At 38.6% G+C, this 144179-nt stretch overlaps 1 protein-coding gene and 2 long non-coding RNA genes across 7 annotated transcripts in view; all 3 read left to right on the top strand.

The window, feature by feature from the left end:
• Positions 1 to 15987, top strand: part of LOC114013259 (uncharacterized) — a 22204-nt gene extending 6217 nt beyond the window's left edge. The window contains exons 2-3 of the long non-coding RNA XR_008746375.1: positions 10776 to 10892; positions 11079 to 15987. This is a non-coding gene — a long non-coding RNA (uncharacterized LOC114013259). The remainder of the gene's footprint in view (positions 1 to 10775; positions 10893 to 11078) is intronic.
• An 8562-nt stretch (positions 15988 to 24549) lies between these two features.
• PPDPFL (pancreatic progenitor cell differentiation and proliferation factor like) lies at positions 24550 to 27835 on the top strand. The gene is made up of 4 exons (XM_013302394.3): positions 24550 to 24774; positions 25670 to 25759; positions 25851 to 25950; positions 26331 to 27835. Exons 1-4 carry the CDS (start codon positions 24720 to 24722, stop codon positions 26341 to 26343), a joined length of 258 nt encoding a protein of 85 aa, XP_013157848.1. The 5' UTR covers positions 24550 to 24719; the 3' UTR covers positions 26344 to 27835.
• Positions 27836 to 29591: 1756 nt separating this feature from the next.
• Positions 29592 to 96871, top strand: LOC114013257 (uncharacterized). 5 transcript variants are annotated; one of them, XR_008746374.1, is made up of 6 exons: positions 29592 to 35613; positions 37427 to 37486; positions 38207 to 38295; positions 74561 to 74650; positions 92337 to 92398; positions 93878 to 96871. It is a non-coding gene; the product is annotated as an uncharacterized LOC114013257 (long non-coding RNA). The 5 variants fall into 5 exon arrangements; XR_008746372.1 differs by having other exon boundaries at positions 93872 to 96871; XR_008746370.1 differs by lacking the exons at positions 92337 to 92398; positions 93878 to 96871 and having other exon boundaries at positions 74561 to 75799.
• Positions 96872 to 144179: the final 47308 nt, after the last annotated feature.

Raw genomic sequence — 144179 nt, 5'->3', positions numbered from 1 at the left:
CGTACCTCCTGTCTGCAGCAGAAGTCCACCTGGGTGCTTTAAACATAACCATTAGAAACTTCACAAATTATATTCTTCTATCAGTCAAAGAGTGGGTATTTTTTCCCCTCAAAACATGCATATTATGTGAATATAGAAGATTGGCATGTGTATGACTAAGAAAAACATTTCTGATGAAAGCTTGCCTGAAACACATCTTTCTTTCCTTTGACATCTGGGCATAAGGCTGGGGAAGAAGGGCGGGTTTTTTTCACTTTCTGCAGAGTATTTTGTTTTCCTCTGGCAACTTGCTGATTTCAGTCTTACGGTGGATTTTTTAAAATGTCATTTTTATTTATGAATAATGAAGTTATATATATATATGTGTGTGTAACTTTTCAGCATTTAGTTTTAAGGTGGAATGTCTGTGTAGGAATACATACAGAGAGAGTAAATTAAGAGAAAAATCGCTTCTATAATATTGTATTTTTAAAAGATTTACACATGCACATAGGGATAATGGACATGAGAGTTTCCATACAATAGAAAATAAGGACAAAACTCTCCCAGTGCTTCTAGAAGCAGAGATGTCTTCTTTCTCACATGTAAATTCAATATCAACAGACACGGTTAAGCCATTAATATCCACGGAGGTTTGGGATTCTTGATGTTGCTAAGAATCCCAGAACATACACAAACATAAAGCAATATGTTTTCGAGATATATCCCATCCTGCTTTTCTATGAAAAATAGATTAAAAAGCCTGAAATAGAGAAAAAAGCCTAAAATATGGCTTTCAGCCATCAAGATAAAGAGCCTTGCATGAGACACAATGTAATTAGAAATCTGGAATACATTGATGCTCAATGCCTTCCAGTCTGCAGGCTAATCAGGATGGTGCAGATCATTTACTCTGCAGCCTGATGCAGCCTATTATCGTTACCTTTGGGCAACCTTGTCCAGTCTGCAATGGCTCCTTTTCTCATCAGTCTTTTGGGACATGGTAGTTGAATCACGGAACAGTCCCGAAACCTGAAATTGTGGCTGTGACCTTGGCTGTCTGTTTGAGGGTAAATACTCCTTTCAGTCAAGTCTACAATGACTGATTACATTCTGGGTTTTAATATTTATAAAACCCTTAGACAAAAGGTGCTGCATATTGCAAATTACAGTTACAGGACTATGCCCTGAAGTCCTTTTTTCAGTTTGCCTGATCAGCGGGATTTTAGTTGAATTAGCATTTGGCCTGTTTCTTATTATTAATACATACTAAGAGAACTACTCTAGCTTGTGTTGTCTATTTTCAGGTGGATTTAAACTGTTCCAGGCTGCATTAAGGAAGGTAAAATCAGAATCATTCATTTTCTCATACCTGCGTGGAGGTCCTGAAGCATTTTAGCTTAATACACACCAAAATTCCTTGCTTACACATTAAATCAGAATATAGATTTTATAGGGAATAAAGAAGAGATTGGACAGAAAATGCTTTAGATGTGATTCATGATCATGAGTGTTCCGTTCAGAAATTTGAACTCAGGTTTGCATAAATGTCAGAGGATGTTGCTTGTACATAGGTTCAATCTTTCAACATTTCCCTCCTGCTGTTCTTGCTGTATTCCATGGGTTACCTTTGCCCCACAAATGGCTGTTGGTTACTACATGTTAAAGTATACGTGAACAGCAAATTAAAAGCAGAGAAACACATCTACAGCACAACAGACTATTTTAGTACCCAGTGAAACTAGGGTAAAGGTTGCAGCTGGTTAACAAATATTTTGGCAGCACATATAAAGGAGCAAAAAAGGAAATTCAGAATGCTGAGCTTTGCACTATCAAAGGCTTTTCAATTCGTATTAATTTTTAAATACCATAAAATGCTTGGCTTGAACATACAGACATAAAATAGCATTCATAATGCTTTTTAATATGAAGTCTTGAAACAAGAAGCTGCTGACACAGATCTTTTGAAGACAACTACAGTGTTACATCTCAATGAAGGAAATTTACTTTTGAGCTATTTCATATCAAGGCAGCTGAATACCTTGGCTAGAATGTAAAATAGGATGAACCCGTTTATTCCTGTTGCTGGGCTCCTCCTAAATGTGGCTCAGCAGAAACAGGACAGAAACTTTTAGGGCTTGACGTCACTGCGCTGGTCAGCCTAAATTACCACACTTGAACAATATCCACGAGATTTAACTATGGGAATGTAGAGAGATGGTCAGAACTCGCCTGGAGTGCAGAAAGTGTCAGCAGAGGGACCAGATGAGCTCTCCACTCCGCATGAGCATCAGCAGCATAGGAATTGAAAACTGTCTCCCTGTCCCACAGCATAAGCACCAACTCGTGCATGACTCTGAACTGGAAGTCTGTGCCGGTATGGACGACTATTTGATCAGGCACTGAGCTGGCCTTACGCTCTGGGCTGACTCCTGCCGAGACAGACCTTTAGTCCTGAGTGGGTCTTACAGCATGGGAAGACCTTTTCTCCTGCCCACCTTGCAAAGCCAAGCTTGGGGCAGGTCTGAGCCTGCCTGCCCAGCTCGTGCTTAGCCTAAGGGGTAGGGGAATTCACTGCAAATGAATTATACATAAATTTACAATCGCTTATGGAAGGTGCACTCATTATTAGTTTGATATTCACTTGAGGCTGTGTTTAAGTCAAGCCAAGTTTTCCTTAAAGAGTACTAAGTATAGATTATTCACAGAAGGCTGGGCCGATACTAAAACTTTGTTTACCTTCAAAAAACAGAGATTTTCAGGTTAAAGTTACTGTTGTTTCCTATTTCTCAGAATATCAGTGGACTTTTACCAGCACAGTATGTAGCTTGGCATGCTTTGTTATCAGGTGCTGTAGTGCATGTTTGCTCTGGTTCTTCCAGCAGTCCTCTATATCTCCCTCGCTTGGTGCTGGGAAGAGAGGCAGGAGAGGTTACAGCTGGAAAGTACATGATGTTGTTTTGAACACATTTTTGGAAGATGAAGCGATATTTTGGAACTTCCTCACTAGTTCACTCTCTCTCTGAATTAACGCCAGTAACTGACAGCAGCGGTTCTTGATACAACAGAACCAGCGTTTGAAGTTTTGCTCCAAATAAAAGTATTTTCCACAGGAAGCTATAAGCAATTTAAAATGTACGATTTGGCTGACCATACAGGAGGCAGCTTTATATGGCTGTGATATGATATGTTAGCAGTGGGACCTTTTGACGTACCCAGTTTGTCAGTCCACCTTCCAAACAGATTTTCTTGTTATTGTGTCATGTGCTTTTCAGCCACCCCATATAACATAAGGCAACTGCAGAAGGGATTGCAGTCTGAGCAAACATGAACTACAGGCCAAACTACAGAAAATGAATGCTATTACTAGACTTCCAAAAGATACTTCAACGTGCTATCAATGGGTATTTTGTTCCACATGTATCTTTGAAAGTTACTTCCCTAAAGAGGCTCAGCATGGTTACTGTACCTAGCTGCTATTATTGCCATGCTTTTTACCTTGCTTTCTTGACTTACAAGCATGAGTAGCGAAAATTACATCCCAACAGCATACCATGATTGTTTCAAAGCAGGGCATGGCCACAAATGCATTTCTCTGAAGATCTATCTGCTTGTGGCAGAGGGTCATATACTTTTTTTTTTTTTTTCCATTCTTTATAGAATTTTGAATTAATTTAGCAGATCTAGAAGTTCATGGATTTTGACATGTGACACTGCATTGCAGGGCTTTTTTCAGAATGAGATGCACACAGAATAACAACAACAAAAAAATGCTATAAAAACATTTTCCTTTGAATGTGCTAGAAAACACTAGAATTTTCCCCTGCATCTGCAACAAAAAAAAATATGTTTACCAGAAAATGGTGCATAAGTAGTTGCACGGAAGAGTATGAGAAGCATCAGCTGCTATAGAGTAGACCTAGTAAGGGATTTTGACTTTTGAGGACTACAGCAAAGTCTTGCTTTTTAACTCACAGTATCAGAAACTGTACCAGGTAGGTACAAAGGATTAAATTCAAAGGATCTATTTTTTAAGGCTCAAAACCTTCGTAAGGATGGTACAAGTTTTAAACTTCCCATATAGAGGCTCACTTGGAGTTTCAGCAGTACAGAGTGATTGCCACACAGAAGCGTTCTCTCAGTTCACCCATATCCTTTCTGAGATGAATCAAATGGCACAAAAGGTGCCTTGCTGTGCTGGGCATTACAGTTAGAGAAAAAAATGCGCAATCCAAGCTCCTTTCTGTTTCCCTGGAGTCCTACACAGCCCAGCAGAGGAGCGCATGGTGCAGTCCCATGTTCCCCAGCGTGTAAAGCCTGCAGCGATACTGGGCTTACTTACAATGGAGGGAAGAGCACTCTGGTGGTGTTTCTTTGAAAACAGTAAAGAGAGTCTGGCCCTTTGAAAGTTTGTCATGAAAGATGACCATGCGTATTGTGTCATATCAAAACTCAGCCAGAATCCTTTGCTTCCTTAAAGTAAGTAAATTCCATTAAAATCACCTGCTGTTGTTATTGATGGAACTGTTAAAATTAAAAAAAAAAAGTTTTGGGGATCCAGCTCCTTTCTTATACATCACTTTTACTAGAATTCTACATGTGCTTAACAATAAACAATAGCCAAAATAAGGAAAGATCTCATTTTGTATGACATTGTCTATAAGATGAAAAAGAGAGAGTACAGGAAAATGCCGGCAGGTTGGCAAGGCCAGTCTCCCTCTTCCACTGCCTTCAAAGCCAGACTAAGTGCTTCCTGAAAGACACTTTTCAATCAGACACATGTTATTGGGTCCAGCGGAGGCAAATATCCTGTGGCCTCTGTTCTACAGGAGCTTGGATGAGTTTCTTTACTAGCCCTTAACCTCGATGAATCTATGAAACGGGAGAGGAAGAGCTCCAGCCAAATTGGTATGGGCTGTATGAGCTGAATGAAAGGTAATGGAAAGCAAAGACAGCAACAAGGAGCAGAAGAAGATAGAACCTTTCCAGTCTTACAAATCAAGTGAATTCCTTGTCACCAATACTTTTAAGATCAATGTAACAGCAGAAGAAGACCAATATACAGCTATATTAAAAAGCCTTGCAATAGAAAGTTTAAAGCTTCACAAATTTGAGGCTCTCCAGAGGCTTTGAGAAGAAAAGATGGTAAAATAGCACCCATAAAGGACTTTCTAGTTTTAATAGCATGTAAAGCAACTTAGCATAATGTTTGATGTGTACAGGTAATAGTGTTGCATTTCTATGTTTTCCCTGGTACCACATGTTCTTTTTTTCCCCCCTGTTGCTGGTAGCTCATGAAGCATCAATAGTAATGTACACGAGAAGTGCCATAAGCAAAAGAAAAAGCATTGTAGTGCATATTGCAGAGAAGCAATAAACAGGCAACAATGTATGGCTAAATGTGAAATTACTGGCTGCTTTTCAACAGCGCTCTAGGAAAACAGTGATTTTCAGTTACGATCTGTTCAGTCAAATTAAAGTCTGATGACTGCCCTAAGATGTCCATTTATGACCCAAAATAAATCAAACCGAGAGAAGAGGCAACAATACATGACTGTATTCAAAGGCAACACATCAGCATCTATGAGTAAAATTTCCAGCAACAGTCAAATAACAGGGGCAGGAAATAAGAGTACAACAATAGATCTCATCAAGACAGGATATTATAGAATCTCAGCTTGGTTCATAAATATAAAATAATGAACTACTGCTTTCATAGTCTTACCTGTCAAACTGTATTAAAAAAACCCCAACAATCAACTTAAAAGAAGATGTTATTGTCACATGTTACAGCTGAACACTTGGTTAAGGAATTAAACACATTGTACTGAAACAAGTACACCTGCTTTTTTTTTAATGTATGCAGACCTGAAAGCAAGAAAAATAAAGATAATAAAGTATGTAATGCTCATTTTTAAACTACAATTTTTGTCTTGATTTTTGTTTTTTGATTCAGATTAAAATCTTATGGAACCTTTTGGTAATCTTCAAATTTGAAAGCTTTACTAGCAAACCTAAAAGATTCCCCAGAACTATCGTTTAGCGTCTATGCAAAAAATCAGGAAAAAGTTATTTGAAATTCAGGTGAAAATCTGTGTGGAATTAAAATTCTCCAAGCATTAGTTGGAGAGTGTGAAGAATGTTTGAGTAGAAAGTCTGGCCACCATATGGAACATCAAGGTAATTGAAGGTAATGCAGATCAACAGATGGAAGCCTGAGAAATACCTGAAAATAAAACCTTAATAAAGCAATTCATTGTACTGAGCACATTACATTTTTCTTTGTCTTGTGAAATGTGCAAGTTGCAAATATGTGCCCAAAGTGGACATGTTAAGCGCTGAGCTGAGCACTAGATATGGGAAAAGGACTCCTTCCCTGCATGTCAGAGAGTTTCTATGTAAGTCGGTACAGGCCTGCAGGCTGTGCCCCATCACGGTAAGATGGACCCTCGAACAGCAGCAGCCTCTTAACCACTGGTCTGAAGGACTTCTACCTCATTTTATTTGAATTACAGCATTATCAGCACTGAGCTTCACAACAGGGGGAGGCCTCCACCACTGGGCAGACATCTGCTTATATTTACACAACCCTATTTCTTGCAGCACTCCAGAGTGCAAAACCTAATTTTCCATGTCACAGTCTGTGAAATGCTCCTGACTGTGGACTGAAAGCACCCACTGGAGGACAAAACTCTGGAGGCACTCCCACACAAAATCTGAATAACTCACCAGCTAGACCTTCCCGACTTAAAGTGCCTGGGGCTCCTGAATTAAAAACATTTTTGAAGACTGATGACAAGAAGGGCCAATTGAGTTACACATGAATTAGAAACTGCTCCCAGATAAAGCTGCCCAACGAGGTAGGATCAAGCTGCTGAGGACCTGCAGAAGAATTAGCTGAACATTTTAACTTCTACAGCCACTTAGGCTAGAAAAGAATTCCCTATCCTAATTGCACAGACTCAAATACTGAAATCACAATGAACGTGACAGCATTTTCATAGAAAGGACATATTGGGCTCCCTTGCACCTCGGTTGCCACTCAGATTTAGTTCTGTAGCTGAAGTCCCCATGGACACTGGAGTTTTCTGGCAGAAGAGGGGACAACTATCTGCACCATGCAGGTGGGCACCTACACACCACAGATATCAATTTTGTTGGTATGAGTGTGTTCTCTGGTTTTGAGAAAAAAAGTGCAGTAATTCTGAAACCTGTAGTAGATGTGCACATGGCTCACCCTTGTGTGCATGAATTGCCTGTGGGTTCTCAGCCCATGTGATTGTATTAGGGACTAGCCTTGCCCACAGAACACTGGCTAGTGAAAAATGTCATCGTGACATCCCACCAAGAACAGCTGAGTGTGCTGCTTTCCCTGAATACAGCAAAAATGTCCAGGATGGTGCAGACTTTCACCAGACAGAAAAGGAGCAGATGGTGGTGGCCTGCAGACTTTCATTACATCCACAGCCACAACAGATTTACTAACACCAGATTGCCGTGCCATGGATCTATAGCAGTCTGGCACAAATAGCTTCCGAGGAGAAATGCCCATACATTTCTAGATGGGGAAAAGGGAAACAGAAAGAGGCGTGATGCATCTCCAGCACTGAGCAGTTTCTGAGATAGACCTAGTAAGGTTACCTTTTGTACCCAGAAATTAGCAACACATAACGTAAATCACCAGGAGAGGCTGATGATGCATTCCCAGAATTATTGAGACCTGGCAAAACTGAGTTTCATGGTGGCACCTGCCATGTTTTAGTGCATCAGAAACCAGCAGATATTCAGCTGGTGCTGGCACACTTTTGAAGAGCACAGCCTAGGAGAGCCAGTAGTCAAATGGCCTCCAGCAACCATGCAGGGTGGTGGGTTTTACTGTCCTTGAATCTGGAGATACCTGGAGCTTTTTGCTGCCTCTTGTTCTTTGTCAACCTCACAAGCTGTAGCTTGCTGTAATGCATTGAGAAGAGTGCAGACACTATAAGTTGACAGCGGTCAGTGGTCTACAGGTCCTGTAGCCTGGGCAGGAGCCAGAGATGTCTTTCAAAAGATATATAAGAGCTTGCATGTTGCATGATTGTACTCATGGCCTTAAGAACTTAATCCTCAACAAAGCAGGAACATGCCCGTGGCAGACTAAGAAAAACTGGAGACACAGACAAGGTGCTGCAGCCTGGGGCCTCTTCATTGTGGTCATGGGAACAAGCGCAGATGTGGCTTAATTCTGCTTGCTTGCCTTGCAGCACTGCAGATCCATGGAAGAAACAGCTGAACAGGCAAATACCTACCTGTAAGGCTTCCACGTATCTCAAATATGTGTGTATATATATAAAAGGCCAGTGCTAATGATGCATTTCCAAGATTTATACAGATTTCTTAAGACTTCAATACCTGCTTTCAGATCCTCACTTCTATAAAAAAATGTGAGATTTTTTAGGTGGCTTAAGATTGTTAGGACTGTGCCTTTTTCTCCTACAAGCCCAAAATGAAAAAAAAAAAATAAAAAATCACTCTAATGATCTTTTGGCAAGATGCTGAAAATTGGCATAGAGGGAATTTGGAGCCATAAGGCAGCCAAGAGATACTCCTTTCCAAGCTGAGCCTGCTGCCAATGCAGAGAACAGGGTGAGTCAGATTTCATTTAGTACCTGGAATAGTGCAGCAGGGAAACCACAGGAAGAGGAGTTCACTCAGTGGGAACATATCTGCTTCACAGACCCTCTTGTGCTTCTGAGGTGCTGCCAGGGCCACCCTGTCTGTTGAGCTTCAGTGTTTGTAGAAATCCTCTAGCCTCCAGTGAGGGGTGGTAGGACCAAATTACATCATTAGCTCACAATTTCTAGGCTTATTTAACTATGACACAAATTAAACATTTGACACAGACTAAGTGCTTCAGTTTAAACAACTCAAGAGAGGAACCCTAAATAAATCAATCAAGGGTAAGGAAAGTGCTTTAAAAATTACAGAAGGCTATCCATTTCAGAACTATCACAGTTCGTATCAATTTCAAACCCATAAAATAACTTACACTTTCACACAAATTAGTATTAGAACAATCTTTTGCAACCATATTTTGTAAGAAAACTGTGCAGTTCTGCAGTAAGATTCCCTGATCTAACTTTTGCTCATTTTTTGTACTTCTGGCAAATTAGTTACTATGGTGTAATAAAAACCATATAATTTTGGATTGGACTATAATTAAAATGAATGAGACCAATGAACTGTATCTGAATCACTGCTTCCATACTCAGAAATCTTGTTTGCTTTGGATGATATTTTATGTATTTATTATAAGTACTACACTTTCAGACGAATGAAAAGATCTAAAACTGTATCTGTGATATAGACAAAATTACAGTAATTACCTGCATAAAGTTGAGTATCTGAGCATAGGATTTGTTCTTACTTGTTGGCTTTTAGTTTATCTCTGACTAGCTAACCCTGCTTTATATGTTGTTGTGGCTAATGCACAACTATCTTGTCTATGATTACCTGAAATTCTGTATATTGAAAATTGTGCACAAAAGAATATGCTTAAAGACTTAAACAACTGGGTTTGAACTGGTCTTATTTGTGAATACATTCTTTAATAAGCTAATTAGAAAACAGCTTTTTATAATAAAGTTATAGGTTTCAAATATAATTCAATATATTTTAAAATAAAAAATATTAAAAATAAAAATAGGGGTTTTTTTGGCAAATGAATCTCTCCAACAATATTCATTTAAAAATGCTTTAACATCAGGTGTTTGGTATCCTTGGGTCTCCCTGATAAGACTACAGAAATAGAGGTCTGTTGGTAAACCAAAAAAATACCTGTATCCAGATCCTCAGAAATATTTCTAAATACCCCACTTGCCTCTGTCCAGGCACTAGTCCTAAAAAACAACAGTAGCACTCTGGTGAGTTATAGAGCAGATGTATGAGAGCTGAAGCCAGTGCTGAGCAAAACTACTTTGTTCTGGCAGCTGGCCTAACCTTAACCTCTCCATGCACATCCCAGCTCTAATACCAAAGCTCTGCCAGACATGGAGAATCACCTTTTCCCAAAGGTGGCTTACAAGAAAACTGTAGGTATAATAACAAGCTGTTCTTTTAAACAATTATTTCTCAAACGGCACACCAGTACCTTTCTAGCAGTCCTGAAAAGGCTTAAAGTGGGTTGGTCAAATACCATGTGGCAGCAGTTCTCTCTCTCAGGTTAGCAGCAGCTGTTGTGTTAACAAGTGAGGACAGCCTATGATTAGTGGCTGCAGGACTTTACCCAGGGAATTGATAATCACCTTAAATTGCTGACAGCAGTTCATTTTCTCCAAGGTGAAGGAGTGAATATGAACACTTGTAGCCAATTATAAGCTCTTCTCTCTTGGCTGGTACGGAGGAGCTAAACTGCTGGAAAGTCTAACTGAAGGGAAATGAGAAGAACAAAGCTGAGGTGAACATTTTTAGGGTTGCCTAACCTAGTTCTAGGTATTTCTAATTATTTTGCTGAGTTCACATACTCTATTCTCTGCTTTTGTATCGAGAAAAATATGTGAAATTAATCTAGCACTTCTCTCAGCTTCTTTTGCTCCCACTATTCTTTAGTCATACAAGCAACTGGAGCATTACAAAAACAGAAGCAAAGCAGAAAGCATTACAAAACTAGCAGCAAAACATAACTAATAATGATGTAGAGATGAAGCCTCAATCACTTGTTAGAGCTTGATGCTTTTTATTTACTGAGGATTTATAGAATTTGTCAGAGCTGGAAATAGATATTGCAGGATCTGATCACATTCTTTTGTCCTGAACAGAGCTTTGCTTCCACAAGCACAGTGTAGGTCAAGACTCTATGTGGCTCATTTGTGGATGATAATGAGATCTTCAAGCATTTAATGGGACTTGTAGATAATTTCAGGTACCAAAGAAAGGTGAGTACTTGAAAAATGTATTTTATTTCCACATAAAAGTCAGATGGCTTTTTTTTTTTCATAGTCAGAGTAAGCATAACATGGATGCTGGCAGTGCAAATGTTCTCTTATGTGGTGTGTTTTTCTTCTAGATTTATTAGGACTATATATGAAATGATAGCATCTTCTCATTTCTTTTGTCTTTAGTCACTTGCTCAGGCTGTCAAAATGGATCCAGTTAATACCAGTTGCACAGGTGAATATTATCTACAGTACCACACCAACATCTATTTCACAAGGAAAGAACTGATGACAGTGATTCATTTTATATGTCAGTAAGTAATCATTTGATCATAACCATTATCATCATTGTAAATGGTAACTTTTAATCAACAGCAATAAATCTATTGCTCCACTTGAGTTGAGAATCAGTAGATAGCAATTTCCATTCTGTTATCAACCACAGTAGTGGTACTGTGTTATTAAATAGACAGTATTTTTTTTCACTGACTGAAAGAACGAAATGTATGTGTATAATATCAAAGCTAAGACCCACCATTATCCTTGATTTCATCATGCCTGGTGCCTGTATTGCAGGGGATGTGGTTCTACCACAAAGCTTCTGAGAAGTCTGGATCATGAGATTTGTGAATTGTTAGTGCTGAGCATTGCACAGGATTATGAAAAGACCACAGTTTCAATTGCAGCATTTGTATAGTTTTGGTCATGTACAGTCTATGTTAAGTTTTAGAGAAAGCTATGTGAAGAAAACCTTGTTTGTACAGATATGACTAACATATTAAAAGCATTATTTTAAAGTAAGTTTTATCTTGGCAGAGTGTAAAATAATATATCTTTATCACAAGGGAGATTTCAGAAAATATATTTGGTTAATGCCCTGGTTACATTATAGAAATTTACTGCAAATGGTTGGTGTGCAAAAAGAAACCGAAACAGAAAAAACAGATCGTAAGTTTGAAATTATGTGTAATATTTTGTGATGAATACTGATTAGTTACTCTTAAACCATTTCTTCAATCAGGTAGGTTTTTTTTATTTGATTTGATTTTCAACTTCTTATAAACTGGTAGAACAATATCATTACCATCCCTGTCGCACAGATAATACAATTCCTGTTTCCTCAGAAGTATCTAGATTTCTGTGTATTTGTCAGGGTTCATATATCACTGCAGCTCCTGTAAAAAACCAAATTATTTATTGACTTTTCTTTATGGTGCAAGAGGGAACACATGCCTACATTCTGAATAAAACTCCTGCTTACTAAACCAAACTATGGAAAAGGAGAGTCTTAGTCCATCCCTTGTCATTTTGTTTTTTGGACAGCACATATTTTTGATAATCCTACTGTTCAGACAGTAAATATTTAACTGCATCTTTTTAATTTATAACTGATGTAACCTGTTGAAAACCAGAGCTCTTTCTGGGAAGCGTCTCTTCAGAACTTTTGTAGATACACTCAGATAGATATGCTCAGCTCTAGTGAAACTATGGTTTTGGCTGTGATTCCTCCAGATGACCATTAGCAAAAGGCAAAAAGTGCCCAGCAGAAATTTTGCTCTATATGTGGGTATGATGTGCTATCATTTTATGATTAGGTCCTCACATAAGCAGATTTTAAAAGGCGATGATCTAGTTTGCTCCAGGTTAGAGCTGGAAGTCATTTTGGCAATTGAATATAGGAAAGTTAGCATTTGCTTTGAGGGCATCTTCTGATCTAGCTTTCTGCCATGGTAGCCATATTATGTCCTGCTTTACTTTCTTATTCTCCCTACATGAAGGGGTAGATTAATCCATGAATTCTTATTTTCTTTGTCACTGGACTGGGCTTATGCCCATTACAGTTCAAGGATTTTTCATCTTGTCAGCTGAGTCATCACTTTTCCAAGTTTGCTCTACTGATTTCCTTTGTAGACTTTGAATATTCAATCTGTTAGACATTTAAAATTGAATGATGCCAGGAAACTGAAATAGGTTTAACAATAATCTTGTTCTTTGTGTCATCTTCCATCTCAAGGCAGTAAGCCTCTGTTTTCCACCCTAAATGCTTATTCGATACTCATCTTTTCATTTTCTGGCTAAGGGTCCAAGCTGGAGGCATCTATGACATTGGGAGATTTTAATCATGAACTAGTAAATCAATTTATCCATAGGAGGAACAATCTATAATGTTTAGAGGCTTTCAAAAAACTGCATTTAACAGATTGGATCAGTTTGACTGTCTCTGAAGGCAAATCTGTACATCTTTCAATACCATTTCCACTACATTTGCTAGTCCTATTACTTTAAGCCTGCCATTATATTTTAGTTCTCTAAACATTACCACAAGACAGACATATGTCCTGTATCATATCCACTAGGACATTTTCAAAGGTTTAACAATCAGCTGATTGTTTCTGGTTTTACTGGAGTAATTGTTTCATTTTACCTCTCCTTCCATTATAAAATTTTATGTGTTCTACAATACCTTTGGTAGCTTTGATGTACAAGCAGTTTTAGTAGTCTTCTGTAATTTCATGGTCTTCTATAACTCCTGTTCTTCTCAACAAAGTTCTTCAAAGGGAGCAAATTTGATTGCCACAGATAAAAGAGCATAGGAAAAAGGAGGGATGGAGAGAACAAACTGTAATCCTAATCTGTGATCTCATATGTGATAATTTAGTGTACCATTCAATTGCTGCCAAGTCAACTTTCACATGGAATGTGAAATGCTTTAAATTTCCAAATTTATAAAGGATCTGTAGACTTAAATTCATTCCAGAAACTTAAAGTTAACTGCATTGCAAGCAAAATGGAGGAAAAACTTGCACATCAGCAGGGTGAAGGAAATAGGCTGTGCACTTTCTGTCTGATCAGGCTTCTCATAGCTGACACTAACCCTTGTAAAACCATATTATAACTGTTGTACTTGAGTGGTATGAAGATAAATGAAGCCTATCATTAGCCTATAATTCTTCTCTCTGGTAAATCAGAAAGTAGCTAACAACCCTCTATCTACCAGATTTAGTGATAAGAAGTAGACAGAACATTGACCAAATAAAAATAAATAGGTGAACTTAATTTAGCTGTGTAAAACTTTGACTACACTATTAACTCTATTTTTCAGACCCTTGTCTAAGTCTGCTTTTTCCATACTGGCATTTGCTAAGAAAACCTGCTACAAACCCTACCAATATACTACAAGGGTACTTGTGTTCTTGAAATCACAAGGCTGCATGTAGCCCTCAGTTCTCTTCTCAGAGAGAAATGGATTCTACAAGGCTGAGAATATTTTAAACTCTAAGACTCGAGTGAAGGTCAAGGAGCCAGGTGTTTTGTGTCAAACAGCTATATGCAGAGTTGAGTCTTCTGGAAGCACAGAGTCTAATCACTCTGAGGACAGGTACCTATAGCATCAGCAGAGCATGATCAGCCTCCCAGTTACCTGAAGGAGATCCCCTCCATCAGCAGCCCATCAGTCTAAACATCCATTTCTGTGATTCTACATCAAATTTGATAAGATTCGTTGTCACAGTAAGTAGACAAACACCTGTCACTGTTGACCCTCCCATAAGAGGCAAAGGACTGGAGCAACACATCTCAACTGAATTATTTAGAGTTAACTAGCATCTCATTAAGAATCATTACAGAACATAGCTCTATGATGAGTGATTCATGTGTTTTTGTTAGTGCCTTGGTAAATAATGTCCTACAGAGTAAGAAACTGGATTAAAGGACCACTTGCCATTCTTTGACTTCCTCTTCTGTGTTTCTAGGTTTGTAAATCTGTACTTATTTATACTGTTTTAAACCTGTATCTCTACTGCTTTAGTAGCAGTGAATATGCCCTCAGGTTCCCAAGGCTTGTGGCATGCAAACAGTGAGTTCCAACACAGACCAACCAATTGCATCCACATTATACTTTGGTGGGGTGTTTGTAGGTTTTCATTGCAGAATTCGGTAATCCGCTTACTAATCCCAACCTGCCTGCCTGCCTCATGCACACCTTAGGACCATGAAGCACAGTGGAAAGAAGAGAGCCTCTCCTCTATGGTTACTCTGGGTTGGCCAGCAAGAAAGCTAAGACCTGCAATAAAGAATCTTCCCTCATGGCTATCTATGCCTCCAATGAAAGAACTAGGCAAACCAATATTGGTGGATAAATTCCTTCTCCCACTAATACATTTCACCAGGGAGGATTTTGAAGATGACACCAAGCCGAGTGATGTGGCTGACGTGCCTGAGGGATGGGATGCCAAGCAGAGGGACCTGGACAAGTTCAAGAAGGATTAACATGAGGCTCAATAAGGCCAAGTGGGAGGTTCTACATCTGGGCCAGGAAAACACCTTGTATCAATACAGGCTGGGTGCAGAAATAGTTGAGAGCAGCAGTGCAGAGAAGGACTTGGGGGTGTTGGTTGACAACAATCTCAACATGACCTGGCAGTGTGCACTTGCAGCCCAGAAGGGCAACCATATACTGGGCTGCATGAAAAGAAGTGTGGCCAGCAGGTCAAGAGAGGTGATTCTACCCCTCTGCTCTGGTGATACTGCAGATACCTGGAGTACTGCATCCAGTTCTGGAATCCTCAGTACAGGAAAGACATGGACGTGTTGGAGCAGGTCCAGAGAAGGGCTACAAAAATGATCAGAGGGCTGGAGCACTTCTATGAGGAAAAGCTGTGAGAGTTGGGGTTGTTCAGCCTGGAGAAGAGAAAGCTCCAGGGAGGCTGTATTAAATTCTTAAAGGGGGTTTAGAAATAAGATGGGGACAGACTTTTTAGTAGGGCCTGTTGCAATAGGACAAGGGGTAGTGGTTTTAGACTAAAAAAGGGAAGATTCAGACTAGATGTAAGGAGGCAATTTTTTATGATGAGTGTGGTGAGACACTGGTACAGGTTGTCCAGAATGGTGCTAGGTGACCCATCCCTGAAAGCATTCAAGATTCAGTTGGATGTGGCTTTGAGCAACCTGATCTCATTGAAGATGTCCCTACTCATTGCAAGGGAGGCTGGACTAGATGACCTTTAAAGGTCCTTTCCAAGACAAACTATTTTATGATTCTATGAATCATAACTTTTCCCTGCCTTGAACAGAAAGCAGGTCATTCTTCCTCCAGTCTGACCAAAGACTGTGACCTTGAGATCTTCCTTTAGAGCCTATGATGGGGTTACAGTGTTGGTGGATGAGGGAAGAGCAAATTATGTAATCTACCTGGAATTGTGCAAACATTTAACACTGACCTGCATGACAGTCTCTAAATCCTTGTCTCTAAACTGGAAAGACATGGATCTGACAGATGGACTACTCAGTGGATAAATAATTGGCTGGATGGTCTCGCTTAAAGAGTTATGATCAACAGCTCGATGTCCAAGTGGAGACCAGTGAAGCATGACATTCCTCAGGGGTTGGCATTGGAACCCACTGTTTAACATTTTTGTAAGTGACATAGACACTGGCATTGAGTGCACCCTCAGCAAGTCTGCTGATGACACCAAGCTGTGTGATGTGGTCAACATGCTGGAGGGAAGGGATGTCACCCAGAGGGACCCAGATAAGCTTGAGAGGTGGGCCTGTGAAAACTTCATGAAGTTCAGCAGGGGCAAGTGCAAGGTCCTGCACATGGCTCAGGGCAATCCCAAGCACAAATACAGGCTGGGCAGAGAATGGATTGAGAGCAGCCCTGAGGAGAAGGACTGTGGGGTGTTGGTGGATGAGAAGCTCAACATGACCCAGCAATGTGCACTTGCAGCCCAGAAAGCCAACCATATGCTGGGCTGCATCAAAAGACGCATGGCCAGCAGGTCGAGGGAGGTGATTTTCCCCCTCTACTCCACTCTTGCGAGACCCCACCTGGAGTACTGCATTCGGCTCTGGGGCCCCCAACATATGAAGGACACGGACCTGCTGGAGCGAGTCCAGAGGAGGGCCAGGAAGATGATCAGAGGGCTGGAGCACCTCTCCTATGAAGACAGACTGAGAGCGTTGGGGTTGTTCAGCCTGGAGAAGAGAAGGCTCTGGGGACACCTTATAGCAGCCTGCCAGTGCCTAAAGGGGGTTTATAGGAAAGCTGGAGAAGGTCCTTTTGCAAAGGCACGTAAGGACCTTTTTACAGGAGCATAGGACAAGGGGGAATGGCTTCAAACTGAGAGAGGGTAGATTTAGATGAGGTATTGGGAAGAAATACTTTACTGTGAGGATGGTGAGACACTGGACCAGGTTTCCCAGAGAAGCTGTGGATGCCCCATCCCTGGAAGTGTTCAAGGCCAGGCTGGATGGGGCTTTGAGCAACCTGGTCTAGTGGAAGGTGTCCCTGCCCTGTGACAGGGGGCTTGGAACTACATGATCTTTAACGTCCCTTCTTAATGAAACCGTTCTATGACAGGGGTCCTCAAACTACAGCCTGGAGGCTGGATACAGCCCCCCAGGGTCCTCAATCCAGCCCCTGGTATATACAGACACCACCCCCCCTCGCTGGGTGTTGGGGGGGGGGGGGGGGGGGAACCAAGCAGCCGCAGATGACTGCCTGCCACTTCATCTGCATGCCAGCCCCCTGTTTAAAAAGTTTGAGGACCCCTGGTCTATGATCTTGAGGTCTGGCATACCTGAACAGGGGTACCTCTAACTGTTAAAGCAAAATTTGCAGCTCACAAACACAGTGCATATGTGGGACTGCATTGCTTTCTGCTTTTCTGAAAACCTTTCTCTGGCTTTTGCAATTCCTCTCTCTGCCTTTTATGCTGTCTTCTAGTTTTGTACCCTGAACCCCATGGGAGCTGGCTGTACTGCCTTGCAGCAGCTCATCATGCAAGAAGATGAAGGCTTAGGAGCCCTATAATAACTTTGAAAAACAAGAGATCAACATGCCTTTAACAGTTCAAACACGTTTATTCAAACAGGAAAGGGAAAAATACGTCAAAGACACAAAATGATCTTAGTAACGCACAAGATAGGAGAGCAAGAACATGCAGATAAGATGCATGGTACACAAACACAACCTGTAATAGCAAATAGCACAAAAAATCATATCTAAAATTGTTCCTAGACATAAACATGAGGATGCATAGAAAAGGGGACCTGAAGAAGCCCCTCATCTTCTCTTTTCAGCTTCAGGAAACACTGCCAACTATGCCTTCATTGCCAGTGAGATGAGTTTGTGGTTGGAGTAAATTCTGCTTGGATCCCGGGCATTGTTACCTTGAGAGGTGCCCAGCTGGGCTACCTTTGCTTTTTCATGGAGGCAACTTGAAGTGCAATGTCTGTATGTCATGCCTAGAGGCTCAAGCAATCGTGTCAGGTAGGACTGAGTCTGGGACTAATGTTCTCCCAAAGAAGTTGCCTGTCTGGCTCTTTTCTCTCCTTTTTGCTCCTAAGTTGCCAAAGAAGCAGGGACTGGCAGTGCCTATTCTCTGCTTTTACATTGCTGACATGTTGCACGTTTCAGGCAGAAAGCCCTCCCTCGTGGTCTGAATGGGACTGTTCACCAGCTCTTGCTGTATTAGAAGACTTGGCACTGGGGGTGTACAGACAGCTTTACAGCAGCCTGGGCAAAAGTCTTCCCACCAGCAGCATGTGTGGAGATGGAAACAGTAACCACAACAGATTTATTAAGGCCTAAAGAAAAGCAATAACCTTACTGTAATTGGCCACCTACACCCTAATGTTAAATATGGTAAATTTGCAAATGGATGCCTAGGAAAGACTCACTTGTTTGCAAGCTTATTGGGCTCTGGACCTCTTACACTAAGCACCAGTGATATCACATAAAATTAGCTGACCCTTAAGTTAATGTCAGGGAACAGAACTTATTTGTCTGTACTATTAAAATCTCAGAAAGGCTCTGGAATGTCTTTAGGGTTTTCCCTGGCTCCTTCCCCAAAAATTCCCAGGCAGCTTGGGATTTAACACAAACAAGAGACAATCCTTCACAGATCATTTTGGATGTAACCATATTATTTTGCAGTATAAAGCAGTGTGGGTATAGACCATTCCATACCAGCTGTGTTCACGGCCAAAGAATGGTCCCAAGCATACTTAAACTACTAGTACAGAGAAACTCTCAGTGTGCGGGAGTCCAGAAAAAATGATATTTCCACTTCTGAGGTCACCTGGTTAAAGTGTGGGAGAAGAAGGAAATAGCAAGCATAATGAATGAGGATCTGGCCCGACATTGTTGCATGAGAAGTCTTACAGTCTCAGTGTTCCTTCACTGTGCCTCTCTGCAGGCTGATCTGACTTGTGATGGATTAAGACTTTCATGATGTTTCAGATGTCCCTGTAGAAAACAGAGGAGGTATATACTGGCATGCTGGTTCTGTTTATTGCAGTGGAGCAGACTGAGACTTACAAGGACATGTGTGTGTTTACTATATAGTGGCTTTGGAGGAGACAAAAGTGCTATGAATGAGAGCAAGATGGTAGAATGAGCATCTATGCAGGCTACTAGGTGCTCCTGATAACATGGCTTTCACTAAACCAGTGGACATTTGTGACTTATGTAAGGCCAAGGCAACTGCCATTTTTCTTGTTCCTACGTGTGACCTCCCACTCTCTGCAGTAATTTCCTCCAGCAGTGTACATTTTAGAGTTTGGTTCCTTCCCAGAAGCTTGTGTATGAACAACAATGGACAGGTCCTTCAACACCTGCAGGGCAGTTGTATGGGCTGGGCTGTAGGTTTTTTTGATATGACCTGGCAGGTGGACACTTCTCAAACATCCTAACCACCCTCACTGTACTCAGTATGATGTTAGCACTGGGGTTCAGGAGATGGGGCAGGGGAAGGGAGATTAGAGTGACACCCCCATCAAAGAGACCACAGGTCACCTGACTGCAGGGCACAGCCACTTCACTGTGTAAGGCTCCTACGTGCCTTTCTGATATAACCTGTCCTGACAGCTGGTTCTAACCCAGCCATACAGGTATGCTATCTTTGGCTTCTCGAATCTGAAACAGGTCTGCTATGCGATGTGGTAGATGCTGGCCTGGGCCAGCTCTGTTGCTAGGCTAACAGGAAATTTTTGAGCTGTAAAATTCTGAATATGTTCACAAGCCTCTTGATTCCTTTTGAACCTCATGCTGCTCAATTTAGAGCATCTGGCCTGGTGGCAGAGCAACTAGCCAAGAAAGGAGGATGCCAAGAGTGTCACACCTCAGTGCTGAGGAACGGTGTCTATACACTGTGGGGTATGCTAGGCTGTAAACACCTAAAATGATTTTGCAGAAGTGTCAGGTTGTGTTCAGTCTGGTGGGACTCAATCCATGCTACTTGCAAGGACAGAGAGAAAGAGCAGGTACAGAAGAGAATCAGAGCAGAGTCTGTGTGTGTACATTAAAATGCACAGTACTGTTTACAGCGATTGGAAAAAGTGGATGCTGTAAACAGTACTGTGCATTTTAATGTACACACACAAACTCCAAAATAGACAAGGATACTAAAATATGCATGGTTTTGGCCCTGCATCTCTGTACTGGATGTGAAATTGATTAACAAGCCAACTCTTCTCATCTCTATATATCAATCAGTCTCCAGGGTCATATTAAAGGGGTATATAAACATGCCTATGTTTCAATTTTGCTTTATTCAATCATATTCCATTAATTACATATTCTGTTTTGTAGGAATACAATTTATAACCCCTATATTTGGTCATGCTGGAACCTTAACACTTCTTTGGAATACTTGAGAGATTAAAGTAACAAAAAAAGTGCAAGTATTCACATGCCTCCTTAGAAGGATGTAGAAGATGTAGCTTGCTGGGAGAAAGTTATCAAGCTCATGCAGCTTGTGTCTGGATCCAAAGAAAAATGTGTTTCAATTAAATGCTAAAACACAGCTAAAATGACACACATTAAAATGTCTGTTTTCTTATGAGTGTAGTTCTACAAAGGATCTGGAACTCAATGAAGAGAAGAAACTTGTAACTGTTACCTTTTGAAAACCTGATGCACTTAACTGTAAGTGCATAAAGTTGTGCTAACAATTTAGCAATGTGTATGGTCTTTTCCAGTGTTTTGGCAGTGCCATTTATAGGTCAAAATATCTGTTTTCCCTGCTTTTGCTGACATTTCAGGTAATGTGCATCATTCAGAGGTGTGCTGCAGGGAGTCTAGAGTTCAAGTTAGTTACCCTTTGCTTCCAGTGTCGTCTCATCTGGCATCTTAAATGGTCAGGAACAAAAAAAAAAAATAATTCTCCATATTTTTTTTTGTCAGAGTATTCCATTCACATTTGTAGTACAGATTAAAAGGAATAATAATTTTTAAAGTGCCAGAACTGCCAGTAAGCAATCACTTCACTACTGGGAGTGCTCATTACTACAAAGCTGATGATTTGCAGCAGTGCCACACACTGCAGTGGTGAAGAGAAAAGCTTTTTCTGTCCCTTTTGTGCTCAGGCTCTCCCCAGCAACTCTATGGCACTGTCTCTTTCACTGGTTACTTACAACATAAATTTCTATACCCCTGCCACCTTGCACGCTGCCATTTAATTCTTTATCAATTCCTCAGTTCCTCTTGGTTTTCCTATACAAGTCCTGCATTCCTGTAGAGCTGTCTGGCTTGGAGGAATATTTGAAGAGTAAAACAAATGAATTAAAAAGGTAAGTGATGGCACTGGTCCTTGGAAGTAGCTAAGAAACCAAACAGGTTTTGATAACTAATTTTGCATAGCAAAGCTTTGTTACTTTACATAGTAGAGCTACTTAATTTCTTTAATGCAAACCTCTTTTTACAAACTCCTTTCAAAATTTGACAGAACAAATATGCAAAACAATTTGTTGAGATAGCGAATAATTAGTTACTGAAAGATGCATGAAAGAAACCTTTCTGAAAGTTCTCTGAAAATGTTAACATGCCCATTACAAAATACTAACCTGGGAAGTTAATTCTTCTCATGGAGAGTCATACTGTCAAATTAAGGCATAATTCCCTTCAAATAAGAGTGAATTATATTTTCTGCACAGATTTTGATTGAAATGTTAATTGCAGATGGGCAACAAGTCTGGGCAATGAAAATGTGCAAAATCTGTTCTTGCAGAAACCTGGGGGGAGGGAATACCTTACCCTCACGTGCCACAAATGTACCTTTCTGCATGTGGAAAAATATATGTGCCTGTGGAAAAATGCTTTCACTGAAATTGTTCATAACTCTCTCAAAATTTATGTCAGAGTACCCATAAAGTCATTGAATGTATGAACAGCCATGATGCAACACTGTACAATTTCCAATGCTGCACTACTATTCCACAAGCTTAAGCAACAAGGAGAGGTAAAAAATTTGTCATACAAATGCATGGAAGAAAACACCAAAAACAAGTCCCCCAAAAAGATTGGCATCATGCTCACAGATATTCCAAGAACTGAAAGAGTATCTGAGTTTATTAGATAAACCCTGTCTAGTGAATAATTAACAGGTTAGCTCCAAGGTGAAGCTCAATATAGACTTGTTTTTGTTGTTGTGACTGAGGTTATTTACTTTTAATGTCTAAAAAAGGGTTATACCAGGTAATCAGGATTAGGTGGGATATTTATTCACTTAATGTGTCATATTGACTTCATTTTAAAATACAAGTTATACTTTTAATAAGTATCTATGATTCATGGGATGACATATAGTTCTGTGTTTTGTCCATTTTATAGTTATGCATACACAAATGTTAAATGAACGCTGTTGTTAAATTCACAATATTAGTCGGTCAAAAGGCTGAAAATGTTCCTTCTGTTAAAAGCATTTTTATAAAATTGGGGATTATGTACTACTTATTTCATAGGGCCCCTGCCTCTTTTGGCAAGAAGCATGGATGTGAACTGAGCTCATGAAGTTAAAGAGATTATAGATTGCATTTAGTAGGGCTTCTTTCATGTCTGTGACAGCAGTTGAGTAGTGAATGTAGTAAAGGCTTCCAGAGAGAAAAGAACAGGTCAGTGGTTAAGGCAATTGAATGCTGTCTTGAAGTGAAATTATAACCTTGCCCCTGAGTTTGTAATTGATGCTATGTGAGTTACTTAAATTTATCATAAGGTGGCCACTAACCAATTTTTTCTATGTCTGATGAGAATCTGATTTATCAACATGCTGAGTGCTTAAATCTGGATCTGAAGTGAATGAGAGCTGTAAGTGGGTAAACGAAGTGTGGCATAGTGCTAAATAGTTATAACAAAATGATGTCCTAGACTGCTGTCATATAAGACACCTAAGCTTTGTGGATTCTTTTGTCGTAGCTCCTTTGGATCTCGGAATTTCCACTTGTTAACTGAAGATAATAACATGTTTTGGTTTTGCAGCGATTGAAAATAAGTGTGCTGGTAGTTTAGAAGCACTATGTCAAAATAACTATGGAAGGAAAAACACTGGCAAAATCTGTAGTATTCAGTGCATTACTCGAAGAAAATACAATAGATAGGTCATAACGCCAGAGAGAGTGGGAGAAATGGTGGTAAACTTCTCATTAAATAAGTACTTTCTATTCCAGTGCAATGCATGAAACAGGGTTCTAGAACAAACCTGGTACATGGCCATGTAAGCTAAATGATATAGTAAAATAATACACATGCAGGAGTGAAGCAATTTCAGGTTTCACAGAGGTGGTGTTCCCCAGCTCCTGAGTGTTCTGGCATGGCTCCAACATGGATGGATATTCACAGGGATCACAACAGATCCACTTACCTCTGCTTTCTTGCCAAATACAATGCCTAGATCAAGGGTCCTCACACTTTTTAACCAGGGGGCCGGCGCGCGGATGCAGTGGCAGGCAGTCATCTGCGGCTGCTTGGTTTCCCCCCCAACCCCCGGCGGGGGGTTCTGTAAATACCGGGGGCCGGATTGAGGCCCTGGGGGGCCGTATCCGGCCCGCGGGCCGTAGTTTGAGTAAGTCCTTACAAATGTGGCAGGAGCTATTACGAGCCATGCCCTTGTCATCTGAGCCAGGACTCACTGTTCAAGCAGGCAGACACGTTGCGGTAACACGGTATCACGCACCACACACGCCTGCGTTCCGACACGCTGCCCTGCTGTGAAAAAAACAACCCCAACACAACAACAGATGAAACTTGGAGAGCAAGAGCAACTCAAACAGCCAAAACTGCTTGTTACTTTTTCTGTTGACAATTCTGAAAGGTGAGGAAACATGCTGTAGGACAAGTTTTGCCATGAGTGAGGATGAGAGTGATTTAAAGAGCTGTGTTTGTCTGTGGGAAGAAAAAACTTCCTGGGTGATCTAGCTGTGACACAGCTCGCTCTGTACCAAGCCTTGAGATGGTCACTGGTTTCACTTATCACCGTGAGGGTGGAGACTATTCCTTGGACTTCGCGTTCTCTAGGGTATGTGCACAGTCGTGTGCATGTTTATAAACAAAACAAAAGTCTCTACTGAAACAGGTACGGGCCCTGCTTCACCCCCCTCTCCCCTGCCCCTCTGGTGGGAGAGTCACTAAGGCAGCAGCTGCCTGTCCCCGCTCAGCGCGCTCCAGAGAAGTGCTGAGAGGTGACACCCGGGACGCCAGACCGAGGGGACCAGGCCGGGCACCGGCGGCCGCCGCGGGCTGTCCCGGGCCGGGCCGGGGCTGGGCGGCAGCGTGCCGGGGGCTGGCCCCGACCGGGCCCGTCCCACCGCCCCCGGGGCGGGCCGCCCGCCGCCGCGGCCCATATAGGGGCGGCCCGGGGTGGTGGCGGCACTGGCTGCGGAGGGGAGCGGGGCCCTGCCTGCCCCAGCCTCCCGGCGGCGGCTTTCCCGGGGCGACTCAGGTGAGCGGCGGGCGCCGAGGCCGTTGCCGCTGTCCTGCGCCGGGCGCCGCTCCCCGTTCCCCTGCAGGCTCCTCCCGCAGAGAGGCGGCTTACCCGCCGCGCCGCTGCCATGGCCTCGGTACCCTCGGCCGGCTGCCTCCTGGCCAAGAACCAGTACTACAGAAGTAAGTGCGGGGGTCCGCGAGCTGTCCCCTGTCCCCGGCAGGGGGGCGCCTCGGGGCGAGGGAGGCCGAGGCCCCCGAGCTTCTCCTGAGGAGATGTCCGGGCTGTTCTCGCTCGGGAAAAGTCAGGGGGTGTCCGGACAAACTGGAGGCAGAAGGGTGGCCTTGCCCGGTAGCTTTTAATTGCTTGAAGAGCTTTTTGTTATATCAATGAACTTAAGTTTTAATGAGTATCAGCTTCTGGTTATTCTGGTTCTTATTTAGAGTTGTTTATTAGGGATATGTAATACCTTTTTTAATATCTTTTTAAAACTATAAAAGATGACATACAAAAAGGATTAGTCCCGCAACTTTTGGCTTCTAGCTGTAATTCATATTTACTTTGCAGTCTTAGCAGAGCACAAAATCAAGTCACACTTTTTGTTTCTAAATATGTAACATAAACACAGGTTTGAGAGTACGTTTGGTGCATTAGGATCCCTCTGTGCAGGATGGACACTGTAGTGTGAGTTTAGCATGCAGTTGTACCGCAAAGAACAGCAGCTAGGTTGTTTTGGACTTAAAATACTCAAGAACAGATTCATTTGTTTCAATAGCAGTGTGTATATGATCACAAGATTTGTCAGTGCTTTCAGTGAAAGGTATGCAAACAGATCTCAGTATGCTTCTAAGTGAAGAGTAAGTAGACTGAGGGATCAACTTCTATAAAAGTTTTTATGTAACAACTGTAGTAGAATGGTGTCTATAATATATAGAAGTTATACTTTGTAGCCAGGTATATTTATTTTTTAGATTGTTTCCTCCAAGGTAGCAGCATGTTTGAAAAATTCTTGGCATAGAAATAGTGTGCTCTCTCAAATAACTTTCTGTTACGTGTGTCTGTGTTTTCCATGAACAGCAAGACAGAACTCAGAATCCAGTGTTTCTTCCAGCTCCTCCTGCTGTTCGGATGCTGTGAATGTTACAGACCAGGACAAAGCATTTCATGGTACTGTGTCCTTCTTTCAAACTGTCTTCTGGTTTTGCCCGTTTGTTATTCAGCTAGTGTCTAATGGTGTGGGCTTTTTCTCCTTTGGCAGGATTACCAGAGTTGATTGATAAATGTTGGTGGATAAAAAGTTTTTTCCATAGTGAACAATCTCCACCAACTGTTGGCAGAAAGACACTATCAGCAAGCAGGTGAGTCCTGTTTTTACTACGGTGGGGATAACTTGCTCATTCCATTTTCCCTTTGGTAAAAGTGTTACTAAACAAGTCTTAATCGGCTAAAATAATCTGGAATGTGCAGTGCTATTTTGATGACTTAAGATACTGCAAGTGTACAGCTACAGAAGCTTTCTATGTTTTCATTTTAATAGGTGAACTCTTATTACTTCACAGTAAGCATAGTGACATTTAATCCTCTGTGTCACTTGCACACTCATTTATGCAGTTTACTATTTGACTTTATATTAAAAAGCTGATGTGAATGCATTCGAAAATACTTAGGCAGATAATTAAATTTTCCTCAAAAGACATTTATAATTCTGCTCATAACCTTTTAATATATATTTCTGCAGTACCAACAGCTGAATAGGACAGCATGCTGGTTTTACCGACTGAAATACTACGTGCAGACTTGTTTTTCCAAGAGGCTTGGGATCTCCCTAATGTCTGGGTTCAGCTGCAAGAAGAAAACAAAACCTTTAGGAGAGCAGAAAAGTATATTTCAAAATATGTCAGTAGTTTAAATGATACTGCTTAATGGACATGTCCATGGTCTACCTTGTTCATTACAGACTTGCTGTAATTTGAGATGTCTCTAATGGGAGTTACCAGGATTAAATATCCTGATGATTTGAGTTACCAGGATTAAATATCCTGATGATTTATCTGGACAGTCAGAGAAAAATGCCAGTAAGAGTAAGATATTGTAGGCTTAGGAGAAGCATGTGTATTGAATGACTTTGCAATAGGTGATACTCTTAAGTTTTAAGATACTGGCTCTGTCAGCCGTCACACAGAGATGTAAACAAGATTAAAATATGCAGTCCAGTGTAGGACTGCTATATGGTGTTTTCTATCAATTACTTGTTTACCAGTTACAAGGAGTAAGTTTCCAAGAATGCTTGGTGATAGCTTTGCTTTTAGAAAGCCCAATTACATGACAAAACAGTAATTAGTTTGGTTTCCTTGTTCAAGCAGGGTGCATAGATCCCAACCTCAAATAACAAGGTACAACTTTCATTCATATCTATGCATGCTGATATTTGATGACAGGATAGAAGAGATAGATGAGAAACCAGTAATCCTAATGGACACTGACATCTTCCAGGCAGAAGAGCAACCTTAATCAGAGCTGATACTCCTAGCTCTGTTTTAGAGTACTGTCACCTGCTTTGCTTGTAGCTTAAAGAGCTACTTGTTATCAAGTGGTTAATCCCATCAATATTCACTACTCTGTCAGCTTAGTTATGTGTTAGATCTAGGAAAGTGTTCAACTCAAAGGGATAACATTAATGTTATTAACCAATTCTACTGTTGTCATGATTCATGCTCTTGAAAGGTACTGTAACATAGCTTCATTTGGTCTTCAGCATTGCAAAGCAGTACATCAGACTGTTTATTCTACTGGGTATGACTGAAATGCAGATGAGGTCATAGAAAGTAACAAGTTATTTGACTGGATGATATAATTTCTGTAAACTGTCTATGCAACTTTTTGATGTACTATCACTAAACCTACCTGACCTCTCCATCACTGGATGAACTAACACTAGCAAACATTAATGTAGCCATCATTTTTCATCATAGGTTAATGGTTGTCATGGTTATGCATAACTCCAAAGTGTACCTAGTGACTGCTTCAGGAAGCTTACAGTTTGGTAAGGACAATAAATGCATGGCACATGAGAACAGAAAAGAACATAATTCTGAAAACAGTTTCAGGAATCCTGAAATTGACATGTTAAGTATCTTACTTTACTCCTGCTGTGTAGTTTCATCTTTGTCCAATCTCTAAGTGTACAGAATGAACTATTTTTTATACTAAGGTATTTTTATTAATAAAAAGATTTAATCAGTATTTGGTCTTATGGGTTCAAATAACACTGATGTTCCGTGGTGTTTGTGGTGTGGGTGGTTTTGGGGATGTGTTTATTTGAAGTCATAGTAAAACTTTAAAATTCCTACAGAATGCTGTGTGTCACATTATTCCTTTAGTTTCTGAAGTCTAATGTGAGGTGATAAAGGAATGGTGGAATGCAAGGTAGGAAGAAGACCCTAACATCTTTTTCTGTAACATCATATAAAGGAAAGGGAAAAAGACAGACTTGCTAGTTGCAAGAAGGTGATTTGGTCTTTTTGAACATGCTTGGAGTCCTAGAACAAAGAAGTGCTGTAGCCCTTATTGTACATGAGAAATACAGGGTTCAGGAAACACCGAAGGACAGTGACAAACTTCCATATCACTTGCTGAGCTTAGGCTGCTTGTGTCTTTACATAATCAGAAGGTGGGGCGCAGAACATGCTGAAAGCTGATAAACTGTGAAGACAGACCTACAAACTCCACACTGCCCCCTTCCTTTCCCCGCTTTTTTTTTTTTTTTTTTTTTTTTTTTTTTTTTTTTTTTTTTTTGGAGGGGGGAAGGCTGGAAGAACAAGAGGTGGGAGCCTGCCTACTGTTTGCATTCATCTGCTTAGGCTATATGAGCTACTCTATGTAATGGTGGCATGGTGATACTGTTCTGGAGAAGTGCCCTCACACGATTCCCATCATCTTTTACTGTGTTCAGCACAGTGCTGGAGTTGCAGCACCACCAACTCATAGTTATTTGTGCCAGTTCTTTGAAGTATAGCTGCCCTGCAGTGAATCAACTCTGTTAAATAACATGCAATGTTGCTATGACAAACTCCTAAGCAGATAGGGGTAAATGGGACATTAAAGTGCTTGCTAACAAAGGGCTGCATCTAGTTACAACATGGTAATAAGGAAAGGTCAATTTTCTTGAATTAAATGTCAATATAGTGTTACTTTGTGGGGAGATAAAAGTCAAAATCTAAATGATTTAAAGAGAAATATGAAGGGGAAATTATATTGTATGGCTTAAGTGCAGCTTAGAACAAGAAAAACAGCAGAAAAATATGATTTTAATTCCTATCTGGGTAAGACAATTCTAAATGTTTTATCAAATATTAATTGTAGTAGGGAAAAAAGTGTTGTTTTCCTGTTAGGAGTGTAGGTAGAAACTTGTTTTGTTGAAGTTAATCTAGGTGGTGTTATCCATGTAGAAAAAAATACCAGAAACGGGATTTGTGCCAGCACATAAGCACTAAGATCCAACTGTTGTCACCAAGTTAGGAATGGAAAGATGGACTTGATTTTTTTTTTTTTTTTTCTAAATGCTCATAATGTAATGTACTGCCCATGGCAGTAATGGGCTTCCATTTCTTTCCTAAAAAAACCCCCCTAGAGTTATAGTCTGCTGGTCATAGTAATACTTGTTTTAGGAGTCAAAAGACAAATCTTACATAGTTTGTTTTTGTTCAAGAACAGCAAAATCTTCCTGTTGAACACATGTAGAGAGAGAAATTCTTTACTATGAAGTTATTTTTTTCCCCTTTTGTTTTGGTTTGGAAGAAATACTATAAAGTTGTTTTTATTTCCAAGGATTTTCTTGCCTGTATGTGAGGTAAGCAATACTACATGTTGTGGGTAGACAATAGTAAAGATTAACTGTAAAAACTAGCTATTGCTATGAAATGGGATTTTTTTTTTTATACTGGCCTTTTCTGCATAAGCAAGAATGATAAATGAACCCATTTAAGAAACAAGTTCAAACAGCAACTCAAAAACTCAAACTCAGTTTGAGTTATTGGGAATAAGTTTTTCTTTTCCTAATGTGCAGTGATTAAAATGTGCTTTAGCATTCCTTTAACTTCTTTGGAAGAGTCATTTCTGTTTGTGATATAATAACATTTTTGTTGATGTTTTAAATTATGTGCAAATCCCTATTTTTTTTTAATCGTAACTAATAATTATTTCTTCTTGTAACTTATTAATCTCTTATTGTCACTGCTCAACATTTCTGCAAAGGAAAACTCAAGCAGGGTTCACTCAGCCATTTCTACCAGGATTAATGTTTGCAAAGTATTTCTTGGATTATTGCACTTAACAGCTGGTGACTGTGAAAATTTTAACCATGACCATATTCAGTGTCGTGGCTGACTCTTCAGTGATGGAGGGATTCTGTCAGATTTCTTTTGTCATGCACTCTGTCATATGCCATTTTAAGCTGTGCTGGCAGTAGCAGATGCGAAGTATACCATATGTAATCACTAGGAGATAGGTCTTTGTAATAGAAAGAGGCTACTGCTAATAGGGAAGAGAATCGGATCAGTATATTGCAAGGAATATATTTTTCCCCCTACTTCTCTCTCAGAAACTGTGGAGCAAGAAATCAATTTCCCAACCCTATGCCAAAAGAGAAGATTCAGCTCCCAGTTACGATACCTAATGTATGTTCAGGGACACTATTGACTTTCTCAAAAATAGAATTATAGAAGTGCCTGTAGTCATGAGGACAGGACATGATCTGGTCAGTCAGAGATGTAAGATTTTATTAGATCAACTCATAACAGGACAAAAAAAAGGGCTTGTACACTCAAAATGTTTTTCTATAAAGCAGAAACCATAATCTCACTTTATGAGTTTAGTTTAGGTAGCAGTATTGGGTGCAAGATAAAACTGTTTTGTCAGTTTGTGAGGTGCACTGAAATACAGCCTCTACCATAACAGAAGAGGACAGGTTGGACATCAGTTGCCCTACTGGGATCATCTCTTGGACGAGCTGAGGCTAGGAGAAGTGTATCAGTACTGGCAGTAACTTTTTAAAAAGACATTACTCAGGTTTTGGTTTGCTTTGGGTTTGTTGGGGTTTTTTTGTTTATTTGGGGGTTTGGGTTGTTTTTTTCTGTTGCTCTTTTTGCAGCAAGTGAAAAACCATCTCATCCTGACTTTAAAGTAGTCAGCGATTGACAGTCCGTAAAACACCCTAGTAAAATTTTCAGTGGTTGATCACACTTACTTTAAAGATCTTCCCTGTTGCTGACAACCTGAATTTCTCTCTGAACAGCAGTTCAGGGGTTAGTCAGGAAAGCATGGCTTAAATAACAAGCAAAAGAATTTTTAAGTCCTGATTCTACCTTCTCTTCAAGGATCTTGACATTTCTGAAGGGGCTGTATAATTTTATTTAATCTCCAGCTATGCCAAATTCCAGAATTATTTCAGTGCAATAGGAGTGGAACAATAGGTGGAAGCAGCTGGGGATAGGCTTTTTGCTTCTGTGAGTCAAAGCTAAAAGCTGGGTTCTTAGAGTATGTTTCCCAGTCTGTAGTTTACTTACTTCAGACTGGGCGAGGACATACAAATTATTGCAAAGTAAGCCGAAGAAGAAGGAAAAAGGTGATGGTGTGGTTCTGGGATGGCATAAAAGTGTTGGCCAGTTTGAAATCTTGGAATCTAAACCACATGCTTTAAACTGATTCACTTGAAAATGTTATTTAATGAATAGATTCCTTAATATCTCAAATCATAAAATGTTTTAAGAGTTATATGCATGGTAACTAGCTACACACAAATTTACATTTAAAAAAATAATTGTAAAATAAGTTACAATCCTCTCTTTGATGACGTATTGTGCAATTTTTTTGTGTTTAATTCTGTTATCACATTGTATATGGAGTAGCCTCTTCATCTCATAAAAGCACTTTCAATTTTGAATTAAAACTTGGAACCTATAATAGGTTCTTACAATAAACTGATTTTATATATATTCTATCTTTCTAAGAACCTTGAAATTGCAAGTTTCACCGTCTCATAATAGTGCAGAAATGAAAGGGTAATACTGGGCGTAAAATACATAATGAAATAAGTTCTTTTGAATAGGTATTTTCCCATCATATTTTAACCAGGTTAATTAATGCTATCATGACTCCACCATACATTTAAGTTCAGGTGAAATCTAGTGAATCACACCAATGGGACATGTTAGCGACTAGACAATTTCTCCATGGCAGTAGCAGATTGAGTGAAGTCTTGAATGCAAAAGGCAAGGTAAATGGGCGGTGTATGTAGTAAACCCTTCGTGTTCTGTCACAATAAAATGCCTGCCTGAAAAATATGCAATCAATTCGCAGAAAAAAACCCTGAACACTCCAACAAAAAACCCTCCTTGTTCTCGTTTGGTGCTTTCCAGAAACGTATTTTTCTGGGTGAAGGGCTAGTTGCTTTGTATTTTTTTCTAATTTCATTGCAAGAGAATGACAAGCTGAAATGCTTTAAGCAAACAGATTGTTACTTTCAGTGCTTATTTTCCTGGTTGTCACAATTATTGTCCTACATTAATCTTATGCTCTTATTGCTTAATGTCTTTAGTGGGGGAGTTGTTTGTTCTCTGTTTATCTGTCACCATACTGTGAATGCAACAGGAGTGTCATCTGGAGGGGGCAGGTTTGTGGTGTAAACACTTTTTGAACACCTACACGCTACTAAAACAGAGCTCCAGTGACTAAGCGGGTCAGCTCAGACCTTCTGAGATAAATGTGCATAGACTGTAACTCTATCATGGAAGGACTGATTTTACTCTGCATTTTTAACAACATAGCATTGGACATTAATGTTGAAAGGCATCAGCTGCCAGGCATTATAATATTATATGAGGCCTTTATGACTAATTCTGAAAATGGATGTCTTTTCACTTCTTTTTGGACATTAAAGCATCCACAGTGTTTCTTAAATATTTTAAAAGAAAACTTGCCAAAAATAACGACTGCGATTTATTGGCCAGAGCATTCCTCAACTGAGAGCAGGCCGCCTTCTGTACAATATCAGTCGAATACTGTATCCTCTGTACATTTAACTTGCTCACACTAATAGCATTTAGTTCAGTCCCCAAACAGGAAAGTCATTTGAGATTTATTTAAACTAAAGGCAATTCTTCTTCAATGTCATCTATTCTGAAATCCACTGAGATCAAAAGTGCTTTTCATAATAATTAAATGTAAATTAATTGATGGTGGATTTGAACTGAAAAACCCAAAATGTTAATGAAGAGAACAGTTGTGATATAGTTGTTCACACCTACCTAAAATCCTAATTCTATGTAGGGATCGCTATGGCTGAAAGAGTTACAGAGGTTAAGTTTGTATCAGTACTCGTTCACTCTCTCTCCTCTCCCCCAGTTGCTCTCTGCACTAATTAAGAACCCCACAAAACACCAAAACCCAACAATGAAAACCCTTTTAGCACCTACACAGTAATAATACAGAAATGACATAGAAACAGCAGCCAGGGCAAACAGCATTCCCTTTATTCCTAGAATGGGCCAGCCTGTCTAAAGGGCATACATCTTTCTGTCTCTAGTTTAAAAAAAAAAATAAAATAAAACAAAACCAAAATTATTTTGCTGTGGCCAGGAAATAATCTAGGCCGTATTAGAAGCTCAGGAAGACCAGGCACTGATACCATTTATATAGAGCCAGCTCTCCAGTAAGGGAAATCGATTGAAAGAATCCACAGCCTTGCTGTAAAACAGGGCGTAGGATTGAAGCACAATCTTTTGCTTCAATAAAACCGTTACTTTTTGGCTGAAAAATAACATCCCTGAAATATATTGACAGGATGTCTTCCTGTGTTGGCTAGTGGGAATTTTGTATAAGACCTCTTTTATGGGCTAGTCATCTCAGAAATTGGTTCTCTTGTTTCTCCCTCCAGTTTTATGCACGTTACATTACAGTGGATTAAGTCTTTATGGGGAACATGGTGATGGGCTGCAGCCAAGCAAAAACTCCTTGAGATGTACCCTAAGTGTGTATTTAATTCAAAATATCGTGAATTTCAAGGCAAACATTTTATTTTTTAAATCTGTAGTATTTCAGTAAAAGTATAGAAAAATACGTCAAAACATTTTGATTGACCATAATAATGACTGTTACAAGGAGATGTAGTGTGCAGAATAAGCCGAATTTAACATTAACCTGCAATATCAGATATATCAAGCATTTTACTAATCTCTGAGGAAGCAACACTGACTAACGCAGTAAATAGCATATGGGGGCTTGTTTCTCCCTTCCTGTCAATGAACAGCACTAGCAGCGGTGTTAGACTCTACTTAGACCAGAGCTATCAAATGGGTAAGCTGAGAGTAGGTAAGGAGGATGAATAAACCAAACTCTCACTGGCTGATGCAGAGTGTCAGAAAGAAAATCTGCAGGCTCATCTGGGGTCCAGACCTGACAAATTTCTTGTCGCAAAACTAGTGGATGTTGTTCACCATTTTACAGTAAGAAAGCCAGGCTTTTTTTTTTTTTTTTTTTTTCCTGACCTGACAAATGCTTTAGCTATAGGGACTGAAATCTCTAATGAGCTGAAAATTCTTGGGCAAATGAATGCTGAGAGAGTGATGCTGTTAGTTTTTAGGTCCTGAGAATTTCTCTTTGAAACCTAGCTACATACATTATTATGATTTTGATATGCATTAACTATAAAATAATGCAAATTCATTAACTGAAGTTACTTTTTATTTACATACTTCAAAGTATAAGGAATGACTATGCAGTTTATGGCAGATATATGTAAGGATGTATTTTTAGCAGGATTTCAGCTACTTTTGTTATCCATATAGTTGATGAAAGGGATCCGCTTTCAGCGTGAACAAACAAAGCATATTTTTGCAGTGTCTTTTCAGGATTGAAAAAACTGTTGAGTTGAAAGCAAAGTCCAGTTAGTAAACCTCACTTTCATTTCCCTCATGTGGAGGACTGACCTAGAAAGAGCACTGCTTATATTTGGCTGCTGAAATACTGTACTACAAATACAGGATGAGGAGTTCATCTCACGTAGCTCCTTATTTCCAAGAAATCCAAGTGCCACTAGTATTACATAAGTCACCCAGGACACTAGGGTTGAAGTTGCTGCGCTGAGGCTTGCTTAGCACTGCTGTATTAGTTGGCAAGCCAATTCAACATTTATTTCAAGTGTATGAAGGAGAAGCAGGTTCATGAATAGATAATAGAGAAGGCGTACATTGTCTGAATGCATTAGTTCAAAAACAGTGTTCTTAAAATACTGTTGTATTGAAAGCATGCATTTGAAGATCTTAGATTATTCAGTTTGCAAGTCAACACGTTCTGTGCATTACACTTGTATTGAATTATTATGCCTCAGCTAAATAAAGGTCCTCATCCCTAATGCTTGGCTTTTATGAGCCTCCTACAGTAATGTGTGTAAAGGCACATGGGAGAGAAGGAGAGAAAGAATTCTTTGTACTTTCAGTGTTTAATGAACAGCACAGTTTTTGGGTCATCTCAAAGAGTAGGCACAATTTGAGCAGTAAAAGCAAAAGCAAAATCACTCTTTTGAGAACGTTCTTTTGAGACTTACCAAGATTTCCTTTAGCATTGCCTAATTGGCCCTGCTTTCTGACACAGCATGAAGTGAGGACACAAAGAGCTCTCAACTTGCAGTGTGGTGTAGTAACTTCTTTCATGAGTTGTACATTAAAAAATAAAGATCGCAACATGTACAGTCAGTATTTAAAGATATGGAAAACCAGAAATGTTTGAGAGGGGAGAGACAGGAGCAGAGATGGTGGAATATAAACCCCTCTGACTTCAGTTTGCTGCTTCCTTCTGTAGTTTTCTGAAAATTCTGAAGTGACTATTTGTTATCAAATTGATTTTTTCAATGTTGTACCTATTCTACTTTTGCCAGTCAAGACTCTGACTGGACAGGAATGGGAATACCTAACATCAGTGATTTGTAACATACGGGGTCTCAAAGCTGGAATTAAAACCTGACATCAGTAAGTAAAAGCTTTTTCTTTCAATAACAGGTAAAATGTTATTGCAAAGCCTATATTAATATAAGGCTAAAGCAAAAATATTACATCTTGCCAAATGCAAAAAATAATATTTCTGGAACTGATTAGAAACTTAATACACATATATGCTTTATAATGCTCATTAAAAACCATTATATGTATTTATTGAACTAGAAACCTTTTCCCCGAAATTAGAATTAGTATATTATTGTATGCAACACAGTGTTTAGCATTTCCATAGAAACTTAGTTGCATACACTTTTTTGGCTGTGTAATCTTAAAACTGTATTGGCATCTTTTCTATCTTTCATATAAAATAGGTAATGCTGCATGATATTTAGTAAAGCAATCTGTTTCATTTCCCAGTTCCCTGTCTTCAGTCTCATATCAAAGCACCACTAATGATGCCTTTGCCTAATTAGTGGGGCCTGTACTAGAATAAGTTTATAATTGAGGATGCTGTGTAATTTCTGCAGGGAAAATGGTTTCTGAACGTACTGTACTCTTATAAAGCAGTTTTCCTTTTCCTAGCAGATTGCTTAATTTTTGTAAAAAAATGTACTTCCACACACATTTTTGTGTGTACATATAAACTTACACTTAGGAATGGTTTTACTGCATATTTTAAAATTGCTTTTATTTTTAAAATCTAACAGTAATAATATTAAAATTAGTACATTTTATATTCATTATAATGCTTATGGAAGCATTAAAATATCATTTAATTAGAGCTGAGCTTCAGACTGAAATAAAACTTTACATGATACAATTTTCCAGGTGGTTTATCTTTTAGGCACCATAGTTAATGACACAGCTTTTGTAACAGCTGCTACTAAGCCAGTTGAAAATATACAAAATATATCTTCTGTTTTACTGATCAGGTGGTGTATTAAAATAATTGTCCTCATTTACTGGATGAAGTTTCCTGGCCTGTTTTATGGACTATGTCCTCACAGACCCACTGGATTCAGAATCATGAATCTGAACTCAGTTGTGGCAGTTCTAGCAAAGACATGTTACTTTAGTTTTTAATGATTGATTAAGCAGGCTTGTGCATATATTATGTCATCCTCCTTTCATATCTGTCTCAGATTCCCCTGTGGCTGAGGGATCTGCCAATAAATTAAATGACCTCTCAGTAAATCAAGTAGAATCAGCAATTCCAGACATGTTCCCAATGTTATGCATGACTCTTTTCTAAAATATACACTGAACATTCTAGTAAAAGCTGCAGTGTTACCTGCAGAAGTAGCAATGATCTTAAGTCATAGGAACATAAGTTAGAAAAACTGATGTCTGTGTCAAAGTAAATAACATCAGCTCTGCTGGCCCAAGATGTTCTCTCGTTCTCTTACCTGATGGTAACAGCCTGTGTCTTACAACACGATAAACCTCAGTTATCAAAGCTTTGTCTTGTGCTTTGCTGAAGATTGAATGTTACTTCCATAAAATCATTATTCTGATGATAGTAATAACAATAATAAAGCACTCGCTTCTAGCCTACTTGAAGAGGTTTGTCCTATAAAGCAGCGTATTTCAGAAAAGATAAATCATCGTGGTGGAATTCTGTATTTAAGCATTTTTTAAATTTTAATTTTTCTGTGGCTTAAAGATACATTTATTCTTGATCATATAATTTGCCCTTACATTTACCATGGACAAGTTTGCCCTTACTTCTTATACAGTTAATATATTTAGGACAATTCAGCAAAAATGAAAATCAGTGAGGTTGCAAAGGCACTGAATGTTGCTAGAAGTCTTTTATAATGGGATTTGCTTTTATTGCTGGACCTAGGACTCAAGAGTTTCACCTGCTGGTCTGAACACTGCTTCGTAGTGGGAAGAGGATTAACAGGTACAATGACTAAGTGAAACAGCAGTCCCTGGGATACACTATTCGGTATAGTGTGTTGATGTATATTTATTTTTAGTAGTATAATGTGTCATTACTCTTATCTTTTTATATATAGGCCCTATCGTTTTCCTTTTAGAATTAATGCAATGTGGATGTGGGTATTTTGTTTATTGAGCCCTTGTAATTCCTTACATCGGTTTTGGAGCTTGCATGCTTACAAATGCTGCAGGGGTGTCTGGTTCTTATGAAAATACATCACTGAGGAGCCTACATGCCATTTTCAAATACTGCAGGTGTTATAAATGGAAGTGAGAACAGTAGCTAATTTAAATAACTTCCCGTTGCTAAGCCATCTCCCACCCTAAAAGGATTCTAAAGCACATTACATTCAGAAGACTGTACTCCTGACCATCTCTGCAGGACCAGTTTCTATTAACTTTAACAAATATCTTGTCTATGCACAATCTGATACTTCTGCAGTAATGACACATTAGGACACTCCACCCAGGATGTTAATCAATATATTTAGGCATACAAATTGGGCTAGTTGCCCAACAGTGGGAGTTGTCTTGAGGCAATTTCTACAACAGTTCAAAACTTCCATCTGGAGGGCTCTTGTAACCAGCTCCTGTAACTATGATTCAGATACTTATATGTGAAAGTTTAGTTGTTTTCAAGTTGGTCCATTGCCTCAAGCTGATCCATTATCTCACCTTGAAGATGACTGATCGCTGGCTGGGGAGTTCCTGAACTGCTCAAGGAATTAAGTGTGCACTGGACATGCATATGGGCACAGCACCGGTACACAGGTACACTGCAGTTATAACTTAAGAGCAAATTTTGTTTTCATACTTAGAACTCGCTTTCAACTTAAGCCCCATATCCACAGCCTGAGTATTCGGAGAGACCATATTATCAAAATGAATTATAAATATTAGGACATAGTTGCAGTAAAATTGTTCTTTGAATTTTTTTAGACACATTTCTACGAGTTTGACAAAAGCCAGCTTCAGGGTCAACATCTCTTGAAAGACTTGATAGGTGGAAAGACTGTTAATTGGACAAGACAAATATGTATGGGCTGATAGTTCTGGTTTCCGTGAATGGTAAATAAGTGACAAAAAAGAAAAAAAGAAAGAAAAAATATAAGTATTTATGTATTTCGAAGACATCAAGACCATGGAAAGAGAGATATTAGCTCATTAAAAACTGTGCAACAACAGAAAATAATGGATTTATTTACTGAGGATCTTCTGACCTAAGAAATGTAAAGCTTTATACTAATTCACAGATTGCTGCTGGAAATTAATAGCTTGCTTGCATATAAAACATTTAGAGATAGCAATGTTGATGAAGTGGGGGAAAAAGCCCTAGCAGGGAGGCAGCTAAGGAGTCAACCAATTTCCACATTTCTAGCTTACACAAACCACCTGTCTTCAGGAAAAAGGGATTAACATTGGACAGTAACAATGATTGTCATTTGCATAGTTTTCTTTTTGAAATGAGAAAGCTAAAATTGTTCAAACCTAGTGAACACAAGAGCATAACAACTGCTCTTAAACTGTGAAGCAGCTCCTCAGGGCTCCATCAGCACTTACTCAAGAATTAGAGAGTTACAAACATGGCAGATGTAGAACAGCTGGCTTGCAGCATGTGGCTTGATATTAGCGTAGAAATGGACCATGCCTGAACCAGGTCCAAAGTACAACTCACATTAACTTGTTTATTTAGGGTGTGTAGGCTATGTTGTTGCATTCTGGTTCCAATTCTTTAGGCAGTAAAAACTTGCACTTTTTCATTAGAAGTATTTATAGTGGGTTTGAATATGGTAGTGTTCTATTAGAATACTGTAATTTTCAGAATTGTAGTTCTGTTATGCCTCCTGAGATGAAATTCCTGACTGATTATCTCAAAATTATAATTTGCTTTAGAAATTCCAGTTTTACTTAACTGAACTTCTCGTGATTATGAATCTGATTAATACTAGTCCATGGTAACTTGTTTTAAATCTGAAGCTACTTTAACTTATGAAAAAGAGAGTGAAGCATACCCCAAAAGCCCTGAAGATGTGTAAGCCTGTGCTATGCCTGTGAAAAGTAATATTCTCAGCCTTTGCTCTTGTGCGTGACTGAAGAGACTGAAGAGGATTAGACATACTTTAAATCTTCTGCCAAATACTTGAGATCAGAGTATTTTTTAATTGTCTGTACATGCAAAGAACAATTATTCTGGTTAAGCCCAGGGTATGATGGCTGCTGTAAAATGGACCTTTTCTATTATTGATAATACCGTTGGGGTTTCTTTAAGCTAGATTGTTTAGGACTCCTTGAAAACTGTGAGAGAGCCCTCCTAGAAAAAAATGCATAAATTAACATGGAATCCAAACCGCTTTTATATGTCCAAAATATGGTAATTATTAATTTTTTTTAGAAAAATATCAGATGAAACAATTTGGGGTTTTTTTGGTGAAAACTCATTCTCATAAAATGTCAGTGGTTAGGATTATCAGGTCTAATATTAACACTTTCTATTTTTACTTAGCGTCTCTTGTTCTGACTAGAAAAAATTACTTTAGGCCAGACAAACATAACTTGACTTTCATCCTTTCTCCCGTTTCCCTTTCGAATGCCTACTCAAATACTTCAAAAAATTATAATCACTCCACTAAGAAAAGTTAACTTTGTTCCAGCCTCCTTTCTCTGCCTTTCTTTGATTTTCAGTTTTTGGAAAAGTTTTCCAAAGATTTTGTGTTGTTCCTAAAAAGAAACAGATGCATTTCTAAAACATCTTTTCCTCTCACCTCCTTGACAAAAATCTTGTTTAAGAAGAAAGCAAATGGATCCATCATTGGTTGGTGGCTTTCTTGTGTTCAGGGTGTGAAGCCAGAAATAGCTTATCATTTTATGGGAATTTGAAAATCTGAAGCTCTGTAAACCTAAACTTTTCTTTCTGAAAGAAGATCTGATGCACTTCTGCTCCTAGAAATAGGTTTTGGCACCCACCCACCTGCATCCACCCCCCATAAGGAAGCCTTTACCCACAATTTTTTAGCACTCACACAACTAACCCTGACAACTTTTACCAAACAAGGTATGGAGCAGCAGACCTTATGATTAATTTATAAGTTGCTGTTGTGGTGGGTTTTTTCCTAATGTTAGTTGGAATTAGAGCCCTTACAGACAACAAAAGAAACCCCCCTTTATTTTATTTTAAGCTAGTTTCAAAACAGGTTTCTAATTAAATGACTTTGCTTTTTTATCAACTTGACTTGCTATCTCAGGTAAGAAGCTGTGGGTATCCAGATTACAGCTAATGAAGTATATTTTAGAAACAATTCTAACTATCATTTATATTTTGCTTCAGAGTCCTAGTCCAGACTCCAGGCTTCAGTACTGTATTCAGCCCTAAGTGAAATCGCTAAATCTGAAAGTCTCCACCACCTGTTCTTTGTCAGAGACTACTAGCATCAGCTCAAGCTAAAAGAAGTTATTATACATGAATGAACTGAGAGAAGTTAATTTTCCACAGGCTTGAATATTACAATATTTGTTAGAAGTATAAAAAACATTACTTGTAGAGCATTCTACAGGAATTAAAAAAAAAAAAAAAAGTGCCAAAGCTTTATTATTCATGAATAACCTAAAATCACCTATACACATATTAGAAATACATAGTATAAGTTAACTGGTTCTTTCTAAGTCTTGAACGCCACCTCCTTTGAAACATTCATATCTGACAGGTTGTAATGTTTTGGGGCAGTTCCATAATACTGGCTTTAAAGTCCCTCCTCCTCGCAGTGAACTCATAAATTAAAGCAAGAAACAAGGGTTTAAACTATTTGTCATCAGCTGTGCATGCTTTTTATTTATCTATCTATCTATTTATTTAATTAATTATTACTATTTATTGCCTTCAGAAACTTCTGAAATAATAATCATCACTTAATTAAAACAAAATTTTGCTCTATCATACCTTGCATATATACACAATCACTGTGCAATATTCATTAAGCTTTCTGAAAAGAAATATCTCATTTGCACATAAAGAAAGAGCTTGTATGGTTTAATTAAAAAAAAACCTGTTGGTATAATTTAACTCAGTGAGATCAGTACTGAGCTAGGAAAGTTCCTGAATTAAATATACTGTGATGTTTATGCATGTATTTATTCAGATAGACCACTATATGAATAATGATCAGGAGTCATTATTAGGAATCCCCCGCAGAGGAAGCAATCACTAATATTGAGTTTATATATATCACAGTTCCTCTACAGGTGGATGAATTAAGCCATGGGAAGGACAGCTTAGTGTGTGTGCCAGAGTGTGTACATGTGAACATTGAGGTGGTTAGGTGGGAAGAAGCATAGGGATGTGGAAAGGAATCTGCAACGAGGATCACACACACAGTCAAGCTTCCAAGCTGATGAAAAGACAGATGCTTCTATGGACCCTGTGGGGATGTTATTTCCTGCAACCCCAAATGCCTCTGAAAGCTGCTGGACTGAGATTAAGTTTGGAGCAACCTGTAAGGGCCCACTGGCTATGAAAAATGTATGTGTTCCCAAAGCATTTTATTTTGATCTGCCAATAGATCAGAAACTTGCTGCACTTAGAAAGCTTTTCTATCTTTTGACATGTTCTTAAGAAAAATAGCAGACAGATTCCTCTCAAGGCTTTGGCTGAATTTAAGTCCTGTCACAATGTATTTAACTTTTTTTCCAGGATATTATTTACTTTAATTTCAGATATACCCTTTGTGAGACAGCCATAAATCATAGGTCCACATTTTTAGTCCTGAATACTTAAACCTATGCATCTTAAAATACATACAGGTCATTGATCTGCCAATTAGAGGTCTGCCCCCAAAATTCTAATGTCTGTTCCTTCAGAGAGATCTCTCTCGTGGTCTGTCTTTGCCACTGAAAAGCACAATTAAGGTACTATTGAAGGTTAAATAATAGTAGTGTCAATAACATCTCCTATAAATGAGTGAGAAATTGTTTCTGCAGAGTGCTCAAGCACTATAATGAACTGTAGGGAAGAAATACTTAGCTCTTTAAATGAGCTTTGGGAGCACTGGAGTATTAGCTATTAGGAACTGAATTTACCTTAAACTTGCCTTCACCCATCCATGTAGATTCATATCATGAAAGCTAAAAAGTCTAGAGCTAAAGGTGGAAAATGGACCCATTCAAACTGCAGAAATTTCTTCTTTCTCATGATCTGCCTGCATCTCTCTCTTCACGGGCAAAGAGAACCATTGTGAGACTCGTGACAGCCAGGGTATAGAGCAGAAAAAGTTGAAAGCTCTCATCTTTCATTTACCTGCTAGATGGCAGGTGTTGCCATCTAACTCAGGGTGATGACTGCTACACCTCCTCTCAACAATTGCCAGAGTTGCAGGAAGCAATGACACGTTAAAGCTAGACTATCAGAGGGGACTGAAGGTCATTCCTCACTGTCCAGAGGAGTGTATTTGTGGTAAAGACATTTTCATATGGTCAGCAATTTGAACTTACATTGTCTTTTTTATTATAGAAACTCCACACACCCGTTCTGGATAGGTGCTGCATGGGAAGTGTTCCTGTGCTTTTCTGCATTTGTACCTATGCATAAAAAGACATTATTTAGCACTAGACACTTTAGCATTCAGTTTTGATCTGTAGTAAGACTATAGAATTTTGGCTGACATCAATAGGAGTTGCATACTGCACAGGCAAAACTGTGCTCAGTCTGCGTAGTGTCAAGGAAATTACATTTATTCAGAACTTTCTTGTGCTGCTAATTAAGTCCTGGGTCATTTAAAACTGAATTGTTAAAAGCAGACATAGGCATCTGATACATATTTCCACCTGGGTTGACGGGATATTGGATGCAGCAAATCAAAGTGCTTTCTGCTTTTAATACATATTTTCACATGTTCATGTTCCATTGTTCCCCTTGCTCCAAAAAAATAATCTTAATCATTACTTGCTTTGTATTCCATAACTATCCTTGGCAGCAACAATCTTTTAAATCTATCATCACCAAAAGCAGGGAAGATACTTACTTTTTTTTCCTTGTATGAGAGCTAGATAGATACTGTCATAAAAAAGTTCTCAAAGTGAAAGTTTTGCTAAAGAAAAAAGAATTCACAGGAAGAATTCAGTAACAAGTTAGCTCTAAACAACGATTTCATGATCAGACTCCAAGGGCCTAAATTTAGCTTTGCCTACACTGATCTGAATTGGTGAAAGGCTACTGTACTCTTTAAGGCATCAGGGTATTTGAAGAAATAAACATATCCAACTAATCTTTCTTATTACAAGGGTTTATATTCTAATTTTAAAGCACTACTTTCTTCTGTTTAAACAACAGCAATGAATTATACAGATATTATATTATGTAAGGCACAGGTACTTTTAAGTCTCATTAAATTCAAACCAAACAAATTACTAGTTTTGCATATGATCATTTTGTATGTCACCTTTTGAAGTGGTTATTGGAATAGAGTTTTTCTAAGTAATCTAATTTTCAATTTATTTTGCTTGATTATTAAGTACAGCTAGCAATATGGTCACAAAAAAAGATTTTAAAAGAAACTAAAATTGAATTGAGCCTTGCATATGTTTCTTCAGGTGCTCAAACTGTTTGGTATATTCCTGAGAACTCTCTTCATTATGTATTCACTATTTGAACATCATTTGAGAGTATTTGTTCCTCCTCTTGTTGAAAGCATCTGCGGCTGCTGCTACAGGCATGATTTAAATTTATTGTCGCTGTAATCAAATATATTTTAATATGCTAATTTTGATGTTGTATCTGGGCACTCTAAAATGTGTTTATTCCTGTGTCTTTAAACTTAGAATTTAATTTATACTGACAGTATTACTTTCATAAGGGAATTTAATGTTCCAGTGCCCTGTAGAATGTTTTAATACCTAGTTTAAAGACTTGATAGCCATTAGAGAACCAGAGGCTTTTCTCTGATGCTATATCCTGCAGAAAAAAGGTGATAATTTGCCTCTGTAATACTTCTGAATGAACCAAATAAAGATTTTTGTCTTGGGTACACATAATTATAATATGTAGGCATCATTGCAGAAAAACAGTTTAGTCCATTAGAATGTGAAACCAGTACTTACACTTGTTTGTTATACTACAATAGAAGAATGGGAAGAAAACAATACATTGGCATAGACATTTATCTTTTTAGTTAAAAATGTCTCAGATTTTCATTCCAGAATACACAGTGGACCAAAGGAGAAATGCTTTCATAGTAACCTTGCATCGTATTGTAGTTAAAAGCTGAGGTAAAACTGATAGCAGAGGTACTGTTGCAGTGCATCTGCCCGTTCAGGTTTACCTTCTGTCGTACACAGTAAGGTCCCGTTGAAAAGCTGGTCCACAGTAAAGATTTTTTTAACTTACCTGTGATGTTGAGCTTTAATAAAGCATGATGTTATCTTTAGGATTAGCCAGGAGGTACATCCCACCCTGTACAACACAGATCACACCTCTGTGATATTTATGTAGTTTTGCTCCTTCTTGGCTTGATTATGAGACAGTCCAGGTAGATATGAAAGCTACAGCCTTAAGAAAAGTGGAAATAGAACATGATGTGTGAGTAACTGCTAAGAAAATGATGGCACACTTTTTCTTTGCTCACTAGCTGATCTTACAGTACCTTATAAAGCTTCTAAAGGGCTAATGGATTCTGACAGGTAATAAGGAAAACTTCAGCCCTTTCCTTGTCCAAGTGCAAAATACTATTCTTTACTGAAGCTTTTAAAAGCATGGTCTATAATGAGTCATCAAGACAAAACCGACTCACACAAAGCAAGAAGCCACAAGGGGCTGCTGTATAAGACTGCTTCTTCAAGCAGTGGTTAATAATGTGATTAGCATAGCCAAAATTAATATTTGGCAGCTGAAGCACAAGCAAAGTTACAATGCTGTATCTATTCTGAATCTGGATAACTTTTTATATCAGCTAGAGACTATAGCAAAATAAATTACTCATGGTTTCCGTTTTGGTACTGAATGTACTTCATTCATTAAGTACTCAGGTATTCAGAAAAAATATGCCGATGAAAGCACTTTACATATACACAGATAGCACTCTTGGAGGAAATGCTTTGCATCCAGAAGAAGAGCTGAATTAGCATATCTGCAAGACAGGGAAAAGTGACAGATTGCTTTCTATAAAGGAATCACAAAACTCACACTGCCAACTGTTTTGTATGCTACAGCGGTATTGATCCAGAAGCCACGTCACAATCAATCAGACTCTCAGAGGACCATGAAAGAATTGCAAATGCTTAAGTTAACTAAGCACACAGTAAAAAGTTTTATTGAAGTAAAAAGTGACTGTTTTCAGCTGCAGATAATTACCACCTATGTTTTACCTTAGCTTGCTTGAAAAAAATCATTATGTGAGCTTAATAACAATACAGAGGTCATAAACCAACTCACTAAGGGTGCTGTTTTTTCATAGTAACATCAAGTCACATCAGAGTAACGAAATGTGCCAAAAAAATCTCATAAGCCATTATTTAATTATGTCTTACTCAGAGTAATAAACCTCTTTACACCAGTTGTACACTGAAAATCAAGGTGCAAGACCATTGGCTACTAATGCAGATCAGCAATATACATGCCTGTGTGTCTGCTCCCCTGTCTTTGGATTACTGTTTGCTCCGTGGACACCACCTTTACTGGTACTAGGACTTCCTTCGCATGAGAGACATAAAGAGCCCCATGCTGAGGTTGCTGTAACTTGCTGGAAATGCCTGCTATTAGCTATGCCTCTGCCTGGTCCCATCAGTGTAGACTTACTGATGTTTTCTGTTATTCTCTCCCCCTCTCACCCCCTCCCATCTTGTTTTATTATGCCAAGAGCAAGCTTGGGCACATGCCCCATCACTCTGTGCAGCAACCTATCTCCACACAGTATTCTGGTATGAACAAGTCAGTTTTTTGTAAGTGGTAAGTGCTCTGGAGTCTTTGTCTCTTCTTGTTCCCACATATTTGATCTGATTTTTGTCAAGTGGGGATGAGTTGCAGGTCATAGGAAGGTATCTTGCTATTAATCCTTCCATACCTGTCTATTCACATGTGCCTTCTCTATTGAAACTTGTAATATTATTTTTAGTGAAACATGCATATTTTTGTTTGATACCTTTAATCAACACCTTACCTTTCAGATGCAAATTTACTAGAAAGTGAAGCTTTGCTTTAGGTTGTGTATATTCCAGACTGTAAGGAAATAAAATTCCAACTGCAGTTTCTAGGAGAAAGTTCTCATCTATAGGCTGCCCTCAAAAAGTGGTTATGCAAAATCCTTTCCTGGACATTTTCAAAACTAGACATTGCCTGATATATTGTTGTAAACTAATTTTAAAAGTCCTCTAGAAATAAATTTTCTAAGATTTGATTCACCCTAGCAGATTTGTATCATCATCTAAGGTTTTTCCATGCTTCCTGTCAGGAGCTGGTCTGCAGATCAAGGTCTTACCTGAGAGTATAGACGTATTTCAAAGACTTACCAGAAATAATGTGACCTAATTCAAATCCTCAGGCACTGATGTGTGTAAACTTTCATTATTGCAACAGTAAACTTTCATTAAATGTACATTAATAGAACAGCTCTGCTAAGAAGGATAGCATGTTTCTTATAAGCAGGTGTAACCTGAATAAAAGCAAAATGCTATTAATGTGTGTTTGAGTCCTTAAAGGGTTTTGTTGTTCAAATTCATCATGGGGGAATTACATTTGCCTTTGAATATATCATTTAATATAATCTAATGTATGAGAATTGTTTGTTGAAATACTTGTCATTGTTAAGTGTTGCATGCAGAGTGATATACACAGCAGCACCATTAACAAGAACTGCACTCCTATGTGCAATTTCCCTGTGAGGTCTTAACCTAGCTCTGGTTTAAATAGCTGAAACACTTCACTTTCTGGAAATTAACACAGGATGTATGTGGAATACGTTTTAAGAAGCTGCAAATCACTGAGAGCTAGATGATGACTCAAATGGTAAGAAAGAAATGAAAGCTTACTTCATGTCTGTAAGGAGTCTTACTCAAATTTGGGTTTAGGTGTGTGCCTCCCAGGAGCAGCATTTACTGGTCAGAGTAGCTGTGCAAGCATGCTAATCCGCTGATCTTTTACTGTTATTGTAGTAAAGTGAATCTTATGATGCTTAAAACAGTGATGACCAAGGTCTTCTGTGTAGCTCAGTATCCGAAACAAATTTCAGCCATTTCTACTAAGGTGACAGAGTTGTTATGAAACAGAAAGATGGTACATCAACTGCATAGCCCAGGAGGAAAGAAACTCTGCTAGTGCTCTACTCGGCCAGCTTCTAGAGTAGCTTTGGGAGCCACAGAATAGCTGGTCAGAAACTGGATAGAAGCAATCAGGCAAGAGAAATGAAGCCAGTGACAGGAAAATAAGATTTAGTGAGCCAGTATTACCTTCCTGCCTACCAGATCATTTGACCTTCTTTAAAGACTTTGAGGTATAGCATGATGCATTAAGTTATTTCTTGAATCAGGATAACCCAGCAAACAATACAAAACAGGAAAAACCCCTGAAACTTTATTTGATGAAACTATGGGGGATGGCTTCCACTGTGATCTTCAGGGAAGTCAGTTATTTCCTGTAGGTAACCATAACTAGGTTACATGGAAAAGAACATCAGGCAATCCCTGGGAAAAAAAAAAAAAACAAAAACCAACAAAAGAACCACCTGGCAATGTCAGGAATTTGGAACAGTATTACCCATCCACTGATTAAAAAAAAATAATGGAAATGTGCATACTGGGAGTGAACTGTGATGGGGTACAGAAGACCAGCCTTTCAGATGGTACAGGGATATGACATAGCATTTCACAGTATCTGTTTCTCATTCAGCAGAAAGACTTGCTATGTTTTCCCTCACAAGTGCAGGTTTTCATGTCTGAAATACAGATTTGGTGCTCAGAACCACAGGAATATTTTTTGCCTCACTATGTAAACAAACCAGACAAACTAAGAAATGTGCAGTGAGCCAAGAGATAAAGGAAGTTGAAAATGGTGATAAAGCAGTAATGCTGTTGTTTTATATTGTATGTCCAGTTTATTAAAAATAATACGTGCCTGTTGAAAATCATCCCCCCTCTGCTCCTGCTAACACTTGACACAAAGACTAAGCATAAAGCTTTGCCTGAAAATGTTCGAAACTTGGCCATTGCCTTTCCCTGTGAAAGCAAAAAAACTCAGCTTCAGCTCTTACTCAATTGTTTTTTCCCTGTGTCAGCTGACAGATCATTTCCTTAAAGAACTCTCCTCCCTTGGTCTTATTCCCATTTCTAAGAGCTCATATCTTCTGTTTTAAAAATACAGTTTGCCTGCAAGTGGCTGTGACTAACATCTTTATTATGGGACTGAAAAAAAAATAATCTGAAAGGGGAGAGAGAAAGACACTGCAGATCAAATGTGTTTGTACTAAGTCTTATCAGCCTTGCCCTTAGGGCCATTTCACACATTTGCTGCTTCTCTGCAACAGAGAAAACAGCTTTTGGCAGTGACCTTTTTGAATCTGTGGCATATCTGAAATGTGCAGTGGAGCATAGCATTTCTCACCAGTAACATTTTTTCCTACTCTCAAATGGTTCCTTTCACTGTTTTACTCCTTCTGGGCATACCTGGCACTTCTCGCTCTCACACACTCACACTCTCTCCCTCTCTCTCTCACACACACATGGTCTGTAAGAATTATAAATGATCTTCTGCAAACTCGCAGGCTATTTTCTAACTTGGAATTCACAAGTAAATACTGGAAATCATTATTCCCTAGCAAGCTTTTGCACCTCTTTGTATCTCTGGTGGGTTAGGACTCCTTCAGGAACAGTTCTTCAAGAGGATGTCCTCTGATCTACCCATTCTGGAGAGATGTACACTTCTACACTAACAGTGGCAGTGAACGTTTCCCTTGTGCTCTATGGCACTTCCTCTAACATTGAGCAAATATGCATGCTCAGGAAACAAACAGCACCTAAGAGCCCGAGTAATTGCAAAATTATCTGTAATGGAAATATTTTCAAACAATATATTGTGACTAAAAACTCTCTAAAGTATGAATTTCTGTTTGGAAAATAGTGTGCTGCAGGATTGCTACTACAGTCTAAACAAGACACCGTAGAAATGCTGAAATGAGTCTCATAATCTTACCAGATATGTAATACAACCAGAAGCTTCTCCAGTTTTGTTTGAAAGAGGTAGTCTAAGGAATAATTAATTGTGCTACACTGTGATCTACAGTTCTGCATAAAGTAATTTATTCATTTCAAGTTTGCAAGGTAAGACCAAGGGCCAGTGAAACTGATGAGTGTAACACTGACATTTATAAGCCATTTAACTTATCTATTACTTGAAGTAGTCCATAACTTATTTTATGGAGTCTCTCACTCCCTTCATAATTTATGCATGGAAAATAATACTAAATATTCTGTCTAGTGCAAGAACAGCAGAATATTTCAGGTCTGTTAAGATAGGGTCAATGATAAAACATTGTCCTGCTACAGCATCCATGATTCTGCCTACAAGGCTATACTCCCTGACAATTGCGCTGTATAATCCCAAGAGTGCCTTTGGATGCACCTTTCTGACCCAGATGGAAAATCAATTGGAAGACCTGATCTTTCACTTCACCTTGCCTGCATCCCCGGAGGCAGGTTGGAGTACCCTGTCTGGAGGATATCTGGCTGTGCCAGTGTGCACCCTGCAGTGCACTGCGCAGTGTTTATGCCCCCATAGCCTCATGCCCTGCCAGGTGCTCTGTACCCCTCCATGCAGATGTCCCTTCAAAATGTGGCACATTTTTATTTTTCTCACATCTGTTTGTGTACAGTACCCTAAACACAGTAATCAAGAGTCTGTTTGAATTTACATATCTTTATGTTAAAAAGGGAAGGATGAAACAGAGAGGTGAGCATGTAACCTATTCTTTGAGAAAAAATGGAGTTACTCTGGCTGTATTTACCCCAATAAATTAGTATATCTTCAGGTTTGACCAGCTGGAATGAACAAATGAATCCTTTTCATGTAGTGTTGAGCTGGCCTGAGTTTTAATTTTCAAGAGGTTTTTCAACCCACCGTTGAATTAGCAAGCATTTAGCAGACACAGTCAAATTTCAAGCTCCCTTTGCTGTCATAGAAATTTGGTCTGTGCTTAGCATTATTTGTTTATGGCAGGTTTAGTTCCACAGAAGACTTCATTCCTCATCATCCGAGTTGCAATGGCATAAACAGGATTGACATGGGATACTAATTCCAGCTCCTGTTTGACAGAGCCTGGAAGTCAGTGAGAGGCTCGCATACCAAACAGCACAGACGTTACAAAACCATGCAGACAGCATCACCGCTGAGCTGAGCCCAGCTTCCTGATCACTCACACTGCTGGCTGCCATCTAAGCTCCAGCTTTGAGGGACCATCTAGGCTCTAGCTCTGAGGGAACCAGCTGCCTCTCCAGATAAGGAAAACCAGGACGGCTCATATTCCAGTGGTGTCTTTACTGACAGTATGGCTGCAATTGTCTCCAGGCACTTAATTCTATGACCTTGAGTCTGAAACCAAGCAGTTACCACAGAAGATACAGATGTAGGCAGTTACGTAGTAGGAGGCAAGGGAGCGCTTTACCAATAAATGTTTTATCTTTTCTTATATGAACATGTACACCAGTTGGTTTGTGCCCATTTCTAATACATCATTGATAAGCAGCTGTTGCTTTTTCCAGCACAAGAATGTCAGACAAGCACTAGGAGTGTCAATGCTTGCCAGGGTAGATCTTGCCAACAGATTAGAATTTAATTTTACCTCTGTGTGTTGCTTTTCATCAATGCCCACGAAAGTATCAGATCTATGGGGGAGGAAGGCAGATCAAGCACACACCAGCGCCAGTGCTAAGTGTGATTGCATCTGCACCCTAATAATACAGAGAACTGATAAAAAAGGAGCAGACTGTTGTAACAAATGATTGACATTTTGATGAATTTGGAATGTAACACAAGCTTCAAATACATAAGTACACTAGTTGAGCTCTGCAGCATCAAATGGAACATTAAAGCTGAAATTTCTCAACAGATGCAAACCTCTTTAAATAAAACATGCAAACACCTACACACATACTCTGATTTTTATCTTACAAGGCAAATACAATTAATTTGTCTCTAGAAATTATAAATTGATCTTACATAAAACCTCTAGATAACGTGGAGGATGATTTCAATGATCCTATGTGCTCATCAGAGCTTAGACAATCACAATAACCATTTTTTATTAAGGAAATGGGGAGAAAAGCTACAGAGAAAATCTTTTTTATTATTCTTTATGGGTGGAAAGTTTGTGTTTAAATTAAAGACTGAAAAGAAGCATTTTAAAAGACAGAAATAATCCAATGTAAATTAAAGATGGACTAAAAATGGATAAAACAGAGCATGTACTGTCAGGGAAGAAGAAACACTGCAAGTGACATTAACAATTTCTTAAAATGGACTGAAAATTAGGACTTCATTCAACACAGTGTTCTGAGGCTTTGATGCCTGCAGATCTCAATCTGTAGAGGACTGGAAGAAAGGTGGCTTCAAAGAGCAGTCTTCAGTCTCTTACCTTTAACCTGTGAAAAACTCAGCATGGCTGGGGAGTAAAGAAACACTCCGGTGTGTTTTCCAGAAAGTCAGCAAAAGCTGAAATCCAGTTCCTCAAATCTTCGTAACATAAAGGGCCTGGGAGACAGCGGTACATGGTCTTTGGCCAAGAGCTGAGTACAACACAAACTGCTTGACTCTGGTGAGCTGTGCCATGGAGCACCAATGGACAGGAGACCAACAGTAGAAACTGCTGGAAAGATATACTGCTATCTTGCTGTGGGCTGCTTTCATTGGTGTCTGATGCTGACAACTGGATGCGAAAGCCCTCAGCTGATGGTGCATATGTGTGTGCACAGGCACGTGTGTATTTTTCTAGACACAGATGATCCCTTGCTTTGGACCACTTTAGAAATTGAGCTTTGCAGTGTCAACTTGTTCCATGTTCCTCTCCTCCTGGTCCCAGGACTAATTTCCTGACATTGAGCACTCAGCTCACTCCCTCCAGAAACAATACAACATTTTGTCAGTATCTTCATTACGTCTCTGGTATCTAAGTAGGCATCGTTGTGGTCTGGCCATTCCTGTAATACAATTATGGGGAAAAACTAAGTAGGTCTGAAGGTAGAAGTATACTTCTACTAGTGAAGCCTAGAAGTAGGCTATGTGTTTTGAATTAGCAGTTTAAAATTCAGTCACATGTGCAAAGTTGTAGAAAACACACAGAAATATTATCTACTGCTTTTGAAAACTGGTATTTTGATTAAGACTTGAGAGTATTTTTGCAGAGGCAAAATTGTATTAAAAGGCAATGCTTGTTTTGGCAGAACATAGCACAATTTAATAATCTCCATCACACCACTAAGAACAATAATTTGCAATTAATCTATTCTGTTGAATAACTACAAATGCATAAAATTGTGTAAAACATTAAACAACTGTAAATTCCATTTAATCATTTTCACGTTTAAAAATATCTGAAAATTTATGACTCCTTAACAAACATCTAGCATACTGGGAATGAGTGCAGGAACAAGCTCCTTTCAAATAGCAGTATATAACTATACAGCTCTAGCATGGCTTAACATTGATACTAGCAGGGTGGAGACCCCCCTGCTGCCACCCCCGCCTCCCCAGCTAGCCCACCTGCGTGACTGTTTTAGTTACTTGCTTTACCAGGGAAATGGGAGGAATCTGTGCATGACCCTCTGCCTTGTGCTGCTGTGACTTTGATGCTGAATCTGGCCAGATCTAGGAAGCAGAAGTTGTGCTTTCATAGTTTCTTTTCAATCCTGCTATTTCCTGGATGATGTTAGCCTCTTTCATATCTGGTTTGGCCTCAGAGTTTCTGGTCCTGGGAGGTGAAGGCCCTCCCCTCCTACAGGATGTTTCCATACACGCTCTGGTCACTCATGCTTCCCATTGCCGGGCATACAGTAAACACACAGATTGGTACTGATTCTCTGTGAGTGTAAGCTTGTGCTTGTTTTTCCGTGGTTGTTTTGATATAATTTTTTTTTCTCCCAAAGTGTCTGTTGTTTGGAGACTGGCTGGGTATCAGTCTGTCTGTGGGTGGTGCTGAGAGATTTTTTTCTTTCCTTCAATTATTAAGCTGCCTTTATCTAGACCCATGATTTTTCCAATTTCAGTCTTCCTATTTTCTCCACTGTCCTGCTGCAGAGTGGGACGTGGAAGGTGAGCAAGCAGCTCTGTAGGTGTTTGGCTGCTGTCTGGGATCAACCTACCCAATCCAACCCTGGCTGCTGTCTGGGATCAACCTACCCAATCCAACCCAGGTGCACCTTGCACTTGCCTTTGTTGAAGAAGTTCATGAGAACCATATCTCTCCAGGTCTCTCTGAATCACAGCCCTGCCCAGCAGCTTTAAGGCTGTGAATCTTATGGAAAGCTTAAGATAGATTTGTACGGTCAGACTTGTTATTAACAACTTTTTGCAAATAAATAATTCAGAAAGATCAATAAATTAACTGAAAGACACATAAAATGTGTCCAGTAAAAGAAAAACATGGAAGTTTGAAATAATTGTGGAACAAGTGAGATATATAGTTCAAAAAATAATGAGAGTAACATCTTCCATGTAACGAACAAATAAATTTTCTCAAGACTATAAATTCTTGGCATTAGCCACCTTAAACCAATACCTAAGCCCTTGTCTGAAATAAGATTAAATAGAAAATAAACCTATAAATTTAAATATTTTAGAGTTGTTTTTTCAAGTGAGTCACCTCTTATTTATTAAGGGTATCTGAGAATTACTCCTTATTTAAGAAATGGTGTTATATGATTTGCTATCAACGGTAGGTGTGACTTGAATTGATGGTTCCTTTCCTGTTGTCATGGGGAAGAAATGGTACTCTAAAACTTGAAGGAATTAGCTTTTTTTTTGCTTTGATCAGCTCGTTGTATCTGGTAGAGGGAAACAAGAAGGTCATTCTTCAAAATCCTCATTTGTAGCAGATGACATGGTAGTTTGAAGAAGATTTTCATGTAGCATGAACTGAAACATGCTGTAGCATGTGATCACTGTTTTGATAAAAAAAGCTCCCTCTAGTTTTGGCATTAATATAATCACTGTTTTGGACCATTCTCTAGCAAATGAAGCTCTCAATGATTTCACTAAAACTAATATACCATGAATTGCAAAACGGCCCACACAATAATGAGTTATCTAATGTGGTTTAACTCTAAAAGAATTTTTGCTTTCTTGGTTAAAATGGAACATGCACACCTTCAGGCTCAGAAATGCTGTCCCTTTGCAGGTCAGGTTTACCAGGTTGACACAGGAATGGCTAGAAGGAAAAAAGGATAGCAGCGTATGAAAAATTAAACTGATGTTTATTCCAGGACTGTGCTGGAGACAGTTTTGCCTAGTTTAGAGGATATCAAAAATCTTAGTGGGTTCCTGACTATTAAACAAGCTCTTAAATGTGACTTGTCAAGATGTACCCCCTGCTGCCACTTTCTTAGAGGGAACTTCACTGCCCTTGTTTGTGATTCTTCTCCACCCAGAGTTTTCCTCTTGCAACTGGAAGTCAGTATTGCTGTAGAAATGTGTCCAGCATGCTTCTGATAGAGTTGATGGCTGAAATTGGTAATTCTGCAGTTTATTTGTACCTGATACCAAAGTAGGGTATGATAAGGCTGGCTGGAATACAGATATACTTGCTCTGGTCTTGCCTTCTGCTGTGCAGATGTACCCTCTGAATATAAATTTTCCAGAGCAGTACCATGACTTGCAAGAAAAGCAAATTACGCGTTATTTTGCATTTACTTGTAAATGGCAATGACTGTCAATACAGGCCATAGAGGTCTACGACTGGTTCAAATACCATTAAAATAGTGGTTTACTATAATTATTATCTACAACTTCCACATTAAAGAAAGCCAATACAAACACGGTCACCTACCTCTACAGGTGAGTATGATCCTTGCTCTAGTGATCTAGTGAAAATATAAAGACTTACTCACCTCACTCTTCCCAGAGAAGTTTAAGGTTTGAAGGCTCAGCCCTCAGTGTATCAGGGAAGTGTGTCTGAGTAAGTGGGTGCACAGCTGGGATGCAGACATCGGAGAGCCTCCAACACACTGCACAAACTACAGCCCATGAGAAACTGTGCACTCATCCATCTATTTTGATCTATTTAGTACCTAGACTGAAGAAGTCCCTTCCCTTGTAAACATTGTTGGAGCTTTAACTGAAGCTCTGGTAACTCTAGCACTGAGCAGCTGAGGCATCTCAAATGCGTACAGACACATATTTAAACACGTCTCAACCTTGGAAGAAATTAAATTTTATTCAGAGATAAGTGAAGGGTTGACTGGATTCCTTTATGTTATCTATGCTCTACTTACAGAATTGTGACAATTTTGCAGTCTTATAGAAGATTATCTGTTAAAAGATTAGGGTTCAGACATGATGAAGAAGACAAAGTGAAACTCAAAAGTATTTACTTGTTTTACTGAAATGGGATTATTTATTTATCTATTTATTTTGCTGGTTACTAGGGTTTTGGGAGACCTTATTATAGATTTAATTTCCTTGTAAAAATCTTAGCAGTATATTTTAAGGGTTTTGCTATGAATGTGGGGTATCACCTTGTGATCCTACAAGAGCCAAGAAATGTTCTCAGTTAGAAAGTAATAAAGTGTTCTTGATTCACAGTTCAATATTTTAGTTAGGTTAAAGAAGCTCTCGATTTAAAACCTCCTAAAACAAATTTCTAGATTTGCAAGATGACATAGAGCATTAATCATTACCAGTCTTAGTTAAATTCCTGGGGAATACCATGACAATTCCTATAGGAGAAAAATGTGATAAGTTCCTTTCATCATTTTGGATCTTTATTCAGCACTTCTATGTGGGTTAATTTTATGATAGCAGCCTGTTAGCTTTATTCCTCCCTTGTAAAAAATCCAGTGTAAGCTTCACAATATACTCAGTCTTCTTACATACTGAAAAAAATTTACTTTGTCCCTTACTCCTGCAGTTGTATATACTGGCTCCTTTTCAAAATGTATTTCATTATGTTTCGCTTTCAAAGCCATGAAGCGGCTATCTATTGATTTCGGTTTTCCTCTTTTTAAGTATACTAATGCTAATATTTTTCCCTTTATTGCAGCCTTAGAGGCTTCCTAGACCATTTGACTATTTACTTTTCCCACCATAGTATATCATAAAATATCAAATAAAGTTATTCTTTATGATCTTTATATCAGAATCTTCTAGCAGGCCTGTTATTAAATCACTGCCTTCTATTTTTCTTCCAGGAGTAGGCTAACACTTAACAATCACTTTAATTAGTACGTGATCTAACTGCATAATTATCTCACTAGCTATAGATCCTCAGGTCAATGTTATGAAATATATTCGTAGCTAGATGGTCCTGGAAGATATCGATTGGACCTCATAGCATGCACTAGGTAAAGAGAGTATAACATCTCAAAAGGCCAGATTTTTTTGCAGTTATCTATTCTATCGTGCCTCTAAATAGAGTCTCCGAAGAACCATTTGAACCATTAATTCAGAGTCTCGGTGTCTTGGTATTGGAGGGAAAGGCTGGGATGGTCATGTAAAGAAAGCTACACTCAGCATACTGATTAGCTGAAGGTGCATTTGCTAGCTGATACTGCAGCATGCATAGTGGGCCTGCTAATTAAAACATCTCACCCATCTTTGCTTTTCTGTGCAAAATGATGCCAACATGGCAATTAGATTATCAAGTCCACTTAGTTTTAAATGAGGAAAGTATAATGACTTGTTTCACATATCCCTCAGTAGGTTACCAGTGTTATCATGGACTTAATTACTTCCCAGTATGGGCAGAGGCAGTTGGTGGCTGAAAGAGAGTGGAAATGTACAAAACCTTGGCCATGTTGCTTCCATGTATTCTTCTCCCAGAGAAACATATGCAGATGACAGTGTGGACTCTGCAGGAGGGAGCAGTTTGGAGAATACTAGAACTATGTCACGTACAGAGGGGCAAATGCCACTAAAAGGGTGCCATGCATCACTAAAAGTAATTTCAGCACTGGGACAAGAAACAAAACAAAACAGTGAAATTCAGCAGTCCTACTGCATGGCTCAACTGGAGAAGGGGAATAGCAGTGAAATACTTTAGACATCAGAAAGAACTTCTGTTGACACAGTGTAGACATCTGCAATGTAGACTGCAAGGGCAAAGATACTTCAGATGTGAAGTTCATGTCATGCCATTGCAGATGACATGGGTCAAAGGAACTTTAGGACTGGCAATTTTCCCAGTGAATATAAAGTTAGTTCAGATGACTAGCCCAGATAAAGATGGCTACATTGCAGATATCTAAAGTCAGAAAAGACAAATTTCAGTTGGGCTGAATGAAAAACAGGTTATGATGGAGTTCTGTGGGCTTTTCATGGCTACAATGATATCCATAGTTTCAATAGATGGTAGTGGAAAATATACATGTGGGAAAACAAGATTTGGGTTTCTTTGTAGCAATTGCTTTGTGTAGATAATATACCAAGATAATACTGGAAACCCTTGTTAAATGTTGCTTCATGAAAATCTGGCAAGTAATTCCTAAGTCATAAAAAATGAAACACATAATGAGAAATTACAGTATGACTTGGCAGTTAAACAGGCTGAAAAAAAGAAAAAGATAAACTGAATTTTCATATGTACTGAATTTCTTACATAATTTCTCATATTTCTGAGAATTACAGAAGATAGCTTAGAAGAAAAATATTTCAATATGAGAGTAGTTTATTCAGACACTAGTGAGACAAAATAGAAATCAGAAAAGAAGCTGGCTTTGTAGGTTTTAGTTTTTTAATGGAACAAAACCTGCAAAAGTCAAAGTATATCTGTAACAGTGACAACTGATAAAGGAAAATGAACTATGGGAAGTAGAATACTCTAACGGCAAAATCTACAGTTACTCATGAGTTTGCACTAAAAGGTGGAAAACCGAAATAAATCAAAGCTGGTATTAGAGAAGTGAAAGTGGGTATAATGTAAAAGGTAAAAAAGATAAAACTAAGAAACCTGCCTTTCCCAGATATTCCTGTATGAGTTCAGTGACTGTACTGGATACTCAGCAGATGCTTAGCATTTTATTCATGCATAAGACAGGCTGAAGCTCTATCTACCATGATAACTCCTAGTATTCTGTTAATATCACATGCTTTGGTGATTCCCAGCCAAGAAAACAATTAGATGTAAGTTGATTAACATAATATATCAGTGTAATGTTCTAATAAAGAAGGGGGAAGACATGGGAGAAGAAAATAATGAAGGTAATTATTTTGTGTATTAGTATATACAGGAATAGCTGGGAAGGGGGGCATTCTTGGTAGAGATTTAGAATCACACTTTCTTGTCAGGTAAAATGACTAGCACCTAAGTCAGTATCCCGGTTTTATACTGATGAGGTTGAGATCATGGTTTAGGATTCGGAGTTAAGTTCAACATTGCCCAGTGTATTGGGTTTGCATGGCCAGGTTTTGGTAGCAGTGGGGTTACAGGGGTGGCTTCTGTGAGAAGCTGCCAGCAGCTTGCCCCATGTCTGACAGAGCCAGCGCCAGCCGGCTCCAAGATGGACCCACTGTTGGCCAGGGCCGAGCCCATCAATGACGGTGGTAGCGCCTCTGGGACAGCATATTTAGCAAGGGGGAAAAAACCTGCCAGATTATTATTGGAGCCAGAGAGAGAAGTGAGCATATGTGAGAGCAACAGCCCTGCAGCCCCCCAGGCCAGTGCAGAGGGAGGCAGGAGGGGCTCCAGGCCCCAGAGCAGAGATTCCCCTGCAGCCCGTGGTGAAGACCACTGTGAGGTAGGCTGTGCCCCTCAGCCCGTGGAGGTGTACGGTGGAGCAGATCCCCACCTGCAGCCTAGGGACAACCCCATGATGGAGGGGGTGGATGCCTTAAGGGAGCTGTGACCCTGTGGGAAGCCCACACTGGAGCAGGCTCATGGCAGGACCTGTGGACTCATGGGTAGAAAGGAGCCCATGCTGGAGCAGGTTTGCTGGCAGGACTTGTGACCCTATGGAAAGGACCCACACTGGAGCAGTTCATGAAAACTGTAGCCCACGGGAAGGGCTCATGTTGGAGATATCTGAGAACTGTCTCCCACGGGAGGGACCCCAGGCTGGAGCAGGGCCCGAGTGTGAGGAGCCTCCCCCGAGGGGGCAGGAGCGGCAGAGGCAGCGTGTGATGGACTGACCCAGCCCCATTCCCTGTCCCCCTGTGCCGCCGGGAGGAGGAGGGAGGGAAATCAAGAGTGAAATTAAGGCCAGGAAGAAGAGAGGGGTGAAGGGAAGGTGTTTTTAAGTTTTGGGTTTATTTCTCATTATCCTGCTCAGATGCAAATGTTAATATATTAAACTAATTCCTCCAAGTCGAGTCTGTTTTGCTTGTGATGGTAACTGCTGAGTGATGTCCCTGTCCTTATGTTGACCCATGAACCTTTTGTTATTTTTTCTCTCCCTTGTCCAGCTGAGGAGGAGGGTGACAGAGTGGCTTTGGTGAGCACCTGGCATCCAGCCAGGGTCAACCCAACACACCTGGATTTAGACACACAGGATAAAATCAGAACAGACTGCTTTACAGAAAGTCTTATAACTTAATTATGGAAAATCATACAAGTCTTTAGGCTATGCTCACTAGCTGTAAGAATCCCATCATTCCCTCTGAAAGGAAAAAATAAAGCTGTTTTTCATAATTGTGGAAGAACTGAAGACATTTTCAGACATTTCAGAAAATTGTCACTACCAAAAATTCCTTCCGGAATTATTCCAATTTCAGTATAGATCTCTTCTGCTGTTATCCTGACATTAGGTATATGTATGCTGTAGGACAAGGCCTCAAGGACAAGAGTCCAAGTACTGTTAGCCTGATGAATAGAGACGTGTTAGAACTTGTAGGGCACAAGCCCTGGGAACAAAGGAGCAAGCTAACTGCAGACTCTTGAGCCGTTGCAGTTGAGATGGCAACCAGATGGACAAAGAGGAATAAGTAGCCAGATAAGGGAACGGATAGTGCCGATAAGGAACTTCGCTAATCAAGAAAGTCACGTAGGAAGAAACCCCCTAATCTTAGAATAGAAATTGTTGCTATGACAAGGTAAACTAATCAGTTTCTATTGTTTTAACGGTGTGTCTTAAATGTCAACCAATCAGTGTTTTTTATGTCTAAGATATAAACAATCAGTGTGTAATATGTAGAAGGTAGAAACATATATAATTGTAAGAAAATCACTAATAAACCGACAACTTGCTTGCATCAAGCTGCGTCCCGTCTCTTCATTCGCCACAAATTGGTGACCCCGATGTGATCCGGTGAAGGATCTGACGTGGAGGGGCTCTCGAATCGCCTAACTGAGCGACTTGCAGCGAATCCCACAGAACTTTGAATGATCTGCTAAAGGAAGCGGGAGCGGGCCAGCCTGAAATCCCTCCGGAGTTGAGAGGTGAGCTGTGGGAAATCCGTAATGGGGAATCAGAAAGAGACGTTTATGAGCTTATGAAATGTCTCCTTAATAAACATAAGAAAAGTATTTCTGGGCAAGACCTTAAAGCAATGCTCAAATGGGTGCAAGTAAATATGCCCGCAGTGACTGCATCTACAATTTTTACGTGGGAACTTTGGGACGACACAGGGGTGAAATCGTGGGATTCTGCTACAAAAGGCAATACTGAGTCCCACCGTCTGCTCTCTTCGTGGAGAGCTATTTTTGAGACTATGAAAGCACAGGAAGAAAAGGCAGAGGAAGGAGAGGAGTAGGAGTAGGAAGCTCCTATAGCTCTTTCCTTATCAGCCTCTAAGTCACAGTGCTCTAGACCCCTGGGTGTCAATGCAGTGGAGTATCCACCAGAAGAAGATCCCTTTGACCCAGGACCAATAGACCCTGAAAAAGAACCTGATTTATACCCTCCTGATCTACGTGATGTGAGGACAAAAATAAAGAAACAAGCCTTAAAGGAGGGGGATTTAGAAATGGCTAAAACTATAGTTGCTCCGGTCTTGTATTCTCAGGGTTGGGCAGGGGGAGCACGATGGGAGGCTCTTTCTTTTTCGGTTGTTAAAGAACTGTGCCGCACGGTTACGGAACACGGTATTTCTTCTCCCTATTTTATAAGTCTGTTATCTTCTGTGTTTGATACTTATGTCATGACTCCTCATGATCTGAAATCTTTAGCACAATTGCTACTAACCCCGACTCAGTACACGTTATGGGAATGGCATTGGAGAGGAGGACTGCAAGCACGCCTACTCACGTATGTTAATCATAACGATCCTGCATTAGCTGCACTAACAATAGAACATCTTACGGGCACCGGTGTACATGCTGATCCTGTAACGCAAGCTCAGAACTGCCCCCGTGCGGCTCTCAAGGCAATTAGAGAAGAGGCAAAAAAGGCTTTTTTCCAGGTCCCTGACTCACAAAAGCCACAAAAAACATCACTCAGGAGTCTCGAGAACCTTATATGTAGTTTATTGATAGACTAAAACAGGCTTTGGAATGTCAAGTAAATAATGCGGAAGCTCGGGATATATTGCTAACAAAACTAGCTGTTGAAAATGCTAATGTTGATTGTAAAAGGCTACTGAAGTCTCTTCCCAACCCGAACCCCACTCTGGTGGAAATGGTGGAAGCATGTAACTGAATTGGTACGGTTGACCACAAGTTTGAAGCTATGGCTGCTGCTTTTGCAGCGATGCGTGGTGTGGGGAATTGCTATGGTTGTGGTAAGCCTCGTCATCTAAAGAGAAATTGTCTTGCTCGGGCTGCAGGGAATAAACAACAACCCCCTGGTCCTGGAGTTTGTCCGAAATGTCAGAAAGGGCATCATTATGCTAATCAATGTCGATCTAAGTATGACTTCCAGGGACAACCGATACAGGGAAACCGACCGCGGAGAGCGGGGCAGCAACACGCGCAGACACAAGTGCCACAGCTGACATTTCAACAACCTCGGAGAGAAGTACTGACACCTCGAGTCTCTGTCCAGCAACCTCAGGCAGCACCGGATTGGACCTGGCAACCTCACACACAGTAACGCTGCTCGATTCCTCGGTTCATTTATTATCAACAAATGTCAAAGGACCATTACCCCCTGATACACAAGCTCTATTAATTGGTAGATCTTCCACAACATTGTCTGGTCTTTTTGTTTTACCAGGTGTTATTGACTCTGACAGTGTGGATGAAATCAAAATCATGGCATGGACTCCATTTCTGCCTTACACGTACACGATACCTCAGGGTAGTCGAATAGCGCAATTGATTCTGATTCCGGCAAGGGTAAGCTCTCTTATCACTGATCATCCTCCGCAGAGGAGAGGAGGTTTTGGATCCACAGGGTTACCTCATATTTTGTGGGTACAATCTATTTCTCCACAGCGACCTATGTATTAGTGTACCCTTATTTTCAATGATCAACAAATAACACTAAATGGAATCATTGACACTGGAGCTGACGTCACAGTAATTTCTCAAGTTAAATGGCCTCCGCAATGGCCATTGACTAATGTCTCTCAAACACTGACTGGGATAGGGGGGACCGGTAACAGTCGTCAGAGTTTGGAACTAATTCGAATTCAAGGACCAGAGGACATGTGGCTTCTGTTAAACCTTTTGTGCTACCAGTCCCTATGGTTTTGTGGGGATGTGATGTATTGTCACAATGGGAAATGTTTATCCGAACACATTTTTAGATGGGGCCATTGAAGTGCGCGATACCCTAAAAATAACCTGGAAAACTGATGCTCCTATTTGGGTGGATCAATGGCCCCTTCCTTTGGAAAAACTTCATGCACTTCAAAACTTAGTCTCAGAACAACTTTCCAAAGGACACGTTGTACCTTCTACTAGCCCATGGAATTCACCTGTTTTTGTTATTAAAAAACAAACTGGCAAGTGGCGCTTGCTCCATGATCTCAGAAAAATTAATGATGCTATGGAAGATATGGGAGCCCTCCAACCCGGGCTCCCGTCCCTGACTATGATCCCTCAACATTGGCATCTAACTGTCATAGACCTTAAAGATTGTTTTTTCAGTATCCCGTTACATCCAGATGATGCCCCAAAATTTGCCTTTTCAATTCCAAGCGTCAACATGCAAGCTCCATTGCAGAGATATCAGTGGGTTGTACTGCCACAAGGTATGAAAAATAGTCCTACGATGTGTCAATGGTATGTTGCAAAAATACTCAGTCCTGTCCGAAATGCTATGCCTACTGTGTTATTGTATCATTATATGGATGACCTTTTAGTGGCAGCACAACATCATGAAGTCATGGAGAAAGCTGTAGCCCTTGTCACAGATGCTGTGAATTTGGCTGGTCTCTGTATAGCACCAGAAAAGGTACAAAAGTTTCCCCCTTGGAAATATCTGGGCTGGCAAATAAGAGCACAAACTATTGTTCCTCAACCATTGCAGATCAATACCAATGTAAGAAACCTGCAGGATGCACAAAAATCACTGGGAACAATAAATTGGGTTTGACCACTATTGGGAATTTTTAATACAGACTTGGGTCCTCTGTTTGAACTACTAAAAGGGGACACTAATCTTTGTTCTCCATGTAATCTTAACTCTGAAGCAGATACATCTTTACAAAAGGTTGCCTCAGCTATCGCTTCTCAACAGGCCCACCAATGGGCCCCTGAACTACCTTTTTACTTGATTATTTTAAGCCCTGCTCGACAGCCTCATGCCCTGATATTTCAATGGGACCTTCAGAACTCAGACCCCTTGTTAATTATTGAATGGATCTTTTTACCTAACCAGTCTACAAAAACTATTTTGACACACATTAAATGTTTGCCTCTCTGATTCTTAAAGCTAGATCACGCCTGTTAACCTCATCAGGGAAGGATTTTGTCTGTATTTGTACCAATAACAACAGTATACTTGCAATGGCTTTATCAGCAATCAGACACCTTTGTTATGGCACTTGACGACTACAGAGGTCAAATAACTTCCCATCCACCTTCACACAAACTGTTTAACATTGACTTTCGTCTGATGTTAAAACCCAAAAGAAGTGAACAACCTTTGCAGGCGCTTACTGTGTTTACAGATGGATCAGGCAAATCACATAAATCTGTTCTTCTATGGTGGGATGATCAATGGAGACAATGGGACTCGGACATAGAGATAGTCTCCGGTTCACCTCAAATAGTAGAACTGAATGCAGTTGTTCGCGTTTTCCAAAAATGGAATGTACCACTCAACCTTGTTACTGATTCCGCTTATGTTGCAGGTATTGTTGCATGAGCCGAAGCTCCTGTGCTGTGGAATGTTTCACATTCACAACTTTTTACCCTGTTACAGGAACTTATTTTCCTTTTGGACTCTCAATCTGCACCTTATTTTGTTATGCATATTAGGTCTCACTCCTCACTACCTTGTTTTCTTGCTGAAGGCAATTGACAAGCTGATCTGTTGGCATTACCAGTTCAAGTATTGCCAGACTGCATTGCACAAGCTAAACTAAATCACTCTTTTTTCCATCAAAATGCTGGAGCTCTTAAACAACAGTTTGACCTTACTTCTCAACAAGCGTCAAATATTATTGCTGTCTGTCCTGATTGTCAAAAACATTCTTTCCCATCAATTGCTGCAGGAGTTAACCCTAGAGGATTACAAAGCCTACAATTATGGCAAACAGATGTTACACATTATTTTGAATTTGGTAACCTTAAATATATCCACTCTTCCATTGATACATTTTCAGGTGCCTTGTTTACCTCTTGTCACACAGGAGAAAAGGCACGAGATGTTCGTAGACATTTAATGTGTGCTTTTGCTACTTTGGATATTCCCTCAAAGATAAAGACAGATAATGGTCCAGCTTATGTTTCAACAACTATAAAAACCTTTTTTGCCCTATGGGGTATAACTCATATTACTGGCATTCCTCATTCCCCCACCGGTCAATCTCTCGTTGAACGGTCTCATCAGTCTCTAAAACGTCTATTACAACAACAAAAAGGGGGAATGGGAATGGCTATTCCAGAGGAACGGTTACAGAAAGCATTGTATGTTTTTAATTTTTTAAATTGTTCTTTAATAGATACTAACCCACCAATAGTTCGACATTATTACTACAAATACCTCCTTCAAGGCATGGGTTAAAGCCCCAGTATTGGTTCGAGATCCAGAAACAGGTAAAATTATGGGACCATATCCTCTTGTTACATGGGGGAAAGGTTGTGCTTGTGTCTCTACAGAAAAAGGACCCAGATGGATCCCAGCGAAGAATGTATGACCTTTCCGTGAACCTTTACCGCAGACAACTGATACTGACACCGACCCTACAGAATGAAATAAAAAACTGTGTGAGGATTTCTGTTTTGCATTAATGTCAGATACCCAAATTCAGGGTATAGAATCTAGATTTTGCTTTTTACACCGCTTGAAATGAACACTATCACCCTGGATTAAACCACTTAACAAAGGTAATACGTTTGGACCAGACCAGATCCCCAACGCACTGACGGCACCGCTAGCAGATATTATATTCCATTATATCGACTTTCAATGACACTGTCATGAACCAGATTGGACAGCGTCTCGATTTCTACAGTTATGTTGCTATGAACATGGACCGTTCTGTCGACCGTGGATCAAGATTCATTGTGAACTCTGTGATCAGGATTGCTGGCAAGTTGTAAGACTAAGGGACAGATGGGGTCATTGGATGTGTTCTGGGTGTAATAATCAAACATTAAGGTTTAATCATATACAGTGGGCTGAACGTTTTACGGGAAAACCTCTTTTGGAATTAGAGGGAGTTATAGGATTAGGTTCTGAGATTTTGCCAAAATTAGTTTTTGCAAATTTTTTATCATTGATTGAAAGCCTAGAAGTATGTGCTATTGCATGGTTGTTGTTTCAATATATTATATTAGCAAGCAGAATTTATATTATTAACAAGAACATTATTGTAGGATTAGAGTGTGGACAATCAATTGCAGTGCCTCGGTTGTGGACAGTACGACCAGAAGAATGGCTGGTTGTAAAATGTCGATGTAAAAAGCAAAGGAGAAACAAGCGTTGTCATATATATGGATAATGATGTTCATACCTGGACCTTGGCCTATTGAAGGTAGCTTTTATCCCCCTTTTCTACCAAAGGTAAATGTTTGGGTCACGTTGGCGAGCTTGACTGGACAGGATACTCTGTGTCTTGCTATGGCCACTCTGGATCAGCCTTTTTCCACACGTCTTGTGGGCTTACCATTAGATGAATGGCCTATACCTAGGGACCTTCAAAGTCTTTTTCCACCCAAAAACATATCAAAAAATGTGACAGAAAATTGGGATGTATGGACACCCCATCTCCCACTGGCCACTTTGGAACCACAAGAAATTGAACTCCTTGGTTCAGTAAAAATGGATTTTTGCTTAAAATTTAACTACACGGGAAAGAATCAATTTAGGGCATGGGACGCTTCCCCTATTCATCCTGCTTTTAAAAATGCAAGTATCTGGTGTAATTACACTGCTAAGAACTTGTCTAAATCTAGCAATACTCCGCTCTCACTACCTGCTGGAGTATTTTTTATTTGTGGGGATCAAGCATGGGCTGTCATTCCTTCTCATATAAAAGGAGGTCCGTGTAGTTTAGGGCGACTTTCCATCCTGACTCCTAACACATCTATGATTTTACAACTTTGCTACTCTCGAAGGACAAAGCGTGGCGTTCATGCATTTGCCCCCGATTGTGATGATAACATGCAATTTTGGTCCTTTGGCCAGCTCTTTACTGCATCTCTTTTGTTGCCTGGAGCTGCTGCAGGAAATGCTCTGGCAACATTAGATAAGCTTGGCTGTTGGCTTGCCAAACAAACTAATGCCACAAGCAGTGCCCTGTCTGGTCTTTTATTAGATGTTGATAGTGTTCGCCATGCGACATTACAAAATAGAGCTGCAATAGATTTTTTGCTTCTGGCACAAGGTCATGGTTGTGAAGAGTTTGAAGGGATGTGTTGCATGAACCTTTCAGATCATTCAGAATCAATTCATGCTAGCATCCAAAGATTGAAGATGGAGTTTCTCATCTTCAACAAAGTGATACTTGGGACTGGTTAGATAAACTGTTTAGTGGTTGGGGTATTTCAGGATGGTTATGAAGTTTAGTGAAGATGATTATATATGTTTTAGTTGCTTTTTTGTTTGTTTTATTACTTATACCTTGTCTTTTACAATGCTTACAAAAATTAACAACTTGTTCAATTTCAAGAGTTCTTTTTGTGCAACAGGAAGGGGGAGATGTAGGACAAGGCCTCAAGGACAAGAGTCCAAGTACTGTTAGCCTGATGAATAGAGACGTGTTAGAACTTGTAGGGCACAAGCCCTGGGAACAAAGGAGCAAGCTAACTGCAGACTCTTGAGCCGTTGCAGTTGAGATGGCAACCAGATGGACAAAGAGGAATAAGTAGCCAGATAAGGGAACGGATAGTGCCGATAAGGAACTTCGCTAATCAAGAAAGTCACGTAGGAAGAAACCCCCTAATCTTAGAATAGAAATTGTTGCTATGACAAGGTAAACTAATCAGTTTCTATTGTTTTAACGGTGTGTCTTAAATGTCAACCAATCAGTGTTTTTTATGTCTAAGATATAAACAATCAGTGTGTAATATGTAGAAGGTAGAAACATATATAATTGTAAGAAAATCACTAATAAACTGACAACTTGCTTGCATCAGGCTGTGTCCCGTCTCTTCATTCGCCGCAGTATGCCAATTCAACCAGTTGTCTCTGTGAATGAATAAAATCCTTTTTTCCAAATTATCATAAAATACATTTGATTCCAGTTTATTGCAGCTACATTTTCTTACCAGTTTTAAGCATTAAGTGATTTGCATTTAAAGCTGTGAATATGCGATTGATTGAAATTGCATCAGTTTAAAAATTCTACTTGTTGAACATTTTTTATCATAAATAAGTTATAGTAATGAAGTGAGATGTTTCTTAGAGAATCTGACCTAACTGGTGTGAATAGCTGTGATGTCTTTTAAAATGAGTAATGTGCCAAAATCACCAATGGATCACCTTTGCACAACAGTAAATGGTGTGCACTTTCATTAGCAAAAACTATTAGACAGTCCAGGCTGTGAAAAGCAACTCTCAATCAATGGCTGTACATAAATTCATCAAAAATAATGAAAACGAAAGCCTATCCAGGTCAAATAAGAAGTCTGGCTGTCTTTCAGTTAAAGTTTTCCAAGGACATAATAAGAAATAAATCCACTCCTTCCCGTTTATGAAGCCCCAATGAGAAAGCAGCAGTAGTATACCAGCCATTCTTGTCAGGAGGAAAATATCTCCTATGAGATGAGTAATGTTTCTGGCAGGGAAGTACATATTTGCTGAATTAGCTTCAATAAAAGGAAATTTACATAAAGCTGTATTAATTTCAGCAGGGTGTTTAACATTTCTGCTTTTGCTTTATCGGCCTGAGAAAGCAAAAATGGTGTGTAATGAACATGTGTGTTGAAGTTGTTACTCAGTCTTGCAATCAGAGTAATAATAACCAAGTTTCACTCAAATGTTTCACTTTATACATAGCTCCTTGATGGAATTACAGTCTTGCTATGAACGTTAAGGGCACATTATTCCCTATTTTTAATTGAAATGGCCCAAAACTTACAGCTTGCCAGCATAAGAAAAATTCAACTGTACATTTCTAATGCCTACAGAGAGCTATAATTCACTAGCTTCCCTACCCCCTGGGTACTGCTGTTGTCAATTATAGGCATTCTGAAGTGTAGAACAAACACAAGAACATTTTGTTCCTCAGCACTCTCTGTTTAACTGTCCGAGTAATTCCCAGATCACTCCACTGCACTCTAAGGGAAAACATTGGATTGGTTTTGAAACTGAAGAACAGCTATATGACTGTGTTTGAAGCCCAAAAAGTTTAATTTTCATTGTTGTAGTCCTGCCTGAGTATCTCTGATGTCTTGCTACAAGTTTTCTTGAGAAGCTTTTCAGTTTTTCCTGAGGCAACTTCTGCAGTTGCTCTGAACATTGCCTCCATGTATTAGAAAATCCTTGCTAAAACACAACACTGTTGGTTAGAGCTATTTACAGCAGCTAACAAAATTGCAAGGTGGCAACAAAGATTAATTTCATGTATTTTGTTTAGAAGTGTGATAGTACAGAAGGAATTAGCAAGGAGGGGTAAGCAAAAATAACCTAAAACCTCACCAAATGGACTCCTTCCTGCCCTTATCCATTTTCTCACATTTACAAAACATGAGTCAAGTCTTCAGCAACAATCAAGGACTCAATTGGTGATATACAGGTGATAAACAGATGCCTGAAAGCATTCTGCACAAGAGTTTTTCTTGGTTCAAGTTAAAGCTATTGACTATTTACTATACTACTGTCAATTACCACTTGTAAAAGTTCACAACTATAGCTGTGTTGTAAAAAAGTTTGGAATATGCTTTCTTTTGACTGGTCTTGGCTCCTAAACTGTTAGCTGTCAAGAATGCTGCATCCAAACTGTGAGGCAGGAAAGTGTTTTACAGAGTTCCCTGCACTTCTGGTCCCACACCTTTGTTCAGGACAGGAGACCAGCCAGCGGGCATTTGATACTGTATGCTTGGGTTTTCATCCAAAAGAAACCAGGGCATTGGAGAAAAGCAGAAGGGTGAACAAACCTCAGAGATGGGATGGTGTACTCCTGGGTGTCATCCCAACATTTAATCAGAATACATCTGGTGTTTATTTCCAGGATTGGAGGCTGAGGAGTGTTTTCAAGTTTGTTACCTAATGCATCAAGGTTTTCTCTGTCCTAGGCTGACAGATAATTCCTTTCTTTACATAGGCACTATTATACCAATACATGTCTGAGATGCAGTGGAGCTACCCGGCACCAACATCTGTCCTTGGTTCACCAGGCAGAAGCAGATCATAAACCAAAGATAAATATCAAAAGTGATTGCTAGCCACGTTCTAACCAGAGCCTCAACTCTACAGTGACTTTTTACTGAACACTCAGGAAGCAAAAATTTCTCAGCAATCAGACACTTTCTTTCTTGTCTGTATTCTGTTTTGAACTCTGAAACCTCCTTCCCACCTCAATGATGTCTCAGAATTTCAAATACTGTTCCGAAATAAATTCCCTTTAATGGTGAAATACTGCATATAATCAGTCTACTGAAAGGAGAGTAAATCCAGGTTCATAGACTCAAAAAAATCAGTTCCATGTTTCAGCAAGTTACTTAGGTATTTTCTTGCTGTTTCTGTAATCACTGTCTTCTACTAACAATCCCAAACTGTTACACAGATGAACATTCCCATGAGTTTAGCACTGTTACTAGTGTTAGCTGGATTAACACTAAAACTTCTGCATGTTGTTTAAACTATGTAGTGAAGGATATCACTATACACTGTTTCTCAATATGTCAATAAAAAGGGAGACTCTATGGATGGCAAAGAAAAAGGGACAGGAATAAATGGCCAACTAAGATCCACATGCCTTGCCAATTATTAAGGTTAATGTCTTGTAAAGTTTATAATAATTGAGCTTTGTTTTAAGATTAAGACGGTAACAAAAAATAATTGAGTATCACAATAATGCTGATTATAATAAATATCAATGAATTTAAATATTTATATTTAAAATGAAGGATTCAAAACTGAAAATAGCAATTTTGTCTATTTTAGGGGTTTATATATCTTTATATTTATATATATTTTAATATGTTCCATGAGAATACTAAGAAACAAAAATAATAAGATTAGGCTACACAAGGAGCATATATATTTGTATTTCCTTTTCTGGCTCTGTTGAGTTGGATATATCCATCAATATGAACATCACCATCTGCTATGAAATATAAAGAGTTTGCAAAAATCAAGAGACATAATTGTTACATTTTCTTTTGCAAAGGCAGATGATTATGGTTTTATACCTCAGGATGCTCCCTTGACACGAAATACTAGTGCAAACTTTTGAATCATTTTCCTATTTGAATAGTAGATATTGTTCAAAATGCGAGTGGTTTGGGAAGTATCAAGCCTCATGCACTTTTAATTTCCCCAGTGCAATATTTTTAGATTTCTATTTTTCAGACAGTGTATCGAGGAAAGCTGCAAAGGCAGTAGTTATCAATTACTAGAAACTACTGTAAGGGAGAGAGAACTGGCAAAAAGCTTTTCAAATAATTCTGTTTCCTACTAAAGTTCTCAGAACTACAATGGAGGATTACTAACCAATTGATAAATTATCAACTTTTCAATAAAGTGTGATTTGCACAGTTGCTTTTTGTCTGTTATCCTTGTTGATTCTTCTGTAGAAATATTTAGCTTAAATCATAACGAGCTACCAGCTGAGCAGACTAATTTCGTCTTCTTGCAAAGCAGTTTTAAACACCATACAGATATTATAATTCCAATATCTCAATATATAGGGTGCCAAGAAGAGAAATTCAAAGACTAAATAACTTCATAGGTCAAGTCTCTCCTGATGTGTGGCCAAAGACCACTCAAGCTCAGCTTGCCATAGGCTTCCTTTGCATTCCTTCCTAAACTGCAGCCACAAAAGAAACATTCAGCTCTCTAGCAAAACGTTGAAGAAAATTAAACGTTGTCAGAACAAACAGTATCCCAAACTGAGATTTTTATTGAGGAAACCGAATTATTAGCATATCTTTTAGAGGAGGCACAGTACACAGAAATCCAGAAAACATGGACAAAACATACTAAGCATATGCCATTTGCATCCATTATATACCTGTACATATCTTCATATACTTGTACAGAAAACCATTTGTAGATGCAGATCATGAAGCTGGGTAGTGTGTGAAGCAAAAGGCAGACTTTAACATAATGGCTTACTAGTGCACAGCAGTACAACATACCTGAGCAAGGTTCCTATAGTTTTGTTTTGATAATTACCTGTTTTCTGCAGTGATGATCTGATATTCCATGTTATGGGGGGTGGGGGTAGGAGGGTGGGGGAAGTGAAGTATAGCTAGCATATCTAGCAGTGGAAAAAACACACGGTGTCTTTTCAGGAAGGATCATGGTAAAAATACAGTTTCTATTTTTGAGCAATTTTTTATAAAGCTATTTTAAAATGACTATAATTAAATATTAGCAACCATAAAGTGGATGTATACCTGTAATAATTGACCATTACCTATGTCTTTTCCCTGCCTCTTTTTTATATAGATGTGACTTCTTTAAATGGTTCCCTAATGCTTAAAGAACTAACTCTTCTGTATTTCTTGAGCTAGGTTTTTCGTTCGTTAAAAAAAGTCAAAAATCATCCTCGGCCTTCAGTGACACAAGACCTGTAGTCCAATGTTCCAATATTAATCCTTTGTTGTATGAAGTGTGAATTCACAGATATTTTATGTTTAGTCATTTTAAGGGAGGTTGGTAAGACACAAAGTCTTCTCAAACAAATTTCATGCAAATTAAGACAGACGTAATCTACTGTTACCTCAACTACAACTGGCTATTGTCAAATAAGAGCAAGTACTGAGCTGAATGTATTTTCAGATACCTCCTTATGAGAGGAAGAAAAGAGAATGAAGAAAGAAAAGAAAAATGGAAGACTAGATGGCAGTTATGTAAAAGTAAAAAGTAAAAGAGTCTTAAAGAAATAGCTTATTTGGCAAATTAGATGTTTGCATTGGTACGTAGCAGATTTTAGAACAGGAAATGCTGAAATTGAGATGATCAAGGAACTATCATACGCATCAAATAGTAACCTCACACAATATGACATCAGAAAAATTGGATTCATTGAGTCCCAAAGACAGACATCATTAACAGATGAAATCTGTACTTCCCTTCAGATGGAAATAGAAGAAGAATACAGATGACCAGACTTGGTTGGATTAATACCGCTGAATTTAATAAAGCTGGTCAGGTTATGAATTTAGACCCTGGGGATCTATTTAGATCACATGGGAAAAAGGGTTAAGTATCTTTAAAATAACTTAGGCATTTTGAAAGTGAGAGCTGGCTAAGGAGATGCCAGTAGTTGTTGAACATTTTAAAACAACAGAAACAGAAGACAAAAAATCAATAAAGCCTCATATGAAAGGTGATCTTAGAAAAGAAATTGATAGATTATATTTTGCTGCAGTAACTCAGACATGAACTTTTATACTTGCACTGATCTTTCACTGATCTTTTTTTCTAAGCTCCCCCACAAAAACCATCCTCCAGCCAGGCCAGAGAACAGCAAACCTACAAATTGCTTTCTAGAAAAAAATCCATATTTTTTTTTCGTTATAGCTTTTCTAAGTGGCCTGGAGCTAGAAAGCTGCTCCTTTTTTTTTCTTTTTTTTTTTTTTTTTTTTTTTTTTTTCTGATGCAACTATTTACCAAAAGCCCAGGGCACTGCTAGTCCTGTCAGCAGGACAGACCAACCGAGTTGGGTACCTCCTGAGGATGCCTGTTTCCTTCTGTGGGATCTGCAACACTTTGTACACTGGAGAGGTGCATGGGGAGCATGAGAGGCACCTTCCTCCATGTTCCTTGGTGCCCATGGCCAGCACCTATCCCTTGTCCCCATGAGAAGGCACCCATGGGTGGGGGTGCCTCACAGCAGAGAGCTCTGTCTGAGAACAGCTATTTCCTGCTAATAGGCACGTGGGATGGTCTGGAGGATGTTTGGGCAGGCTGGTGGTCCCAGGATAAAGTAACTGTTGGGGGGAGGGAAGCTTTGTCCAGGAATGGCAAACGCTTGTGTGCAGCTGGGTTTGGTGGCAGCGTGGCACAGGTGGTAGATCTGGGCATGAGCTAAGAGAAGGGATTTCAGGAGGTATTTATGCAGCATCAGAGTTTTGCAAGAAGGGACCTGTCTGACACCTGCATATATAAAAAAGCTTACCGGAATTAATGTTTTTGAATGATTTGTGATGGACTTTGTATCTATTTTACTTGGTTTTCTAAATTTGTGTTTGTTTTCCTTTAGGCATCCAGGCCTGATAAAACCACTGGAGGGCAGGGACTGCACTGTCCTTTAGACACTTCGCTCAGAGGAGAAGATGCCAGAGACAGAAAGGTAAGAGAGGCAAGAGTCACCGCACTGAGCTGGGAGTTCACAGCTCATGCTTAAACAAAGAGTGCAGTGGGGAACAGAGCGCCAGGTTTCAGCAGTGACTCAGATCTTCCCAGGAGCCAGAGGATACTGCAGTTCACTGTAACTCAAAAAATGACTGAGACCCCTGGAAGCAAGGACTCGACTTTGAGCACAGTGAGCAGGAAAAGAGTTGCATACAAGACGTAATGATTCTACCATGTCCTACCTATTTTTTCTGAGCCATCTTTCTTTGAGAGTTCAGTTTCCAGGCTTTGTTCAGCAATATTAGGCTTGGGGTTTGCAGGGCATTTGTTGGTTTTGGGTGGGGTTTTTTTTGTTTAAGAACCTTTTTAGAGAGGTCACAGAAAGGAAGAGGATTAGGTATATAGAACCACTTTAAAACTGTTATCATTTCAGAGTCCTGCTCCAAAAAAGTGTCCAGTGAGAGAAAGGGCTCTGCAGTTTGTAGTCAGGATAGTACTGTGGAGCTCAGCAAAATGAGTCTTGTGCAAAACTCATGTTGACTTCAGTGGAGGAGGTAACAGGAACTCCAAGTACTTTGAGGCTTCCCGTCTTACAGGAAGTGATCTAAGGCAAGAGCTGGTATCATTGTGGTTTTCTAAGTTGCTTGGGGTTCCAAGTTTTATATGCTGCATAGGTACCATTCACCTCTAATATCACTTACAACATCAAAGAGCAAAATGAAATCATTATATTGTCCCTGCAGTATGCAATTAAAACCTTTTTCACAGCTGCTCACAAGAGTTGCAAAGCATGCAAGAGCATTCTCTTGTGCTCACAGGAATGAGGGATAGTGAAGCTAAAGCAAGTAAGAATATCCAGTAGAATTCTTTTGGTCTCTGGGTCTCTGTTATCATGTCAATGCAGGAATGTCAAGGATACTGAAATTTGTGTTTTATGAAAGACAGTCCTATCACTCTTCTGTATCAAATTTAATTTTAGGACCCTGACATTTTTATGATTAAAAAATCTGTCAAACTTGCTATCTAAAGATCAGTAAGTTTATTCCATACAGATTCAGATGATTTTGTACCATTTCTGTAATGGGATACCGATGACTACAGCTATTTTGTCATAGGTTTTTATGATGTAGTTCTTAAACAGGAGTAATTCTACTTTGATAAAATGAATTTATAACAGTTGCATCATGAACTCAAAGTTATGCCATTCTGTGTTAAAAAAAAATACTTCTTGGAAAATTTTAATCAGAACAGTTAGTGAATTGCAAACTAGATTTAATCAAAAACAAATTTAAATAAGGATGCTTTCTTTGTTGCAAAGATCACTGGAAGTTGTTCATTATTGATAAACTAACATTTTCTGAACTTGCTGTAAGCATTGAAGGACACAAGTTTGACAAAGGCAAGTGTGAGGTCCTGCACCAAGGGAGGAACAACCCCACGCACCAGTACAGGCTAGGGGTGACCTGCTGGGAGGCAGCTCTGTGGAGAAGGACCTGGGAGTGCTGGTGGACAGCAAGCTGGCCATGAGCCAGCAGTGTGCCCTGGTGGCCAAGGAGACCAATGGGATCCTGGGATACATCAGGAGGAGTGTGGCCAGCAGGTCAAGTGAGGTTGTCCTCCCCCTCTGCTCTGCCCTGGTGAGGCTCCATCTGGAGTGCTGTGTCCAGTTCTGGGCTCCCCAGTCAGGAGAGTCAGGGAACTGCTGGAGAGGGCCCAGCGGGGCGATACAAGGATGATGAAGGGTCTGGAGCACCTTCCTTGTGAGGAAAGGCTGAGGGAGCTGGGCCTGTTCAGCCTGGAGAAGAGAAGACTGAGAGGGGGCCTCATCAATGTCTACAAATATCTTAAGGGCGAGTGTCAAGAGGACGGGGCCAGGCTCTTTTCAGTGGTGCCCAGCGACAGGACAGGGGGCAATGGGCACAAACTGCAGCACAGAATGTTCCTTCTGAATATGAGGAAGAACTTCTTTACCTTGGAGGTGACAGAGCACTGGCACAGGCTGCCCAGAAAGGCTGTGGAGTCTTCTTCTCCGAAGACATTCAAAACCTGCATGGACGTGCTCCTGTGCAACCTGCTCTAGGAGAACCTGCTTTAGCAGGGGGTCAGACTAGATTATACCCAGAGGTCCCTTCCAACTCTGACCATTCCGTGATTCTGTGACACGTGAAGTAGCCAGGAATATTTTTCCTAATACTGCTTCTTTTCCTTCCTCCCATCTGGTTTGTTGGTCGATCTTTCAATGGAAACATTATGCAGCTTCTCAGGGAAATGCAGGTTTCTTTACACTTCTGACAGTTTTCCTGTTATTTCTATCTACTTGGATATCTGTCATTTTTTTGTACACCTGAGTTATATGCCTTTATTTTTAGCACAGTGATTTCTGTGTTAGTAAACAAATAAAAAGGTGTTTTTTTAAAAAAAGTAATTAAACTTTAAATTGTATTTGTTTTAATACTTTATTTTTTTATTATTCCCCCCCCCCCCCCCCCCCCCCAGAAAACAAGCTCTTATATTCTATTTGATGTACATACCATGTGTCCTGTGGTGGGACTAGAATTTTTTTTTTTCCTCAGTGAAAACTTTCTTAATATGAGAATTCCAGTGGACATACTCCTACTCATGAAATAAAAGAGCCGGGTAAAAATCATTAAGAACCATAAAACATGATTTGATTTGAGATAAACACTCCTTTGCAACCAAATTTCCTTTTTTTTCTTAAATGAAAGCAAGAGAAGCTATTTTTGAAAATGAAAATGAGCACATTGAACAGAAGGAAACAGGCGGCAGTGGTTCAGCTAAACCCAAAGCCATTTACTTGTCCACAACCAATACATCTATATAGCCAAGTTAATGTACTCATGAGCTCCAAAAAAGGATGCCCCTACTGCATGTCTGCTCGGTAGTCCCGAGTTGTGCTACAGTCTGTGGAAGTCCTTACAGATTTTCATCATGTGTATATTTCTTTTAATTAACATTTTCTCTTTATTATTCTATTAAATATTTTAGTGGTTTTGGCCTCAACTACTTGTAAAATGTCATCCACTAAGATTTATCAGCAATTAATTCTGGGGTAGAAGAGAAGGGATATGGCAAATGTGTTCCTAACAAAAGAACATTGTGATGTGTCTGGACAAGGACGCAATAAGATATAACATCTGGATGCTGATTTTTCTTGTGCCATGCCGCTGCTAATCTCCATAAAGGTGTACATAGCCAGTATTGTCACTTTACTAGCCCAAAGTGAACAGCAAGATTTAGCTTCAAGTATTTGTTGTGCTCCCTGCTGCTCTGCTGGGAAAGAGTACTCTGTCACGTTAGCATGTTTAACTACACCAATGAAATACTGACTCTTGTCATCTTATCTCTACTGATAAAATGATCCATAAAAGTGTTATACAGTTAATGTTGCTACACTAACAGACTATTTTTCCCCTCTGTAAAATGGCAAAGCATAATTATACAGAAAAAAGAAATCAGAACACTTTCATACTCAGTAGTCTTCTTCCCTCCTTCTCCCCCACCCAAAAGATGTAGACAGAAAATATGAGCAGTCAGTCTCGTTCTTCCTCTGGTATGATTATTTCCAGTTTCTCAAAATAAGTGGTAACTGTGTTTAAAGCACCGTTATTCTCATTTACAAGCTTCAGATTGTTTAGACAGTAAATCATAATATAAGGCAAAAGACAATTAAATGGTTCTGTATCCCATTATAGTGCAGTATGTACTCTTAGACTTATTGTAAATAAAAAGTTTGTTTAAAAATATGTTTTTCCAATTGTATAAAGCATTTTGCTTCACTTTTGGAATGCAAAGGAGGAAAATATTTGGAATGAAAGAATTGTCTTACTGCAGTTGTATAACATAAAATTTCTTTTGCAAATAGAAATAAAAATTTGATGTGAACATGAAGCTTCTGCATCTAGCAAGTTACTAAATATCAGCCTAGAAGTAAAATCTTTGATGTTTATTAGCACTTTGTTAAATACTTAATTTTATGTATGTATCCTGCTCAGCCATATTTACTAGATCTATTATGGATTTTTGAGAGAATGTTCTACATGTACATTATTTCCAATCATTTTTTATTTTTCCTCCCCTCATGAGAAAGTATTTTCAGTGTTTTAAAATCCAGTATTTAACCATAATAAATCTGGAATCTAAAGGCTAAATGGCTGTTTGTTTCTATCACTATAACTGTAGAATATTTGCCTTTTGACAAGGACATGCCTATGACAGACATAGGAATATTCCTATGTAATATCTTTAATCTTAGTGAGTTTTGATTTTTTTAAAAAAATAATTTTAGTAGTTTAATGCAAATGAGTCATATTGATGCAGGTTTTCACATGGCAGTAGTGGTTCAGGTATTGCTATGTCCACTGACAACATCTGTGCTGGGTCTTTGCTGAGTTCTTCATTGTTTTTATTTGGTGGTTTGCATTTTTTCCTCTTTTTTGATTAGTACTATGGCTAGTGCAGTACCCTTTTTGTCTCCAGAGCTGACGGTTTTTCTGTGGGAATGTTTCTTTCTTCCAAATCTTCTAGCAACGTCCCTGTGGGAGACTATTTGGATAAGGTACTGGAGCTAGGAACAGTTTTTTATATGATAGATTAAATTCTATCATATCAAAAGGATATGTACAGAAGAACTGAGGCATAGCTTACCTTTTTAAACTTGTTTTCTGAGTGGATGTTGGGAATTAGAGTTGGGAAAAATGCATGGATATGCTATATAGGAAAGAATGGTCTGGAGAGAGGCAGAAGTAAGTTATTTCTTTGCATAAGCAAATACTAGTACTTCACCCAACTGCCATTTGTGCCTGTTCATTATGGAAAAAATAGGGGGCAGAGATTAAAAATGCTAATTTTGATTAAAGAAAGCATATCTTCATAGGCTTCCAGTGTCAGTGGAAAAGCTGCTTTTTAATGTCTAAGTCAAAGCACCTGGAGTTCAGACGCTTCTTAGAGCTGCCTAGGAAGAAGTGGAACCCTGTGTGCAGACTACAGCCGAAAGATACCTCCAAAAGATAAAGACAGTCTTTATGAGCATCCCTTTCAGTGTTTAGGTACATGTTGGTCCCCTGACAGAGCGGTGGAGATCATTAAACAAGCTTCAGTCTGTACCAGAAGTTTTATAACAATTGTGAAGCTGCAATGGTTAGCATGTCTGCCATTCCTGATGAACTTTGTCTGTGCTACCTCTGCTAGCTAATGACGCCAGTACCTGTGTCCTCCTCAGTTACATGCAGCTACTCAGGTGGAAGCATGTGTCTGAATGGATTGTACATTTGCTTGGCTGTAGGGCCAAATCTAAGCCAAGGAAGAAGACATAAGAGAGGAAGATGTTCCACTGAAGGGTTTTGGCTGGATGGGACAACAAAACACTGTGGAAGCTCTTGCTTTCTAGATATGTTGTTATCTTCTGAATGAAGTAAGAAAAAACAACAAAAACCCATCAAATTTTTGGGTCTTTTCTTTGGTTTTGTTTCTCAAAGTAGGAAGCAATTAATCTTATAAAATATATTTCCAGTGAAAGCTCATGTAACAAAATGCATTACTCTAATTTGGTAAATGATAATATTTCTCAAGCATAACAAAGTAGTGGAAAATTAATCTTGAATGTGTTTTGAGTTAATAGTTTTAGAAAGTGAATAAGTGATTGAGCAATGAAAGATGATTAGCTTAATATGCAGCTCAAGAAAGTAATTTTTGTTGTCTGACTTATCTTTTCAAATTAAAAACTTCCTTAATTTCCGTAATATTTCAATTGCTCTACAGCCTATTTCTTCACAGTTTAGATGATAAAATGGTCTCTGGTCTTCATTCACATTGTACATGACCACCTGCATTTTATGAGATCTGATGTAGAATAAATTTGTTTGACTCATTTTTTTGCAGACAAGTGTTTATGACATTAAAGTCACTATAGAGCTTAACTGTGTACAGTAAGGAAAAGTAACTTTTTCATGAAACATCATCAATATTTTTTGAGGTTGTTTTTTAGTGACTGTATTATGAAAGATGGAAAACAACTAATCATCACTGAATTTCTCTATGCCACACAAAGCTACTGTACGATATCCCCCCTTATCTGTCTCTTGTTCAGCTGAAAAGTCCTGCTTTGTTTAATTGCTGCTGTTATGGAAGGCATTTCAACCCTGTTGCTAATCCTCAGAACTTTCAATTCTTTCTGGGAGTGAGTGGAATCAGAAAAGCAGAGCCTGTTTGAAATGCAGCTATGTATTGATTTATTAAGGCTGTTCTCAGAAGGAAATAGTCCAAATAAACAAATCACCAAATTCCGTTTAAAAGAAAGGAACAGCTCAGCTGCTGACTCTCTGCATAAGTCTTCTGCTAGAACAGGTGGGGTATTATTCTTCTTTGATTTAATAAGCAGCGAAAAGCCAATTAGACCCGAATAACAGATTAAGGTTGAATGGTTCAGAACTAAAAAGAAGTCTTATTTCTTTGAAACGGAAAATACATCTGATAAAAGCCTTCCAAGGGAGCAGCAGAGAAGCCACTTTTTGTTCTCTCTTAATAAAGCGGAATTTCCAGCAATATGAAAACTCTAGTTCTGTAAGGAGAAAAAATGAAAGCCCCAAACACACCCCGCCTGCATCCCCCACTCACATCCTGCCCTCCAAGTAAAAAAAAACCCAACAAAAAGCCCCAAAGAAACAAATACCAAACTTGCGCACTCAATCAAAAAACCCACAGGTATGTACTCACACAGAAAACCAGTTACCTTTAAGTGTACCACTGGTTCTTTCCCGGGCTGTTAGTATGTCATATCATCATTAAGCCTGTCATACCTGACCTGCTTTGCCTCTGAATGCTGCTGAAGGAATCTTGGCTGGAGGTGGCTAACGGTAGTAGCTTCTCTTCTCAGCTGGAGATGGATTTATCCAGCTGTGAACTCTTCCTGGGTTCGTTGTCTTCTTTTAATCCAGTTGTACACACTTACTTTGAAGAATGAATTTTTTTAAGTTTCTTTTGTGATGTGTGTTAAAAATAGTACCTTCTAAGAAACCAATGTTTGCTTCTCAGAACAGTGCACACTGTTTCACACAAACTGTAGGGAAGGATGAATTACATTTTGCATTTAATTTTTAAAAAAAATCATCCTTGGCAATACATATTGCCAAAGGTCACTTGGTTTATAAGATGTGAGGATTTCAACCATTTTCTATATAACTGGACAGCAAAATAAAGGAGGGGTAGGCATCCTAAACACATTTTTCCTGCAACTTGTAGCTAGGTCTCTGGTTTTAGAGAAACCTGACTATGATAATAATGTTTTTTTTGCATATAGTAATTCCTGGTTTAAATATAATACGCATCATTCCTTTTTTCACGAGCTAGAGAGGTAAGCAGATAAGTGGATACAAAAACATGATGATGATTTATCCAGATTTTCTAATGCGAACCTCAGGCAAATGTATCACTTTGGAAAAAGGGGTAGCAGCAGAGGGGAGAAGTTTCTCAGAGGACAGCCTGAAGGACTTTGGCCTTCAGGCAGTTAAGTGCAGGCAATTCAGCTAAGCTGTTTAAAGGCTATCTTGAAGATACTGCTGTGGTATATGTGAATACAGATCTTTTGCTGCAATGTCAGTGTACTTGTCATAGTTTTTAATAACCCATAAATGACTACAATTTCACTCTTTATCCCTTCTCAATACAGGAGGGGATAAAATTCCTTATGAGTGGAACTGTCTTGTGTTAGACAATGTGAAGAGACTGGTCCACATGAAAGGAATAAATAAGTGATCCTAATGAATCCCACATGCTATAGTACATGATTCTTACTAAGGAAAGGATTGGGTAAACCCAGCTGCTTAAAGCAGCTCTTTGAGGACAAGTACTATATATAGTTCTTGTAAATGTTCTGATGTAAATGGTTATTTGATTGACTCTTAATTTGCTGTTTCCCTCACTGACCTGTCATTAATGTTTTTTAAAAGCCAAGGTATGCTTCTGCTGAAGTTTTGAAAAAAACTTAATATATTCTAGTTTCCAGTTGCTGTTAATTTATTTTGTGATTAAAATACCATTGTGGCAATGGTATTTGCATGAAATTCCATGGTGTCTTCCTAAGCTTTTAAAAAAATTATTTTGTGGAATTCCTAAAATAACAGACAGCTGTTTCATTTAAATTTAACACCTGATATGAAGTTTTGTTTAACAAGTACCTAGCTGCCATGTTTGTAGGAATGCCTTTAGTAACTGCATAAGCATCTAACTCAGATTGAATCTTCTAAAGCTTTTGGATATATGCTAGGCTTGCCCACTTTCAAAACAGTCTAAGAATTCTCAAGCTTTTAATAAAAGTACACTACCTTATTTCTATAGCAATTCTAGTGCTATAAATGTAATGCCTTTTTTTTTATACTGTGAAAGTGCCTCCACCATGATTAGTAGACCAGGAAGGCAATATGAAATGCACACAATATGTGTGGGATGACACTCCCACTGCACTTTGCTTGCTTCCATTTTTTGGAACAGCAGGATGCTGTTTTTAGAGCTTGAAGCAAGACAGATATTTGGAAATATGTGGGCGGAATAATTTTTACGTTTGATAGAAATGACTGTCTAAGAGCTGGACCAGAACTGTGGTTCTTGTTACAGTCTCCCAGCTGTCTCCAAGGACAAACCACTCTTCACTTCCCCCATCTTTCATACATGTACAGAACCTGACTGACCACAATATCTGTGTGGGACTCAGGTGTTGTTATAAGGTGCCTACCCTCTTGCTGCTCCCCAGCTGGCTTTAGAAATAGCACTGGATTTTGTCCAAGTTGATGAAAAGTAAATCTACACAAATAAAACTGTCTTCTCAGTACTATGAATTTGAGTCCCAGAGCCAAGCATAAGGTCTATTGCTGTTTAGCTTCAATTTCACAACCTCTAGGATGGTTTAAGGCAGAAGTCTGGCATTTATGAAGTCTTTACACTTTTTAGAAGACTGCTGAAACAGTAAAAGATAAAAGTAGTGCGTCTGAAGCCATCTTTTTTTTTGCTGAATCCCAGCGCTTGTTTCTCTCTTCAATAGTGTGTACCTTCCCTCAGTGCTGGTGTTTTTCATGTAGAAGAAAGGGCAATTTTGAAGTATGCCTTGTGTCGAGATATACAATACAACAAAGTGTTCTTTAGGTGGGGAAGAAAACTCCAGAGACAGTGATCCTAAAGAATACCTATGTATTTCTTTACCTATTCCTGCTTTGAGAATGTTTTAAACTAGGCTACAGAAATTGTTCTGATTAAAGACTGAGAGATTTGCAAACTTCTGTAGAGGTTTCAATTCATTGTTAGCTACTAGATACTTGAGTTTTCTGTACACGAGGGTGGAATCTCATTAATTATATTTGCATTGCTGTACTAAGGATGACATATTATCACATGCAGACTAAGTCAAGTTGAACCTATTTTCCCCCCTCCAGATTAGATAAGTGATTGTTAAAAAGGGTACTGAATAAAAATGGTTATTTTAAGTGTATAGTAAGAATCACAGCTTTGCAGACAATGCACACTATTGAGTAGTTTGGTGAGGTTTCTAAAATTAAACGTAAAAAGTTTTAAAATTGGGGATCTTATGAGCAGCGGCTGAGGGAACTGGGGCTGTTAAGCCTGGAGAAGAGAAGACTCAAGGGGGATCTTATTGCTCTCTACAGCTCCCTGAAAGGAGGTTGTAAGCAGGTGAGGGTAGGTCTCTTCTCCCAGATAACAAGCAACAGGACAAGAGAAAATGGCCTTAAGTTGTACCAGGGGAGGTTTAGATTGGGTCTTAGGAAACATTTTTTCACTGAAAGGGTGGTCAAATTGGAACAGGCTGCCCAGGGATGTGGTAGAATCACCATCCCTGGAGGTGTTTGAAAACCACATAGATGTGGTGCTTAGTGACATGGTTTACTGATGGACTTGGCAGTCCTCAGTTAATGGTTGGACATGATGATCTCAAAGGTCTTTTCCAACCTAAATTATTCTATGATTAAGATTTAGTGGTAAATATGAGGAGCAAAAAAGGCAGACAGCAGTAAGGAACTCCTAGGCTGAGAGCTATCTGAAAAGGGAATCAATGCAACATAGTCAAATCAACACGTGAAGGGGTTAGTTCCTAGAAGCATTTTTAAAAGCTATAGTAGGACATGATTATCTTTGCCAAGATAGAGCAATGGTGTAAGAAACAGAACAAAACAAGATGAAAATCTAAGAACCCATTTAAGCTCAGCAGGAGTATAGAAAAGGTTGTATTTAGCAATCTTATTAAAAAAAATATCTACAGCTCAGCAAGATTTAGACATATCCTGCAGCTGAGGATTTATCGGGGTCAAAAAAAAATGCCTGGATTTATATGGCTGAGTGACAGGCAATATAGAAGTTAACAGGTCCTACAATCTTGCAGTGTTATGTTGATGGATAGGAGAGCTGGCTCAGGGTGGGAGGGAAAGAATTAAGAGCTTTGTTTAGTCAAATTGTGCATGAGCTAATAACTAGACACCTAGGAGAAAGTGTTGGAAAAAGAGGCCAGAATTTTGCTTAGGTTGTTATTCCTGCACTGAAGTTGACCTTCAGCTATGGAACCTTTACAGACATTAGTAATTATGAAAGAAATTTTTTAATCTTGTTATACCAGAGGGAAAATACATGAAAAGATGAATGGGCTATCTCTTTAAGGTAAGGAAAAACAGTAAAGATTTAGAGAAAAGAGAAACCAAGCAGAGAAATGAGGTAGGAAAACAATGAATCTATAGGAGCAGTGGGGGTATAAAATAAGTGGACTGTGAAAATGTCAGATGAGTAATTCAATCAGCATTTCACAGTAGTATATTAGTGACACTGGTCTCATTCATGCAGAGAAATACTGAGGGAAATAAAGCTTGGAGACTTGATGGACTTGATGTGGCATGTCAATGGTAAAGTGAAAAACTGGTGTTAGGTCTTACGTCCCCCTGTGCTGCAATCTACCCAAACAGCAGTACCATGTGAAGAAACTATGAAATACAGCAAAAATAAAAATGTGCAAAAAGGTATCTTTTAAGTCAAGACAGGCAGAAGGGGTAAAAGAGATTGACATATCAAAGAGGAATAGTGAAATACAAAAGAAAAAGTATAGTTGCAGTAGTGTCAACAGAAATTTATATGGTGATGTGTTTGTCATCTGAAGTATTTAGGTTTTCCAGTCTATCATGACTTACACCAAAGTATTGTTACAGCTTAAGTGTCTTCCAGGAATTTGTTCAATGTATATGTCATGGATAAAAAGGCAGGAAATAAATACACCCCCCCCACCACCACCCACCCCCAGTTATTGGACCTTTGTATCTGAGACATTGGCCCACCAGATAGTTTTGAATAGATGTGAGCTTGGGGACAGGAGGGAAAGAAGGGTAGAGGGAACAGTATTGTGGAAGCTAAGTATGCATAGAAGTAGTAGGTAGATGCCCTCACTAGGTAGAGCAATGACAGGGGAGAGAAAAATATGCAAAGGGTAATAATAATTGAGTAAGAACACTCGGTGGAATAACTAATGGTGAAAACTGGAAGTAGGATGTTAAACAAATAGACATAAGTAATAAAAAGTTCCAGAAAAGGGGACTGATATCTGATACACCTTACTGTTTATTACAGAATACCGAAGAGCTGCTTAGATGGGGCCATAAAAAGAGGGCAAAAAAAGCCTGTTTGCAGAGCTGAACAGTTTTACAACTGTTTTTCTATCATTTACTTGTGCTTTACTAAAAAGTTGAAATTATAATTTTGAAGGATATTTTTTAGATTAATTACTGTGTCTGTGTTGCCCATCTCTGAAAGTAATTTCCCTTGGTATGGGAACAAATTCCAAAAATGCTGTGATTATTGACTTCTGGGTGAGGCTGCAAATATCCAGTGTTTCCCGCTTTTGTTGTAAAAGGGGGAGGCTGGGGAGAGGCAAAAAAATAAACACTCAGTTTTCAAATGTATTATGTGTTTGGAAAGCTCTTTCCATAGGGAGGGAGCACATAGCTGTAGCTCTTCTGTTCATTTAGTGAGTTTTGTCTTTATTTATTTTCAAGAAAGCAACACTCATATGTGTGTATATATTTCAGTAATTTTAAAAAAGAGCAGTTTATAAAGTTCAACAGACTGGATGTGCCTGTTGCTGGAAAACCCACATGTATTATTAATTGGTGGGAAGTAACTGAATTTTATATATTTTGAGTATAGAGTGGTTTTCTGAAAGTATGTGTATCAAACCTCTGTTTTCTGCGTAATAGGAAGCTTCAGAATGTTTCGTACTTGGGAATAAGCACAGTTTTCACTGCCATAAAACCAAAGCAAAATGCAGCTTTGAATTTCAGTAGAACATTGGATATTTTCCTCCCTTTTAATTTTGGCTTGGCCACCCTAACTATTGACAAAGAATTGGAGGAATACTATTCTTTCTCATTACTTATAAAATGGAGATAACTTTTTAATTACTTTTCTGTTGGTGAATTGAACACAGGGGAGAGATTAAACTGATAAATGTAGCCCTTTAAGCTACCTTCTATTTAGGCTCTTTCTGTTGGTTGTCTTGATAGTACTCGTTTTTCTCACATCTTCTCAATGTCAGAGAATTTAAGTGACACTTGAGAAGAAAAAGTATTGGAAAGAGAGTAGCTAACAACCAGAGAGAAACTCAAAGCAGAGATTGTTTTAGGATAAGATGCAGTGAAGAGAATCAGACAATTGTAAGAAGAATAAGATTACCTGAAGCTAATGATAACACAGTATCTCCAGAGAAAAACTAGCAGGAAAATTTCAAATATTTCCAGTCTAAAACTCCTTAATGATGATTTATTTTCTATTAACATTATTATTGCAGAGAGAAAGGTGGTGTACTTGTGGAATAATATGTATAAAATTTCCTAGCATCTTAGAATGTCAAAAAACCAAAACCAGTTTTGATAATTTCTTATGATTCTCTTCTAAAGATTATATATGCACAAGATACTTAATGTTAATATCAATAGTTCTATGTAATCATATTGCTTGGCATCCCTTTATCTAAACATTTGATTTACAAATTCAATTTTTACTGATGTTAATAATTGGTGGAAGCAGTCTGTGAGATTTCTATATCTGCCAATCTGCCTGCTTCACAAGTATGTGTTGAATAACTTACAGTTTCTGAAAAGGCACCTAGGCATCTGTATTTAGGTTTTTAGCATTTTGTACAAGTGGTCTAATGGTAAGTAAAGCTGGAACAAGGTGTGGAAGGGCTGGCGGGGGGGGAAGGTTGCTGTGCAACTTGTGCTCTTTGATGAAAACATGGCTGTGTCTAGGGCTTTCTGTTATTGTCTTTTATTTCTCTGATGGAGCTCCTCCAAAGCCCATTCTTAACCAAGCCATACCTAAACTGCAGCCTAGAAATATGCTGAAGTTTGTCCTCTTTTATTTTTTTTTTAATATTTATTCCATTCATTTTTACCCTCATTACTTTATATGGTTCTCAGTCTACATATTGTAAAGCATTGAGTACTGGTGCTTAACTTGCACAATATAAGTCTTAAATATCAAGGCATGAACAAGTTTGGTAGGAGGAGCAACTATTACATCATATAAATGAGGTTGCTTATTTACTAGCCAGGTATTAATCCTGTCTGTGTCTGCTCAGCCAGAGGCTTATGTATTTCAAAGGCACCTATGCCTATCAAGGACTTGCTGTAGCAAACAACATCTCATTATCCAGAAACTACAATTCAGTACTGCTTAAAAGAAGTAGCTAAAGCAGCATTTGTGTTTAATAGTGTTTCCAGGGAATATGTAAAAGAAATCGGTTCTAGAGCTATCCCAGCCTTTCAGAAATTTGAGAAGAACATTCCTAACTGAAAAAGCTACAGAATTGCCCTGTTACCTAGTCCTATTGCTCTGTTAGCTGAAAGAATTACAAAGAATATCCTTTAGCCAAGAAAAAAGTACCAGGTATTAATAAACATTATTTCTAGTTATGTGCTTTCAAATCTAATGACTAGGTTTTGTTAGAATACAATAATAATATTTACTCTTCTTCAGAATTATGTTGAGTGATTTCCAGATTGAGTGATCTTGTTGATCATCAAAATGATACTTGACTTGTTCTCAGGGTGCCTTTACATCAGAGTTTTATCTGAGACACGGGCTATACAGCTACAGGGAATCTTTTAGGCATCTTCACTTTCTACAGGCTGGTTGAGTGTCCTGGGGCAGTCTCAGAGCACACAAAATGGATTCCTTTCAGAAGGATGCCAGATATGCTCCAGAACTGTACCTAGTACATCTGGAATTGTTAATGGTTGTTCAACCTCCCAAACTGACTAAGAAATCTACAGGAAAAATCCCTGGAGATGTGTATAATGGGAATGTTGGGTGATTGTTGCCAGCTGTCTCACTGCATAAATCTAGTCTTGCTGGTGTGCTCTACTTGCTAATGCAGACACAGCTCAGATAACCTGAAGAGTGAAATGTAAGGTTATATGCGTGAAATGACAACTTTTTGAAGAGACATTTCCATTAGCTGGAGTGTGTCTTAGTGTACAGCAGGTAAATGGGGGATTCAGGTGTTCTAATAGTCTAGTTGGGAGGATCAGTCCCATCAGTGTGATAGCAGATTGATCTCGTTGATCTGTTTCTGCAGCTGGGGAAAAGGCTGCCTTCCCATGAGATCTCCACCTTCTGCTGCTCAGGCCTGGAGCTGGGATTTAGCTTTAGGACTTGGACAATTTTGGAGTGGCTTCAAGAAAAGTATTTCTTAATTTGCTTTTATGAACAAGCTAACGGGACCAAAAATAATGTTCAGCCCTGTTGTGACAGAGGTCTTCTGGACATCTCCACTAGAAAGGACTGAATTGTGGCAGGCACTATTTTCATTTAAGTTGTGAATGAACTGTTGGAGCCTTGAAAGAAATGCACTGGATTTTGATTCAGCTATGGAAAAAGTTGGTAACTGAATTTTTACCTACTTAATGTTCTATTTCCACTAATCCTAAAAGGAGAGTTTTTGTGAAGTTATAACCTTGCTTGAAATTGCTATGGATTTTGCTACGTTGCTAATGAAGGATGATGAGCATGCAAAGATAGTTATGTTAATAAACATCTCAACCCTGAAATGCACAGCTCTGCAGCCTCTTGAATATTTTATCAGCCTGTTTGCAAGCTTTCTTTAGCCACTGCAAGTTGATCATCCTGCTGAATTTCTTGTGCTGAAAGCAATTTATCTGTAGCTACTTGTTCTTTAGGGACCAGCTGTATATTTGATGCAAAATAATATTTATGCAGATGATTCATCTGTATTGAAATTTAATGATTTAAATCTTCAAGTTTGCTAATTCACTTCTTGTGCTTGTTAAACTACTTACAGCAAAAGTAACTGACTATCCAAGCATCCTTTTCAGAAAATATGATCATTTGCTCTTGAATAATTATGACTAAGAATATGATATTGTAATGTTGCCTACCTCTAAAGTGTATTGTGAATGCTTCTTCTACCTCTATAATATGGACAATTAGGCTGTTCTGGAATGCATAATTGATGTGTACCTTAATGAACTTCTTGTACTCCTTCTGCCTGGGATAGAGTTTTATCCATACTACAATTGGATTGGTATGCATACCAATTTACTTGGATTTGTCATCCTCTTTTATCAGTACAATACTTCCATACAGTTTTCTTTAACTACATGGGAGCCAGTCATTGGCTTTTCATTATACTTATGGGGCACGGTACATAGAGAACCCAGAGCGAACCCAGAGAAGCATGGGGTAGAGGTACAGACTAATACTGCTTCCAGTGTGAGTGCAACTACCAGAACTGCTGGAAGCACACTAATGAGGCCAAACGAAGCTCAAAATTTCAAGTGTAACTGGAGTGCCATGAACCTTCCATAGGCTCTGAGATACACAACGGCTCTCCATCTCTCTACAAAGTTCTTTGTAATTTCATTGATGCAGCTTTCCCACATTTAGAAGTGCATTGCCAGAGGTCTAACTGTGAGACATGTAAGACTCCACTAGTCATCCAAAGTGTTCTTCATAGTTGGTAGAGAGAAATAAGCACATAAGACTGGTTCATACCTAGTTAGGAGTCTAAAATGAAAAAGAACAAGTATACCTGTTTCTCTTTACTGACTAAGAGACTGTGGGGTGATGAACTCAAACTTTGATGTCTAACTTTTAGGTGTATAGGGTATATCATATAGGGCTTATCATATATAATTTTAGATACTCTATTTTCCTTACATTTAGTGTGTGATAATAATTTTGTTTTGCCCAGCAAAATCTATTTTCTATTGCATTTCTCTCATAAATTCTGTCCCCAAAGGCAAAACCAATTAAATGGATAACTTGTAAAAAATATTACAGGAAGAAACATGCCTCTTTTTGAAATCTGAGAGATTTAAGCTTAATGGGGTACAGAAAAGAAACATTTTCAGCTGGGTTTTGAACGCAGAATCGAGAATCTTACAGAATGACAGAGGAAATTGGTCCATATGAAATGGACACTTTAGATGTTTTCTGCTTTTCCAAAAAAGAGATAGTGTCATGGTTTAATCCCAGTCGGTAATTAAGTTCCACACAACTGCTCACTCACTGTCCGCTCACCCAGAGGGATGGTGAGGAAAACTGGAAATGAATGTAAAACTCAAGGGTTGAGATAAAATTTTAATAATTGAAAAAAATGAAAGAACAATAATAATAACAACAATAATAGTTACAATGAAAAGGAGGGAGAGAGGGAGAGGAACAAAATCCAAAGGGAAGGGAAGAAGGAAAATAAGTGATGCACAGTACAGTTTCTCACCACCCACTGACTGATGCACAGCCAGTGCCCCAGAAATGATCGGCAGGCCCTGGCAACCCCCCCGAGCTTATATGCTCAGCGTGATGTCCATTGTGTGAAATACCTCTTTGGCTAATTCGGGTCAGCTGTCCTGGTTGTGTCACCTCCCAATTTCTTGTGAACCCCTAGCCCTCTCACTGGCAGGGCCTGAGAAACTAAGAAGTCCTTGACTTAGTATAAGCATTACCTGGCAACAACTAAAAACATCAATGTGTTATCAGTATTGTTCTCACACCAAATCCAAACCACAATACTGCACCAGCTACTAAAAATAAAATTAACTCTATCCCAGCTGAAACCAGGACAGACAGAAAAGGCTAGCAATCCATGCCAGCACATAATGGATTGGCAGTGCTTCTTTAAGTGTTGCTCCTTGAAGCAGTCTAACATTAACATTTTGCCTGAAAACAAAATAGAGCATAATGTAATAGTAATATGTTATTAATTTGCATTCAGCAAAAACTAACCCAAGCAGCACCCAGCTCCTTGTGACTTCTGAACATGTTTCTGAACACCTTTTAGTTTTTCCTTCGACATGGAAAAAAAAATTGATTGTCCTAAAGGATGTTCTTCTACATGACTAAAGTAGAATCTCATTATGATGTGATAGTGTTTAAAACACCACCCTTCTCTTCTACCATTACTTGCAGGGAGTTACTTAGTTTTGCTTACAAGCCCTTTTAGAGCAGGTTTGATCTGTGCTTTTTTAATGGAACTTGGGAAATAATGTAATGATGTGCTAGCCTTCCACTTGAATAGCTGTTCTTGCTGCTTTTAACTGGGTTCCAAGTCCCTGAGACAGCAAAAAATGGTAACTCATACTGTTAACATTTCTCCTCCCTTGCAGGTAGGAAGATCTTCAGCATGTGAAGAAAACTAAAACCCAAAAGAAAAGTAGCTGGACTGGTGGTAAGTTTGAAAATGATAAACTACTTCTGTATGGACTTGCATTTGTTATGCCTGTATAGGGAGTGACTGGTGTAGATGCAAGTGTTTCTATACAGGTACATAATGTGGGAGTGATGATGATAAGCTGCTGTATTATTTCATGCACATGGCATCTAGGAAATTAGTGTAACTGCTTATTAATTGGGCTTTATGTCTATCCTAATGCGGGTAGGGAAAAAAAAGCTATCCTCTTCTTGTCTGGGGCAGGCAACTTGTGTATTAAATTATTTTCTGGGCATGTCACTAGCTTTGCATAAGGTAAGTCAAATAGACTTTCCTTCCACAGTCTTTGTGCATGGTGTGAAGCCTAGCTCAGCTTTGCGTGTTTAACTTTTAGAGATCTATGTTAGTGAGATGAATCACACCAGGAGAGGCCAGAGGTCTGCGAGTGAAAGCATTGCCTTTTGTGATGCTTAGAGCCTCAGAGGGTTTTCCACAGGACTTGAGTTTCCTCCTCCCCAATTGCTTTCTACAGTGCTCAATGGTTCTGTGATTGAAAACCATTTTATGGACTAATTTCAAATGCTTGTGCACTGATTTGGATGAACCAAAAGAGTTTGTTAGCTTCTAGGTTACATTTGTTTGTAGATGAGCAAACATCCTCAAGGTATTCTGTCAAACACAGGCTGTAATTATGAATCTCTTTGACTTATAGCACTGGTCCCTAGACTATCTGCAAGGTATACTTTTGGGAGACATTTCAGGAGGGAAAGACATTCTGTGATTAAAGCACATAATCACAAATACTGAGTTATTATCTGTTCAGATATAGCTTTCCTGTGTGATCTTGAGCAAGGTACTTGAAATTTCTATTCTGAAAAACACTTATATTTAAAACTAGCACCTTGTTATTCAAGAGTATGGAAGCCTCTGGGTATTCAAAGTGTTATATGCTGACTGTACTGACACACACACACAGAAATCTCCCTTCTCCAACCCATTAAACACTACCACTGGTTTTTTTTTATTCCTGTTCACTCTGAAGAGCTATTTGTCAGGGAAAGAAGCTGGTGTTCTGTCTTGTATATCAAGTAAATGGTAACCACAGGGCTCCCCTGCCTTCTGTTATATGTCCAGCCTCATCACCAAAGGCTATCATGCCATGTTTCAATTATCTGTGCACAGAAAAGGTCTCCTTTTATTACCAGCATTTTTTGACCTGTTTCTGGTTGTTAATAAGTTTGTGTGGTTTTAATGGCCTGCTTTTAATCAGTAAGAGGTGGGCCCGATTAAAAATATTCCCAACTTGCAAAGCAAAGGGACTTCATAAGAAAACAATGTTGTATACAAATCCTTATTTTACTTTACTCAACACCTGCAACACATAGCTTCTTTAACACACATATTGTGGATATTTTAAAACATAATATTCTGGTTTCATAAATATATAAAAATAATGTTCTGTTATCATTTTTTTTTAATTTTTCATCACAGTAACAGCAGAGAAGAAGCAAAACTGGACATCATAAATGACCTACTTGATGCCATCTTGCCAGACCGCATATTCCACTTCATGTTACACTGCACTGTGGGAGCAAAAAGAAACAATGTGTCAAGGAGCAACAGTCTAATAATTGCACTCTTTGTCATGAAAATGTCATGTAATATTTTAGTCTTTTTTTTAGAAAAACAATGAGAAACTGAGGCTGTTGCTCACAGTGTTATGTGCTCATAAGTACACACAGGCTATGGAAAAAATATTTCAACAGCTGTTGTTTTTACTTTAGAACTGCTACCTAAGAAAGAAAAGGATGTTTGTTAAATGATGAAGGCCTGTGTCCCACCTTTAGCTTGGACGTTTAAGTTTTTAAACAGTGGAGATGGCTACATAACTTACATAAACATCATGCTGGAAAGTAAGAGCTTATTAATTTGAACATACTATATGCTATGACAGATTCATAGCATATAAAAGCACATAATGTTGTGAGCTGAAGGGCTGCTAAGAATGTCAGAGAGGGATGATGCACAGCCAGTTCCCTGTCACTGATTGGCAGGCCCTGGCCACCCCCCACCCCCCAGTTTATATACTCAACATGATGTCCCATGGTATGGAATACCCCTTCGGCCAGTTGGGGTCAGCTGTCCTGGCTCTGTCCCCTCCCAGATTCTTGTGTCCCTCCAGCCCTCTCTCTGGCAGGGCCTGAGAAACTGAGAAGTCCTTGACTTAGTATAAACATCAACAACTAAAACCATTGGTGTGTTATCAACACTGTTCTCACACCAAATCCAAACCACAGCACTGCACCAGCTACTAAGAAGAAAATTAACTCTGTCCCAGCTGAAACCAGGACACTGGATTATGATATGTGCTTACTGTGTCATCTTACATAAACATTTTCTTTGCTGCTTTGTTCATTATTTTCAAACAGGTTTTCTTTCCAATTTTTTATTCATTGAGAAATCAAGGTTTGAGTTGGTAATGAACATAAGCATAGAAAGCTATACATAAGCTATGAACATAAGCATTTATAGAGTTTATAGTCACATATGTTTTTATTACTCTAACACATGTTCATATCATTCACAGGCAAATATAAATATCTGAGGCAGCAGTCAAGCCTATGTAATCCCCCATAGTTGCATAAATGTGGTATCCATGTGGTTGTCTGCTGTTGGTGTATAATATGAGGGAAATCAACTTGTGTTGTATCGGTCAACATGTTTCTGAAGATTAAATGAATTCATTTGTGATGACATGGATGAATAAAGTAAAATTGACATTCATGCTAAAAGATGGTGGTTGGAGGAACCCCAACATCTTTTTTAAATTATCACAGACTAATTCAGTTTGGAAATAGAGGCAGAATTATTACAACAGACAAGAGTGTGTAGTTAAAATGGTAGTCTCTGTGAATTGGACCTTGCATGTATTTCTTGGTAATGAAATTGTTATAGCAGACTGCTGGGCAGTAGGAAAGATGAAGAAATAAAAGGTATGGATATAATAAGAAGAAAGAAAAGGCATGGGTGAATGTAGTGCCTCTTTGGTAGCCTGTTTCCCACTTTTCTGTGATTGTGCTCTGTACCACTCGACTCACTGGGGTTATGTTCACTAATTAACAGGATAAGATCAGAGGGAACTGGGGAAGGCTGTGAGGCTGCTTGGTTTCAGCTATATGCTTTGAGGTAATTGTGGGGACAGGCAAACACACCACCTGACCTGCTGGGGGGGGGGAATTGACTGTATACCTCATTACATCACCTGATGTGGGGAGCAGTGTTTCCCACTGATGTTTGGGCTATTCTTTCTGGGGGCATTGCTTTCCTTTGTTACGTGCATTGATTAAAAGAGTAGTGTGTAATAATTTTTAGGATAGGACTTGCAGGATTTTGGTTTACAATCTGGCTTCTGAGCAAACAAATTGCAGTGACCAAGGACAGAGAGATGAAAAGGTGGGAAGTGAGAGAAGGCAGAGTCCTTGACCTACTTTCCCACTAGCTTGACTGTTTTTTAATATGGCAGGATTGTGGTCGGGTTGCTAACAATGATCAAACATGTTAACTCAGAAAAACGATGGACCAGTCACTGACAGTGGCAATAGAGAAGAGCATTGTTTAAATAAATTAGCTTAGAAAGGCAGCCTGAACAAGTCTTGATGGATACACAGAATTCATAGCATTAGGTAGGTGCATTGCTGTGACTTTAGGGGGAATAGAACGTCACTTGTTATTTGACCAAATTTTCTGATATCTCTTTCTATTGGATTTTGTCACTGGCCCTCTTAGCAGAAAAAAACCAAAAGCTACCGTACTTTCAGTAGCTTAATTTTTCTATAAGGATGAAGAGATGGTTTAAGAAAATAATTGTATCTTAAATAACAATTTCTTTGATAAACAGTGGTTTACTTAGAACTAGTCAAAGGTTATCTTTTATATGAGCTAATGTTTTTAAAAGTGATCTGTTGACAGCCCTGGAGAATTCAGCCCTTTATTTAGAAGTTAAGGTGCATTTTAGCACTGCTGCTGACAGCACAGTACATCAGATGATACAAAAGAGCTTTTTCATGGCAATAGCTTTAAATACAGCCTGCACAGACAGGTATATGATACAGATTTGAAAAAGCTTGAATTCACTTGGTCTCATCTAGTCAAAACAAAGCATTTCAATATCGCTTTGATTTTTATGCATTGTGCTCAGTTTGGAGATGTGACTTAGTCTGGAGATATGACCAACACCTGAGAATTGGGAATTTGATTAGTTTTCCCACTAACTTTTAGAAGAAATCAAGAAAATACACAAAGTTAAATTCATGATTTCTGTGCTCTTGCTTATTTCCATGCTAGAATCATTCCAACAAGAAAGCACACTGAGGGAACACAGGAAAGAAATGAAGGATCTTTTGTATCACATTACTTGAATTTGAGCTTCAGTGATGTTACTCCATATATTCAGTATTTATTACAGTCCAATATTGAATAAACATACACAACATGCAAAAATAAGCCAGCTTATTGTTTTTTATTTTGTTATTATATTACATATATTATTTTTTAGTATTTTTTAGTATTATATATGATACATATATTACTATGTAAATAGTAAGAGCTCAAGTGATTTGCATTTTTGTTCATCATCTAACATAAATTTCAACTACAGCTTAGAATGCAAGTGTTTATTGAGCAGTAACTTGTTTCTTCTGCCTAGAAAACACAGGATCAGTACTGGAAGCACTTGAGACAGAACACACATAAAGGAAATTGACAAAGGAAAACAAAAGAAAAGGAAAAAAGTTGCTATGTTTTCAAAATACTCAGTCTTAACATGCACTTGGGTGGTCTAGTAGACATTCAGGTACTGAGAGAGAGGAATTAACTACTCAAGAAGAAATTAATAACAGTACCCTTAAAAAGCAAATTTTTGTGAATGGAAGTTTTAGATCAAAGTGTAGATATGCATGTACATAAAGCTAGCATTCCAGGAAATTAATATTTTATGACTGATGTCATAAGAAACATTTTTATTATTATGTTTTCTTACAAAGTTATGGAGTTCATGATACTGAATTCAGGTCCTAGAAGTGACACATGAAAAAAATGAATGCAGCACAAGTTGTACTGCTCCTAGTCCCCAAAGTATGCTTTCAAACTTTTCCTGCCATCTGTTTTCAGGATGACTTGTTCATCATCTTAATTATCTTTGTCCCTCTTGTCCTCTGTCCCTCTCTCTTAAACACATTATATAGGCAGTAGGTCTTGCATTATTTGACGGGCCTGGCATTGGTTGCTCCTTTTATCTACAGAACTAAATGAAACCAAGAAAGAACAGTGATTATAACATATAACAGAGAAAATTATTTATTGCTGCTTTGGATGCAGCCAGGAATAACTTGGGAAGGTTCTGATACTGGCTTTTCAAGAAAGAATGCCATCAGGTGTTTTCCTAAAGGTATGATACAGTTCAGAAGTAGTACACTGCAGATAAGATGTCTAAATGACTTCAGAATTGTCAGAGGATGATCATCTCCAAATTTCCAACAGGAACAAAAAATACTTTACAGTAAACAGAACACTTTGAAACATAACAGTATTCTCTGATATGTGTAATTCCATCCTAGATGCTTTGGATTCTAATTTGATTTCTCTCGATTTCTGCACAAAAATTTGAGCATGGATGGATGCTTAAACAAATGTTGTTTTAAGCATTGAAACTTCAATGAACCTGCAAAACTGGATGAGGAGCTGTAAGTGCTCTAGTCCTTTCTGTTATTTACACTAGGCAACTGGAAGGCATAGACAAACACAAAAGGACAACCAAGGTCTGTGTAGTGGAACATGGCTAAGATAAATCATTTAAGAGAAAAAATATTCTGCAAGAATGCACAGAATAGGTCAGGATGGAAAGAAATAGAAAAGTGCTGTCAACCATTTTGAAACAGGTAATACAGACCTTATTCTTACCATATAGTTACTTTTTCAAACATTACTGAAAACCAAGAGTAATAATATCCTTTGTATAGTAACAACAAAAAGGTGTTGTGTTTCAAGGCCTTTTTCTTTGGTTTGGTTCCCCATGCCCCACCCCCACCCCCAGAATATTTAATGCTTTTGCTTCTTATCCAGATGGATACTACACAGAAACCATTTTCTTTCTTATTTTTTCTGGTTTCATATGAAAAACAATCAGAACACCAAACACAAAAGAGCAAAGAAATAAATTGGAAAGCATCTAGCAGTTTCAGAATTTCCTGCTTGAATTCACTTACACAAGCTTCTGATGTTTGTGGTGAAGAGGTAGATTTGTTTGTGTGTGGAAGAGTATCTCTATACATATAAGAACTGATTTCTAAATAACTACCTAATAAAAGTGCTGCCAGTTGAAAGAATTTAAACTTCTGGCTATCCTAAAGAACCCACCAGATTTCCAGCTTCTGTAGATGCCAACTACAATAAACATGAGAATGTAACTTTAGCATTGAAACTATATCCAATATTGAAAAGATATCCCATAGTACTGTGAAACTCCTAAAATGCAATTGTAGCATACATAATTCTTCTCCCAGAGTTTCATTATCAGGAAATCTTAGTAGTTTTTTATCTACTAGGATCTATAACTGCTATCTTTAAAACACTACCCTGTACCACTACCCTAGGTAATAATTAATTGAGCACATTCACCATTTATTTAAGCTTTTCCTAAGAAGGAAAATTGTCTATTATCCACAGACAATTATTATCATCTTTTCTCATTACTGTGGTGCTGCTCGAGTAACAAAAGGAATGCAAATGGTTTTGAAATAACTGTTTAGCTTTTTGTTGCTTAGTTTAGAAAGGGGCTAATTTTTTGCACAGACTTGGATGTAAAAGCACATTGAGTATTTTGTATACGTTATCCTAATTGTAGGAGCACATTGTTACAGCAAACGTTGGATTGACGAATGCTCAGGGATTCATTCTTGAGTAATAATTCCATAGATTCAACTAGAAGCACTTATGCGAGATTATAAATTACTAGAAATCAACCTAATGCAATGTGATCAAAAATGCCTAGTGAGAAAGGAAGTAGAATGCCAAATGGAAGCCTGGACAGCTTTCTGATTTGCCAGAGCGTACCAAAGCATAAGTGCCTATGTCTGAATTAGAATACAAAATGCTGCTGATGGTTTATAGTTTTATATGTTTTCAGTATGTACTAGCTTGAAACTAATTCTGAAAACAATTCACTACATGCTTACTCAGTAGTCTAGTTACACTCACATGAAGTTGTTCATACATATTAATGTAAATACAAATTTTTTCTAAGATCAGCGTTACATAAAGCACGGTATCAGTTTGACTATGTCAGTTTCTGAGACTATACTACACATAAAAAGAGAGATTTTTATGTATAGTATATTGCAGCCACTGGATACTCAGGTAGTTTAAATGGAATTGGTTCTCATGTGTTTTAAAGTTAAAACATTAAAGCAAACATAAGAAAAAGCTATAAAATTATTTATACACACCACTGTAATTTTATAAATGTGACTCATCCTTTTGAATTTAATGACACTCTTTGTATAGCTAAATATGTGGTTGTGTAAAGTACTAATGTGACCATGTACTAAGTATTTTTAGATTGTCATATAAAAAAGCAGAGGGTAATTCAACTTTGATATGGGAAGTTAGCTACTCACCTCGTGCCACTGTCTCATTCAAGCGTCAGTGCCCTTGTAGATGCTTTTTTTCTGACTTCTAGAGAATAAATTTTTTGGCCAGGGTCATGCAACATTTTTAGAGCTTAAGAAACAGAGACAGAGTTAGGTGTATTAATTGTGCTGGCCTTTATGTACTGTTGTCATGTACATCCAGTATTCTTACCAAAGGGAATGAACACATCCTGTAGGAGTGTTTGGCCTTTAGGCAGAGCCTAGCTACTCTGATCTATATTGTGAGTCTCTTCCTTTGATGTGGCATTTATTATTCAACATATGATGTGAAAGGTATTGTGTTATTAAATGTCAGTGATGCATGCTTTTCCTTTTTTTAATATTTTTTTTTATTATGGCAGAGAAGCTGATATACATGACTAATATTTCCTTCTAATACCTAAACTAGAGGAAATGCTATGCATACAGCTTTTGTGGTGGAACATACAAGGGTTCAAATTCAGTAACTTAATTTTCTGCTCTTTTTAAATTTTTGTTTTAGCATGGTTTTTTTAAAGACTGCCCTGGATGCAGTGGAGAGAAATTCTAAGTCAAAAATAGTACTCATCCTTCTGCACAGTAGTGATACTGTCACCTCTTTGTCTTGCACTTTCAAAAAGACATTTACTATTCCTTGTAAGCAATGTATTTTGAAACAGGATGACGTATTTGGTGTGAATACTCAAGTTTTCTTGAATCTCCTTTTAGCCACTGGAAACTGTTGTAGAGATAGATGCTCACAGACTGATTTTTTTGTCAAAAAAGAGATGGCAACTGGGCATGATATACCATTCCTAAGGGGAAACCAGTCTCTCAAACAAGATGTTTGCTTTCTGGGTGGTTGCAGGAGCCTCCACTGCAAGAATCCTTGCAGCAATGTGTTTACCTGCATAAGGTTAGACTACCTGTGCTGTTATTTCACTCATTTCTTAAAACCCATTTGGCCTGTAGTCCTGAGTGACCACCCCAGCATCTGGATGACTTGTTTAGATTGATTAATTTAAATGGTACACAAAATGTCTCCTACCTTAATTATGTAAAAAAAAGACTGTTCTGTATGACTCTCTCTGTATCTGCACAAAAGGTTTCTACTGACTGAGTACAATTGTATCTGGATACAGTTTGGTCAGTTTTGCATCAGAAACTGCCTGGAAGTGTCAGTGGACCTACCAAATTCTTTGTCCAAGGTAGATGCATTTTTAGTACATGCATAATAAAAAAAACCTATGCATAAATAATATATGCATTGAAGCACACAGGTGGTGCCTATCAAAAGGTCCTAGGCAGAGCAGGGCCTGCTCAGAGAAACTCCAGGACTGTTTGAAATTCCTACCTGTAACAGTTAGAAGTTTCATTGTGAAGCTGGCTGAAGGCTGTCATGCACTCTGTTTCAAGTCTCCTCTATGCAAAGACTAGCTGGGAAGCTCTTGCACCACCCAGGAATTTACTGACAGGGTTCTGGGGGTGTGTGCAGCCCCATACCCTGCTACAGCATGGTGGCAATTATTGGATAGACTTCAATCTTATACTTATATCCCAATTATAACTTTAATTTTACAGCTTTTACCACAAAATCAATTGAGTCCCATAGCAAACACCCAGGAATGGAATTCTTGAAGACTGGTGCATATATTTCTGCCTGAATTGAACTTTGCTCAAGGTATTTTTTCTGATCATGTTAAAAAAGCAAGAAACAGGTTTGTGGTTTGGCTTGGTTTTTTTGTCTGCTTCTTTGTTCTTCTGACAAAGTGGTAAAAAAAAGAAAAAAGAAAAAGTCCTATTGTAGAAGTACAGCTGGATCAAGTGCATAAGAGTATTGTGTTTGTTCAGTGAGATCAACAGTATTTACCCCTTTGTGTTAGAGAAATAAGCACTCAGCCTGATAGAAAAGGTAAATGAAAAGGCAACAAGGCAAGTCATTAGACTTTTAATGAAGGCAGTTTTCACTATTCAGTTGTACAAATTGAGGATGCAATTTACTTTAGAAAAAGTAGGAGGTTGAACTTTTATTCAGGCAGGGTTGTCAAATTGTAACTTATTGTACCATGTAATACTGTTGAATTACTCATCTTCTAAAAATATTTTTGGCTGGCTGTTTTGGGAGATTATTAATATTAAAATATTAATATTTAAATTTTGCAGTTGGTCATAACAAGGAATGTAGCTACTTGGTATTTTAGGAATTTTTCTGTTGTAAGTGTATAAAATCTATTGTCTCTGACTCAACACTTATATGGTTATTTAGAAAAAAATGTTTATTGGCAATACTCTAAGAACTTGTCCATTATATGATAAGTAGAGTAGAATAGATTAGAACAGAATAGTTCAGTTGGAAGGGACCTACAGCAATCATCTAGTCCAACTGCCTGACTGCTTCAGGGCTGATCAAAAGTTAAAGGATATTATCAAAGGCATTGCCCAAAATGTCTCTTAAACACTGACAGGCTTGGGTCATCGACCACCTCTCCAGGAAGCCTGTTCAAGTGTTTGACCAAGCTCTCAGCAAATAAATGCTCCCTAACGCCCAGTCTGAACCTCCCCTGGTGCAGCTTTGAACCATTCCCGTGCTTCCTGTCATTGGATACTGCCCGCGCTTCCTCTCCTCAGGAAACTGTAGAGCAATAAGGTCTCCCCTCAGCCTCCTTTTCTTCAAGCTAGACAAACCCAAAATCCTTACCTATTCTTCTAGGACATTCTTCCCAACCTTTTCATCTCCTTTGTTGCCCTCCTCTGAATGCATTTGAGTACCTTAACATTCTTCTGAAATTGTGGAGCCCAGAACTGCACACAGTACTCAAGGTGACACTGCCCCAATGTTGAACATAGCAGGATAACCATCTCTTTTGACCTGCGGTTATACTGTGTTATATGCACACCAAGATGCAGTTTCCCCTCTTGGGTGCAGGGCACACTGCTGACTCATATTGAAGGAAGTGCAGCTGATATAGGAAGTGCATAGGCAGGTGATGGAACTGATGGAACTTCAGTACAGACACTAGGTGGCAACGAGTGCCCAGACTCTTCTGAAGAGCAGGTAAGTACCTGCCTCAGGTGTACACAGGTTGATGATCTGTTACAACAGGTGGTCAAGTTGCAGGAAACAGTTAAAAGGCTGTGCAGTATTAGAGGGGACCAAGACGGAGTCAGATAGGTGGTTTCAGAACCATGGTCCTGTGGTAGCAGACACCACAGAAAATGAGGTAACTTGGACCCTAGTGACTGACAGAAGCAGGACTCTGCTTCAGTCCCCACCCTCTAGAATCACAATTAAAACCAGGTATGAAGGTTTGAAAGCTATAGACACCCATGAGCAAGGTCTACAAGGAGAAACTACACTAGCAGCTCACCCTGAATACCACAAAAAGAAACGTTGAGTGTTTGTAGTGGGTGACTGTCTGTTAAGAGGCATGAGGAGCCCATCTGCCAGCCTGACAGGGTTTCATGTGAGGTATGCTGCCTACCAGGAGCTAGAGTCCAAGGCATTGTTGAGAGGGTGCCACAACATGTCAAGAGCACAGATTAGTATCCACTGCTGTTCTTTCTTGTGGGCTTGAATGAGATCACAAGACAGAATCTGGGCAGAATCAAGGAAGACTACAAAGCTCTGGGGGTACAAGTAAAAAATGTTGGTGCCCAAGTTATTTTTTCTTCTGTTTTACCAGTAAAAGGAAAGGGTGCAGCAGAAATAGGTGTATAATGCACATCAACTTCTGGCTTCGTGGCTGCTGCCATTGTGAGGGTTTTGGCTTCTATGACAATGGGCCATTTGACTATAGCATGTTAGGGAATGATGGAATCTGTCTGTCTAGGAGAGACAAGGGGATCTTTGGCAGCTGGCTGGCCAGTTTTGGGGAACAGGCTTTAAACTGAAGGACTCAGGGGGAGGGGTCCAAAGTGGCAATGCTCAGGCCATCACATCCACCTGGGAAATAAAGCAGGCCAACCACAGCAACCATATACTTTCCTTAGCTGCCTCCCAAGATGAGTGCCAGAAGGCCAGCCACCTCAAGGGTGTGTGTGGCCATGGTAGATGCTCTTTCACCTCTTCTGGGAAACCTGCATGCTCCATTACCTCTCTGAAATGCCTGTACACCCACACCCAGCATGGGGAATAAAATCAGGAAGAATGAGAGATCTGTGTGCAGTCGCTGGGCCATGATTTCATTGCTATTACAGAGGCATGGTGGGATAGCTTTCATGGCTGGAATGCTGTCATGGATGGCTATGCACTTTTTAGGAAAGACAGGCCAGAAAGGAGAGGTGGTGGAGTTGCTCTTTATGTGAAGGGGCAACTGGAATGTATTGAGCTTTCTGTAGGGGTGGATGCAGAACAAGTTGAGAGCTTATAGGTAAAGACTAAGGGGCAGGCCAACATGGGAGACACTATTGTGGGTGTTTGCTACAGGCAGCCTGATTATGAAGAGGAAGTCGATGAAGCATTCTACAGACAATCAGAGGTAGCCTCATGATCACAGGCACCAGTTCTCATGAGGGACTTCAACCACTCTGATATCTGCTGGAAAGACAACAAACACAGCTAGGCACAGACAGCTCAAGAGGTTCCTGCAGAGCATTGAAGATAGCTTTTTGATGCAGGTGGTAGAGGAACCAATGAGGTGAGGTGTGCTCCTGGGCCTTGTACTCCCAAAGAAAGAAGGACTGGTTGGTGATGTGAAAGCTGGAGACAGCCTTGGCAGCAGTGACTATAAGATGGTGGAGTTAAGGATCTTGTGTGGACAAAGCAGGACAATAAGTAGGATTGCAACCCTGGACTTCAGGAGAGCTACCTTTGGCCTCTTCAAGGACCTACTTGGAAGAATCCTATGGGTTAGGGTTCTGGAAGGTAGTGGGGTCCAAGGGAGGTGGTTAATATTAAAGCATCTCTTCCTCCAGGCTCAAGGGAAAATGTGGGCCTGAATGATGTGGATGCCTTTGTGACAAAGGACACAGAGAAGATGGAGTTATTGAATGCCTTCCTTGCTTCAGTCTTTACTGCCAAGGTCACCCCTCAGGTATTCCAGACCCTGGAAGCAAGACAGGAAGTCCCTTGGTTGAGGAGGATCATGTTAGAGACCACTTAAGCAAACTTAACTCCCACCAGTCCATGGGCCCCAATGGGATGCAACCCCAAGTGCTGAGGGAGCTGGCAGATGTTATTGCTGAGCAACTCTCCATTATCTTTGAAAGGTCATGGAAGACAGGAGAGTTACCTGAGGACTAGAGGAAAGCCAACATCACCCCAGTCTTCAAAAAAGGCAAAAAGGAGGACCTGGGAAACTACAGGCTGGTCAGACTAACTTCCTTCCCTGGAAAGGTCATGGAACAGCTCATCTCTAAGTATGTGGAGGAAAAGAAGGCTATCAGGAGTAGTCAACATGGATTCACCAAGGGGAAATCATGCCTGACCAACCTGATAGCTTATTATGTGATGGAATGGCTGGCTGGGTAGATAGAGTGAGAGCAGTGGATGTTGTCTGCCTTGACCTCAGCAAGGCTTTGAACACCGTCTCCCGTAACATTCTCACAGGTAAGCTCAAGAACTGTGGGTCAGATGGGTGGACAGTGAGGTGGATTGAGAGCTGGCTGAATGGCAGAGCTCAGAGGGCTGTGATCAGCGGCACAAAGTCTAGCTGGAGACCTGTAGCTGGCGGTGTTCTCCAGGGGTCAATACTGAATCCAGTCCTGTTTCACTTAGTCATCAATGACCTGGATGAAGGAAAGAATGTACCCTTAGCAAGTTTGCTTTAATACAAAACTGGGAGGAGTGGCTGATAAATCAGTGTGTTGTGTTGCCATTCAGTGAGACCTAGACACATTGGAAAGCTGGATGGAGAGGAACCTCATGAAGTTCAACAAAGGCAAGTGTGAGGTCCTGCACCTAGGGAGGAACAACCGCACGCACCAGTACAGGCTGGGGCTGGCCTGCTGGGAGGCAGCTCTGTGGAGAAGGACCTGGGAGTGCTGGTGGACAGCAAGCTGGCCATGAGCCAGCAGTGTGCCCTGGTGGCCAAGGAGACCAATGGGATCCTGGGATACATCAGGAGGAGTGTGGCCAGCAGGTCAGGTGAGGTTGTCCTCCCCCTCTGCTCTGCCCTGGTGAGGCTCCATCTGGAGTGCTGTGTCCAGTTCTGGGCTCCCCAGTTCAGGAGAGTCAGGGAACTGCTGGAGAGGGCCCAGCGGGGCGATACAAGGATGATGAAGGGTCTGGAGCACCTTCCTTGTGAGGAAAGGCTGAAGGAGCTGGGCCTGTTCAGCCTGGAGAAGAGAAGACTGAGAGGGGGCCTCATCAATGTTTACAAATATCTTAAGGGTGAGTGTCAAGAGGACGGGGCCAGGCTCTTTTCAGTGGTGCCCAGCGACAGGACAGGGGGCAATGGGCACAAACTGCAGCACAGAATGTTCCTTCTGAATATGAGGAAAAACATCTTTACCTTGGAGGTGACAGAGCACTGGCACAGGCTGCCCAGAGAAGCTGTGGAGTCTCCTTCACTGGAGAGCATTCCACTGCACCTAGCAGCTTTTTGTAACTCAAATGTATGCATTTCTGTCCTGAATGCTGTACAATGAGTAAGTAGATCAGACTGTCTGTGTGGAACAGTCTAAGTATAAATTAAGTTGTATCATTAGTGACATTTGTTGGCATGGTATTAGAGAAGCTTCTGTGTAAGAAATATTGTATCAGCACAGGAATATGATTTTGATTTTATCATTGTCATCACCAATCAGCAGGGTAGATTTAAAATCACTTACTCTTTTTTTTTTTTTTCAGGATAAATAAATGATCAGGAAAGTAAGAGGATCACTAGAATAATTTGGTTTCCCACCTATCATCATGTACTAATTTCCAATTTATGGGAAACTCTTTTGATTCTCAAAGAGTAAAATCAAACCTGTAATCTATTTCTATTATCTGGATCAAGATTCCTATAAACCCACCTACCTTTACAAAGAAAGACATAATTTAGAAGGGAATCTTATATTATCTCTATTTGTGACACAGCCAAAAAAAGAGTGCTAAAGGTAATTAGGGTGGAAATTGTGGGCTGTGCAAACTTTGCAAAATTTTAGAATCTATAGTTACTGACCCCAAACAGCAGCTATGCATGAAAAATATTTTATGTGATTTCACTGCATACCTTGTTTGAATGCTCAATATTGAGTTCTGTGTATGATATTCAAGAATATACTTCTACAGAAAATACCCAAACAGGCTGCTTTATTGCTCTTCCAAAGCAGTACCTAATATTTGCTGTTAGAGTTGGTCCTATATACTGATAACATCAGGATTAATAAATAATATGGTTAAATATTTTAAGTAGCACCTGCAAAATGTTCAATAACTCGATTCTCATGAAAATAAAAATTAAATATATAGAGCACCTTGAATAAAAAAGGCCTTTAAATATGAAGATTATTTCCTTGATCTGTCTCTATAACTACATTCTTTCACATCTGCATTTCTCCCAAAGCTAAGAATCTAAAACCTATTATCACGCTACTTGTAATTTTTGCATGTTTGCTGTGGCACACTATCATAGAATCATAGAATGGTTTGCGTTGGAAGGGACCTCAAAGATCACCTGGTTCCAACCCCCCCGCCATGGGCAGGGACACCTTCCACTAGACCAGGTTGCTCAAAGCCCTATCATGTATTTAATATAAAGAGAAATGTTAAATGTTAATAAATGGGTGTACATATGATTGTTAATGAAAAAATAAACTTACAATTATTGATAAGAAAAAGAATTATGTGTAAATAGACAGTAGAACAGGATCAAGGAGGAAGATCTTAACAAAATATCTTGAGTGGAAATCCTAATTTGCTGATATATAAACATACCCTCATACTGAATCACTGTGCATGTACCTCATTCATTTTCCTTGTACAACATAAAAGGTCATTTTATAGAATTTCCAAGAAGAAGCCACAGGAATTTATGGATTACCTACTGGGAGTCTATAATCAAAAGCCTAATTTTTCTTTGAGTGTTTGAGTGCTTTCAGTTTCTGTGCAGTTATTATAAGGTAATAGGTGTTCAGGTTATTCATGACCAAAAGGTCATTAAATTATGATGTCCCAGTAAAAAATAGTGCAATCCATGACATTTATCAAAGAGATTATATGAAAATAATTTTGTGATATAAGTTTAAATGGTAAGACTCCTTGACCTTTCCATACAATAAAAGAAATAAAATTCAATTCCATAATTTTGCTTTTTTTATTCTTTGAAGGAAAATAATTTCTTAGGTGATTGTCAAGACTTTAGTGCTACTAGAACTCTTCTAAAGAATTCTCAGCGTGTAACTAAAGCCTCTAAAGTTAATCAAGCACTACCATTAGTTTCTGTTTATACTCTATTTTTAGTGTAACCGGCATATTTTATCAATTTACATATTGTATTATCTTTTAAATGTCTATTGATTTACGAAGCTGTATGTTATAACTAAATCCGTTTGCTGCAGGGTGCAAAGCTAAGGTATGTGTGCTATGGTTTACATAGCATCATATGGATTAGAAATCACACCCTCAGTGGCACGTAGTGGGATAATTCAGAATACATAATACTGTTAACATAATTTTAAGGTAACAGCTATGCTTTGTGGAAAATGCTATTGCTCAACTTGGTGAAGAGTTGCTATAAAAAAAGGAACTGCTTATTATATCCATGTCCTATGGGGATAGTGACAGGTGATTAAAGCACATTTTCACAACTTTAGAGACAGAACCTAATATGACTGCCCATGGTTTATCTACATGTAAACATGGTTGTTTTCTTAGGAAAGAAAGGGTCATTCAGATGCAAATTCAAGTTGTGTCAGTCTGCAGTGTGCCACTTGTAACAGAAACAGACATTTGGGGGGAGGGAGTATGCTAGCATTTTTAGCAGCTTAAAGAAAAATCTGAAAATTATCTCCAGGAATCACCTTCTAACTCAAGGGACTAGTCTAGAGACAGACTCAGAGTAAACCCCCTGGGCACCAGCAAGTTCTTGGTACCAAGTGTTTTGCTTTGTAGAGCCACTCTAATGTAATTTGTGACCTTCAGTGAGGCTATCCTGTTCATCTGACAGATTCAGGTGGGTTGTAACATACCATAATTATAACTTTTTTTTAGCACTTCTCTTTTTTTCCCAACTGAATAATTACTGCAAAATTTGGTTCAAATTAATGGTTGTTACTAACATTTAACTTAAGTTTGTGTGCTTGCTGATTTCAAGGGAGATAAAGATTTAAATTATTAAATCTTTTTAAATGAAGCAAAAGCTGAAGAATTGTGACTGGTATATGCAAGTTTATGTAAGAATAGTGAAAAAAATGAATAACCAAAATAAGTCTTGTGTAAAGTATGGACAGATTTTTTGCTAGAAAGTGTTAAAAATTTTATCAGCTTCATCAAACTGGTCATCAGTACTTCTAAAAAAAGAAAAAAATAATATTTGCAGTACTCAGATACACACACCTGAGCCCAGGTGCTGTGTTTCTACATTTTCAAAATGAAGTGTCTTACAGTTTTCCACATCACCACCTGTGTTTGTGTTGCAGCAACCCCTGAGTTTTTATGGTGGCTATGGTAGTTATTGGGCAACAGAGTTTTAAGCTTTTTTGTTACAAATGCAGTTGTAACTTGGACAGCTGAGGTGGTTGCCATTTGCTTGTAACCACTATTGATGGTTTCAGTCAAATTATTTCCACTCAGTCCTTGCTCTCTTACCAGCATCTAAGCATTCAGATAAGGACCAATTGAACTGAAAAGTTAATTTAACCACAGTTTTTTCAGCAACAGAAGGAATCACCACAGCTTCATTTTTGGTACTCTACTGGCTTCGTAACTATGTATTGGACTTCAGTACCTAAGGCTGAAAAGGTGAAGCTCATTGGCATGAAATTTACTTATAACTAAAATATACTGCAGTATTGCTCTATATCACTAAAACCAAAAGCAAAATATGGCTGTAATACCACATACTTTTTTTGAGTCTTTCCACCATTGAGGGTGTCAGTGGTAACAGATTGTAATTGCCCTGTGTGACAACGCTGTAAAACAATAGCATAGAACTTTGCACAGAAATCTTGATTGTTTTTTCCCCATGCTGTTCCTAGAACGACTTTTAATTCTTCTCCTAAGGGGAAATCAGGATGGTGTGTGGAAGATGTATTACAAATCTAAGCCTCTAGTTACTGCCAGTAAGTGCTTTTGCTGCTGTAACAGAGCTACTTGGGCATTCTTTCAAAGAAAACATCCTTCATCTCAGCTGTTTCCAAACAAAATACATTAGATTTGTAAAGAACATCTTTTTCCTACTGTTGGAAATAATGCAATTAGGTGTAATTATATACTTCATATTATAATAATACAATAAATTATTAAACTAAGTTACTGTGTTTTTCACCAGTGTATTTTAGAAAAGTATATGGGAATAAAGATGGTGTGCAATGACCCAATGTCTGTAACAAACACCCCTGGCCTGAATGCATTCCAGAGTTTTCTCCAGAATGAGAATTTTTAAATAAAATTGAAGATTAAAGTATTATAAGTAAATTATAATAATAATAAGTATAATCAATATGTATTACATACCTATTAAGAAAAAATCATTAAAACACACATTATTTGTGATCAGAAACCAAAATACCAATGATATTTCCAAATACATACATACGTGAACAAATAACATTGGTGTTATATAACCGGTCCCCATTCCACAAAACTATAGATACAACTATATTTTCTTCATCATGTGGACAATCATCAGGCAAACAAATTCTCCCCTGACATCAACTTAGTTGAAACCTGCTCTTAATTATTGTAATTTGAGTATTTTCTTGGCTGCTGAGGTTTCACTCCTTGAGCCAGAAAAAAAGCGAATAAAATTAGAAACTCCAGAAAGCAACCAGGGATAAAAAAATTGCCTGGAGAAAGGAACATGGAAGACAGGAGGAAACTTAACACCATATTTTGTGAAGTATACAAGATATTTTTCTCGGTGCTAAAGGAAACATTGAAAGAAATTACTTACAAATTCCTCAACAGTGAGATGAAATTGAAGTGCAAATGTAAAAACAGGATGACTGATAATTTTGAGACTTTTTTTAACAGTAAAGGAAAAATCTGTCCCCATTTAGAAGCCTAACATGAGCCAGCCAGCCTTATTTGATTATGGAATTAAGGGAGAAAGCAGTCAGGTGGTGCCTACAAAACCTTTTGGTAGCTGATCTGTCCATCCTAAGACCCTTCCTTTTCTTCTCTAGTTTTATCTTGCCCCTGTTCCAGGCCTGGGACATCATTCTTGCTGCCTTTTTCTCTTTCCTTTTTCAGGTAGGTATTTCACTACTCATACTCTTACTGAGTGTTTTGGTGTCCCGTGGTTTGAAGAGCTGGCTGAGTTTTAGCCAGAAGACTGGAAGGGAAAAAGCCTGCTCAAAAGCCGGAGCCACGAAAGATGGCAGGTTTGCTGGATTAAATGAATGGCTTTGGGTTGTATTAGGCTGTAAGGAAAGAACTTCAAAAGGTCTGCTGAGTGAGATTTCTCAATGGTACTGGTTGCTGTTGGGCAAGGTGTAGCATTTCCTCAAATTGCTTTGCAATATACTTGTCAGATGAGTACTGACAAGGGAGACTACTTTGTTTTCCCCTTTATACTGGTTGTACTAAGACAGTGGGAGTGTGAAGGGTACTTCGCATCAAGTGCTTCATAGCTGACTAGAACAGTGTCTAGAAGCAAAGCCTAGTTCCTGACGTCATATGTAGGGAGGCTAGAGAGCACTGTTCTCTCAGAACCTGACCTACCTAAAGTGAGAATGTTGCACAGAGAGCTGCTAGCTCTGTGGGAATGCTGAGGACAGGGCATCTTCAGTCTAGGCTGAACAGAACTGACTTCGATGCTCTGGAGCCTCCAATGAGGATTTGTATACTGAAAAGACCATCAGAAAAGAAGTCCCTATGACATGTCTTTCAAAAGAATTCTGCTTTTAACAAGACATTTTTTTCCATTTTTTGTATAACTGTTGCTTGTTTGTTCATTATTTTGTTAGTCTTCTTGCATGAAATGGAAGATCAGAATTATATTTCCCTTCACCTAATATTATTCAGCTCAGTATCCCAGGAAAATGCTTTAGATATCAGAATACACATGCAGCTTCAAACATGCGTGTGCTGTGTTGGGTTTTGTTTGTAGGTTTTGTAGAGTTGCTTCAGAAAAATAGTTTAAAATTTACTAAGATGGGAGGAGAGAGAAGGAATAACAGAATGTTTTCTGTATGTTGTTATTCCTTTTGAGATAAAGTATATTTATTTCACCCTTATTTTAGAGATCCTTTTCAGTATATGTGAGCTAATGCTTTGTCTGCATGCTGATGCATTTTAATGGGAGTCTCTTCATTAATTTTGCAGTAAAATTTTCTTTTTACACCATGCCCTGCAGTTTTTTCCTCACCTGTGTACATCCCTCTGAGTCTCTTTGGTTTTTTAGAATCCTAATGTACCTAGAGGCGCTGTTTGCAGTTGCATTCATACTAAAAGCTACAGCATCTTCAGAAAAAATCCAGCCTAAACCAGCTGATCTTCCAGGTTACTGTGCAGGCACTGTTAGGGTAGATATATATGTGCCATTTCCTGTACTTAAAGAGTGGCTCACTTCCTTCTCAGATTGCACACAGAAATGTATTGCAGTAAGCTAGCTTATGTCTGTGCAATCGAACGCTTAAAGAGAAGGAGCTCTGCTTACAGTCCAGAGGTGCAAACCAAAGTAGGAACAAAGTGCTCCTCCCATTCTTGACGTTTCCTAAGGATTACTTTAGCTTGCTTTCTGAAGTGTCTAAAGGCTTCCAAGATTTCTGCAACATATATGCAACTTCAGTACCCTATTAAGGCATGTTTAGGGACAATTACCTTGTTCTCTTGATTATCCGAAATTAACTTGATAAGTTGGAATTTGAGTTAGCTGTCAAAGGCAAACGTTTCAAGCCAGCTGTAACTGTACTGCAGTCAGACAGGACTATATTTGGGGTTGCTAGTGTGCATTTCTGAATACAGTCTTCTAGCTGCCACCGATTTCTTATGATTCATGGAATAGTGCTCTGGCATACCTCAGCTTCTCAAACAAATTTTCAAAGTAAACTAGCTCAGGCGGAAGAGCATGAAACCAAAGTCTGGGACTGGGAGCAAGCTGTTCCATACGCAGAGGAACCTGAGAGCAAAAAGGATCCTTGCCAGAGCTGATACTTGGTACCAGAGCTGTGATGTCAGTGTGCTACCTTCACTGTCTCCATCCAGTACTTGCTTCTGCCAGTTTGTCTTCCTCAACCTCCACCCAAAACTCTTCTGCTTGGAGGCCAGCAGTTTGATTGACATTGTCAGCTGTCATAATACAGGTGTGCAGTGCCATCAGGAGCACACCATCTTAGAATCACAAGCACTGCTGGTGTCACTGAGAGCTTCATTCAGCGCTTTCCTTCCAAATGTGTAGGTGTTGTAAACTGGAACATGAATACCATCTGTTGCTCACTGGAGGTGTGGACTCTATAAATAACTTAGAAAGGACTGCAATTCCACTGCTGTAAACTTAAGAGATTTCAGCTGCCTGTAAGACTTCTGTATCTTGCAGGAGTTTGGGGGTTTTTGACCTGGTTTTAAACCAGCTTTCTGTTCACATCTGCAGATAGGAATCTTTATTGATCCCTAGCAGCCAACTGACTGTTTTTGTAAGCAGTGCTGACTTTGTCCTGCTATCTCTGCTCAGGGTGGCTGATCTAAACTCTCTCTATGTTAGTTAACAGTGTAGCACAATTATTTGGATGGATTTGTAGCACAAACAGGTACCAAGAATGTAACATCAACATTGTGCATGTGCTGTTCACCCTTCTGACTAACTCTGATTTGGTCCTGTGCACTGATGGGTTGTGATTCATCAGCTGTGCTCCTGCCCATCATCTCTGAGCTCCTTCATCCTGAAGGATTCCATTGCACATGTACCACAGTGTACACCATAGCGTGGTAAATCGGTGTGGAACTTTGCTCTGAAAGTGCATTTCTGTTCCAGGCTAGGATTCCAGTGTGGATGTACCCACCAGCTCTTCAGTTAAGATAGGGCTGACAAGAATGCCTTGGTACTTGAGATTTAGTTGATTGAATGAGCAAAACATGGATTTTTGTTAGCTTCCCAGTGGCTGTGAAGTTTCATCACCCCATGGGCAAATATCAGTGAATTAAGTATTACACATGTGCTATTTATCTCATAGAATCACAGAATAATTTAGTTTGGAAAAGTCCTTTAGGATCAGGTCCAACTGTTAACCTAACACTACCAAGTCCACCATGAAACCATGTCCCTAAGTACCACATCTACATGTCTTTTAAATATCTCCAGGGATTCCCACTTCCCTGGGCAGCCTGTTCCAATGCTTGACAACAATTTTGGTGAAAAGAATTGTCCTAATATCCAATCTAAACCTCCCCTGGTACAACTTGAGGCCATTTCCTATTGTCCTGTTGCTTGTTATCTGGGAGAAGAGACCTACTCCCACCTGCCTACAAGCTCCTTTCAGGCAGTTGTAGAGAACAGTAAGATCCCCCTTGAGTCTCTTCTCCAGACTAAACAACCCCAGTTCCCTCAGCTGCTCCTCATAAGCCTTGCGCTCCAGCCCCTTCACCAGCCCTGTTACCTTTCTCTGGACACTCTCCAGAACCTCAACATCCCTCTTGCAGTGAGGGGCCCAAAACTGAACACAGTGTTCGAGGTATCTCACCTTGGATTTCTGTGTGTGAAGAAACTCTGGTTCCCCCAGTCTCCTTAAAGAATGCAACAGTTCTTCCTTTTCCTTTGTGTCTTCAAGATAGCACTTAAGTTACATGATTTTACAAATCCTAAAATTAGACTTGTTTTATAAAAATCTACTGGTTTTCAGAATGGATTTTTGCTTTCACAGAAGCTGATGATTGCTCTCATCTTTTCTATATAGTTATGCACTCTTTATTTCCATTCCACTGTAGATATGCTACTGTATATCCTTTTCTGAGTTAATCTGGCCAGCTACAGTTGAAGACCTGATGGCTTGGGAAAACTAAACTCAGTAAAAAGTGTGTGGCAGTTTCAATAGGGCAAGTATGTTTGATCCTTCAGGAACATTCAGTTCATGGTTGGCCTTGATAATGAAGCAATAATGAAAGTTTAAGGCTATAACCACATTATATACCAACACAGAAAAGTGACATTAAAATGATCACTATAGACCATCTTCAGTCCTCTATGGAGTCAAAGGATAACCTTAAATATTTTCAGTCCGATATGTATTCTCCCCTAGTCAAATAAGCAACTCACATTAAGAAAGCTGGAGGGAAAAAGCATGGTTTTCTTATATTGTTCTCTCCATGGACTGTCCCAAAAGGTCTTCAGGAAAAGTCCAAGTAATTGTTTAGGCATTCAAAGAAGCCCTCAAAGAATATTAACATGAGTCAAGCTGGAGTACATTCAGAGGATTGTAACTAATTCAGTTCCTTACCAGTAAAATCTACAGTACCTTCTAAGAATGTGAATAGTAAATCCTGCCTATGTGAACCAGTTGCTGTCACTAAAATCCAGCTTGTGCGAACCAGTAGCTAGGCAGTATAAATAAGTAGAAACTAAAAAAGTATATTTGCATATAAACTAAAATTGATAGGCTAAAATCACTGTGGATCTAGCTTTAGATGTCTGCCACATTAAAAACGGAAGTGCTGTCACTTACATTTTAATCTCACAATTGAACTACTCAAAACCTACAGTAATTAACCACTGTCACTTAGTTACAGTTTTTTGTAGGAAGAGAGAACATGCCTGCAATCCATAAATAGACCTGGTGGGAGGGGAGAAAATTCTTGGTATCTTACATCAGTCATGTGAATTGGAGGTTAAAGACTTAAGTAAAAATGTTTGTTACATCTTTTGATTTTTATCCTGTTTTGCCAACGAATGATGGTAGCATTCCAACTGAATGATTAAAAAGGTTAATCTTCATGGCATGTTGTACATTTTTTGAATTAGTGCAATGATTAAAAGTGTGTAAGGATAGTTGTCAGAATAGCTGAATAATGGCTAGTCAGTATAAAAAGGACAAGAGATAGAAAAATTCATACATTATACCCATTACCCACAGACATGCTAACCCTGAGCAAAACTGTTGATAACAGAGAGAATTACAAAGACCAGAATTCTTGGGGAGTTGATTGATGGATGGACCATTGGAGGAATTGCTTAGACATATCTTTGAAGATTTTGAATCAGAACTTTGTAATTGATAAGAAGGGAGGTGGACAGGGCACACAAGATTATACTGTTTCACAGGAAAGAGTTAACTTAAAGGATAGTTGATGGGGATTGTGGGATTGTCTTTACTAGCAGAAGATAAACAAATTTCATTTTCATATCTTCTGGTCAGAAAATAGCTTTGCTGCCTGGAAGCTTAGTTTTGGTGATAGATTGGCTTATCCAAACAACTCCTGAACAATGATTTGATCTGTTGTGATGAGCTCATTGGTGTCTTCTGTTTAGAAGAAATAGCATCCTATTTTAGCATATGCAGTCCTTGACATTGTGTAAGCACTGTTCAGCAGTAACTAAAACATCCCTGTATTATCAATGCTGTTTTCAGCACAAATCCAAAACAGTCACACAGCCAAAACCAGTATATTGAGGTACGGAAAGGAACTGATTTCTGACAAAAGCTTTGTTAAGTGAAAGCCTTGTTTTGGTTAAAAGACAATTAAAAGCCATACTATCCCTCCAGACAAACCAGAAGAAGGAATCACATCTGAGAGCCTCTTTCCTTATGCAGGTATGAGTCATCTCCTACTGCAAAGCTATCTGGCCTGTTATCATGGCTTTTTGTCTGAGTACTATGCAGTATAAAGATGCATCTTAACTTGGACAGTGTTTTGATAAGATGGTAATTCATATTCTGAAAGGTCTGGTCTGCTGGGAGTATGGGCACAACAAATTTACTTTTGTCTGTTACCTATATCCCCTCAGCAAATTTTCAAGTGATACAAAACTGCAAGGAGTGGTTAATTCACCATGACTGTTAATTCACCATGACTGAACTCCCACATTCAGAGGGAGTTTGATGAGTTGAAGAAATGGGCAAACAGAAATATTAACAATTTCAGCAAATGGAAATGTGAAGTCCTGCACCTGTGGAAGAATAATCCCATGCACTGGTATATGCTGAGAGCTAGCTGGTTGGAAAGCAACTTTGTGGAAAGAGACCCAGGGGTGCTGATGGACATAAAGTTGAACATGAATCAGCAATGTGTCCTTGCAGCAAAGGCAGCTGACAGCCTTCTGGGATGCATTAGGAAGAATGTTGCAAGTTGAGGAAAATGATCCTTCTCCTTTACTCTGTGCTAAGGAGGACACACATGTAGTGCTGTTTCCAGTTCTGGTCTCCCCTGTACATGAAAGACATGGCTGTATGGGAGCAAGTCCAGTAAAGGACCACAAACATAATTAAGGGACAGCAGCACCTCTCATATGAGGAAAGACTGGCAGCTGGAATTGTTCAGCCTTAAGAAGAGAAGAAGAAGGGGGAATCTTATCAATCTGTATAAATACCTGACGGGATGGAATAAAGAAGATGGAACCAGACTCTTTTCAGCAGTATCCAGTGAATGGAAAAGTCAATAAGCACAAACTGAAATACAAAAAGTAACCCGTTTAAACCTAAGAAAACTTTAAACAGACAAACAAACAAACAAACAACACAACTGTCAGAACGACTGAGCACTGGCATAGGTTGCCCAGAGTGGTTGTAGAGTCTCCATCCTTGGAGTTATTCCACACCAGACTAAGCAGTCTGCAGGCATGGTCAGCCTGCTCTGGCTGATCCTGCCTTGAGTGATGGGTTGGGCTAGACTAACTCCAGAGATGCCTTCAACCATTCTGTGATACAGTGACATGTGCTGAGTTTTCTGGAAACCACATATGGGTTCCTCATCTCACATAATTTCAGAGAGGTGATTTTAGATTTGAAGGTCCAAGGGTTGACTCTGGCTGATGGTTCATAAGGCCACTTTATGCATAGGTGTTGTATCTTTATGCATAGGTGTTGTATGCAATTTGTGACACTGGTTTTAAAAGTTGTGAGAATAAAAAAAAAAAGACAGATTTTGCTAGAACAGGTAGGTAATCCGTGTTACACACTGAAGACAAAAAAGTAGCATCTTACTGCTGGCTAGGTTATATGAGGACAGTTGAGGATCTGGGAAAACGAACATTTGGTTTACAGTTAGTCTAGCTCTCTCCTGTCTGTCTGGGGGTCAGAATTATGGTGAAAGGAACAGCACAGACTAACTCTCACTCTTGGTTTTTTTTATACATTATTCCATTTCCAGCCACATATGTTCATATATAATTGTTTTGTTGTTTGTATGTTTTATGCTAAAACACTAGTTCTTCAGGCTTGGATTTGTTCACTAGATTCATGTCAATTGCAGGAAGAAGAAGTAAGGTAATCTTCCAGCATCAGCTTCTTTATTCTCTGTCTGTTCTCTCTCATTGGATTGATTAAAGTGAAAATGGGATTAATCTGAATTAGGAAATACTGGCTAACCTTTGTTCTGATAAAGCTTTCCCAGGCTTTACTGCAGGCCCGCTTCTGCAAGTGGCTCAATAAGAAGCATCTTTGTATACGATGCTCTGTGCTAACAGCAGCACTTTACTCTGCCTTTCTTTCGACTGTGGCCTGCCTGATCATGCACCTTCTGGACAGCTGTTCTAAACAAAGCAGATCTTGAGTAGCCATATGAGATGTGCAGTGTCAGGAGGAGATAAGGTAGGCTGGTTATATGCATTTCTCTCTGCTACATTTCTCATTCCCAAAATACCTTTTTTTTTATATATAAATGTCTGTTTTCCCTCCATTTGGACACTTGCAGAAAACCTCAAGCTTTCCGATTTTTCAGTTTGGAAAATCCTTTGAGTTGAAGTGCTTGTACAATACATATAACCAGAGCTAAGAGAAAATTATATCATGGAAGATTGTCATTAAAAGTGAAGTGAGTATTATTACTTGTGGAGCTTGCTGAGATCTAAACTTAAATACCTATGGACTGATAGTAGTAGTATGTGAAGCTGTGTTCCTTGTTTTGGACACACACACAGAATTAACCACCTGTGGCTGCCACAATAAGTCTTTCATTCAGACAGGGGGTTTATGGACTTTGCATTTCCTGTGTTGATGGAATCAGTTTCAGGCTTTTCCACGGTATGAACTACTTTTAAAGATATTTCTATATATTGTCTACCTTCCTCCTGTCATCCCCAAGCACCATTTCCATTTGTGAACTCACTACAATTCTGGCAGTTAGAGTGCAGAAGCCCCTTGTAGCAAAATAATTAATGTTACTGTCCAACAAGTTTTGTACATTTAAATGGGTAAGATTACAAAATGCAAAACTCCAGCATTCTTTCAAAAAAACCAGATGTTCTTTTCAGTGTTTTCTTACTTCTCAGCCAGGTTTCAAGTGCTATAAACCAAAATCTCCTCCTACTTCTCTTTCTAAAAGGTCCATAGTGATCTATACATGCATTCTTTGCCCTGGTGTTTGTTTTATTTTTTTTACAAGACTTCTAGGCTTCTATGAACCTATTTATGTCACTAAGCGCTCACTGAAGTGTGCATAGGTTGTACAAATGGAATCTAAGAAAGCTCCTGGTTCCAGCTTCACAGATAATTTATTGGTTCTCTGCCTGATGAGAGGAAACAAAAAGTCACTGTTAATGGTTGACTGCTGGTTGTGTCTTCCAGGCTTTCTCCTTTTTTTTTTTAAAAAAATCTGTTGTTATAGTTGTGTGTCAGGAGAGTCTTGATGAAAAAGCTGCAAAAGCAAAAAGGCAATCACCAACACCACAAAAAATCAGGATTAGAAATAACCTCTGCCTGTGGGATTGGGGGACTGAGAATAAAAGATGGTATTTCTGGGTCTGAAACTTGTGCTATGTGGCTTTTTCTATGTTTTTTTAACAAATAGTTTTCTTCACAAGTTAGTATTAAATGGGAATAATAACACAAGGTTTATTTTACCTGGGATATTTGAACCTGAGTGCTCCTAAGGTTTGAAAACCTGAAATGAAAACAATATTATAAATTCTGAGTATCAATATTTGTTAACAAGTTACAGCACGTAAAATATATAATGTTTTTTCTGAAACACTTGCCTTTTTTTAAAAAAAACTTTTGATATCTAGTTGTCACCATAATTTTGGAATATGCCCATGCTATGTAGACCGGTAGGCTAAGTAACTTCTGAATTAGAAATAGTTAAAATGTATATTTAAAATCATATTTTGTAGTAATACAAGAAACTGTTAGCAGTAATGATTTTATTTAGTTATAGATTTTGGTCAACATTTTGAAGCTCTGAAGTAATCAAAAAAACTGGCGGACAGTTTTGGTTTTGTCTTGACTTCAACATTTTATTTTTTCTGACGTGTGAATGTTTCCATTAAATATCGTCAGTCACACAATGCCATGTTTCTTGCACTGGATGACAACACTCTTTGCCATTTGGACCAATTGGTCTACCCTTACTAGTGAGGACTTGTTTTTCTTGAGCTGTGCTTCTAGCACAGGTCAGGAATCTGATCTTGGAATGAAATGTGGGAATCTTTAAGAACTGTTATTTTTACCCTGAGTTATCATGGTTTAGTTCAGCTTAGATGTGTGTATTTGATTCCCATATCTTTGACTAGCTCTGCTGTTTGTGATTCAATATGCCCATAAAATTTGGGAAAATGTGTGGGTTGAGAAGCTGTCAGCAACAAAATAAGAAAAGGTTAGGGTTTTTTAGTGCTGTAGATTTGAGTAACAACATGGTAATACCACTCTTGCAACTGCCAGTTAAATTACAAAGAAGATGGGCTTTAGCTTACATGTCACTAAATATAAAGTATGCATGCAAACAGGAAGGAGATCCTAAATATAACTGCTCCACATATATAATTAGCATTATCTTAGTATTTGGAAGTATGAAGATAAAATCTTGGAGCATGGAGGATTCATAGAACAATAACTACGTGCAGTCACGTTAAAGATTGGGTGATGCTCATCATAGAATTGTGATCAAGAGGTAACTATGTCAGAAGCAATTAAAGGTATACAGGAAAAATCAAGCCCTCTGAATACGTGCTGAGGACATATAGCTGACCTCACTGTGTTGACTGCTGGAAAAAACTGCGTGTCAGCATCACTGCTGTTACATACAGCACTGCTCCCAGCAGATGAGGTTATGGTTGCATAAAGCTGGCTTGGTCTGGTGGCTTGAGGAAGTGAGACTGGAAACAGATGGGAGCAACCAGGGCTGCTGCTGCTGGGTGAGCAGCTGCTCTCTAGAGCACAGGTAGTGGCTGGTGGGGGCAGCAGGGCCTGGCAGAAGTACCCAGCACCCATGCTGTTATTGCATGTGATCCAGAGGTGATAGGTCTGAGGACCTTTGTCTGTTTGGAACAAGTGAAAATATGAACATAAACATACAATCATACATGAAAAAAGGGGGCAGGAAAATGCAAAACTACTTGCTGTAAACTATGATGTTCTCCTCATGCTTTTCAGGTGTGATGTAAGCTTAGTTTTGTGCTGTGATGTTCAGTAATCCTTTTTGTCATTAAAGATAACGTACAAAACAGGAAGAAGGCTAAGTACAGGTGAGAGATGCAACCACAATGACTCTTGAAGCTGACACCTGATTTGTTCTTTAAAATCATAAATAAAATAGGTCTTGTATGTGAAAAAAAATAATAAAATATAAGTAGAAAATCTGTACTGTATTTTCTCAGAGCTGCTCTCTGAGCAGGATTTTGGAAGACTATGGTAGGCTGATCAAGAGCAGATCAGTAATGTGTAGGGCCCTTCTATCTCCTACTGCTTGCCAAATAATTTGAAGCAGGGTATGAGGTAGCTAAGTGTGTCCTTGGACTCTGATTTCTTGCATCTAAACCTAGGTTTGCATTCATGGGGAAATGAAGGGACATGTAACACATTGTTAGCTTTAGCTACTATACTAGGTTGCTCTTATGCATTCTCAACAGTGGTACATTGTTTTCGTAAATGTAGATAAAAAATTATATGATGCTCGTGATTTGCTTTGTCATATGAACTACAGGTGAAACTAGACATCCTGGTGTGGTTGTTCAACTTGTAACATCATTCTCATGAAAACACTGTGGAGCTTGTTATCAGTTTCTTGAAAGCCAGAATACAGGAAATAGCAATTTTTGATTATATAAAAAACTAAGGCAACATCCAGACTACTGATGATTTTTCTATGTAAGTTTAATTATAGATAAACTTTTCAATTCAAGATTAACAAACATGGGAGTGCCTGGCAACCGTGAATCTAAAGGTATAGAAGTTGGGGACCTACCAAAACATGCATTACATTCCTGCATATTCTGTAGGGCTGGATCTTACTGGCAGTTTTATTAGACTAAATATGCTAACTTGTATGGAATTTGTCCAGGTTTACTTTGGTTTCATGCTTAATTTGTCTCCTTACTTATACAGAAAGAGAAAAATACCTAAATATGTATTCAAGCAGTTTACAAAAATATCTCTCCTCCACATTAGCCTAACATATTTTTTGAAAAGTGTTTAAGTCTTTTCCAAGGATAAATGTATCTAAATATTTTACTGTATATTGTTATATTGTTGTATATAAGTCTACAAATCAATCAAGTACATTTGTATATAATCTTAGGTTTGGTTCCACTTTCTGAAATATATTTTGGTTGGCAAGTAGAGAGGAACAGGTAGAGAGTCTCTCCCCATTATGCAGCCTTCATTTTTAGGAGTTCATATCTTTCTGTTAAAGTTTTGTTGTCAGTTTTTGGATATCCAGAAGTTCAGGAAGAAGAGTTTAAATGAATCAAGACATAGTCAAAATGGTAGAAACCCCATACAGTTGTAGTCAGTACTGTTTTCAAGGTGCCTTTTCATGATTCAAATGTTTTCAATTCAATATTTTTTCCATGCTGTGTTTCAAAGCTCAGTTAGAAATGTAATTCTTCTTAAACATTACAACTGGTTATTAAAAAATTACTTCCTGAACTGAACAAAACCCCAATCTTTCAGTACTCAGCATGTTACTGAGCTGGATTCAGTACTATAATTTTTACACTCCATTTTATACATCAATACAAGTCCATTGAGATTTCCATTTCTAAAACTGGAGCAGTAAGTCAGAGCAGTAAGTCAGGTTTCTTGTAGGAAAATAATAAACGTCCAGTCAGAAATCTCTGGAGAGTGCAACTTGAATGAACTTTAAATAATTCTTCCCTGGTAGGTTATACAGAACACATTTATAGCCCAGGTCTTAAGGGTTTTCCTTTCTCCTTACTTGACCTCATTTTTTTAAATAAAATGTGGTACTCAAATCTGTTCATTGAGCAACTAAATACTGGGATGAAATTTATGACCTTTTTGATAGAACCTACATGTTTTGTTCACCAAAGCAAATTTTTCTGGCAATGACTTTGTGGCAGCTTTCTTTGACATCCTTCCAGATTCAGATTCATGTCTGAAGCTTAGCTGGTTTCCATCTGCTCACCAGACCTTTTTTTATTCCTTTTGTCAAAAATTTCTTCTTGCCAAAACCTCTCTTTCCCCACCCAGAAAACTTTTTCTTTTTTTTTTTTTTTTCCCTGTTTGTGTGTTTTTGTGAAACTTGTAGTCCTTCTAAAAGACTGTTATACATGCTGGCTACACTAACAGTAGTGGTGGTGGGGGAAAAAACATATCTGAAACATCAAAGTTACGACAAAACCTGTCCTCCAAGATAATTCTTTGTCTTGTTTGCAAAGCAGTGTTACTGTCATGCAGACTAGAAGTTAGTTGGATGTAGGTAGCACTCTTCTGAACAACTCCAAGCATGGAGCTTTGTGGGGAAGAAAAAGAGGTGAAAGAAATAAGGATGTTCTCTATCAGGCAAGCCATCTTCACTTTGCTGCTCTGCCTCAAGTTCTGGTCACTTTAACAAAGCAACACGTAAGCCTCCCAGGAAACCTTAACAATAACAAGGGAATGTGTTTGCAGCATCATACTGAGACTGAGAAATGGTACCACCTGGCAGCAGATGAACGTAATGAGGAGGCCAATGGCCTTCTACATGGTTGTCATTGACCTCAGCATTTTTTTGCTGTGCCTGGGCTAATAACAATGTGACCTATTCCTGCTGCATTGAAGCATTCCAGTCCTCCCTCTTATCATGTCTTAATTCACATGGGATTACACCCACCTCTGACACTCCTTTTAGAATATAGTAAATAAAAGTAGTTTTCCTATCAATTTGGGCTTCTTTTTTATTTTCTTTTCCATTTTCAATTTGAGAAATGGTATTGGGATTTGCCAAGTGGCAGTATTTCTGAAGCTGAAAGTCGAAGTTTGAATGTAGAACAAAACTTGCTAAGTATTATTATGGTAGCTATACTTGAGGGGACAAATAAGCTCAAAAGATCATCTCAGCAAGATTTAATCAGAGGCTATAGATGAATAAAACAGTTACACTTCATGATTCAAGTGCAGATGGCAAACAACTCAAATTCATCTAGTATACAGCAAAATACTCAACGGATCTAATGGATATATAACTAGCTGCAGATGGAGGACTCTATGTGTGACAATAGCATGGGAGTATTTAAAATCCCCAGGCATGTACATTTTTCTTAGCTACAACTAATTAGTAAATAAGAGTGGAGAAGTATTTCAGAAGAGACTTTGTAAGAATAAAAAAATAAAAATCACATGGCTAGAGGGTCTGTTCTGCACCAACAACCTTAAACATCACATTCTTCATTTACTGTTTCTAAAAATGTTAAATAAATAGCTGAGTTGCCTTGACTATGCTTTTTTTGTAGTAATTTGGTTTCCATTCAGGATGTCATTTATCCTGTTGGACTGTGAAACTCTTTAGAGGAAAGATTCTGTTAGTTCTTCAGTATATATTTATTTGTTGCATGTTCTGTAGCTAAACAAACATAAATAACTCCAAAATTCAGTGTTCTAGGGCAATTACTTTAATGTCTCAGGGTGCTTAAGTTTTTTGGTTCTGGCACCTAGCAAAATGAATAGCATGATCTTCCATCAGCCTAGTCTAAGTAAAAGGCCTTCCATACTTTATTCTGTTTTTTGTGTGTAAAGCAAATCAGAGGCTGTAGACTAGCAACCATGGAAACCAACATCCTTTGACTATAAAATTGCCTGGCTATTGCCTACAAAGGCTTGTCAACAGGTTGTCAACATGCCTACTCATTCCCTGCCCTCTAGCCTGCAAGCAGTATTTTAGGTTTCCAACAGTGTAATCACCATTCATTCTGTTACACCTCCCTGCTGTCCCACTTCATTCATAAATCTTACCTGTCTATTAAAGCTTTTGATTTGGCAAGTCGGAAACCTGCTTATTCTTGTAGAAAAATATTTTCATCTTTGAATTAATAATTTGAGATTCAACACTACTTCTTTTTGTTTCCTAATTTCAGTCCTCAGACATAGCCAAATCCTTTTGTCAAGCATGAAGGATTTTCCTTTGTTTTCTTAGCAACATAGGAGCATACAGAGATTAAATTACCGTTATAATACACTATAGTGAAAGTAATGATGTGTAGACCTCCAAATTTTTCTTTTTTTAGATGGAAGACATTCAGTGACTGATTCTGTTCTGTTACTGTGTTTGAATTTGTGCTTGCTCTTTCTGACATTTTCAGAAGGTTTTGGAAGGCTATGCAAACCCTTCTGCAAATCCTCCTTCCCATTTCTTTTTTCTTCTTCAACTTATTTGACTGAGCACCTTTACTCCAAAGAAAACTGTGATTTTTAATCTGGATTTTACCTTTTCCCTCTAGGCATTTGGGTGGTTTAGTGTGGGTAACACTAAAAAGCAAAGAACAAAAAGGCAGAAGACAACTGACAGAACAGGGACCATAGTAGCCTTCCACTTGAGATCTCCTGGGTTAAAGCACTCTTAACATCTGGAGTTAGAGAGTGTGTCTCTAATTCCTGCTTATGCTTCTCAGCATCTGATTACAAGGAATTTCAGAAAAAAAACCACCTATTTTTAATCTTTTCTGTGATAATTTGTGCTTCATGCTAGGAAAAATTCACTGGAGTAATGACTAGCACTGGAGATCTCAGCCTTGGAGAATTTCTCTGTCTTCCAGGAATACTTATTCATTTTACAGATAGGGACATCTTCAGCTGCAAACAGCAAACATCTTGTGCACAGAATGTCCTTAGTTGGTCTCATGTTAGGATGCTCACCTGAACGTGAGAACTCAAACCTCAAATGCAGACTTAGCCTAAGGAAGAGAGACAATTAAAAATCATGTTAAAGAGGCTTTGTGGCTGGATTCAAGTTTCTGTTTAGCACTAGCCTCACTGCCAGTGTTTCTGCAGCCTATTATGGTGAGCAGCAGAAATATTTGGGTTAGTGCTTGTGGGCCCAGGAATTTAAAAAGGAAGAAATTTCTAACAGTTTCTTACTTGTCATTCTTCCTTCCAGAGTGGATGAAGTTGGGGAGCTATCTAAATCAGCTGCAGTGAAGGGAAAGAGAGCTTTGGAGAAGCTCATTCTCACAGTACCGTTTCACTGGGTCATGCAGGCAGCCTCCTGGCAGGGGAAAGTTTATATCCAGATCCTTGATAGGCAGAGTAGTCACTGAGTCTGGACAGGTGGCAGGTCTCTCTCACACAGGAGCACGGGAAAGAAAGAACATTTGTTGTTCTGGGCTTTGTTTAGCAAATACAATTCTTCATTTTTCTTTTTTTTCCCCCTTCTTTTTTTTGATAATGTTTCAGATCATATCGGACTACTTTATTTGTAGATTGATTATTTAAAAAATGGGCCATCCCTAGCTGACAGTCTGCTATCTTGTCTTTCTAGATGTATATATATATATATGATCTCAATTTTCTTATACTGTAGATAATACTGGAAAAAGAGGATCCTAACATTCTGTCCTTCCCCATCTGCCTGTTTCTAAACCCTTAGACTGACATCTGAGTTGATGTGCAACCTACTGCACATAAACTATGTTAACTTAAGCATACAGGTGCAGTAAAATGGCAGTTTAATTAATCTTGCAGAAGAAGAGCTGAGAACATGCACATAAATCATTATTACAGTGAACAAAACTGGTCATGAAACCAATCTGTTACAGTCAGTTGAGACCATTTGTACTTGTGTATACAAAAAAAGTGAATACATCTGTATGAAGACGGTAAAGTGAGACAGCCAAATCATAGATGTGATTACTGAATTCATTGCTCAACTGCTGTCTAGAAGTCAAGCTGACTGGTAGTGTTGCCTCTGCAATCAGGAGTTGAATTGAAGGCACATTGTTTCTCTAATGGGTCTGTAAAACCCCATTTTGAAGAGTTGCTCTTGGGTTGGGTTTTTTGCTTGCTTGCTTGTTTGGGTTTAGGATTTTTTAGTTGTTATTTTTGTGTGGTTGGTTTGGTTTCTTTCTTTTTTTTTTTCCTTTTTTTTTTAATTATTCTCATTATTAAAATACACCAGAGCACCAGAGCACTGGGGCAAGCTGTTTGAAGTCTGTCTGGTGAGGAAAGACAGTTATAACTTTCTTTGGAACAAGAGCCAGAAGAAATGTTCATAACAAGGAATAATGTAGATGGGAGAATGTAATTTAGTAAGCAGTTACTGCACTAAATTAATTAACAAGTAATTTAATATAAAAAGAATATGCTTTTCAATGATTATGTTTGTTTTCTGAGAGTGTAATAGTGTGTGAGAGTGTAATAGAAAGTAAGCTCTGAAACAGAAATAAAATCCCTGTTTGACCATGTGCTTCCTGAGTTTCATAACTGGGTACTGTGTGAGAACATTATTTTGTGTAAGAATTGAGACTCTCCACAAGTAATTGAGACCCTGCACACAAGAGCAAGAGAGATGGTGGGTAATGGACTGCAATACCATCGCTCCTGATTTATCTGCGATGTCAAGACTATGAACAGCTTGCTGGTGGGATGACACACCAGAAGTGAGAGTAAAAGCTATTCCCCTCCCCGCCCCCCCCCCCCCCCCCCCCGATGTTAATCCTAAATTATATCCCTAGATGCTAAGAGCTAAGCAAAATTTCGTTTTGAGGGAAGTGGAAGCAACACTGTTATTCACAGCCGGTTCCAGCCAGCTCCGGTGGGCCCAGCACAGGGTGCTGTGGAGCCCGGCAGCCCAGGCGGTGGTGCCTCGGTGGTAATATTTAAGGAAGGGCACAACCCTGCACGGTGGTGTGAGGTGTGAAGGAAAAAAGGGTGAGAAACAGCCCTGCGGACACCCAGGTCAGTAATGAAGGAGGGTGTGGGAGGTGCCACAGATGCTGGAGCAGAGGTTACCCTGCAGCCCACGGGGACGAAGGCGCTGGAGCAGATATCCACACTGCAGCCTGTAAGAGGACAGATGCTGGAGTGGGGGAGAAGTGTGGGGAGGAAGGAGTAGCAGAGAGAAACTGTCATGGGCTGACCACAGCCACTGGAGTGACAGCCTTGCTTACTGTGCTGCTCAGGGCGGGGTGGTGGAATCTGGAGTGAAGGAGTGAGGCTGAGCCTGGGGTGGGGTGGGTGGCGTTACATTTTTTAGTTTTTGTTTCTTATTACCCAACTGTAATTGAATTGGCAGTAAATGAAATTATTTTTCCCCAAATCTCTTTTGCCTGTGACAGTACCTGGTAAATGATTTCCCTGTCTTTATCTCAATCAATGAGATTTTTCATCCTATTACGTCCCTGTGTTCTGTTGAGGAGGAGGTATGAGAGAACATCTGGCTGCTGACCGAGGCTAAGCCACCACATCTCTACTAATTGCCAACCCCTATTTGTTTACAATGATTGCTGTCCTTTGAGAATCAAAATTTGATGTACTTACCTCAGCTATTTGAGACAAAAAGTCAGAAATGGGCACAAGGTGAGATTAAATGGGATGGATGATAGATTCCTAGAAGCAGTGGTTTTCATCTTGTCTTGAAAATCTTCTAGGAGTATAACTGGTTAAATTTTTAAGTTTTTTATTAAAAATTACTCAGTCTAAAAGGTGAGTGGAAACAGATATACCATTTTAGCTTATGAGCAGAAACATTACACAGTTAAAAACTCATGTAAACTTCTTAAATTGTGCTCAATTATTTATTTTTCATAAAGTGACCTGGAAATAGCAAACTCTGTTCAGTGTTTTTTAAGACAAAGATTTCTAAGTCTGTGAAGATCCATTTACAGGGAAGTAAAGATCTCAAATACAGTGACATCTTAAGCCATGATTAATGCAAGACAATTTCTCATTCCAGGAATACCAAACATCTATCCTTAGGTAAGGTGGGTTGATCTGCTAATTTCAAATTAAACTGCGGTGCCCTAGACATAAAAATAGTGAGTATGTTGCTTTTTAAATTAATGCTGGGTTTGATGCTACACAGGAAGAGTGAGAACAAAATTTCAAGCTCTAATCACATCAGGAACTCTCCCAGGGTCACACCATGCATAGGAGATAAAGACTTTTAACTACATCGTTGATGTGCTTCATCATGGTACCAAAAGTTGCCAGTGGCTCAATGTTTGGGACAGGAACATTTGCCAGGAACATTTGCTCACACACCATGGAGCGAAAGACTGCCTTTCGAAGTGCTGAAATGAAGGGCTGTTACTCCTCAGAACAATGTTGGATGAAATGCAAGTACTTAAAATTTTGAGCCTGAATATGGTCGTTGATGTCACCATCAAGCATATTTAATGCGTATCATGATCTGTATCTGACCTGCAACAACTTGCCTTTCTAAGAAAAAATAATTAATGATGTGTTGAAAGCAGAAAATGTTCCTTTCAAAACTGAAATAAAATATTTTCACTTTAAGAGGAAGTTTGTGAAGGTTATGCAGTTGGTTTTAGGATATTATTATAGCAGTTACCGTGTCTGAGCAGCATACTTAGAGAAAAAAAAATAAATCAGCTTTTTCATAGTTAAATTTAGTTTATTTGCTCATCTTTCTTGATTTAGAATTTTACCCTAAACCAAATTAAGTGAATACTGTAATATTGCTTTGTAACTTCTGATTTGGTCTTAATGTATCCCTCTGTTACAAAGATTCAATTTAGAAACCAAAATCAGATGTTGATGTTAGTAGATGTGAAAATATGGTGTATAGTACATCCTCATCTATTTCTGCTTTTTAAATTACTGTTATTTTTTGAAAGCTAGTGTAATTTACCATTAATGTAGCAAAAGAAATAAAACCCCACCCTCTTCTATCAAAGGTGTTTCATAAATTTTAGGTGGTCTCTTACATAACTTTTTTGGAATAAATTCTTTAGCATTCTAATTCCACATCTTATTCTTTTCCTTGCTTGGGCTTAGCCTTATGGTGTCAATAATGTAACCTGCAAAAGGATTTTAGGTAAGAGTCACAAAGAAGTCAATACTGACCCACTTTTTCAGATGCCTAAAGTTTTTAGGGAAAGTCATATGTGGCAATTCTGTGTAGAACAAGAATTCAAAGTGTAATATATATTTTAAAATTCTGAAAAAAAGTTTTATAGTTTTCAATAATTTACATGTGTTTGTCTGGGGAGTAGGAATTTTTAAACAGAAATGTGGGAGCAAGGTGGATTATATACTACTACATTACTTTGCAAAGATATCCTAGCCAAATAATTTTTTTCCTCTTTTTCGTACAACACAAATCTGAGGAAACTAGAATTAGTCATGTAAATGTAAATAAATTAGAGAAGTTTCTCAACAGCAAATGCAGAACATGAGATTTTCTAAGAGAACTAACTCAGCATTTTGCCTACCTAAATCAACAGTTACTACATGCATCTGTTTGGGATTCAGGACTAAATTTTTTTTGAATCTGTGCCCAAGTCAGGTTAATTAGCCTTCTCAAGTGCAACAAGAGAAAGCTCCTGACATTAATTACAGATAAATCCTCTAACTTCTGGCATATAAAGGGAAAGAGTTAGGCTCAAATTATTTTCTAAGCAAATCAAACCCTTATTTGTTAAGAACATGATCTTAGCTACAAGGCATTTTAGAATAGATTTTTCATTCTTATCTTGAAATGTTTGGTTTTTTGGTATTTTGATTATTTCTATTTTTGTTTTGGGTTTGGTTTTTTTTTTGGTAGTGAATGGAGTATCTTCAATTATTGCTGAAATAGACAGTTGTCTAGTTTTCTTTTTCATGTGAATGCTATAGCCAGTGAGTGACAGCCTCTCTTAATGTAGCCCAATGAATATTGCATTATTCCATGAAAAATGAGAGAATTTCAGCAGGGAAAAATAAAAGTCTTAAGTTAGAATAATTTATATCTGGTGCTAGGACTGGTTTAATTCACATAAATTAATGTCTTAAAAGACACTAATCTCCTGCAGGCCAAGTGATTTTTGTCAGGTAAAATCTGACAGCCTATTCATTGCTGACCTTTCAGTTGAACTAAAACTAGTTCTATCATGTCCTCCTAGTTAAGTCCTTTAACAGGAGATAAGAAGGAAAGTAGTTATTTCATGGATATCATTGAATATTAGTCAGAATATAAAAAGAAGTGTGATTCATTCAAGACTTATTGCAGTAAAAACCGCTAAGACACTTTACTAACAAATAGGCTTAGGCATCTCTAGAAAAGTCTGTAGCTGCTAAGAAATTTCTTAAAGTAAATCTTATTAAGCAGATGTGATAAGAAAATAAGGTAGATGGACAGAAAGCCAGTAAGAAAACACAGGAAGTACTATACAGATATCTCAGATGAGATAAATATGTTGCATTGGAAAATTTTTAGAGCAAAACCCCCCAATCTATCTAGAGCTTGAAGGAGTAACATCCATTTCTTGTATCAATAATGTAGGTTCATGTTCTTTATATTTTTTTTCTTTTCTACAAACGAATGGTTACTTTTTCAAGAATTTTTGTGGACAGAATTGTTGCTGTTAATTAGTTACTCAGTATAACAAAGCTCAAAACTTGTATCTATACTTAGCATGGTCAATTTTTTGAACATGGAAAATAATATATAATTTTTTAAAAGTTTGTAATAAAAAAAAAGATCAAATTTGTTTACAAAATCAAAGATTTTTTAAAAGAATATCTTTCTGTTGCTTGAGGCACAGTCTTCAGATGATTTCAAATATGATTTTAATATAAATAGTTGACTTGAAGATACGATAAGCTTTTGAAATAAAGAGGTGGATAAATATTTATTTTGTTTTTAAAAAGTAACTTTTTTAGGTTTTTATTAAAATAGATTCCTCTAATTCTTGAAATCATTGAATTACATAGAATCTACCCACTTAGAAATGAAGAATGAACTAAAAACACTGGGCTGTTTAGACAAGCTTCAGGCTTCTAGGCTCTTTTTTTATGTTTCAATAGAAATGCTGTCTGAACAAACATTTCTCATGTTGTCAGCTCAGATTGGAAAGCAACAGTTTTTTTGTTTTTCTTTTGGAATTCAAGCTACTCTAAAAGCTATTGGTCATGAATTCCGTTTTTGTCTTAAATCTCATTTAGACAATAAGCTTTAAGGCTCTTGTTCTCTCTGATCTCTAGCAGGCAAAACCAGATATTGAGGTTAAGTGGAAATGATGATGTGGTACTGCTAATTAATTGAGAAGGGTTCCAAAGCTATGGCAACATAGAAAACACAAGCTTTGAATGGAAAAATACTTAGCATTTTTTCTGTCTTGATTTTCTGTATCACCAAAGATCCTTTAACAAAACTGAAACTCTAAACCAGCTGGGCTAGTCTTTATTCAGTTACATACTTCAAAACCAGAGCAGGTTTAGAACTGAAATTGGTTTAAAATGCAGGACTTGTGTTCTGGCTTTCTCTGAATGAAATGTCAGGCTGCAGGCAAGCAGTTCTATTTTCTGCCTTTTCACATTATTCTAGTAGTTTGAGGGTAGATTGTGCTGGAAAATATCTTGTCTAATCATAATGCTTAGAACCATTTTATTCAGACTGCTTAGAGGGAAAATGAACAACTACTGCTATTCTAGCACACTTGTAACAAACCTTTTATCAAATCATATTTTCTGGTGACTTTAAAAAGTTTTATTCATTAGCACAGCCAGCTGCAGCTTACATTGACTTACTAATATATCTCTGTATCTATATATATATACACACACGCATATGTTTTTAATAATCTGTTACTAAGGAAACATAGAGAACTTATGTCAGGAAGAATCAAAACAAATTGTGAGGGAAGTGAGGTAACTAGAGTCAAAAGAGGAGTCCCTGAATATCATAGCAGTGTTATACCTGCATGTGGCAGCATCAGAACACCAAATAAACATCAGGAAAGTAAAGTATAAACATAAGCAAAAGTAAGAACTTAATGGGCACATGGTTCATTTGTCTACTTTGCACTGGCAGCCTTAAGAGTGAACATTCTGCCATGGATCATCTGTTCATGATCTCTGCAGACGGCTCTCCTATAGTTACAGTGTTTGAGAGAGCTCTGTTAAGCACAGCACCAGTAGTATATCATCTGGGACTGCAGCTGTTATCCAGAGGGAAGTCAGAAAGGAAGATGAAGGGAGGGGAGGAATAAATCAAAAGCAGTCTGCTTGTGGCATTTATCACATTATGCTCATTTCTCTTTGTTACAATTTTTAACTTCTATGGGAAGGCAGAGGATTATCTGAAATACAAATATTCCTTATGGATGTTATCACAGGGACATACATTCTAGAGTGTTCGGACCCTTATTTCAGTCAAGTCATTCAGTCCATGTTGCAGTTGACCGTGCAATGCTTACAGGATCAACAGAAAACTGGTTTAGCATGTGGAAACATTTATAAAGATGCATCAGGCAAACAGAATAATCATCACCAACTGCTTTAATGCAGAAAAATTGTCATTCTTTCAGTTTTCTCTGTCTGACTGCTTGCAGGAAGGCAAACTGTTACCTGTATCTGCACCTAAACTGTGAAATGCACTGAAGGTTCTCTTGGATATGGACACAAATATAACTCAGATGGACTGGTTGAATGGCTTCCTTAAGAAATTTCAGAGGTAGATCTCAGTGGCAAAACTATTGACAAAGCTTTGATAGAGTGCGCATGAGTGGGGTAAATCTTCTGCAGAACTTTCTCTAACTTTGTTTTCCATGTTCATTCTGTCATAGAATAATTTCTGATCTGTGTTTGGCTGATTGTGATAAACAAAGATCCCTAATTAGTCACACTTGTGACTACCCAGAAAAGTCTGGAGGAGCAGTAAATGGGTACCTATGTACAAACTGGATGTCAAGCCCTATGGAACCACAGAAGTGTTTCCTACAGTAGCTACTCTTCAAACTACCATTTGTTACGTCCAACACAGTCATAGAATTGCCTAGGTTAGAAGAGACCTCCAGAAATTATCTAGTGCAACCACCTACTCCAGGCAAATCTAGTTAGAGAAGGTTAGTCAGGGCCTTGTACAGTCAAGGCTTCAGTATCTTCAGGAATGGAGATTCCTTGACTCCTCTGAACAGTCTCTTCCTGTGTTTGACCTCATTATGGTAACTTTCTTTTTTTTCTTCTTTTTTTTTTTCTTATATGTAGTTGGAATTTCCAACATGTCAACAGTTATCTGTTACCTTTTGTCCTTACGCTCTGCACATCTGAGGGTAGCCTGGCTCCATCTCCTCTGCATCTTCCCGTTAGGCAGTTGTAGGCAGAAATAAGATCTGCTCCCTGTCCAGGGAGACCTTATAGCAGCCTTCCAGTGCCTAAAGGGGGCCTACAAGGAAGCTGGAGAGGGACTTTTTACAAGAGCCTGTAGTGACAGGACAAGGGGAAATGGTTTTAAACCAAAACCAGGTAGATTTTGAGTAGATATTAGGAAAAAATTCTTTACTGTGAAGATGGTGAGGCACTGGAACAGGTTGCCCAGAGAAGTTGTGGATGCCCCATCCCTGGAAGTGTTCAGGGCCAGGCTGGATGGGGCTTTGAGCAACCTGGTCTAGTGGAAAGTGTCCCTGCCCCGTGACAGGGGGGTTGGAACTAGATGATCTTTAAGGTCCCTTCCAACTCAAACCATTCTATGATTCTATGAAACCCAGTTCTCTTGGCCTCCCCTCGTAGGCTGAACACACTGCTGACTCGTATTAGAAAAAACACATCACTATGAACATTGACATCTGTCACAAACATAAATTCTTGCATATATATTCCATTTTGCTGAGTTATTTAAAACTGAGTGTTCTGTTCTACTGGCCAGCTTTACTCAGGAAACCCCCCAGGCATCAGGAGAAGCCCTATGTACAGAAAACAGATTGAATGTGTTAATTCTTTTTTTTTACTTGGCTTGTTCAGTACTTGATATATTATTCTTTATCAAAATTAAACACATTTTAGGATTAGAAATGCAATAGAATCCACCTACTTAATTATATACTAGGAACAGCACTAATATCTCAGAGGAAGTGGTAACAAGAAAGTCACTCTTGTCTTACCTTCATAGCATGTGAAGTAATACCGAACAAAATGTATTCATCATTTCTTCAGCATATTTCTTAGGATACTTTGGCTGCAAATTGAAGAAGCCAGGTTTTATAATCAATTTTGTTTTCTCTCCCTTCATGCAATAACGTGAGTCTGATGGTCTTTCCAAGAGTGTAACTAATGTACCTACCCATTTCATGAGCAGCTGCAGGTCTCCAGTAATCTGACTGCAATTCCCCAAACTCTTACTATCTGCCATTTACTGCAGAGAATAATTACGGTTTAAATGGTTGAAATATATGATCAGCTGACTAATAGTGATAGAGGAAATTGCTGCTAACAGCTAGATATTACCAAGAGGTAGTTTGGTTGCATAGTGTTATAATTACTTCTTATTCCAGGAAGAGTGGTCTGGAAGAGACATTTTCCTTGGAGGCATATATTTAGAGATAGGGAAGTATCTTCCTATACTAATACTATAAATTAGTATTGGATAAAATTGTAGTCATTAAATATACAAAAATACATAAATTTAAAATACATTCTGTTATCTCTAGAAAGTTTGAGGAAGCCATTTCAGTTCTCCAGACATGAGAGAAATTATGAGCGGGAAAAGCTGTGTATTAATTATATGTAAGTTATATTACAGGTGGTTTTGCCTATCAATTTAATGAATATGCTTTCATAGTGGTAGTGTGTGAAACTTCTGGGGTTTGTGATAGGGAAATGACACAAATGTTTTCTCTCTTTTTGTTTCTAAAATGCTAATTGCTATAGGCCAGAGGAAAGGAGCATGTATCTCAAATTATTTTACTGTCTTTTTCTAAAAAACACATTTGCAAATGTATTATAAACAAGGGTTACAAACAAGGAAACTGACTCCAATTTATTGGGGATTTTGGGTGTGTTCAGGAAAAGCAAGACTTTGTGCACTATTTTAAAGGAAATAGTGCTTCTTCACAGATGCTGACACCTACACCAACTTCTCCTTAGTAACTGAAACAATCAGCTTGCTTCTAAATTTTGGCTAAAAGCCTAGGTTAGAAAAGGGAAACTTCATTTTATTTGGTGCCCCTAGAGAAGAAATATCAGCTTCAAGGCATGCCTTGGAGGCATAACAAACTTGGACTCTAGTGGATTATTGTGGAAAGTGAGTTCTAAAACCATCGAAGTATCCCAACCCTGCCAACAGCATTGTTGTGTTTAGGCTGAGTGATCTCCAACTTAGGCATCTCTGATGATCATAACTGTGACATGAAATTGTAAGCCAAAGAGGTGATGATTCCCCCTAATATTCAGATGACAAAATGCTTTGTGCTTTATCAGTTGAAAGCAGCAGTATGCTTTTTCCACAGAAGTACATAAAGCAGATTCAGGCTAGACTGCTGGTTTATTCAGTTTTGGAGGGGGAAGAAGTATCTAGAGCCAAAATTTTAAAGAACAAAATACACACTAGCTATTTCACTCCACTGGATGATGTTTTGTTTAATAGGACTAGAAATAAAGGAAGTACAAACCCTTTGGTTTATAACATAAGAACTGATTCAAATCTATTGATGTTAAGGGCAGTAGACTATAGACATGGCTGTGTTTTCTTAAAATTCTATTCTGAATTATATTTTGCAAGTAGGAAAAGCATGTAAAAGGAAACCAGGCTGCTGCGGGCATTTCGGGCGAGCGGGAGTCAGATTCAAATACTCACAGAGTTCAAGATCTGATCCGTTTATTGTACAAACCAGGTAGACTTTTATAAGGCATTCTATAAGCGTGCAATAATGTGGTTGGCTATTTTACAAGCGTATAATAATATGATTGGTTAACAATTGTTTACTGGGAAGATTTCTGTTTCTGCTTGTTCTGGCATGTAGGCTCCTTTCTGTGGTTTCCCAGCTCCTCTTATCACGTCCCGTTGGCCTTGGTTTTGAGCAAACACCTGCAATTTGCTCCTTTTTCTTCATCCCACTGTTCTGGCCGTAACCTCGTCTTATTTCTTCAGTATTTTTCCACTTGCTTCAGAGTTCAGTATAATCATTCAATACAGCAAGAGCCCCAACACCTCCCCCTTTCTTTTTAAATACAGCATTAATACTGCGTTCCACACAGCTCTGAAAACATTGTAAAAGGCAAGGCACTAAAAGTAACAAAAGAATAACAAACAACAATATAGACAGACCTTGTTTCAATAAATCCCTCAACCACCCTCAATTCTTGTTGAGGTAAATAAATTGATACATTTAAACGGTAAATCAACTGTACATATTTTTAACAAGTGTAGTATTCCACCAGGTACAGTTATCACTAAAGCCAAAATTCGTGTCATTATACTTCTTATCTAACCAACCCCAATATGATTGATTTATAGCCGTATAGTTTACTCCCAAAGGCTCAAAAGCTAGTTCAAAGCAGAAACACATTTCTTGTAGGTGACATCTGAAGCACCTTTTTTTCCTTTTTTTTTTTTTTTTTTTTTTTTTCTTTTTTTTTTTTTCTTTTTTTTTCTTTCTTTTTTTTTCTTTTTTCTTTTTTTTCCTTTTTTTTCTTTCTTTTTTTTTTCTTTCTTTTTTTTTCTTTTTTCTTTTTTTTTCTTTTTTTCTTTTTTTTTTTTCTTTTTTTTTTCTTTCTTTTTTTTTCTTTTTTTTTTCTTTTTTCTTTTTTTTTTTCCTTTTTTTTTTCTTTCTTTTTTTTTTCTTTCTTTTTTTTTTTTTCTCTCTCTTTTTTTTTTTTCCTTTTTTTTTTTTTTTTTTTTTTTTTTTTTGGGGGGGGGGTGGGGGGGTTTGTAATCAAGTCCGTATTTTTCCTTGAGAAGCTTAAGCTGTTCCTCTAGTTTCAGGAGAGTTTCCAACTCTGATTTGTCGAATAGGTCCGTATTTCCCAAAGATATCATACATTTCCTCCGCTGTGATTTTATACGGCAGGTTCCGAATATAAAGGATCCCATTGACCTCTGGGGGCAGCCAGATGTTAGCTCGCTTGGCCGCTTGCATCGCCATGGCGCCGATCGGAGGGGGGGGGGGGGGTGGAGGGGGGGGTGCCGCCTTGGAGAGAAACCGCGGCCGGGACGGGGCCTGCCGGGCCGCACGCCGCCGCTCGCCGCTTGTTCCTTTTCAGGACACCAGGGTGGTAATTGTGCGACCATACCCCGTACAGCTCGATACATGCGAGCCAAAGTCTTTACCCCCCTTAGTCCCAACTTGCACAGATTCCCATAAGTCCTCTCCTACTTTCTTCCATGTTTCATTATTATATACATCTTGCGTAGAAGCAAGGTAACCACGGCGGCGACTCCAACATAGCAGATCAACTACTGCCTGCCGTGAGACTGGCGTTTCAGTTTTTTCTGCCAGTTTCATCAAACTGTCTACGGTGCTTTTTCCACCACTGATGCAGTGATTCCCATCCTGCTTAAATTTCCTGACTCACCGGTCAGCCGTGCACGTTCCGCCTTTCTTCGGGCGCCCAGCTCTCTCTCCGCTGGCAGCAGGATCCTCGCCGGCTCCGCAGCTCGTAACACGATCCTTAATGAATCCTCCTGACCTTTTAACCGATCCTGTCGACCCTCATCGGATCACGTCGGGGGTCACCAGATGCTGCGGGCATTTCGGGCGAGCGGGAGTCAGATTCAAATACTCACAGAGTTCAAGATCTGATCCGTTTATTGTACAAACCAGGTAGACTTTTATAAGGCATTCTATAAGCGTGCAATAATGTGGTTGGCTATTTTACAAGCGTATAATAATATGATTGGTTAACAATTGTTTACTGGGAAGATTTCTGTTTCTGCTTGTTCTGGCATGTAGGCTCCTTTCTGTGGTTTCCCAGCTCCTCTTATCACGTCCCGTTGGCCTTGGTTTTGAGCAAACACCTGCAATTTGCTCCTTTTTCTTCATCCCACTGTTCTGGCCGTAACCTCGTCTTATTTCTTCAGTATTTTTCCACTTGCTTCAGAGTTCAGTATAATCATTCAATACAGCAAGAGCCCCAACACCAGGCAATTGGGCAGAACAGGCATCCTGGTATTTTCAAGAAATTAAAAAAATCATTAGAGTTGTGATTTACAGAACTAAAATTCCACCTTTTCAACATAATTTCTCTTTCTCAGCTATAGATATCTGAACAATGTAATAAATGCTGTGTTCAAGGAATAGATATATGCCTTCTCATCTTGGCTACGTCAGGTGTCTGGTTTTTTTTTTGAAGACGTGCTATCTGTCTGACAAACTGGATCTTAAATTATTTACCATTGGATGCTATGTAAAGTAATATTAATTCAGTTTATTAAGTCCAGGTTAACAGAAGTGTGACAGAATTAACTTCTTTGTCATTGTTGCTCCCACTGTATAATTAACGCAGGAACCGGGCATACTGCTGCTTCTGTATAATCACACCAAAAGAAGGGTGGAGCTGCTCACAGTGATTACTAAACAATCCATGTAGTTTTGCTCTCACTGCATGTCAACTGCTTGCACATTTTTGCACAGCTGTGTGTCAGCTTTCATTTTATCTCCCAGATAAAAGGAAAGTGGGCTTTTTTTTCTTTTTTTATCCAGGTGTGATCCTTCTGAAACAGTTCCTTCACTGAGTTCCAATGCAAATTTTTCATTAAATCCACAGGAAGAATGTTACCCTTCCTTCTCCCCCAGCTAGTTCAGCTCTTTCCATTTTTTTTTTTAATTGACTGAATGCTGTCAGTGTGATTGACGCTATAGAAACACTCTTTATGTTATTACAAGTTAATTTAGAAGTGCTGACCTGTTAGTTCAATTTAACAGCAATGAGAGTTATCCCATCTAATGTTCGTTATAATGCCTTCCATTATAACTCTCTTTACAATTACTGATGAGTAACTTGGGTTAATCAATCTAAAATGTTCTGTATAGTATCTCTTGTTGAGTATGGTGTTTCTAGCAAGATTTGTGGAGGTATAGGAAAAAACCCCAATGTTTCATGTAGAGTTCCTGTATGAAAATATTGTAATTATGTCGTTAGGTTCATTCATGATCTATATTCAATAGACAAGTAGCTACATTAGGTTTAGTTATGGCAAATAATTTGTCTTGTAAGTTTTCATTATGTTCTGTTAAAAAGTATTTTTTTCAATGGACTGTATGTTACTTATGTAAGTAATTTAGCAGGAATCTTCTACATCTCCTCTTTTGAGGTTGGTCACTGATAAACCAGAACCCAACTGCACATATAGGATGGGTTCTGGAAGAAAATGAGAAATATTGCAAGTAGCAAACCATTGTGGTGAAAATGTATGAATAAGAATTTAAAGAATAAAGACGCCATATCCCATCTCTTATGATCCAAGTATGAATATCAAACTTCAAAGTAAAGTGAAGATAAAAAATAGTAACAAGATGCCAGTGTAAATAATGAAAGTTAGCATAGTGATTAGCATGGAGAGAAGTAGAGGTGTGATTAATAGTAGAACATTAGATATGGGAAATACAAGGCGGAAATTGCCTAAAAACTGCACACAACCAGTTCAGGTGTTACCAGAACTGATGTAAGTAGGTGTAGAAGTGAGGTAGATGAGGAAATGTCACACTGAAATTAACTTAAATGAAGAAATTCAGAGCATGTGGTGTAGTAGATAGTGTTGGCCACAAAACAGAGATTAGGGTCTATCACTGTTTAAAATTTTAAATATGCATTTCTTGCAAATTAAGGTAAAAAGTACAGTCTGTATTTTATGCAGTACACTTCTACATCCCATAGCTTGTAACTGAGAAATTGCAGAGGAAACCATTGCTGAATCAGTAAATGAGAAAAATGTACTTGGTTGAACCTCAGACATTTTCTTGCCTGCAGAAACATTTTTGTTAGCACTTCAATGCCATTTTGTATTTGACTGTCATTTTTGGAAGTTTATAAATACTTTAGTATCTGAACCTACTCTTTTTGCATTTTGTGGTTGTGATTTGCTGGAGAAAACAAGGCCTCAGTAGCCATACCACTTTGTTCTGAAGGAGTGGCTGACAGCTCCTGTGAAATGAAGTCAGAACAAGGTCTGAAGTCTGCATCATAACCTTGCTGACATTCTGAAGCTAATTTAAATGTTTAGCATTTGCCACACAAAGATTTAGTGGGGGTTAGGAAGAAAGGTTAGGTTTCTTACAGTTCAGGAACAGAACTCTGCAATTCAATTTCATGAGGATGCTGTAAGTCACTGTTAATGCAGTTGAACTTTCTGTGATTAGGTATTGTACCTTTGCTAGGGGAAAATAAGAAAAAAAAAGGATCCATTTTCTCATATGAGACATGATATTTTGAAGATTTTTTCTGCTTAAGTATCTAGTATGTTACAACTTTTGTCCTTAAATCTAAAATATTAATCTAAGGCAACTTAAAGTCTACGGGCTAGGGTTCATTGTTGTTAAGTGCAGTCATTCTGAATGACTGAACTTCTAAATTCACTTCTTATAAGCCAAGGTTCTTCTTAAGTAGAAGTGTTATATTCACTGTCAAAATGAATTTCACATTCAACTTCTGGAATAAAATGTTTAAATTGTATTGCATTTTAAATAGAGCACCTGGAGGATTTTATTTTTTTTTAATCCTGTAATGTCTTAAGATTTTTTGCCTATTTTTTCCCAATTACCCTTTAAAGCATTTGTTATCTTTAAAAATCATATTATTGCTTTGTATTTTTATAGATGTAATTCCTTGCACTGAAATATACAAAATAGTATTTTATTACTACTAAACTAGTAATCCTGTTACTAATCTATTCCTATTACATTAATAAACCAATATAGGCTCTACCCAAAAGAATCTGCAAAGGGGTTTGTCATCTAAATTTAGTTACCTACATAGGCACTTCACAAAAAGTTCAAGAGCATGACTCAAATGATCAGGTTATATATCTGCTTTACCATGAAGTAAGAAGGTAGTCTAAAGGACTAACTTTCAAGTTGATTTTTTTTTTTGGTTTTGATGTCTTAGGACAGATGAATATTACTATTTAAGTCTGAGAGCACATTCTACGTGGATGATTTTGCTAAAATTCAGAGCATGCTCCTGAATCCTGAAACTGACAAAATTTTTCCAATTGTGTTCTTTATCTGTAACCCCTAAAAAGTATTAGTTCAGTGAATTTAAATCCATTTTGACAGAAAGGCAAAAGGTTTTAGGGTCCTGCAAATTTTGTGAGTATGGTCAGATGAGTAGACAAGTCTCAGCGCCCCTCATTAATGAAAATGTAAGAAAAAAAATCAGTCATTAAAGATGTTTTTTTTCAGCAGTAACCAGATCTCAAAATTAGATTATATATAATTGTAGAACAGCCATAGCACACACTGTTTCCTGCACATGGTGTGGTGGGCATAAGGAAACAAAACAATATTATGGCATGGGTCCTGAGTTTAGCGAATAGAAATCATACATTATTACTAAACTATTGTCATTAATTCTACTACTCATGGAAAACTTATGCTATATAAGAAAAAAAAAAAAACTAGTTTATATAATTCAGCAAGGGAAGTGCTTTTGCTGATGTGTGTTATTTTCACTGGATAATTACTTAGGAACTCCACACTCAGTAGAATCCTTTTCCTGATACAGGCTTGACCTAGATGGCCGTTTCTGTACTGGTATATCCATTTCTTGGATAGGCTGGCACTGAAAAACTCTTTATTCAATTTTCAAATAATTAGTCTCCTACATATCTTTTATCAGGTATTTGTGTCTTGACTGCATATCTTATTTTTGCATGCTATTATTCTGATGTGTATTACATGTTTTAATAGACTGGATAATAATGAGATTTTCAATGCTGCAAATTAATATACTCAGAAAGATTCAAGCTGGTAGGCTACCTATGTGTGCACACATGCATATATATGCATTTTATACAGACACACACACATGGACATATACGTATATATGTGTATATATACACAGACATATACAATGTGTGGTTTGTTTGTTTTTTGGTGTGGTTTCTTTTTTTTGTCTTGGTTGCTGTATTGCTGCATTACAGTAGATGATGCCTTCATCTACTTTTGGGTGTAAATTTTCTGGCAAGGTGGTATCTACATGAAAGCACACTTGTCCCCTTGTGTCAGAACTGTGGCAGTATCCTGCATTCAGTTCATTGTAATGATGTATGAGATAAGACCTCATTTAAATTCTACATGTTTTTAGCCTCTTCTATTCATTCCTGATGTGAGATAAAACCAGATGTTTAACTATTGCAACTTTCCTTTGGCATGCCGATATTCAGTATTCAGGTTATTTCAAAGCCCTTAATTGCCTCTGGAATGTTTGATTTTTCTTCACCCTACCCCCACACCCCTCAATCTAATTAAGCAGTTTGAAAATATTTTATTTATCTTTTGATCTCAATTGTATATTTCCTTATGCCAAAGTCTGCTTTTTTTAAAATGCCTGTAGTCCTACTGTCTTGCATTGTTTCACTTTTTCCTGGAAGCAATCCCTAACTTTTAGAAAAGGATACTGAGTCATGCATACGTAAAATACCCTGATGTGGAGCTTCCTTTTTCTTGCTCTACAGCCATATGCTGTCAAATCTCAGGTCAAACAGTCATCTAGTATTTGTGTGCTGTTGTTGAACCTTGTTGTTGCTGTATGTTTGCTCAGGAAGATAAAGGCACTGTGCAACAGGGTATTATTACATGTTAATCAGTGTTTAGTGGGCT

The sequence above is a fragment of the Falco peregrinus genome, chromosome 3, assembly GCF_023634155.1.
Source record: "Falco peregrinus isolate bFalPer1 chromosome 3, bFalPer1.pri, whole genome shotgun sequence".
NCBI lineage: Eukaryota > Metazoa > Chordata > Aves > Falconiformes > Falconidae > Falco > Falco peregrinus.
This window is presented reverse-complemented; position numbering and strand designations above follow the sequence as displayed.

Bases quoted from the DNA above. Each gene is read 5' to 3' on its own strand.
- PPDPFL (XM_013302394.3), top strand. From the start codon at position 24,720: ATGGCCTCGGTACCCTCGGCCGGCTGCCTCCTGGCCAAGAACCAGTAC. The intron at 24,775-25,669 runs GTAAGTGCGGGG...TTCCATGAACAG, and splicing joins CAAGAACCAGTACTACAGAA to CAAGACAGAACTCAGAATCC. The intron at 25,760-25,850 runs GTACTGTGTCCT...CTCCTTTGGCAG, and splicing joins CCAGGACAAAGCATTTCATG to GATTACCAGAGTTGATTGAT.